We start from the raw sequence: 138,220 nt of genomic DNA on the forward strand, positions 1-138,220 counted from the left end.
ATAAAACATAGTAAATATTTTTATTTTGTCTATATTTTTCTAGTGGATAAATTCCTGGGATATTTTATAAGACCGATGCAATCTGCTCAGGAGTAGATAAAGTTTGGTTCTGTAAAAGTAGCTCAGAAATGTTCTGTGCTGGCAGCCTTTATGCAATCTGCTGGAAAAGTGAACTAGTGAACATAAATGCATGGGATCATGGTGCCTGTGCAAATATGAGGTTATCAATCATTATTAAATATGGTTATTAGTTTAAGAAAAGGGGCTGCTATTTGAATTTATCAGTGAAAAATGAGATGTATCCAAAGTGGCTCAATTTTTATTCATAAGTTTTGCCAGCTGTCTGTGTTGCTAACTAATAGAAGCCTCTTTAGTAAGCTTTTGTTGCCATTGCTTAAAAACCATTTGGTGTTTCTGGGGAGATACTTGGGTCAATAGTATGTAGCTATTAAATATATATTGTATGTGCCTCCAAAAATGTTTTAATATACTAAAGACCATAGGTACCTAGTTTGGTAGAAAAATAATCCTTGAGTATAACACTTGGCTTTCAATTCCTTGTTCCATAGTAGGTGTTCTGGCATTCATGCCAGAATTTTATTTTCCAATATTTTCACATTAACTTTTGCTATTGTTTCCAAACGTGATTGTATGGTGTTGAGAGGAAGTAAAAGAAGTGACGACTTTTCTGACTTTCTCATGTGTGAGTCACTAGGTGGTGCCATTTCACTTCTCTCGAATCACAAACTATCTTACATATTCTTTTTAGTAACAGATGTTAGTTGCGTTTTTAAAAGAAAACAGCTGGTCTTCTGAGTTCTTTTTTTTGAAACTTTTGTGGGGTTTTTTTCTGAGACTGCAATATAGATGTTTTGAGTGAATGAAACTAATATATTAACGAGAATGTGCAAAATTTTAAAGTTCTGTTCTTTTAAATTGTCATCAACTTCCATTTTTACATTTTACTGATCTAACAAGAGACCAGACTTGACAAAAATGCGCATTTAAAATGTAGAATTGTTTAAGGGTCTTTAAGTATCTGCGGCTAATGTGAATTATGATTCACCTGCTACTTCAGTTGAGGCATGGTGGTTTTCATCCACTGGCAGCTGCTCTGCATTTCTCTGTGTACTGAGATCCGAAAAGAACAGAATTAACAGTGGCTCACTTTTACCTCTTGCTGTAGTTCTGGGATATAACAGCAACCACTTTGTGCAGTTTCATGTAACATGCTTAAAGTTGTTTGGGGAACTGTTGTTTCATAATTCCACATAGAAAGGGTATGTCACACAATTCATGTGCTGACTGACAGTTAGGTACAAGTGATGGATATTATTCAAGTTTAACCACTAAATTTTCTGTTTAGCTATTAGAAATAGAGAGGCTTCCAAAACCATTTTTTGCAAAATGGATTGGACACATTTTTCTTGTGAGAATGGCAAAGTAGAACTTTACATTCACAGGAATGCTTGTTATTAATAAAATTACTTATTTTGAGAAGTCCTAATATTGGGTTTGATTTGCTGGCCAGCAGTTTTTTCTCAGTGAGAAATGATGTTATAAAAATGTAGCTGCCATATTGTGGTAGAAAGCATTTTACGATTGGACAAGGTGCAGTGAGTTGGGTTCACTATGGAACAACTTTATCAGTTTGAGAATGTCAGGAAAATTAATCCACAAACACTAGAGTTTTATGCTCAAAAAGGAAACAGAGGAGTCCTGTAACTTTACTTGAATAAAGGGAGAGGTCATGGGGCATTCCCCATGGGGTCTTCCATAATTTTTAGGGGATGCAGCCTCCTTTTTGTCCTAATTTCCTGGCCATATTTTCCCTCTCTCTTTCCCCACTGGCTGAGATACTTGAGAGGTACAGTGTCCCCAAAATGTCTAATACCTAAACCCCACTTCTAATGTATACTCCCCCTCCCCATTTTTCTTTTTTCTTGTGTCTCTGTTGTTTTTCTCTAAATCCAGTCTTGAGTGAGTAACAGTGTGTATCAATTAGCAGAATTCCTATGGAATTTATGGTTCCCCATTGCTTCTTTCACATCTCTGTATCCAGCCTTATCTACCATCAGACCCACAGTTTGTTTATAAAGACACCTCTTTCTCAATCCTTTCAATCCCTCCTCTTCTTATTTTCTCAAGAATTGTCTTTATAAACCTTATTTATCACTGGCTTAACTTTCTGTTCCTGGGTCCTTTTTGGTTTTGCAATTATTTGCAGTGACATCATTTTCTGTTCTTTTGTAGCCATTTCCGGATCTGTAGGCATGAATGCTACCTGCATCCCTTTGATCACATATTGAACAAGTTGCACTAAACAAGGGATCATACATGGTAAAAAGATGAGAGTTGCTATAGCACATAACAGGAAAAAAAGCATTCCTTTAATCCACCATGAAAACATGTCCCATTTCCATCCTTTCCATGTTTGGACTGATACATGAGCTAACTTGTTCCCTTTCTTATTCCCTTTCTTATTCCCTTGGTTATTTGTTTTACCACTTTTCCATTGTCGTCTATTTGCAAATGACACTTTGAGTCATTTAATTTGTCACACACTCTCCCCTCGTTTGCTAATAGATAATCTAATACCATCTTGATGTTGAAATATTGCATTCCTCATCTGAGTGCATTGGTCAGCAAGATGGTCAAGGGCTGTAGCTGGCTGGTTGGTTATTATTTCAAAGATAGTTTGTAACCTAATTTAAATTATGAATGGTTTCTCTGGCACCTGATATTAATTCATTAGGACTCCATGTGGCTGGTCCGTGGTGTTGTATAATTTGCTCAGGTGGTCATTCATCTTTTCCCCACTTTTGGGTGCTCCCTCCAGCGAGGGCTGCATCAATTGACTGATTTTCTCTAATTAGATCATCATATATCTTGATTTCTAACTGATTTCCCTGAAGGTGTGATAGCAGTCCAATATACCCTACATAACATATCCCTGACCACTTTGGAAGTAACCTGTGATCAGCATGTTGGCCACAAACCCAGTAACGCCCAACCTCCCAGGTATGTACCGTCCTTAATTACCTCTGGGAGAATGTGCAAACTACCTCAACGTTCTCCCAAGGGATTCTTTCGAGATATCTCAGGGTCATCATCCCTTTTTCTAGGACCCCTTCCTGGCTTTAACTGTGCGCTGGCCCCTTCTGTGTAGGAGCAAATGTTGGACCTTACATTACTGGAAGTGGTATGCAACATTTCCTTTGTTAGTTCCTGAAGGAGAATGGCCATGTTTTTTCATGGGAAGGAAAAACATGTAGCCCCACTGTTGGAGGTGCAGATAAGAAGCTGCCTAGTGGAGGTCAAGGGAGGAACCACTTTCTGTCCTGGCATATTTGGTGTGGAAGCACTTGCCTCAGTTTGTACAGTGATGAAGTTGATCTCCATCTTTGGAAGGTGGTCTCCTGATAGATTCAATTTGGCATGTGGTATCCACATCTCAGAGGTGGCCTTGAAATTCTTGTAGCACACATCTTTTGAACAAGGTAAGCAGCTACCCTGAGGCTTGGTGTGCAGCTGGTCTAGTGCCCTGGGCAAGTAATGCCCAGTGGTGGTGTTCTGTCACCTTTTATATGGGGTCAGTCCCCAGGTGTTTTGTATTTGGGGGGAGAGGATGCTATTTCTTTTGAGATGGGTTTATAGTTCCTCTCTTTGGGAAAGAAAGCAAGATTGGATGCACACATTGGGTACTCTTACTGAGCATAAAGGCTTTTTCCAATGGGCAGCCCTCTGGATTAGAGCTGTTGAGCTGTCAAGTGGGAATGGAAACGCCAAACTGCTGAGAATTTTGTCCTGGTAGTTTTAGTGTGTGAGCAGTCCCTGGTGCTGTTCCATTTGGATCCTGACTCTGTGAGACTGAAGGCTTAAGATGGTACCTAGAGCTGAGAAAGAGAGTGCCGATAGCAGGATGTGTGCTGGTAGTTTGATGGGTGCAGTTGAAGTTGTAGGCAGCAAGAGCTTTCTCAGCTGACTTCTTTGTGAACTCTGGTTTTGAGAGATGTTTTCAAGCTTGTGGCCAGACTCTGTGAGAGTGAAAAGATTTATTAAGGAAAAGGAGTTCCTGTTGTCTTTTAAATGTGGTGCAGAGAAGGGTTTGCATTTTGAAGTGGAAGATCAGCGAAACTTTTTTGTCCTGAGTGGATGATTTGAGAGCCAGAGACTTTTGCCACTTGGCTCTGCGCTCATGGTGGTTTCGAGCTGGGATCAGTGCATTTCCTTCTTTTGCGAGTCGACACCACCATCGTGTGGTTGTTTTCATGAGCACTGACAGTGCCCAGGAAAAAGCCAAGTGCTTTTTTGGCCCAGCCCCATTTGTGTGGGAGCAGTTTGTGGAAGAGCTCCACTGTGGATCCTGGCTCTTGGTGACTGACAGAATGTGATTCTGCATGTACCGGTGAAAGAATAGGAATCATTTCGTTGTTAGCTGTACACAGCTTATAGGTTGCAAAAGAAAAGGCAATTCCAGCACAGCATGTTTCTTTTAGAATGTTTTCTTGTGTGATCAGCTGCTGAACATGTAACTCACACCCACTGAACTACATCCAGCTCCATGGAGATGTGTGCTTTCCCTGAAGCTCCACGTACCATCTTACCCTCTCACTCTTGCACATCACAAACCCCTTCCAAAAGTCCAGCAGGTATTCCCAAAGGAAATGTCCAACAACAAAAAGCCAATGCCAGCCTTCATCTTCCCTTTGCAGTCTCTAAATTAAACAAAACACACTAGTGATTTGCACTTGCCTTATATAGCATCATCACATTCTCTCAAGGTGGCAGGGGCCATCGCTAAAGTGAAGCATTTCCAGCTGCAGTTCAGACTGAGAAATGTGCCAGGAGACAAAGCATTTGCTGACCTTCCCTCTTCCCTGTGAAACCTGATTTTCACAACACAATCACTTTCAAACACTTTCATTGTTGCCTTATTGAAGCATCTGTATCTGCCAGAGAAGGAAGTGTCAGGACAAAAGGCTTTACTAAACTACCCTCTTTTCCTAGCAGCCTCTAAAGTGCACACAGCGTGCTGGGACTATGCACCATCCTTCTCACATGTACAAATCAGACATTTCTGGGTCAGTTCTAGAGAGAAATGTGAGGGGCAAACTGTCTAGCACTGGGCTTTGGGCATTGAAACTACCAAAGCTGGGCTTTACAGAGAGCTTGGGGGGTGGCATGGCCCTGGCTCTCTCCCAGAGAGGGCTGGCTTGGCAGTGGGGCTCAGTGTCACCGGGCTCAGGGAGCTGCAGCATGTGGGCAATGAATCCCTGCTGGCCTCCTTCCCCAGGGAGTCACCCCAGGAGGAGCCATGACGTCAGTGTCACCTGCACACCCAAGCACTGGAGCAGGTGTGACACACCACAGCTGTGGCAGGGAGGGGGTCAGGCATGGCACTGTCTGCACGCTGTCCCTGCTGCTTCTCCTCCAGCTGCTGGGGGGCAGGAGCTCCCAGCCACCTGCTCCTGCAGCCAAGGGGCCACTGGGACACTGAGGGCTTGTGGAAGTGAGGGGCCATTGTGACACAGCAGGGCTGCACAGAACCCATGGTGTGTTGTGACCCTGTGGGACCCAGGAGACCCTTGTGATGCTGTGGAACTTCACAGATCTCAGGCACTGTGACACCATGGAAACTCAGGGAACCCTGGAGACGGTGGGAAAGCTACAGAACCTGACAGAAGTCTGAGGAGCACTGTGACTCTACGGAACCTGGTGGAACCCAGGGCCCTAGTGACACTGTGGGGCCTTTTGGGACCAGGCAGACCCTGGTGGGAGTCCACATGATCATTAATCCTAGCAGGAGCCTGCTCCAGGTGAGCTCCTCTCTCCAGACTTCCACAGGTCCTGCCAGGATCCTACTCCAGTACTGGCCTGCCACAGGCTCATGGCTTCCTTTGGGAATGGCTCTGCTCCAGGATGGCATCCTCTACCCTCTTCCCCTGCTACCTGGCATGGCTCACGGGTGGCTGTGGAGCAGCGGGCACAGCTTCCCCCACAAGGCCCTGTGTATCATGGGCACACAGGTCTTCCTCAATTCCCTGCAGGCAGCTCAGTCCTCAGTTTCCCAGTGTGTGCTTGACTCAAAGATCTGGAACCATTCTTTCTCCTAATCTGTTTGCTGCTGTGACCATTTATAGGGAGATCCAGGATCAGGGCCAAGCAGGTATTCCCAGGGGACGCTGTATTGGCTAGTGGTGGCTGGGTGTTGAGACTGGAGGTGATATGGAATGCTGCAGGGTGCTCTCTGTGGGAAGAGGTGCTGCTCTGTGGGCTGCAGTGTGCTGCACACAGATGGTTCCATGTCCATGTCAGACTTCTGAGCTATCAGCAGTTTGTGGCCTCCATGAAAACATAATGCAGAGAGGGTAGACAATGCCAGACAGAGAGAGGAGGAAAGAAAGAAGGGTCAGGAAGAGCAGAGGGAAAATTCATAATGCCATGGTACTTTGGTTACAAGAATGTTGAGTGAAGCAGACAAGCTGATCTGGATAAGAGCAAGGAAAGGCTGTGTTTAGTGTTTGTTTGGGTTTTTCTTGTTACTCATTATGTGAACCTTTTCAATTGGCCAAACATTAATTTCCCCAAGTTGTGTCTGCTTTGCCAACAATAGTATTTGCAAAGCCATGTCCCAGTATTTATTTTGTCCTAGAAGAATTCTCATCTTACTTTCTATCCTTATCATTCAAGGAAGATGGAGCAGGAGTGAGCAACTGGGTGAGCAGTTGACTGTGCTTACCCCACCACAGGCATGGCCCCACAAATGCACCTACACTGCCACAGTGTGTGATGGCGTTACCAGCATCCCCTAAAGCACCACCAGCACTCACACAAACAAGGGAGGCTGTCTGATCCTTTTCTTCTTCTCTGGCTGCTCAGGACTGGAGATTGTTGCTGGACACCCAGATCCATCTCTCCCAGACACACACCATAGGTCTGTGCAGCCTGTGCCTGCATCTCAGTCCTGATCTGTCCAGGGTCCTGCTCCAAGCCTGGACACTCCCTGGTGCTGGTTTTCTCTAGTGGTTGTCTAGCCCAGCTTGAGTTTTCCAGCCAATATCTTACCCACAGAAACACCCATACTCTGGCAGCTTGTAGCAATGCACATAAAAAGAGCCAGCCTGTGCTTGGAGCTGGCTGGAATGTGAAGTGCAGGAGCAGGCAGCCCATGAACACAGGGATGCGTTGGTGGTATAGTGGTGAGCATAGCTGCCTTCCAAGCAGTTGACCCGGGTTCGATTCCCGGCCAACGCAGCATTGATTTTCTTGTCGTGCCTCTGCAACTCTGGATGACAAACCACAGCTCCGGCCCTCTACTCCCTGCCATGACACACCCTGTGTTGATGGACAGGTTTCTTCTCGTGCCCGGTTCTCCCCAGGACCCTTTCCAGGGGTTCAGATGAGGGTAATGAAAAATATCCACACAGCATCAGGTCTTGGGGCCCTGGAGGACACTGCTTCCACCAGTGTCTTTTTCTTGCTGAGGTGGCTCTGGGCTGGGTTCCTCATTGTTGGTATAGGAGCCAGATGAGAGGGATTTTCAGTGTTGCTGCTGCAGCTGGTTGCACCTGGCAAGAGATGCATGCTGCTGTGGCATGGTAATGATGAAGACTGACAATGCTCAGGTGGGGACCGAGGCATGAACTGCACTTCATGAGGCCAGTTATGCAATTTGGGGGTAGAGTGGGAGGAGGTCTGTTCTTTATAAAATGTCTCGGTGTAACATTAGGGTGAAATTGCTCTCCATCCTCCACCTTTTCCACCTCTGCAGTGCCAGCTGATCAAATGGTTTGTCATTCCCCTTCAGAGGGGATGCTGGTACGTACAATGTCTGTGTTCATAAGACACAGTCATTACATATGTAGGACTCTTTCTTGAATACAAACTGTGGTACATGTGGGATCTTCATTTGGAATGACCTGGTTAACAGTCATGACTGCATGTCTCAGACACCCTGTGTCACCAACCCATATGTAGGGCTGTTCTTATTGGGGCTGCTTGCAGCTCAGATACTCCCTCACTTTCCTAGAGACCAAGGGAGGCTGACCACCAGCCTGTAGTTCTCTGGGGCCTCTTACCCTTTTCAAAGACAGGAGTCTTTTGCCTTATTTTAGTCCTCAGGCATCTCTCCCAGTCACCATGATCATTCAAAATATTGAAAATGGCCTGACAATGACATCAGCCTGTGCTGTAAGTACACATGGGTTCATGGGCAGGTTCATGGACAGGGGGATTGGAACTAGATCATCTTTAAGGTCCCTTCCAATCCAAACCATTCCATGCTTCTCTAATTCTTCGATTCTATAAGTTATGTATGTCTGTTATTCCCTGATCTGATCTTCTTTCACCAAGAAAGTGATCCCCTTTCACCAAGGATGCACCATCATTACCCCAGAGTCCCTCTGATCTCTCAGGCCTGGGATTCCTGAAGCTTGGCTTGCTAGTGAAGACCAAGGCAAAGGAGTCATTCAGTGTATCAACCTTTTCCATGTCCTGCACCATCAAGCTCTCCAGCTCATTCACCAATGAGCTGTGTGTGCCTTTTGTCACGTGGGTACTTACAGAAACCCTCCTTGTTGTCTTTAACATCCCTGACCAGATGCAATTCTATTTCAGCTTTGGCTATCATAACTGCATTTCTGCATGCTCAGATTGAGCATGAAGATTTGAAAAATGAGAATTCTTAATTAGCTTATGCACTTTTGTCCTGTAAACTGCCAGCCAGATGCTTTAGTGAATATACCTCTGTGACCAATCAAAACACTTCCACCCACACCCAGGCGTGCACATACCCACCCCACAAACTGCAGGAATCCTCTGAAGAGACAAGCAGAGGACAGGAGCTCTGGAGGCTCAGGGGAGGATGATGGAGCAATGGCTCACAGCTATTGCCAAAAAAAAAAAAAAAAAGGGTGGAAGCTTGCCAGGCCCAGCAGCATGACAGGCTGTATGGGTCGAGCACGTGCATGTCCAACCACACAGCTGCAGACCCTGACCTGTCAGGTACACTTCTGCCTGCCTGAATCCTGAAAGTGGACCATTCCCCAAAAGAACTGCAGGCCTGGAGACAGCCCACACTGGACCAGATTTATCCTGAAGGACTGCTGCCCTGAGAGGATGTACACTGGAGCAGGAGAAAAATGGGAGGAGGAATAAATAGCAAAGGCAAACTGCTATGAACTGACCACAACCCCCAACTGGGCATTAAAGGGAGGAGATAAAAGTTTCAGGAATTAATCACAGAATCCTTTAGATTCCAAAGAACCTTTAAGATCTTCAAGACCGACCAGCACTGCCAAGGTCACCAGTAAGTCATGCTCCCAAGTGTCACATCCACACATCTTTTAAATCCCTCCAGGGATGCTGACTGCCCTATGTAGCCTGTGCCAGTGCATGACAACCCTTTTAGTGAGGAACTTTCTGCTAATATCCAATCTAAACCTCCCCTGGCAAGAGGCTTGAAGAAGAGCAACTTGAGGCCAGTTGCTCTTCTCCTGTTGCTTGATGCTTGGGATCAGAGCCTAACCCCCACCTGGATACAATATCACATCAAGGAGTTGTGGAGAGCAAGAAGGTCCCCCCTGAGCCTCCTTTTCTCCAGGCTGAGCCTCCCTTGATTGTTCTTGGGGCTCCAGACCCCTCCACAGCTCCGTTCCCTTCCCTGGACACGTTCCAGCTCCTCAATGTCTCTCTTGTCATGAAGGGCCAAAAGCTGACCCCAGGATTGGAGCTGTGGCCTCACCAGTGCCCAGTGCACAGGGCCACTCACTGTCCTGGTCCTGCTGGACACACTATGGCTGGTACAGACCAGCGACCATTGGTCTTCTTGCCTGCCTGGACACACCTGGGTTCATCCATTGTCAGCCAGCATCCCCAAGTCCTTCCCCTCCAGGCACTTTCCAGCCACTGCCCCAGCCTGGAGTGTTCCAGGGACTTGTGACATAAGCACAGGACCCAGCAATTCATCTTGTTGAGCCTCAAAACATTGGCCTTGGCCCATCAATCCAGCCTGTCCAGATCCCTCTGCAGAGTCTTCCTGCCCCCCACCAGATCCACACTCCTTCCAATTTTATCTGCAAATTTACTGAAGGTGCACTCCACCCCCTTGTCCAGATCATCCATAAAAGTACCATGAAATGGAACCCATGAAAAAAGGGAAGGTAGGGGGAAGGTGATGTAGTTTTGGTTTGGTTTTTACCATCCAATCTATTTTGATTGGCAAGGAAGTAAGTTAATTTTTCCCCAAATTACTCTAGTTTGCCCACATGGTAATTAGTCAATGATCTGCCTGTCTTTATGTTAACCCATGAGATTCTTAATCTCATTTTCTCCCCCTGTCCTCCTGAGGAGCTGGAGTGGGAGACAGCTGGGTGAGAGTCTGGCAGCTGGCCAGGCCAGCAGACATTTTCATCCACAGGAATGAGAGAATTTATACAAATGAGAGAATTCACACACTTATCCTCCCTGCCCTGTGGCTCGTGCTACAGCTGCGGAGTTTCTGACAGATTTCATTCACAACTCTGGGATCTGCTCGTCCCAGCCGCCGCTCCGAGGTTCCTGCTGCGGCCCTGAACCTCTGTCGGGCCCGCCCGCCATCACCACGTGAGGGAGCGGCGGCCGGGCCGCGCCACAGCGCCCCCTGCAGGCGCGGGGGAATCACCGCACCCGCCCTGCCCGGCCCGGAGCCAGCAGCGCCCCTGGCGGCCGGGCCCGGAACTGCAGCAAGGGGAGAGGCTGGCACTGGGATCGTGCTCGGTCTGTGCCAGGGCCAGAGCTGGGGTTTGTCTGCCCTGTTACACACACGTACTACTGAAGAACTGTTAATCCTTTCTCCATGTCTTTGCCTGAAAGCTCCTTAATTTCACAGTTACGATAACTGGGAGAAAAAAGAATTGTATTTTTTTTTCACTTCAAGGAAGGTTCCCACCTTCCTTGACAGATACCTGTCCTTCAAACCAAGAAAATGAAGGAGGCTTCTCCACCTTCATTAGCATCTGCAGTGGCCCAGTTCTTGGACACAAAAGTGTCTCAGAGGTGAGAGGTCTCTTTCATTGACCATGGCCATGGTACACACCTCAGTACCCCCAGCAGCAAGATACTGATGGTACAAGGCAGGAACATCCCAATAGGGTCAACAACCTTTGGGAGATGGTCACTCCAAGACCAAGAAAAGGAAAAAAAGTTTAACCAAAAGAGTCTGTGTAACACTGATGTGGCAAAACACCAACATCCCAGGGGTCCACCTCACTTCCTTGTGCCTGTTAGAAAGAGGCTGTGGGACTGAAGAGGGATGAAGTCACAGCCAGCAACCCCTCAGGGCAAAACATGCTCTGTGCTGGGTAAGCACATGGGTGAAATCCTCAGCTTCTCCTCAAAATGAGTCACATTGCAGTGCTGACAGCACATCCTCTTTTTATGCCAGAGTCCTGCTGCCACATGGCAGCTGTGAACACATCAGTGCTGTCCAAGGCAGACACAAGGTGTGTGATGTGCTGAGTAGCCCTAGTCCCAGGCTTTATGTTCTCATCTAGGTTTTTTTCCAAATTATATCTCCTACTGACAGCAATTTGGGAAATCTTGCTCCCGAATTTGTGAGAAACTTGTGCAAAAATCCACCCACCTGGCTTCCTATATGTTCTCCATAAGATGCTTGCCTGTTTTCCTAAAATCTGATGGACGGGTGGTTGTATACCACAGGTGAATGGTGGCTCCTACCAGGCAAGCCAAAAAGCAGAAGATACCAGATGGGCTTTGTCTCTGTTCTGCTTTCAGCAGCACAGTGGGGACTTAGCCTGTGTTCCTGGGAGAAGGTCAAAGCTATAACAGCAAGTGGGCACCACACTGAGTTCATTCGTTGTCCCCCGTTTTGAGGCTAATGGGGTGTTCCTGTCACCCTGCGCAGGCTGTTGGTGCTGCCGGGGTTGTAGAATGGGGCGGGATTACAGATGACAATATATACTTGTGAAACCCCAACAATACAGACAGCAGAGTGGCGCAGCGGAAGCGTGCTGGGCCCATAACCCAGAGGTCGATGGATCGAAACCATCCTCTGCTAGTAACGTTTTTGTTCCCTTTTCTCGGGTGGGGAGCCGTCACCAGCCCACTAGATGGCGGCTCAGGGAGGCTACCAGTGAGGCCGGTTAGCTCAGTTGGTTAGAGCGTGGTGCTAATAACGCCAAGGTCGCGGGTTCGATCCCCGTACGGGCCATCCTAGCTTTTCACGACTGTCAATTTTTTTTTTTAACGTCCGGTCCTGCCTTTTTTGGCAATGATGGTTCAGGGAAACAATCTGTAGGAAAACAGGGATCCTCCCTGTGCTGCTCAGCCCTGGCAGATGGTCCACTGGGAGAGCTTCTAGGCTCTCCCCGTGTTTTCCCTACTCCTCCTTTTGCAGGTGTTCATTCCAGTTAAGGATAAACTTCACTGGTGCTCGTGGCAGGTGCACTGTCTCCAGCAGCCCTCCAGACCTGGGACTGACCTCAGCTGTGCCATGGCTGGATTCAGGTGTGCAGCACTATCCATTGCACCTGCTGGTGCTGTGGAGGGGCTGAAGGTCAGACCTCGGCCAGCAAGGTTTATTGTGGCCATCTGAGGACAGATAAGAATCAGCTGGGGTACAGATGGAGCTTTGGTGGGCAGGCAGGGCAGTGCAGTCAGTTGTCATGAGAGAAGGACTGTTGGGGTCCCCCCCTTGCATCAGGATGCTGTGAGATTGAGAGCCCCCAGTTTATTGGGTGAGTGTTTGCACATTCTGTGTTACCCTTCTAAAATCTTGACAACTCTGAAGTCACTCAGGTAGTACAAACTCCACTTGACATCACTCATCTCTGTGCAAATATTGACAGAACTTTAATTAGTTTGATTTGCTTATCTGCTTTAACTGCTTTATAAGACAAATCTCATAAAATTATCTGTGGATTTTATAAGCCTCCTTGGCAATGCTACAGTCAACATTGCCCATTTAAATGGTGAATAATTGTGAGAAACCAGGTTTGCACAGGAAGTGCATCAGTCAGTGTCCTGTCCATGCACCTGATGAAGCACCCTAAGAGTGACAAATGTCCATGTCCCCCACTCTCAGCCACCAGCAAGGCTCATTGTGTAACCCCAGGAGGCACAGACTGTGTCTGTAATCCCAGACTGGCAGATGGGCATTAGATGACACCCAGGCCATCATATCCTTAGCCCTCTATTTTCCCACATTTATGGCTCTCCAAAACCACCTTGGTCCCTCCTTTTCCCCACTTTTCATTCCTCCCCTGAACATCCCATAAATCACAATCTGAAAATGCTCTTTCCTCATATCCTCCTGAAATTCCGAACAATGAAGGATGTGTCCCAGACCCATCCTTTGCCCCCGGTGAGGGACCAGATGTGACCTGCAGAGTGGCCCCATTCATCCTCTGGCTGGGAGCCACCTCTGAGCCCAGCAAGAGCCCTGGGAGAAGCTGGGACAGGGAATCCCTGGTATGGTGGAGGTTCCCAGGGCTACTCCACCTCCCCCTGCTTCATTCCAGGAGATGAGCTTTTAATCACATAACCTAATGCTGTCTCATGGGGTAGGAGGGTTCCCTGCAGCCCTGGCTGACCCTAACACCCCTCAAAAACACCCCACATCCTGCCCTGTCCCTTCCAGTCTCCCTGGAAACCTCAGGGGACCTACAGCCCCCAGGACATTGAGCTGAAGTGCCACAGAGGATAGCCCCTGCCCCAAGGTGCTGCACCCCAGCCAAGCCCCAGCTCCCAGCAGCACCTCCAGCTCTGCAGAGCCTGGAGGGAACAAGGCTGAGGTTATGAGAGGGGTTGAACATGTGGTGGGGGGTCACAGGGGCCAGGGAAGTGGCTCCAAGAAGGGATGTCAGGGCTGGAGTTGGAGCTCAGGCATGGGATGCAGCTCTGGGTTCTCAGGTGGGACCACCCATGAGCATTGATATTCTAGAATATCAACCTTCTTCCTCGGGTGCCACTTCACTCCAGGGCTTGATCCCCTGGGACTGCATCAAGCAGATCCCCACAGAGGCCATCTGCTCTCCTGATGCCCAGCATTGTGACCATAACTTGTGCCTGGCTACCTCCTCTCAGGCCTCTGAACTCCACCACCTCAGTTTTACCAAGGGGAGCAGCTGCACTTCATTATTTATCAGAGTAGGAGAAACCCAGACCTTGCAAATCTCATTTTAGCATTGAAGCAGGTAGATCTTGACTTTAGGAATCATCATCTAACTGTCACAGAATGGAGGCATTTTCCCCTAATTAGGGACATGGAATTCATCAACAGCCCCTGAGCTCCCAGAGCCATTAGGAGGCACCCTACTGCCTGGAGACCCTCTGGAACCATGTATGGTAACACCTGAGCTCCAAGAAACCCACTCACCTGTTTTAGGTACTTGTATGTGTCTTGCCCTAAGTGATGGAGCTGTTCCCTCCCTTATCTGGCACAACCTCCTCTTTTGACCTGGCTCCTGAGGCAAAGGGGGCTGTACTGTTTGTAAATGAATAATCACATCAGCATCACTGGGAGGACTGAACATGGGATTTCCCACGTTTGGGAGAGATCAATCTGGTTTCAGATATAGGTGCTGGAATGCCGTAAACAGGCACATGGTGAAACAGGGCAAGCCAAATGCAGGAACATTTCCTAGCAGTCTGTGTGGCCAAATCAGTTTTGGAAATAACCAACAGCTCTGTTTCCTGTATTACAAATCATGTTTTTAAGTTATACATACAACACAAGCAGCTTTAACAAGCACAATTTATAGACACTGTCAAGGACCAAAATCCATCTGTTCCAAGGCCTTATTTAGGTACTGTTGCCTCCCCCACTGCTCTTCCCAGAGGCTCCTGCCTTCTGCACGCGGCTCGCGCTTGGCTGTCGCGGCATCCTCTGGGCAGATCCTTCCCGGCTGCTTCTTTCGGCCAGAATCTGTGACCCACCGACAGCAGAGCTGGTTTTATTTCTCCCTGAATAAACAAATACATCCATTAGTTTTCACACCCCAACCCAAGGATCACCACACAGCAGCTAGCCACAAGCCTTCCCTCAGGAAACATGCAGGAGGCAAAATTCCATTAGATCTCACAAACATCTTCAGCATCCAGTGCAGAAAGCAAATTGGTGAATTCAGCCCAACAGGTATCGGTGCCACAGAAACCCAAAGAAGTCACAGTAGAAGCATTTTTAATTTTCATGAGGTTTAATCTACAAAGTAATCAACTACTTTGTTCCAGTCATTGCACACAGAACAGCAGCATAGCAAACGGCACTGCTGGAACATCAAGAGTTTCCAACACCTCGAGCTGGGATAAGTGAAAGGATGTGCCAGTGTCCACTGGTGTCTGAGACTGCTGCCACATCATCAGATCACACACACCTCTCTCCATATCACTTCTGTCACCTAGTGAGCAGATTTGGACTTCCTATCATTTTTTTTTAGGTTTTCAGGAACTCTGACTCTTACACAGGACTTCCAGATGTTTTTACTGAGTTCATGAGGTGAGAGTTCCACTCCTGGAGGCACAGCTGACGGGCTCTAAGAGGCAGAGTGGGAGCAGGGAGCAGCATTGGGTACAACAGTAGAAAATGAGAGAGGCAAGGGGCAACAGAGTGCTGTCAGAGGAGAGAGTGACAGACTCACTGTTGCTGACACAAATGTCAGGAGGGGATGAGGAACACTGTCCTGCCAGTCCCCCAGGTGAGAAGTAGGACTCACTTTAGGAAAGAGAATAAAAGGAACAGTATGTTCAAATTTTACTAAAGATGGCAACCTCCACGAAGCATCATAAAAATGAATAATAGCAATGAGAAAACAAAACAGGAATACAGTGGGCTGCAGTTACACACGTGCAATTGAAATGAAGAATGACATATTGGCAACCATTCACAGTGCAACTTGCATAATATCAACAGCTGCTCTACACTCTAGAGTCTCCATGGACATTATCTTGGGTCATCTGTGCTGTGGACAGTCCACAGTCACTTACCAGACCATCCTGTCTCCTTGGAGCCGCCGTCTGGGAACAGGACTCACATCAATACTACCAGTTAACACCTTGATGCACCAGAAAGACATCTAAGAACTTAGACAAACTAAGTAGGAGCAGGTGGCCATTATTAATCTGTAAAATTTGGGTGGCACAAAAATCCATTCACTTATCCCAGCCAAGTCAGGTGCTCTTGAAAAACTCTCTTCTTGTCAAGCACGGCAGTTTTGTGCCAGCAATCACCCTCCCAGGTCAGCCAACCAGCCTTGCCAGCTGTGCTGTAGCTCAGGCACTTTAAGCAGCTTCACTAAAGCAAGTGCTGCTCATGAAAGCAAACACACTGTGCAAAGGTAAGATGTGATCTCACAGTACTTGAGAAAAAAAGTGGCAGGAATAAAAGCATTATTCACCATGATGCTTTTAGCAATCCTGGAAATGTCCCAGATGTCCTCCCCCTTCTCACATGCATCTGTCTGCTGAGAGGGCAGGTCCTGAACCCCCTACAGCTCCAGCTGTGTGTACACACACACTGATACCCTCAAGCACTACTGGAGTCGGGCCCTCGATGTTCTGACCCGACCAAAACAACTTGGGGAGAAAGAGTCGTTTGACTGAAGAGAAGCTGGGCTCAAAGCACATGCCCTCCATCCCCCTAGCCTTGAAATCACAGTAAAACAAGCCAGTTAAACTGCATAAATACCCAGAATATTTTTGGAAGCCACCTGTGCAGACTCATGTACCAGACAAGGACAGCTTCTGAAGAGTGCAGGGACAGACATGGTTTGTGCTTCCCTCAGTTACACTATCAGAGATAACAGACTCAATTACCACAAAGCACAAAAGCACCTCAACGACCATAAACTCTCTGTAATTCAAGTACTACAGAGGAACAAAGGGATTTCACAGATATTTTCCTTGGTGACTGTCATGGTTTGACATTGGCCAGATGCTAGGCACCCACAAAAGCCATTCACTCAGGCAGAGTCCCTCACTTTTCTCTGAGAGCTCTATTGACTCTGATTTTTGAGTGTTTCTTTGGTAGGGTGGGAGGAAAGAATGAATTGTCACTCAGTTATAATTCAAACTTGTATCTTATTACTGTGCAACAGAATCACATGACAAATCTGGCATTTACAGTATTCTTCTAAATCCTTTTTCTTCTGTCAGGTCTTGCCTTGCAGAGCATGAAAAAGAGGGGGGGGAAAAGCTTGATAATCAGCCTGAAAAGACCTGTTGAAAAAATTATGCAGCATTTAGCTCGATGTCCAGCAGAGAGGAAAGCTCAGAGCCTCAGGTAACCCTGCAAACCTCCTGCAGGAAAAGTGTGACAGGAGAGAGACCTCCATGGCCATCTACTTCTTTTGGGACTAGAGCTACAGCAAGTTGGGACCATTCCAGCCTAGACTTTCTGCAATTTATTCCTGGGATAAGGAAGAACAAATAAAAGCTGTTTTTCTGCTGAAGTAGAAAAGACAACTTCACTACCCATCACCTGTATTTTAAGAGGTTCAACTTTTATTAATACTTCCTGGGAGAGGAAAGGTACAGGAACTTTTAACCAAGGCAATTTCAGCCATCCAAGAAAGCACAGTACAGCTGAGAATTGTTTTGTCAGTTCTAAAATAACTGACATAATAATTTCTGTACCAGAAGATAATAGAGGTCTATAAATTGAAGCTAGTTGGTTGCCTACAATACAGAAAAAATATTCATTTGGAATGTGAGGCTGGGGGAAGGGAGGGGAACAGTAACAACTTCACATCAGGAATTCTCTGTGCACAGAACTTGTCCCATGTATTTACCGTGTCCATCATTACACAAAACATGAATCAAGGCCTCTCATTCAAAAGGCTTAAACTCTATTGTTTATGGTAGGAAAAGCTGGGGGGAGTGAGAGTTGCAGATTAAGATCCAGAAGGCAACCTAACTGCTCCTCAGTGACTGTAGGAAATCCACTCATTGGAGTGGTATTGATGGAGTTCTGGAAAAAAACCCGAGTGTGAGCAACTAAGTAAGAAAACCATGAACAGGACTCTATTAGTCCTTTAATTAGTCCTATGTAAGTCACTAATAGGTCATTCTACAGCTCTTTTTTCAGAGAAGACATGCAGACCACAAAGTGTCTGGGAATATTTTCAGGTGCAAGGCACACATTGCCACCACTCAGACCCCATGGAGATATTTAATTTACAATTAAAGCATAATAGCCAGTATAACCCACAGGAAAATTCACTGTATGATGTATAAACCCCAGATTAAATAAATGTAAGATAAATCCTTTGCATCTCCAAGGGGATTCCCTCTGCCATATCAGAGCTTTACACAGAATTCTCCTTGTCAGCATTATCTTTATCTCCTTAATACAGAAGTCTACACTACAAATCCCACATCAAGGTGAACCCTGAGATAACTCAAGGCTGAGCGGAAAAGTAATGCAAAGCAGATGGCATGGCCAGCCAGCAGCACCCAAAAGTGCTGACAGTCACCACTCCAAAAGGCTGGTCACAGCTAAAGACAGACTGCACAAAGGGAAAGAAACAAGTGAGAAAAAGGGATAAACAGGGAAGGATAAAAACCCACAAAGATGGCAAGCAGAACACACAAGAAGGACAAAGTTGGCAACAAGCCGTGTAATACACTGAGAAATAGTTACAAAAAACTGAACAGCAACACTTACAATTCTGAGGCCTTGACTGTATCTAAGTATTTACACAGAAATAAAGTAGTTAAAAATGCAGAGGCAGAAAAGGACTTGTGACTGTCCACAGCGTATTTTTCCACACAGACCATAAAAACTGACCATGTAAACCTTTGACAGAGCCCATGGCTGGTGATGAGCTCAGTGTTTTTTTCCAACAGGCACTGGAATTTGTGAGAGTTTCCCTGGGCAGGAGAGCGTTCTGACCCCTGCTATGTACAACTCCTTTCTTCCTGTGCCAATTAGTTCCTTGCAGCCCTAAAATCCACACACCAAGTGATAAGGCCCACAAAGGAGACACGTTTTGAAAAGCAAGCTCATGTTAACAACACAGTCAGAAGAGAAATTAGCTGGGGCAAAGCTTCCGGAAGTAATTTTATGGGAAGACATTCTTTCTGGGGAAGTGAGGAATGTGAAAAAAGAGGTTGGAGTGCAAAGAGTGAGAGAAGCATCAAAGACTATTCATCAGCCTAAAAAAAGAGCAGGGCATTGACATATGCATGTGTATAGAGGTAGAAAACTGCAGGGGAACCAGCAGGGACTTGCGGGTTGGCTGATGTAAACAGAAAGCACAAAGATAGTATGTGAGAAAATGGGATACTTAATTACACACATGTCTAGTCTAGGCCGAACTCAACACCACTGTCCTTAACAGAACCCTCCCCCTCACACACAGAGAAAGGATACTTGGGAAATTCTATTTCAATACAGCACTTTGCCTCCCAAATGAAATACTGAGGGACCATTTTGAATGTAGCTCAAATTAAGCTGCCAGATGGATGCTCCAATACCCACACACAGCAATTTGCAGGCAGCTGTCATGGATTCAGTTACCAGCCAACAGAGAACGTCATGGCTGTGTTCTCTGGGAAAATACAGAGCTACTAATTTCAGACTCCCTAATGCTTCATCAGCACAAAAGCTGAAATAACTACAGGCATCCCCCACCACCAACAGTGCTGATCAGAACTGCTGCATCAGCCTTATTTTAGCTGTATTTTAAAGCCTCCCTGCACCATGATATGCTGGGAAGTCTAAGCCAGGATCTCATTACTGATACAAATGGAGCAGAGCAGGCTTGGGTGAGACCAGGACTCCTTCAGCACTTGTCTGCCTCCTGACAGGGGAGGGAGTGCAGGGGCTGAGCTGAAAGGCACAAAGCAGCTTGAGAAGCTTGCACAGGACAATTGCTGTTCTTGTCACAAGCACAGAGCTTGAGCTTTAACCACACAAACAAGTCCCAGCAATGCAGAAGAGGCATCTCCCCCAGCAAATGCCTGGTCCTGCATGGAAGCTGCACCATCCTCTTCTTAAATGGAAGCAGCATCTTCCAACAAGAGATTGCAGATCCAACACCAGGCAGCACTTAGGTTCGTTCTCCCTCTTTACAGCAGCTCCTAAAGGGAAAGGAGGCAAGGCAAGGCAAACCCAACAGTCCTGCAGAACAGATCCAGCCCAGAGGCCACCCCCAGACACCCTATTAACACTTACCCAACTCCTGAAGGATGGACTTGGACTGTGCCCAGAATGAGAAAGCTCAGTGAAAGTGAAGTGATTATTTTTCAAGTTGAAGGATGGTAAGTTTAGATCAGGTATTGAGAAGAAATTCTCCCCTGTGAGGGTGGTGAGGCCCTGGCACAGGGTGCCCAGAGAAGCTGTGGCTGCCCCATCCCTCGAAGTGTCCAAGGCCAGGCTGGACGGGGCTTGGAGCAAGCTGGGACAGTGGAAGGTGTCTCTGACCATGGCAGGGGTTGGAATGAGATGAGCTTTAAGGGCCCTTCCAACCCCAACCATTCTCTGATTCTGTGATCCTTACAAGGAGGACTGGAAAAAATACATCCTTCACATTAACAGGATCTTACCAGCACTTCTTAAACTCACAGAAATTAAAACATGCACCTAAAGTTGTGATAAGCCCCTGCTTAAATTCTGCCTAAAGCATTTTCTGAGCACTAGCTTTTCAATGACAATTTTATTCACAAAGGAATTAGCTGATGTCAGTGGGTGCTGTGTGACAGCAAAGTCACCTGGGCTGGCAGAAACTAAAGAGAGAAGCTTTCATTCAAAGTGAGTTAGGGCTCTAATTTAACATAAGCTTACAGAAAATAAAAAACCTGACAGAGCTGGGAAGATCAAGCCTTCTGACAAGGTACAGAAGTGCTGTCCATTGCAATTTGGTCAGGGATGAATGTGAAAAGAAAGAGGAGGCCCAAGTGCCTCTTCATCACCATTACCAAGCAACAGCTTGCAAAGAGGGCAAATCCAACCTTAGCATTTAATGTTTGAGCACATCTGCAGCAAAACTGTGGCTTGATGGACACAATCTTCCTGTTTCAGCAATTCCAGTGCACTAACTTGCACCAAGGACATATTTTAACTTTGGGAAATAAGGCAGCAATTGGCCAAACTAGCCACTGAAAGCCAAACTAATACCAGAAATATTTACCACAAGCAACACCATCTTTCCCTGAACCTCACTACACTTTCCCTTTGGTTCCAAGGGCTTGTCCCAGAGCACTCCAGGATATAAACATATCAGTCTTAAAGGGATACTACAAAGAGAAAAGCCTGACTGGACACACTAGGACTGAAATCTGAGTCAGACCAGGAGATGCTCTACTAAAGATGCAGAACAGGCACCAAATTAAGCTCTCAAGACAACTACTAACTCCTGCAGTCTCAGCCTCTCTAAGATGCCTGCAGCAGGGTGGTAAAAGGCAACAATTAAGCACATAGCAACTCTACCTCAGGGCTTCTGGCTTTCCCTCTCGAGAAATTTAATGCTGATTAAAAAACAAATGGCCATTGGTCTGTCTCAAACCCTGAGCGAGCCGACTACTAGCTAAAATGAGCTCATAGCTGTAGCTCAGTGCTAGAAAAAAAAACTCTCTTGTCCAGAAAGTACCCCTTAAAGAGCATACACGAGAGAACAAAAGCTGCTCCACATTACAGACAGACAGGAACAAAAACCTCAGCAACATTCCTTCGTAGTTAGAGTAGCCTGTAACAGATGGGGCAGCAACAGAGGAGAGAGAGCAAAATTTAACAGCATCCTTTGTTCCAAATCTCTGCTCTTTTGGGATATTTCCTCTTAATGTGGTACCAGAATAGCTCACTGCTTCACACTTGACAAAAATCCAAGTGCTGTACCTCTCCCATTTTGTCTAGGAAAAAGTACTCAGCAGGTGTCTGTCCTCCCTTGCCCCTGTGCATATTCAGAGTCACTTCTCAGTCACTTGTGAGGCTGTTCTCTTCAGCACAACCACCTCCTCTACAGGGAATTCTGAACCAGGAGCATCTCCTGAGAAAGGGAAAACTCTTCATGGTGAGTCCAAGGAGCCCTGGACACTTTACCCACACACTCTATTTGAGCTTCAGCAAACTTCCTGGTTCCCCTCAGCTGCTCAGAGAGGGGATTCACCTTGAGTTTTGCCATTATGAAGGCACCAGATTGTGGCATAACTCCTTTATCCCAAAAGTGACTGCTTTTCAAATTAACCCCCCTCTCAACTTCACTTTCGACACAACTTGCAAGCACAGCCAGGAGAATAAACATGCCCAACCACCACCACTGCCCCTTTCTGACACAGTTTTGAGCACAAGAGAAATGAACTTTTCCACTGTGAATCCAGGCTTAGTGACAGCAGACTTATTTTAGTCACTTATTTTTAAACCTTTTGGAAGTAATCCACAGAGTTGGTGAGCCAAAAGTCACTTCAGGGAGTAAACAGAAATTTTATTAGAACCGGTTAGGAATAAAATAAAATTATATATATATGGCACAAATTCAGAGCTATGGTTGTTACTGTCCATGGACATTAGAATATTAAGGAGAGATAAATGCATTCAAAAGCAGTAACTGCTTTAGCTGACAGTCCCCCACAGCCTTCTACTTCATCTCCCCAAACAAACAAATGCCATCGCTGGAGGATGGAAACCGCTGGGTGCGTGTTAGAAGCCCCCACGCACAAGGGGGGATAGAGTAAAGGAAGCAACACAGCTCTCCTCCTTTTCCAGAGATTCCTCATGGCCCGGAAACTTTAACTTTTTTTGAGTTAAATACAAACAAAGCAGTATTGAGTAATACTGTAGGTTAAAGTGTTTTTTTCTGTTAAGGGCTTGGCGAGCAGAGCCTGGAGGCTACAAAACGCAGCACAAGTACTGCAGCAGCCTCCCCCCCGGCCCCCTCGCTGCCTGAAACCCATGAGCGTTAAGACAAACAGGGCTCGGGCCGGGCCGGGGCTCACACGGAGCGGGCCCCTCGGGCCGAGGCGCCGCCGGGGCTGGGCCGAGCGGCCCGCGGGCCCCTTCCCGCGGCGGCCCGGGCGCGGGGCAGCGCCAGGCGCGCTCCGGGCCGCGGCGGCCGCAGCGCGGGGCCGGGCGGCGGCGGGCTCCGGCCGTGCTCGGGGCGCTCTGCGCGGGAACCGCCCGGGGAAGGGCCCCGCCCGCCCCGCTCCGCCCCCGCCCGCCGCGTACCTCGGCTGTCGGCGGGGATCGGCGCCGGCGCGGCGGGGCCGCTCTCGGCTGCCGGCGGGAGCCGCTGCCCGGCGCACATCGACTTCAGCACCTGGAACACGGCGAGCGGCGCCACGTTCATGCGCAGCAGGTCCAGCAGCACCCTGCGGGGGGGACACCGGCACCGGGAGCGCCCGTCAGAGGGGACTCCGGCGTCACCGGCGGCTCCCGCGGGGGCGCCCCCACCGCTCACCGGAACACCTCCGGGTCCAGCCCGCTGCCCGCCGCCTGCGCCAGTTCGAACAGCTCCGCCTCCTCCGCGCTCAGCAGCTGCTTCCGCCGCAGCCGCGTCTCCGCCATCGGCGCCGGTGCCGCCATTCCCGCCGTCCCCTCCGACATGGCTGGGCGGCCACGCCCCCGGCGGCCCACGTCCCCTCACACCAGGCCACGCCCCCACACTGGTCGGGCAATGGCTCCGCCCCCGCCAGTCCGGCCCTGTTGCTCCCGGCGCGGCCGGCAGGTGGCAGCAGCTCCCCAGCCGCGCCCCCGGCAACGGGGCCCTGCATGGAGCGGCCGCAGCGCCCGCGGTGTGCGCTGTGAGGTGTGAGCTGTGCGGTGTGCGGTGTGAGCTGTGCGCTGTGAGGTGTGCGGTGTGAGCTGTGCGGTGTGGACTGTGAGCTGTGCGCTGTGAGGTGTGAGCTGTGCGGTGTGCGGTGTGAGCTGTGCGGTGTGGACTGTGAGCTGTGCGGTGTGAACTGTGCGGTGTGGACTGTGAGCTGTGCGGTGTGAGCTGTGCGGTGTGGACTGTGAGCTGTGCGGTGTGAGCTGTGCGGTGTGCGCTGTGAGGTGTGAGCTGTGCGGTGTGGACTGTGAGCTGTGCGGTGTGAGCTGTGCGGTGTGCGCTGTGAGGTGTGAGCTGTGCGGTGTGAACTGTGCGGTGTGCGCTGTGAGGTGTGTGCTGTGCGCTGTGAGCTGTGCGCTGTGAGCTGTGCGCTGTGAGCTGTGCGGTGTGAACTGTGAGGTGTGAGGTGTGCGGTGTGAACTGTGAGCTGTGCGCTGTGAGGTGTGCGCTGTGAGCTGTGCGCTGTGAGGTGTGTGGAGTCCGCTGTGCGGAGTCCGCTGTGCGGTGTCCGCTGTGCGGTGTCCGCTGTGCGGTGTCCGCTGTGCGGAGTCCGCTGTGCGGTGTCCGCTGTGCAGTGTCCCGTATCTGCCCGCTGCCCTCCACGTGGTCTCCCCGCGGGCGCCTCCGCTCCAGAGCAGGGCAGGACCCAGCAGGGGCCGCTGAGCGCACAAAGGGCAGTGCGGCAGTTTCGGCTGCGGAGGTGCCCTGGGGACCCGTGGAGCTACAGAGAACCCGTGTTCTTAGGCCCAGCTGTCCCCTGGGCTGGGCGGCAGCTCTCTCCAACATGCTGCAGTCCCCGAGCCCAGAGAGCATCTGGGGAGCCTGGGGGAGAAAACAGGAAATTTGGGTCTTGTGTCACACCGCAGAGAAGAGCAGGCAAACCGAGATTGAAATTCCTCTATCTAAATGGAAATGAGCTGCTGCCATCAGGGAAGGATGGTCCGTCACCGCTGCCCCGGCCCAGCACACACAGGCCCCGGAGCTGTGCTGTTAATAGAGAGCAGAGCAGAGGGGTCACTGCGTCCCCCCGGCATTGCCGTGACAGACCCCATCCCATCCCTACACCAAGCCACAGGAGAAAGATGCTCCCACTCCACATCCCAAGCAACCTGTGAGTCTGTCAGAAGGTGACCCGACCTTGTACCCTGATGGCCAGGCTGACAAACAGGCATTTACTGCAGAAGCCAAGACAGGAGTGACATGGATGATGATAAAAGAAGGATCTTGCTCTTTATGGCCCAAAGCAGGACCAGCCCAGCAAGAACAATTATTGCTGTGTTTTGAGTGGGAGCAGCTGCTGCCAGCACGACTGACTGTGCTGTCTGTGGGGCTGCCAGTGCCGAAGCCACAGAGCCTGAGATTGTCCCAACAGCTGGACTTTCAGAGGCACCCTCCGCTGAGCAGGGAGTGCAGGGTCTGTGATGCAGGGGGACTGAAAAACACCCCTGTGCTTGATCTCTTGCCTGTTCTGGTATATGATGTGCCACTTCCTTTGGGACAGGCTGGAAGTTGAGTGCAAATGCAAGAGCCCTTGTTGTGTGGGTGGTGCAGTCTTCAGACTTGGTCCCACATGGACTACCTCCCCCAGCCTGAGAGCTCAGCTACACCTCACAGCAGAAGAAAGTGAGATGCTTTTTAGCTCACCCCTTCTCTGGAAAAAATAAAAAATAATAATAAAAAAAAAGAAAACCAGGAACTGCCTTCTGTACAACAAACTGGAAAAGTTTCAGCATGTACCTCCCTCCTTCCCAGCCCCAGTCTGTTCCAGCTGGCAGCTCTCCCTGTGTGCCATGGTCAGTAGCATCTCAAACAGGGCTGGAGACCTTCCCAGGGCAAAGGACAGGAGACTCTGTCCGTCCCATGTTTCCTTCATAGGTCACGGTTGTGTCACACCTTCCCCACATTTCTTGGTGTAAGCCTGGATGGGCCTAGTCTGCAACTTGGAGTGACAACCCTCTCCTCTGGACTTCAAGGTTTTCTCTGAAGCATTTCTGGGGGCTCTGTTACCTCAGGTTCTCCCTTTTGCTCTCCCAATCCAACAGGTCAGTAGAGGAAGTCCTTGGGAACCCATAAACTTCCCCTGAGAAGGCCTCAGTTACTGGAGCTGCATTCTGGGTGGCACCTGGGACTCTGGCTTAAATGACAATGAGCAGGACCCTGGGTCTTGCAGCCCACCAGACATTCTCCATTACCTCTGGCAGGACTTTAAAACCCAACCACCACTCAGTCCATGGTTTCCAGAGAACGACGAGCCAGGACAGCCCAGGATGTCGATGCCAGGCTGCATCTCAGCCCTTGCAGGACATGTTTAAAGAGGGGCTGAGCAGATGGGGGCAGAGGAGGCTCCGACAGCCTGCATGTGAGGAAGGAAAAGAGAGCTAGGTGCAGCAGAGAGCCTGCAATCCTTGGAGTGAGTTACCAGAAAGAGCTGTGGGTTGCTCAGACATGGCCCTACATGGAGGCAAAGCGATGCTGAGGCTTCCCTGCCCACCAGGGCACGCTGTGCACGGTCAGGGCGAGCACACCAGAGCCAGGCTGTGCCTGTGAAGAGGTAACCGCGGCAGGAGCTGCAACGCTGCGCTCGGGCAGTAAATCCCAGCGCACTGTGGATGCACAGCAAGGCACGGGATGGGGAGAGGGGACATGCAGCAAGCCTGCCAGTCCCACACAGGCAGTCAGGGCTTGCTATTTATTGGAGAACACATATGTTCATGCTGGAAATTAAGAGAAAGACTGGGGGCTGTGCAGGTAATCAAGCTGAGCGGGATAGGAAGGACAGAGAATGCCCGAGGTACAACCACTGGCTGAGGACACACTGTGAATGCATGAGATGAGGGTCAGAATGACATCAGGGAGGGAAGGAGCAAGGTCACCTCCCTACGAAAGAAGGGCCAGGCTTAAGAAAACCTGGATATGGCTCAAATCTCAAACAAATGCAGCAAATGTGCCTACCATATCCAGAAAATGGAAAAGAGGGATTCAAATGTATCTGGACTTTTGTATCTGTCTGAGGCTTTTTGGAAGAAAACCCAGCTCCCAGATAGAAAAGCAAATGCAAACAGAATTTATCACAGATACATTGTCTCAGGATAAGGTAATGATTTCTCTTTGATAATTAACTTTGACAAAGTGATACAGAGCATTGTAGTAGAATGTGTCCCTGCCCATGACAGAGGGCTGGAATAAGATGAGCTTTAAGGTGCCTTCCAACCCAAACCAATTTATGATTCTATGCTTTTATGATAATTTAGCCTGGTTAGATTTAAGGAAGAAGTTTGATTTGCACCCAGTATGAAGCAGTTTCCAATGCTGGAAGTCATGGGTATGGATTTAACAAGAGGAGGAACCAGCTAATCAAGTAAAATGCTGGGCTATGTTAAAGGGATGTCTCTGAGCAGCTTCCAGCACTGCTCCCCATCTCAGTCTTGGGGATAATAGCAAGAAATGCAGGGCTGGTAGTGTGGAATTATCATGCCTAGGATGTTTTGGGGAGGGACACAGCCACACCACTAGCAAGGCACTGGGATGGTCTCACCTGGAAGATCATGGAGTCCTGGGTTTGGGTCAGAAGGTCATCTAGTCCAACCTCCTATTGTGAGCAGGGACATCTTTAATTTGATCAGGTTGCTCCAAGCCCCGTCCAACCTGGCCTTGAACGTTTCCACACATGAGACTTCCATCACCTCTTTGAGCAACCTGCATCAGGGTTTTACCACCCACACTGTAAAATCCTTGTATCTAATCTAAATTGATGTCCCTTTTAGCTTAAAACAATTTCCCGTGCCTGAGCATGGTGGTTTGGAGACAGGCCTCCAAAACTGTGCACGAAAAATGACAGAACTACTCACAGGTGTAGGCTCAAAATTAGGTGGAGGCATCCAAGCAAAGATGTTGTGGGACAATTTCCAAACAGGATACCAGGAGCAAGTAAGTGGTTTGGAAGGATGCTGGGAACCATTCTGAAGGGACTGGGTGACAGAGGTCTCCAAGTCAGAAGCTGAAACTTGACCTTTGGGTCAAATATTTGGTCTTTAGGAAAAGATTAGAGATGAGGCATTCAGCTGGGCCATGTGTGTACCACTGCACATGTGTGCTATGTATGTGCTACCCCGCACATTCCAATGGCAGCCTGAAGGGATTGGGAGCAAACTTCTCTCCTCTGCTCTAAACTCTGGCAGCTGAGCTGTTATCTGATCCTCCTGTAGATTGCTGTGGTTGGAGGCAAAACACAGCGCACAGCATTCTCTCAGGGAGACTCAAGTAACTTAAGCATCCCTGCTAGGGCTGGGGTTTCAAACTAATCACTAGGCTTGGGCTTCAAGGAACTTCTCCAGGCCAGAGGGGTAGAAGGGGGCATGGATGACATGGTGAGGGTTTAACCCAACCCCACAAGGCTCAGTTGCTGGTCCTCTCCAACCGCTGAGGTACTTAGGAGCCTTGATGACTTGTGCTGGGATGGGTGATGTGAGGCTTGGCACTAACCAAAGGGCTTAATTTCTAGCAGGTGGGAGACATTAGGGACAGAATTCAGTGAACACAGCCCACCTTCCCGGATGGTCAAGCTCCTATTCTGCCCTGTATCAGCCTTTTGTCCCTCTTGGTTGCCTCCATCCTGCAAAACTACATGTTTTCACAGAATCATAGAATGGTTTGGGTTGGAAAGGACCTTAAAGCTCATCTTGTTCCAATCCCCTGCCATGGGCAGGTTGCTGCAAGCCCCACCCATCCTGGCCTGGAACACTTCCAGGGATGGGGCACCTACAGCTGGGCAACCTGTGCCAGGGCCTCACCACCCTCTCAGCCAAGAATTTCTTCTTATCTCATCTAAACCTGGCCTCTCTCAGTTTGAAACCATTTCCCCTTGTCCTATCACTCCAGGCCCTTGTCCAAAGTCCCTCTCCAGCTCTCTTGGAGACCCTGAGGATACTGGTAGGGGCTTTAAGGTCTCCCTGGAGTCTTGTCCTCTCCAGGCTTAACAGCCTGAACTCCTCCAGCCTGTCTTCATGGGAGACAGCCCTGTGAGCATCATTTTGGTCAGTGAAGTGCTGTGCAGGGGTAACACAGCCCCAGGCTGACCCACAACCAGGCAGAGTGGCACGAGGCCAGGGCTGCACCAGCTCAGCCCTGACACGGTGCACAAGCTGTTCCCAGCAGTGCTAATCCAATTACAAAACAAACTTCCTTCCCCCATTATCAGGAGCTGCAGTTGCTAAACCAGCCCTGTGATTATGGAGGGCTTTGTGAGGGACTAGCAATGAATGACAGAGCTGTTCCACACACTGGGAGAAGGGATACAGAACACAGGCAGCTGGGAGGACATGGGGCATTGCTGGGACAAGTGGATTAGGAACTATTACAAACAAAGGTCTTTGGTCTAACTTTGTACTCCCAAAAGGGTTAACCTTAAAGCCACATAAGGTTGTTCACGGCCTTTTCCCTCCTGGGGATTAGCATCCTCATGAATAGGGATCCCTGTCACCTCTCAAGCCCCATTGGATGCCTGCCCTCACCCACCCCATTCCCAAACAATGCTCACTTCAGTCACTTCAGGATGGCAAAGGCAGCACTAAAATATCCTTTCAAGAGAAATTCAGTTCCAATTTTCTGGGGAGCTGCTGTTCACCTCCCACCACCGAGGATGCTGGAACTGGAGTAATATATTTTTTGTGGTCAAGACAAAAGAAGGGGTTATCTCCCTTTATTTGGCATTGGTGAGACCACACCTGGATACTGTTTCCAAGTACATGAAGAGAGGAAGAGAGTCCTGCCTGAGGATGGTAGGGGGCAGAACAAGGGAGTTTCACTTCTTTAGCCTGGAGAAGAAATGGCTCAGGAGAGATGCAATTCCCACAACAACGACCAAGAGCCATTTTGCTGAAACACTTGGACACACACAGCCCAGCTGCAGGGCAGTCCTGCTGGTCCATGACTGGTTCTGGGCAGCTGGTGCAATGCACACAGGTCTCCTTCCTCTCACCCCTGTGCTCAGCAGGGATGCTCCTGAGATGGAGCCAGGCTGCTTGAGCAGGATTTCACCATAAGGCTGCACAGCCAGCACTGGCTTCCAGGCAGTTTACTCCCTGCCACAGCTCCTCAGGAAAAGAGTCCCACACTATGTGGAGAACTGCATGGACACAAGAAGCCTCTTTTTTCCCACCCACAGCTTGCAAGAAGGCAGAGGACCCCCCATGATGAGCTCTTCACTGGAGCCATCAGGGCACAGTGGGGCTGCTCAGTGGCGCTTAAAACCTTCTAAGTGCAGAAAGGGCACCCAGCAGCATCGCTGCAGATTTCTGCATCTCCAGCCCTTCCCGCAGGCTCTGGGAGAAAAGCCCTCCCACTGGAGTCACCTCCATCCCCACTGGACAAAATGCCTCCCTGGGATGGAGAGAGGCAGCCAGAGCTGCCAGCAGCCAAGCGGGCTGTAAGGAGACACCGGCCAGCTCAATCTGCTGCCTTTTAAGGAGCGGCAGAGGCTGAGGCATCCTGGACCAACCCACCACATTTCTGCAGCTCCCAAACACAGGGTGCACTCACAGACCACGCTGGCCATGACCCATGGCCCTCACAGCAGCTCAAAACTGTGCAGGGCAGCCAGGACAGCCATCTCTCAGCTAAGATCAAGTCTGAAAAACCCCAAAGCCCTGGATGGCAGAGCTGGGTTCCTGCAGTGGCTGTGGCACTCACCCACACAAAATCCCCACAGTCCCATCAATCACCTCAGTGTCCCCCAGCAACCAGCAGGGACAGCTTCTTCCTGGCAGCAGGCAGAAGGGAGGATGATGCTTTTTCACAAAGCCTTCACCAGGCCACTGCTAACTCATCCCACCAATGCCCAAGGGCTTTGCTCCACTAACAGAAAAGGTTTTGCTGGTCCAGCAGCAAATTTGCTGCTGTCATCCCCATCCAGAGAGCAGAGGGGAAAGGGAATGTGCTGCTGGGGAGTAACAGCAGGATGGAGCTTAGGCTGAAGCATGGATAGAGGAAATGTATGTGCATGGGTATAGGAGCAACACCAGGAACAAGGTTAAAGGCAAGCTATGTATGAAACAGTACAGAGCACCAGAGAAAGGTTCAGCCAAAAAAAAAGAGGAGCAAACTGGCCCAAAGACAAGGTGTCAGGAAGACAAACAACAGGAGTGGAGCCAGTAATTTCTCAGAGGAGATCAGGAGCTCTGAAATTCAGGGACTTTGCCTAAGATTTATGAGAGGTGAAGGAAAACAAGAAGGCAAAAGATCCCAAAGAGCGTCCTCTTCTACAGGGAGTAACAGGCAAGTCCAAAATCAGCTCATCACTGCCCACAAAGGGTCTCAAAGACATGGCAAGGACATGACCACCAGCATCCTTTGTCCTTGTGTATCAGAGGAGTGCACTGGCTGGACAGGCACGCCAATCTCAGTGTATCCAATGGCGCAGGGAAAATCAATTCCCTTAAAGCTTTTGTATAACAAAATTTCCCTTTCTGCTGTTTTGCTACACTGATCCCCCACTCGCGGCGGGATGTGGGCACACAGTCCCATGAAGCAGGAGACAACCATGCACCGCTTTATTAGGCAGTGGTGCTGCACACATGGCCAAGGCCGGTCACTGTTTACGTTTGGCAAAGGATGGCAGTGAGTATTGAGCACCGGTGCAGTAAGGGCAGCCTGCCTTGCACTCTGCATGCCTTGCTGGCCCCAGGCAGGTCCTGCTCACCCCTGCCAGCCTCCTTACCTGTGGGCACAGCCGTTTTGTCTCTCATGGGCAGAGCTAGGCACCCTCATGGAGGTACCTCAAGCCTGCTACCAGATGATTTATCCCCGTACTTGCACACACTGCCCGCCTCCCTGGACTCTCCAAGGTCCCAGCTCCAGTCCTGGCATCCCAAGCTCTGCCAAGGAGGCAGGTGTGGAGGTGTGGACAGCCGGTGAGCCCCACTCAGCTCCTTGCACAGGGGGTCCTTCCAGTGCCATGCCAGCACAAAACCAGTGCAGGGGAGCCCCTGGGAGAGCAGGACGAGGGGCCCAGCTGCAGCAATCCCCGACAGCACCGGCTGTGCCCAGCGAGCTGCTCATGGGCTGACGGTCTGGAGCCCATCCTTGGCACAGCGGCGCTTAGCCCTGTGGATGGGCCAGTTTTGGGTGCAGCCAGCCTTGAGCCTGGCTCGTGGGGGTGATTACTATAGGGTACGGATAGCCACTGGGTAAAGCAAGGACATGTGCTCAGCCCCCTTGATGGGCAGCTTGCGGCTGGCGTAGTGATGGATGATCTCCGGCACGCTGTCGAAGGGCGGGCTGTGCTGACCCAGCACGTACTTGTTCTCCTGTGTCCGCGACAGTTTCATGTGCATGAAGCCCTGGCTGCTCCTGCAAGGACAGATCAAGGCAGGGTTAGGGGGTACACTTGGCCCCTACCTCCCCTCATCTCCTGACCCCCCAACACATGCAGCCTGCCCCTGCAGCTGAGGGGGCCACTGTTGGCTCCTGTCTGCAGCCATGGCTCTGCCCGCACCATCCTGCTCCTGGCCGACTCCAGCAAAACCCACAGATCAAAGGAGGGACATGGCCAATGATGATGCACTGTGTCCCCTTGGGGAGCACGGCCATGCAGTAGGGTGTGTAGGGCCCATCCAGGGTGTGTGTGGTAGGGAAGGCATCACCTGGGCAAGAGCAGCGGGGCACTTGCTGTAGGGTCACGGAGGGGTAGTGGCTTTTGCTCCTTGCATGTGACAGTCCCTTTTGCAACTACTCAGGTTCTCACAGGAGCCCCTCAGCTACCAGATCTCCAGCCTCACCGTGGCAAACCAGGTTTTTCTCCTTTGGCCCACAGCCAAAGGATTTTCTCCTTCTCCATCTCCCCATGCCACCGCTGCAGGCTCCATAAAACCCGCTCAGCACAGCAAGACCATTTCCCGGCACAGCACGGGCACCAAGCCACGCCAAGCTGTGCAGGCAGATCCTGCCACAAACGCTGATTCCAAGTGACGGACTAATGGCCCTGTTGCTATTAATTTGCGTCTCCGAGGAGAGCTGCAGCCTGTCTGCAGCGTCTGGATTGCACATTATGGCAAAATATTGATGACTTAAAAGCAGACAGGACCTCATCAGTGATGCTGAGCTGCTTCTAGTGCTGCACAGCCTGGCCCCATCCCCCCGGCTGGAGACGGGCCATAATGGACAGCCCAGCTGCATTAGCAGAATGGGTTTGCAATCCATTTAGAGACAGGAGCAAGGAGCCAGCTGTCCTGAGAGACAGCCACAGCCCCCCAACATGGGCTGAGGAAAAGCAATAGCTTGGCCGTGTCTTGTGTCCCAGCTGGGAGGGAACCGGAGCGCTGCCACACAGAACCACGGAGAGCTGATACTGGTTGTGTTTAGCCCAAATTGCTCCACAGGTCTTTGTCACAAGCTCAGGGATGTGATGAGATCACACCCCTAGCGAGATGACTGAGGGAACAGGCTGCAAGCACCAGCAGCCAGGACAAGGGCAGGTGGATGCTGTTCCTGCTGAGCACCTCTTCAGGCACAAGGAAGGACACAAAGCTTTGCAGTGTGGCCTCAGCTACTCTCGTGGAGGCACAAGCCAGGAGGGACTCACTCTCCAAGCACCTGAAGGAATGACATGACCCTATCCATGACAGGCAGCGTGGGGCTGCCTAGCCTGGACCAGCTAGGACTGTCACAGCATGGTTAAATCCTTCCAGCTACCTGACCTGCTCCTGGCTGATCTCTCTTGTGCGTATTTTCCTTTAAAGCAACACCAAAGTACTTTAGGTCAGCATTGGAATGCTTTTCAGACCATCTCCTTGGCTGTGCCTCCTTCCTCAAGGAAAAAAAAAAAGAGTTTAAAAAAAAATAATAGAGCTGCAGACAGCCAGCTTACAGCTATATAAAAAGCATCCCAGGGGATTTTCCCTGAACAGGCTCTACAGAGAAAGGCAGTGGAGTAAAAATCCCACTCCCAGGGCTGTGGGTTCTCCGCAAACTCTGCAAGGACAGGCAATCCCCAAGTAACTCCTTGATGGGCTGGAGAAGGTGGGATACTGCTGCACACCCTGGCCTAGCCACACATGCCATCTGAGAGGAGGATTTTGCCATAAGACTAAGGATGATGGCAAGAAGTAAGGGAAAACCACTAAGAAACAGGTGACTGGCTTGTGGACAGGTGATGGAAAGCCACCTTTGGGGATGGAATGCCACCTTCCAGGCTTCCCAGATGCTGGCTAATGCCACAGATGCTGGCTAATGCCACTCACAAGGCAATGGAGAGACCTCTTGCAGCTTCAAATGCAGCTCACCAACCAGAAGAAGCTCCCAGATGGCTCACAAGCCAGGGCAAGGAAAAAACCCAGAAAATTAAAACATCAGTAAAAATTCTGACAAAAAAAAAAAAAAAAGGGAAAGGAGTGAGCTATTCCAGAATGGTTTACTGGCTGATCTGAAAGCTCTAAATATGCAGAAGGAAGAAAGTGTATTTTCAGTGGAGCTCCTGCCCTGGTTTGGTGCTGAAGGCAACAAAAAGAGTAAAAAAAATGTGGAGAGAGACAGAGCAATCTAATTCACAATTGTGCCACTGGGAAATAAACAGAGAGGCTGAAACCCCTTGGGAGCAATGCAGGTAGAGAGACCACTGGGGAAACTCAAAGTATACTGAGAAAAGCATAGGGTTACAGGGTCTGTTGTTGGGCAGAGACAGCTGAAGCGCTCAATGAATACTTATTTCCCATCTGGCAGGAACAGAACTAATATAGCTGTCCAGCCGAAAAGCAAGAAGGTATTTGCTCATCCATCATCATCTTCAGACAGTAACAGCTTTGATTTTGTGGATTCGTGCTGCCCCAAGAGCCAGCAAAGAGCTGGATGAGGAGCTGTGGGCAGTTCCCCCCATCAGGACACATGCAGAGATGCTTCATGCAATTTTGGCATCCAAGGAATTGGGAAAACTTGGGGAGAATATAAAGATTCCCCAAAAACTGTAAGCAGAAACCAAGCTGTGCTGTGGGGATGAGGTTTCCCTACTGGCAAACCAGAGCAAGGTAAAGCCCTCTACAGCTGAGCAATGGATCTATGGGCTGGGGAGGGAAGGATGGGTACCCACGTTTCCATCAACAGTGTGTTTGTACAGACTTTCTTTTCCCATAAAACCAAGCTACAATAAAAAAGGGGGAGCAAGAAAACAGAGCTGGAAGCTGTAACCAGACACATTTGACTGAGAAGTGAGGCACATCATTTGATCTATCTGAGGGATTATTAGCACTTCAAGGAAGAGCAGTGGGCCTCCAGATCTTCCTGAGAGATGTTTTTGCCAGACACCAAACCAGAAACCTGTGCCACACCACAGAAAAGTGTGGACTTCATACTGCAGCCATTTCTGCCCACTCATGGTCATCTCATAGTTAGCCAATTAGCATGGGCACAGTTCACTTGGGGCACCCACCTCTGCTGTGGGTCCACAACCCCCCAGCCCTGCCAGGCTCACTCACTTCAAGGAGAGGGAGAAGTCGTTCTTGCTGGTCTCGCTGTTGCGCACCAGGTAACTGGCCTCCTTGCACAGCCTCAGCAGCGTCTCCGCGTCTGTCCGGCTGATGGCCCCGTGGTACCAGCTGCAGGGAGAGGGATCAGCTGTGCTGGGCACAGAGCACACACCCCAGCAAGGGCTCTGCCCTGGGACAGCAGCAATGCCAGCACCTCCCCAGGGACTGCAGCCACACTCAGGGAGAGGGAAGGGGGTGGCGCCACTGGGGTTGGGAGACAAGGGGCAGGGACAAACGGGCTGAAATGTGAAGCCAAGGGAGAAAGGAAGATGCAAGTCTGCCCCAGGGCTCCTCATGGTGTGGCCACAGGGCTCCCTAGTGCAGCTGGAAGGGTTGGGCAGCCACACCAGGCAGGCAGGACTCACCACTGGCTCTCCAGGGGCAGGGCAGGGTCAATCCTCTCCCCGACAAGGGGGCCAGGCTCAGCCGTCAGTGTCTTTGTGCTCTTGAGGTTGCTGGAGCCATGCCTGAGGACAGCCCTGGCCTTCTCCTCCCTGCAGGGCGAGGTGCGGCCGTACCCCAGCCCCTCTGATGGACCTGCAAGACAGACACACATCACATGCTGGGATCCTAACTTCCTCCGGCAGGAAGAGCCAGAGCCACTTACATCACACTGGGTCACCTCACACTGCCCCATCCCCCTGGTCTAAGCAAGAGCAGGGTGGCTCTTGGGCTGCTGCTCACTGCAGTGCCCAGGCTGGAGCCAGTAGCTGAGCCCATGGAAGACATTTCCAGAGAGGTTTCAAAAGCTCAGGAGGTTTTGCTAATGCAAAAATAGATTCAGTGGTTGTGGTACAGCATTAAGTGAGATGCAGCAAGAAGAGGTTCCCCAGTCTCAGAGGAAGAGGGGACAGATGGAGCTAAAGGAAGCTGTCAATTTGGAACCAATGGACACATTCTGCTGGCACAAATAAACAGGGGGTGCAAAAACAACTCCCCGAGGTGGGAAGGGGATATTTTGACTGCAGGTACCTCCCTGACACTGCCACCTGCCTGTCCCAGCCCAGCCACAGCCATGAGTGCGGGAGATTGACCGATCCGCGCCCCAGGGACCTGGCCTCCCACTGCCTGTAATTTCCACGCAGGATGATTTCAGCATTAACAATATCGGTTCTCCTTCCTCCCAAGAGTTCATTATTGCTCCCTGTACCACCAACCCCCTTGCACAAATTACTTATTGATTGGGCAGAGCTGCTACAGTGTGGGGCTGCCAGGGGCTGCCACTGTGGCAGCACAGTCACCCTGGAGGTGGCCAAGCCCAGAAATGCCCTAGGACTTCTCGAATGCCCCAGACAGGACAACTTTCCATGCTTCCTGGCTGCTGGAGGCAAAAAATAGCCAGAGGGATGTTTTCCTCTCCAGCAAGGCAATAAGGCAGCTGTTTGAGTGACACCTTGTCCAGGCCCTATGCAGGTGAGCAGGACTCCAGCCTCCCCAGCACTGCAAGAAGGGGATGGCAGCCAAAAGCAAACCCAGCCAAAATCTTCTGCAGCTTAGCGTGGCATAAACCACCCTGAGCACAGCTCAAGGAGGAGGTGCCTGGCATTATGGCTTGACAAGCCCTGCTTCTGCAGCACTCTGGCTTTTCACCAACCATGCTCACCCTTGTACATCACACACAGGCCTCGATTTCAACTCATCACCTTAAAAAATTGGGGCAATCGTTAAAAAGCCAGACAATCAAACAGCCCAAGTGTTTGCTGGCGGCACAAAGTCATGGCATTACAGACTCAAAAGAAATGCATTGCACCTGTCAGAGGGAGACAGAGGCAGGTGCATGATTAAACAGGATATTAAAAACAAGCCCTTAGGAGGAAGAAGACATCCTTCAAGACATTCAAGTCACCCCCAGACATGGGAAATAGAAAATGAGACAAAATTCTGGCAAGATAAACTTAATACAACAAAGCAAGGCAAGTCAGAGGAAAAAAAAAAAAAACAGACTCCATGTTGCTAAAACCAGGAAAAATGACAAAGTGATGTGTTCATCAGGAGCAGGATGCATGTCAGAGCAACTGTGGGGATAATAAATGATGGGGGAAAAGAAGAGGCTGCATAACAAAGAGATTAATTTTTCTTGACACCTGCATTCATTGCAGGAAGAGGATCAAAAAGTTCCCACCTGCCAAAACCTTTCTTCTTGAGGACTGATCTCAGCCTGCAGCATCCCTATGGATTTGGGAAATACCCAACAAAGCCCTGGCAGAGCAGCCACTTTGCTCTTGAGTGCCCCCACCATCAGCAACAAAATAAGGCATCACCTGCAGCCTGTGCTCAAGCCCACCCAGGAGGCAGCAAAGACCACACTGGTTTTTATCTTATGAAGCTCTGCAGGGATCTGGGTAGCCGCAGATAAGGAAATCAGACATCTGCAGCTGGCACTGCAGTAAGTGCCCACCCAGACAGCGTTAGTGACACACAGGCAGGCACAGCACGGCACCACACAGGAAAAGGCAAAGCATCCCAGCTCCCCACTGGTAACAATCCAGTCATGGCTTTCCACAAACTCCCCCCGCCTAATGCTCTTGGCAAAATCCTAATTTGCCACAGCATAAGAGCAAGGTCCTTGAAATATTAATAAAGGGTTAAAAGAGAAGCAGCAATATTTGGCTTTCATAAGTGAGACTGCCAGCAGCATCCAAAGGGGATTTACCCAGGGGCTCTGTGCTCAGCGCACACAGAAAAGGTTTCACAGCAAGGCAAACCTGAGATGACAAAGTGTACCTGGGAGATTTGGCTGCTCAGGATAACAAAAGCAAGAGTGGAGAATCCACAGGGACCTCCTGACACTAAGCAGCAAGGTAATAAAACAGCAGAGGAAACGGAGCAGTGCTAAATAATGAAGAGGGGGAAAAAACAGCCACAGTTTCAGCCCTGTGATCTGAATTAGCTGCTAACACACCTGTAAGGGAAGTGGGCATTAAAAGTCAGTCAATGAAAGAAAACACCAGCTAAACACTCAGTGCAGTTGTTCAGAAGACCTTAAAAGCAGCCATCAAATGTTGGGAATTTAGAGGCAAAGAGGAGAGAACAAAAGTGACAGTAACGACTCTGCCGTGCCATGGAATAATCCCCCAGAGCAGCTCTGCTGCTGAGAGCAAAGAGGCACCAAAGAGCTAGTGCCTCTTTGCAGCAGAAGGTACAGCAGGACAAACACCTGGTGTCCAGCACATGACAACTGAAGGGGCCAGGAGGAGCTGGGGGAGGCCAGAGGAGGAGGGTCATGTCTGGCACTGGCCAGGGCAAGCCCCAAGGCATCACAGCGGTCCAGAGTCACAGCAAGCATCGGCTGCAGCCCGCCCGGACACGCCGCTGTCATGCAAGACCCACCATTGGCGTCTTCGTAGCTGTGCTGGCTGTGCTGCGGAGGGATGGGGGCACCAGCCTCCCCATCCGGGGGGCTTTCACTGCTGTCCAGCTGTCCCACCGGCGGGGGCCATGGCAGGTCTTTAATGACCTTGATTTCAACTGGATGGACGGGGTGGGGAGGGTGTGGGAAAGAGAAAGAAAGAGAGAGAAAGAAAGGATTTAGAAAAAACCATCAGCAACACCAGAGGCCCACAGAGAAGGAGAGTAGTTGGGGGGGGAAAGACATGAGGATTAAATTCCCAGGAGCCCTACATCAGCTTGGCCATCTCATCCCCTCCACAGTACCAAGCAGGGACAGGCCTGAGGTGGGGCACATTCCCAATGGAGAAACCCTGCTCCTCCCATCAGTTTTTCCAGCCAACCCTCTCTGGGGTTTGGGGGAGCCTGCAATCACCTTGTTTCACATACTTGTCTGTCTAGGGGTCTTGGCCAAGCATCCCATTGCCATCTGTCCTGCCTGTGCCTCTGTCTTGCCCTAGGTACCTCCCAGCGACCCACAGGGTCCACATTTCCCTGCCAGGCACCAGTGGGTCGCAGCCTTGTGCCAGTAGCAGCTGCCCATCAGCAGGGGTCCCATGGACCCCCCGAAGGGGGGAATGGGCCAGCTGAGACATTTTGGCATCACTTTTGGAGAGAAAAAACACCCCACGAGATACAGCAGGATGTGCTCTGGCTTCAGAAAAAACAGGCAGCAGGTCCCAGTGTGGCCCAGGGAACAGCAATCTGACTGCCTTGGGACTCGGAGCAGGCCTGAAGCACCCTGGGCAGCACCCACATGCATCTACACGTGAGCCAGACCTGTGAACACACCACCTCCACCCGGGGATATCAAGCAAGGCGGCTCATCCAGAGCACGGACACCTCAGCACAAACCCAGCCCAGCAGAGCACGGCGTTCCGTGGTGGAGCCCGACACGCCGAATCCTCGGCACGGGGTGCTGTGGGACCTGGTAGCCCCAAGCACAAGTAAGCACTGTGACACTGAGCCCAGCACACATATCTCCAGCTCACAGTGCCCAAACCCAAAAGGTAAACCACCCCCCAACCCCAAATTTCCACATCTCTCTCTGCCATCATCTCCACACAGTGCCACCAGCCTGAGCACCCTCAGCACCAGCTGCAGCACAGACACACAATGCTGCAATTAAAATGCATCCTAGATAAGAGCGTAGCAATTAGCCAGCACCGGCAAGGAGCCAGCGCTAATGCACAGCATGGATTTCCTCATTACCAAACACAAACACAATCGATCCCCCAGCACGGATAAATAGGTCAGAGGGGCTGGACGAAGGCTCCTTGGGTATCCTCCTGCCCTGAGGAAGGAGGGATCTGCTTGATCCCAGGGTTCAACCTACTCCCGCAACGCAAGGTTGAGGGTGTTAATTTGCACCAGAGGCTGTGATCAGTCAGAGCATGGAAGAGCCAATGGGAGACAGGTGTTGGACAGGTTACCAAGGCAGCTCTATCCATCACTCTGTCCGGCCTGGCTCCCTGCTCAGAGAAACAGCTTTTGTAAGAGCACAAGCACTCCCTGAGCTACGAAAATGCAGAGACCAACATTATTGAGCCCCAGAAGATGAAGGAACCTCAAAGATGGAGCTTCACAAAGAGCGTTGTTTGCTTTATGGCTGCTCCCATCACTCACCTGCAAAGGCTTTGGAGATCCGCTCCTTCTTCCATTCCCAGGGCTGGTCATATTCTTCTGGTGGCCGCTCATCATCCTCGGGCAGCCGGGACTCCCTGGGCCTGGGGCAAGCTGAGCAGTCACTGTCCATGTCCAGCACAGGCTCATAGGGAGTGTCGTAGAGGTGCAGCGGCCGGGCAGGAGCCTCCCGCAAGCCCTTCTGACGGATCTCTATCCAGAGAAGAGGGAAAAGACCATGAGTCTTCTGCCTAACACAGCCATGGTCCCCCAAATGGTGCTAGATGACAAGGATCAATGTCACCCGTGGTAAAATGGGGTAGGGAGCATCAGCAAAGGAGGAGACAGCGAGCAGCTGCCAGGAGCAGGAGAGCTGCTTGGCAGCACCAAGATCCCCACAATCCCACACCCCCACACCTGGGCAGCCTGGCAAAATGGGGTCCATGGGGATAGAGTACCCTGAGCCTGATTTCCTGCAAGCAGTGAGGCTGGGTTTCTCCCCTGGACACCCAGAGTGGTTGGTTTAATGAAACACCCTTCCCTCAAGCAAAACAAAGTCTCTCTCACAGGCACAAGCAGTCTCTTCATTGCTTGCTGGTTTTTCCAAGAAATATAATGGACTACTTCAAAAAGCCACATGAGCTTTCCAGAAACCACTTACTCCAGGAAAACCACAGAGCTGCAAAGCAGAGCCAGAGCCAGCATGGTGACCCTGAGCACTGCCTTCAGGAGCACATGCTCCCAGCTCGCCAGCTTTCCAGCCCTAAACAGGCCCAATGGGGGCCCTGCTGCTGCAGCAGACACAGCATGTTCTGGCCCAGTCCTAACTGAATTAAATAGCTCCCACATCCATCTTAGTTTTAAGCCAGATGCATGGAATGTCAGGTCTCTCCTGACTCAACCTGGCAACTGGAGTCCTGGGGGACAGGGAGAGATGTGCCTGTAGTGCTCAGACAGTCTTTGCATGCTCTTGCAAACCCAGCATACAAGGATAAAGCCAGGAAAATTTGCCTGCAAAATGGCTGTACCCCACCAGAACCATCACCCAACCCAGGTTTGCTTTATATGGGGGAGCTGATGCTGTCACAGGCTGCAAGGAACAGAGTACACCAAACTCAGGGACCAGAGGTGTAAAGAGTGGTCTTTGCATGTCGCCTTCCACCTTACCAGCCATCATCTTCTGGGCTTCATATGGCTCCATATATCCATCATTCTCCATCACCTTCTCCAGCCCTGCCTGGCTACCTGCCACCTGTGCCGCATCAAAGGGATCCGCATAGTCCTCCAGAACAGCCAGCTGGAAGAGGGGAAGAAGAGGAAAAGGTTTAAGGCACTCTCTGCCTTTATTGGGAGGTGGAAGGCAGAGCTCACCATGAGCTCTTCCAGCAGCAGCCAGAGTGACCACTGAGAACCCAAACCCACACCATGGCAGCCCTGCAGAGCCCTGCAGGCAGCTGACAGCTTTCCAGGTACCGGCACTCGGCTGTGGAAATGCTCCAGCCTTTGTCCTGAAAGCTGAGATGGAGCCAAGCAGAGCAGAAGGCAGCTCTGCCCCTCCCTCACCATCAGGCCCCAACTGCCAGCACCCACATACATGCCCTGGCCCGGTCCCCACCACAGCACAGGGCTGCCAGCAGTGCTGTACCCCTCCATGGCACACAGATGCTCTCCTGCACACAGCCCCACTTCCAATCCCAAAGTGGACCAGGGGCACAGATCCCAAAACCGGGGTGTCAGCTGGCACTGGCACAACTAGGAACTCACTGGTTATTTTCCAGGGTCTGTGCACTCATTTGAAGAGCTTTTCTAACAAAAGGGCTAAGAATAGCCTATGGCTTCCTCTCCACTCCTTTCCAGGCCTCCACAGCATCCCCAGACACATCCTAAGTTAAGTAAGACAAGATAGAACCTTCCTCCAGGAAGCAGAACCAGGAGCCTCTCAAGTGCCCATGTCACAGAGTCAGCACTAAATTCCTGAGATTTGTGCTTATTAGTGAAAAGGAGAGGATCCTACAGTAGGATATGGGGCATGTCCCAGAACTCAATCCCCTCCAGCACTGGAACCACATGCCTGCTCTAGCATCTCAGCAGCTTTCCAGTCAGAGCACCCCCCACATGGCCCTGCAGTCCCCAAGAAGCCTGGAGCTGTACATCCCACATCCAGCCCCAAAGCCTGCTCCCAAAGCAGGGCCAGGCAATATTTCCAGCAGCAATCAAGTGTACCCAAGCACCTTAGCAGGGTCTGGTCACCTACCAGGACACAAACCCCCAGCTTGGGGGGATTTGCTACCACAAAACAGACTGTGCAGATGTCCCACAGCAAGGACCAAATGTCCCATGCATGGTGTGGCAGCTGCCTAATCCTACCTGATGCCAGGCTCCATCTTCACCACTATGCTGCCCTGCTCCTGGCCAGCCACGGAGACAATGGCTGCTCACACATTCCTCTGCAGCTCCAATAATCAGCTTAAAACAAAAGATTTTTCTCTCCTTCCTGTGCAAAATGCCCAACAATAGCCTGTGACAGAAAACCCAGCAGGAAAAGGGAACAGGAACTGGAACTGTAAACACCTCCATGCAGTCCCAAGACTTGGCACCCCTGTGAGCTTACATGAGGCACACAGCTCTCCACGCCTGGCTCACCACCTCCTCCCTAAATGTCTCAGCTCCATGGGCAGCCGATGCATGGGAACCAGGTCAGCTCTCCAAGCCCGGTGCCCCCGTGCCAGGGCACGAGCAAGTAGCTGATCATCCCAAGAGCACATCCCAGGTGCCCCACCGGAGTAGAACAGGGTTCAGACATAGGAGCTGCTGAGGGTCTCACCCCTTGGCAAGGCAGCACAGGACAGCCGGTGTCAGAGTACTGGCTCCACCCCAGGCAGGGGGCAGCGAGCCAGGACAGGGCTCAGGAGCAGCCAGCCCCCAGCTTTGCAGGGGGAGACAGGCAATCTGCTCTGACCTGCTCCATCGAGGGGTGGCACGGCATCACTCAGGCCCCCTCAGGCACTGGGGACTCAAGGAGCAGTGCTGAGCCCAGCGGTCTGCAGTCCTCTGGGCTCTTTTCACCAGGGCGAAATTCCCCACGGGAAACACAAGTCGCTGGTGACTTTTACAGCTGCTTGGTCAACCAGGACCTGCTTCCCACGGCTGCCTGAGAGATCTCAGTGAAGCTGCTCCAAAGAGCCAGGACATGCCATGGCCTCTCCCATGCCTCAAAAGCTGCAGAGGCTCTTGCTGCATCTCAACACCTGCAGAGCCCTGTGACAGCAACAGCATCTTCACACGTGTGCTCAAGACAATGGAGGCATGGGCATGCCAGCAGCATCCCTACACACACAAATGCACCAGCTCAACAGCCAAGGTGGGTGAATGGGCTACACCATGTCCAATGCTAACTCTTAGCAGAGCTCTCATGGCTCCAAGCATGCTGAGGGGCTGTGAAATGCAGTTTGCTGACCCTCCTGGGGTTAGCTGTCTGTTCCTCAGGCCCCAAGCCCAACCTGATCACATTCAAACCTACCATGAACCACATTTCCTAGACAGGCACAGACCTGTCTTGCTGCTGGTGCCAGTCCTGGACCCTCCCTCTGTGCCATACATACACAGCAGCTTCAGACAGGGCTGGGAGGCTAACCTGCATGCAGTGGTCACTGTCATAGAAACATTAAGACTGGAAAAGAACTCCAAGATCATCAAACCCAACCTTATTTCCAAATGTATTCCCTCGTGTTTAGGTCTGGCTTCCCAGGGAAGAACACACAAGCTCCAGTAGGCTCACAGAGTGGCCCCCACACAGATGCTTCCAGGTCTAGAAAGCAGAGGATGGTGGAGAATCCTAACAAATCTCTGTCAAGACCGCTAAAACTGGGTATTCTGCCTGCAGAAGTTTGCAGAGGCACTCAGAAGAGATTAGATGGATTTTGCTGGCAGAGGATGTGCCAGGATGGGTTCAGCTTCGACCCAGAGCAAATGGCTCTGGTTAGAGGCAAGCTCCTTGGGTCTGGGAGGAATTTGCCACACTGGTTTGCTTCTCCACTGCCTCAAGGATGCCCCTTCATAGAAGCAAGGTCTCTCAAATGTAGGGTGATGAGAACATAAATCCATTTGTTTTTTAAATGGTTAGATATTACAGCAGAGAGCCACAGAAAAAGGTGGGAAGGCTTTTCACTCCCACCCTTCCCAGAAAAGGTGAGAAGGAGCATCATAACCTTGGGATGCATAAGCGGGCCCACGAGCCATGAGAATGGTGCCTCAAGTCCCAAGATTGAGGGGCTGGAGGCTCCAGCCAGTGCCAGGAATGGGGCAAACAGCAGGGATCATGCAATTACTGGGCACATCCTAATGCCCTTGCACATGGGGCTGTATTACGGTTGCCCAGGAAACTGAATCTCTGACATTTCTTAATCTGAGTACTGGACTTTATGAGCCATGCAGGGCTCTCAGCAGCAGCCACAGGGCAAACGGCTGCTCCCAAGAGTGGGAGGGGGCCACAGCCCCTGGCAAGGCAGCTCCTAGGGGTGCCCTAAGCCCCCCACTTTGGTCCAAGGCCAGCCATTTCCATGCTTTGCTCACGTTCCATTTTGCTGAGGGAGCTGATCACTGCCTGCCGATCCCACCACACGGCTGTGGAGGCATCACCTGCTTATACATAGCACAAGCTTTACTAGATTTGAAATAATTTGGGTGCCAAGCAAAAGCCTGATATGCAAAGCCACCATCCCAGGGCAGCTTTTGCTTCAGGGAGCAGCCAAGCACCACTTGCACCTGGACACATGCTGCTTGAGCACGAGTGTTTTTCATGTGTTTATCTGCCAGAGCAATGCACACCCAGATCCCTGCTGCAGCACCGAGGCTGGTCACGCTCTATTATACATGCCAACAATAAGGGAAAAAAAGAAAATCAAAACAAAATTAATGCAAAGAACCAAATCATCACTGGGTTCTCACATTGAAACACCTTTTATGCTGCCCACCAGTGAAGGTGACAGATCACAGCTCTTCAAGAGCATTCACAGTTCAGACACCAAAATCCCAGGGCAGACTGGGGTTCTTTGTCCCATCTTACCCAGAAACATTCCACCTGCCACCACCTTCTGCCACAACAAGATGTTCCACTTTACACAGAGGTTTGCAGAGGATTCCTGGGGAGATCCTCCACCTTAAAAACGAGTTTCCCACCCTGGAGGTAAAGCACATTTGGGGTCTCCTCAGAAGATTGGTAAATTGAGCAAACACCATCAGGTGCAAAATTCCTCCAGTTTTACACATCTGGCAGCTCAGCTTTTGGCAGACACTGAAGCCAAACCCAAAAGCAAACACAGCACTGACCTTCCAAGAAGGGTCTGGTGCACAGCCCACAGGGGACAGCTGGGCTGGGCAGGGAGCCTAGGGCTGCACCCGTGGCACAGGAGGAGGGCACGCGGGACCGACAGCACAGCATAGCATCGGCAGCGCGTAAGATGACTCAGTTCAAGGAGGCTCTCGCAGGAAAGACACACGCCCAAGAGCTTCCTGACCGGCTGTTCCCACACCCTGCGGCACTGACCCTGCACTCGAGCAAGGACAGCAGCGACTGCTCCCGGTGGGCACAGGACAGAGATGCCCTCAGGCAGACCCCCAAGCCCACCCTCAAGCATGCAGGGTGCAGGCAGTAGCCGGTCCCTCAGCACATCTCTCCCCACTGCATCCCAGTGGCGTTGCTTCTTGTGCCTAATCCAAACACAGGGAAGACAGCTCCAGAGCGTCCACCTGGCTCAGGTGAACCGCACAGGGCCAGTCCATTGTCCACTGCTGTGGGGAAAGGCCTGGCAGACCAAGCAGACTGAGGAGGATGTGTGCTGTCCACACCATTTCCAGCAGACTTTGGAAAGCAGCACAAGCCACTGCAGAGCTCGCTCTAATGCATCCCCACAGGATGCTGCAGATCCCACAGAAGGCACAAAGATGTGACGGCTCGTGCTACAGCAGCAAAGCATCGTGCAGCCCGGGCAGGAAGGATTTCTGTACCAAGATGTTCTTGCTCTTTCCATTCTCCAGAACAAGCATGACAGCTACAGCAGACACAGGGTGCCCAGGGAACACAGTCAGCCCCCAGCCACAACAAACCACATGGTCTCAGCCAAACCACACAATCAGGAACCAGTGACTGCTCTTTTCACTTGTCTCCATCCTAACTGTCCCCATTTGGAAGGGCTGCATATTTTACTAGAGTGATTTTCTCCATCAATCATTAACAAAAACCCTCTCTGCTCCAGCAGCTTTATCTGTACACAGAATTGTACTTTTCCTTTAATCTCCAGCATCACTACAACCTAAGGGGTCTGCAGTCTCAGTCCCTGCAGCAGGTAGGGAACAGTGCCCACAGCCTCCTCCTAAGTCTGTGAGCACCGAGCCCCCTGCACAACCATCATCTCAGCAGAGGCTCCAGCCCAGCTCCAGTATCCCTGCCCTGTTCCAGGACAGCTTGACACTGCCAAGAGCAAGCGTCACAAGCAGAAGTAAACCCCCAGCAGGCACTTCCATCCTCCTGTACTACCTTCAGGAAGAGCCACCATGATGTTAGAGCAGTTGGGGAACCCTCCCACTGCTCAGCCCAGTAGATGAGAGCTGCAAAGCGCTTTTCAGCCCAACACAATTGCTCTACATGGTGAATGCTCCCTGGCTCCTCTAGGAAAACTGTATTAATGGACAGCTGCAATCACTATCCAATATTTCCACTTTCAGTTTGGGTTCACCCAGGCTCTGGAGCTCTGTGTCCATCACATACCAGAGCCCTAAACAATTAGAAGTCTCCCTACAGTGGCATGCAGGAGACAATCAGTAATCTAATCACTGCCTATCTTGGAAATATGAAGGGTCTTCATTTGAGCTGTTTGAGCAGTTTCTCCAAATGTATCCCAGCTTCTGACTCGTCTCCAAACTTCTCAGATTCTCCCCTGCCTTTGGATCCCCAAACAGCCTGGCTGTACCTGTTAACAGTCCCTGCTTCCCACAGGTCTGGCTCATCCTTTGCCCTTTGCACATCACAGCCCGGGTCCACATGCTCCTGCAACACATGTTCCAGAGGAAAAACCATCCAGACTGCCTCAGCAAACCACAGCACCACGGTGGCACCTCTGGTCCCTACTACTACTGCCACCCTCCTCATCCCCCTCTGCTGCCTGCAGCAGCCAGTTTACCCAGCTCAAAAGGGGAGCTCTGCTGGGCCACTCGAGAGATCTCTCAAAAGCAATTAGTCAGTACAGGCAACTTCCCAAGATCCACCAGCAACAAGTTTTTCTATCTGCTTAAAACATTCTCTAGCAGATTTTTCCCGGTGCTCATTTCATTGTGCCGCCCGGCAGTGCCAGGACCACGGATGGCATCACTGACTGTATCTGCGATTCCCTCCGCCAGCCAGATCGGCAATCCCGTCGAGTTCGCCTGACAAGCCCCGTCTTGCAGGCGGCAGCGCTAGCGGGCACTAATTACCCCCTCCTGCCTTTATTTGCGCAGTCCCCGCATCAGCCTCTCCTCCAAGAGGGAGGCCCGGCACCAACGGCCGCAGCCCCGGTTTGGCTTATCCTCCACCAGGTCCCTGTGCCACTCAGAGCCCGTCTCCACATGGGGAGCTTCTGCCCAGCTCCTACCTCTCACCGGGGATGTTTCTCGCCTCCTTGCCAGCACCGGCAGCTCCAGGCTCTGCTCTCAGCCCTGGAGAAGCCGGCGTGGGGGGGCGGCAGACAAAGAGGCGCTGAGGCTCCCTGACAAAGCAGCACGGCATCTCTGGGGGTCCGGCCGCCGCCGCTGGCACGGGCAGCCCGGGCAAGCGGGCAGAGGGAGATCCGCCAGGCACGGAGCGGTGGGAGGCCCAGGGTCACCGGCCCCAGCGTCGGAGGCCACCGCAGACAGTCCTGCGCTCCTCTGCGAGCGCGCTTCCCGCTGGGGATCGTACCTGCCTCCCGCGGGAGCCGGAGGAGAAGCCGGGGCCGCCCCCGTTCCCGCTGACGCGTGCCCGGCATGTCGGTGCTGCCGAGGCACAGCGGGGACGCGACACGGGAGCCCCGTGGAGCCTGGCCGTGCCCCCCACTCGGTGCTCGAGGATCCTAACCCCGCTCCTTACTGCGGATGCCAACAGTCTGGCGGGACCACCGAGGCCCTCTCCGTGACCGAGGCGGTCAGGCTTCACCTGCCCCTAGGGTCCTGGTCCTGCTCCTCACGGCAGGGGCCGAGGCTCCGGCGCGGTCACTCGGGACATCGCAAGTGGCGGGATACCGCGGGGAGAGCACCGGGGCCCCGTGTCCGGTCACTCACCTCCTGCGGCGGCTCGTCGGGCGGTTCGGGACCGGCCGGGGGCGAGCTGGGGGGGGCCGGCACCGGCGGCGGCGGCGAGGGGCTGGCGGGCACCTTTTCCACCGCCTCCACCTTGATGAGCCGGTGCTTGGGCGAGACGTAGCGGGGCCCGTCGGGGGCGGCGGCGGGCGGCGGGCCGCTGTAGGGGTCCTCGAAGTCGCGCTCCTTCTGCAGCCGGTAGGCCGCCACGATGTCGGGCTGGGCGGCGGCCAGCGGCTCGGCCGCGCCCCCGGGCGGCAGGGGCGGCTGAGGCGGCGGCCCAGCGCGGTAGTCGGGCTTGGGCGGCGCGGGCGGCGCGGGCCGGGCGCTGCGGAAGCCCAGGTGTTCGCGGAGCCAGCGGGCCATGGTGCCCACGCACTGCGGGGCCCCGCCGGCCCCCGCCCCGCCGCTGCAGCCGCCGCGCTCCGAGCCGGCCGCTCCGCTCAGCAGCATCGGCGCCGGCGGACTGAGCGCGGCGGCGGAGCTCGGGGGGGGCGCGGGGGAGGCGGCCAGTGCCACCTGCCGGAGCGCCGGGTGCGGGGCCTCCCCCGCCCCGCCCGCGCCGCGGCCCCGCGCCCGCTCCCCCCGGCACGGCCCGGCGCGGCCCTGAGCGCGGCCCGGCCTCCCCGGCCCGCCTCCCCCGGGGCCCGCCCCGCTCCCCGCCGCCTTCCGCCGCGCCCGGCCCTCCTCGGCGCTCCGGGCCGCCCCCCGCGCTCGGGCGGCTGCGGGCTCTCGGCTCGTTCCCGGCGGCCTCGGGCCCGATCCGGCCCCGGCGCTGCCCCCAGCCACCCCGGAGCGTCCTATGGCACCAGGGGACAGGCCACCGAGGAGACAGCCGGCGAGGCAGGGCGGTAAAGGGTCCTTCGTGGGATCACAGAACGCCCTGAGCTGGAAGGAGCCCACGAGGGTCATCCAGTCCAACTCCTCGGTGCAAACCCGCAGCCTGGGAGGTGTTGGGTGGGAGCAGCCCCGTGCGGGACCCCCGGAGCTGTTCGCTCCAAGGAGACACTGAAACACAAGGCTGGCGCTGTGGACGGCCACAAGAAACACTGCGGGAAGGGGTGAGCAGGGACAAGGCCGGGAAGTGCTTGGGAAGAACGCTGAGTTCAAGCTGGATGTGCAGAGACGTTGGAGTGGGTGTGCAGGGCTGATCCTCAGCACGGGGGCTCGAGGACATCCCCTGGGACGCAGCGGGAATGTGGCACTGGGAGCAGTCTGTTGGGGCATGGCACCAGAGCCCGAGGCCATGGAAGCAACAAAAAACATGCTAACACACATTCTGACTGCTCTCCCTGGACACACAGCCATCACCAGCCGGCAGCCTTCTCTGCTCACCCATCACTGAGACCATCTACCTATGCCTCAGCAGCCCTGTCTCCAGACCTATGCCCCCAGATCCTTCACATCCCTTCCTAAATACACACCATCACCCAAACCTGCTTCCAGGCTCACAGACTGAATCCCCTGAAGGCCATAAAGAAAGAAGAGAAAGGCCCAGATGCTCCAAGAGCAGGACTCTCACAGAGGTCCCACTGCAAGCTGTGAAGCATGCAGAGGCATCCAGTGAGCAGGGACAGATGCCACAGGGTGTCCCTGCCTGTCCTCACACCAGGGGCCATAATCCTGCAGAGTGTGGGGACAGATGCTGGGATCTTGCTGTCAGGGTGTCTAGCTGGGGAGAGAAGTTTCTCATGGTGATCTCCTTCCTCCTGTGCAGGAGAGAGAGTGAGGATGGGGCTGCCAAGGAACTGAGCTTCCTGTGCTAGCCTGGCACAGTACATGCCCAACATGTGCCCAGGGAGCCCACTGAGTCCCAGACGTCCTGCTTCCTTCAGCACCCTCCTGCGTGAGAAACCCATCCAAATTTGCCAGGTCCAACTGGACACCAAGGGAGCTTCCTCCAAAGGGAGAAGACAGCCATGAAACCCAGAAAACAGCACTGGAAATTTCAAAGCATGGGGATTGCAAGATGCAAAAGGCAGCAGGAGAAAAAGCATCTGTGAGGAACAAAGTGATCATCAGGCTGTGTTTCCAGCAGTCTAGCAGCATACCTCAATCCCGGGCTCTCAGATGGAGATGAAGAGACTTATTAACATGCAGAAAAGGCAGAGATTCTCAATAAATTTGCCTGTCCAGCATTTGGAAGGAAGCAGAGCTAATGGCACTTGAGATTGAAAGCACTTCCACCCTCTGTTAGTAACCAAAGAGGATGTTCAGCAACAGCTGTAGGAGATGGCTCTTGTTAAATCCTCAGGCCTGGAAAACACACGCTCAGTGTCTCCAGAGAGGGGACCGAGGAGGGATCTAGCTTTGTGGTGTTGTTTGGTTTTTTTAAATACTACTATATTAGAGGTATTGCAAAGGTTCTTCCTTCTCATCCGGTCCTGGCACATCCCCCCTCCATGGAGAGGCCACTGTGCCGGGGCTGTGCTGGGATTTGACAAAGGTCTGTGGTCCATGCCCGTGTAGGACCCCAGCACCTCCTCACCATTTGTTGGGCCTGTTTCTCTTCCAGACTGGCCCAAAGTAGCCCTGTTCTCTGATCTGTGCCTCTGAGGGATCAGCTCACCTCAGGCTTCAGCAGAGCTCGGAGAGGAATCAAAGTCCCTGGACCTACCTGAGCCCTCAGATTTGAGCTTCCCCTGGATATTGGCTTCCCCTTGGCCAAACCACCCAGGCAGCAACACAGGCAGCAGGTGAAGAGAACACAGCTGAGGTGAGAGCCCCCCTGGGAGATTTCTTTGTGCTTGGGGAGCTTTAAGGGGCCTCCAGAAGGAGACCAAATGATCTTATCACCTGCATGGCTTGGCACAGGCACAGGCTGCTCGTATTCTTTTCTGCAGTCATGACAAGAGGCTGGTGACATCATTCTGTTCACAGTGGTTCACTTCAGGTTTGGAGGAGCAGTGGCAGATTTCTACATTCCCACTGCCAAAGCCAGAATCTGTCTGTAGCTCGTGCTGCAGCTGGTGCTGCTCCAATCCCAACTGTTTACGCGCTCCATACCTTATTCCTGTCGGGACCCAGGTTTAATGCCTGCACTGTAGAGACTGACCCCGACACCACAACGGTGGCTGTGATGCCACTTTGCCTGCGACTCACCGTGACAGATGGCTGTCACGGAGTGTGGCAGGTGTAGGGACTGGCAGGGGAGGTGGGGTGGGACTGGCAGACGGGAGAGGATGAGGGAGCACAGGCTGCACCACTTGCGTGCCAGACTCCACATTTTAGCTTCTGTCACGCAGCCGCAGCAGGAAGCATCCCCAGGTGGGATGTGCAGCCCTGGGGGCTGCCTGCTGCTGGCACTGCCCACAGCCCATGGAGCCCCCAGGAAGGAGGGAAGGATGGCTATGAAGCCGTTTGTACACAGTCCTCAGATAGGAAGATGGCTATCCCATGGCTGTGCAGAAGTGATTTGTGGTTCCCTCTCAGGGACCACGGGAACAGGGGAGGCAGAAGGGCTTTCTGCAGTTGTGTGCAAGGATGCAGGGCTGGTCCTCTGCACTGGAATCTCTGCTCCCACCCTCTTCTCCACCTCTGAATGGTCCAGGAGGTCTTTGCTGAGATCTCCGGGCTGGTGCTCACAGCATCGCCCTTCCTCTTACCAAAGGAGCTGCTTGCCTGGGTAAATCCAGACAGGTCAGAGCATGCACCAGGAAGAAAAATCCAAGTAATGTCTTCCGGGCTCCTGCCAGACCAGTGGAGAGCTGTGTGCATCCTCAGCCCTCATCCATTCTCCGGGGCCTGAGGAACTGCTTCAGCTGCCTGAAGTGGTCCTGGTGCTCACCCCCAGCTGGGGACAAGAGCCCTGTTTGACAGCTGGGCCAAGAACAGCACACAGCACTTTCCCTGGGCTGAGGAGGGAGCATGCCACGTCTTCATGGCAAACCTTTCCCTCCAGTTTAACCTTGGGTGGTGCGGACACAGCCCAGCGTCCCCCAGGCAGCAGCTTCCGGTGACTCAGAGGAGAAGGTCTCTGCCCCTGCACACTCCCGGGTGACTCACCCCCAGGTAATGCGGGGGCTGAATCTGACACTTGCCCACGTGTCACTTGAGTCAGGTGCTGGGTCGACTCTTTCCCCTGATGCCAGCGTCGACCCTGCCTTGCAGGGAAGCCTGCAGCTCCTAAAATCTCCAGGTACTTCTTCCACATCTTCAAACAAAAGCCATTTGCAGGAGCTTTGGAGTGCCTGTATGCCTGCTCCTTTCTTCCCTGGGAGCAACCCACACACACCCCCATTGTGCAGCACAGCAGGGACCAAGAGGATGTCACATCTGCTGGGTGACAGCCGAACCAACTCCAGGGTCTGGGTACAGCAGGGGACGTGAGGACTGGAAGGTGGCAACTGTGACACCAGAATTGCTTCCTGGGAGGCAGCCAGGGAGTCCCAGGCTGATAAATGACACATCTGTTCTCTGCAAATGAACAAAAATTGGCATACGGAGGAGGAAACTGGCATCGTTAGGGAACAGATGGATAAATATGACATATTGGGGAAGAGTCGATACAGCTCTCTTGCAATGAATTTCTCTTTTCCATAGCTAGTGCTTTCTTGGAAAAAGCCAGCAGGCCCCTGAGGTGATCCAGCAGAAGTCTCTGCATTTCCACACACAGATCTTTTGACAAGATGAGGTCAACGGCAAAATCTGCAATAATATTGAATTATTCTGGAAATTGTGGATGCATGCTAAACCTTGAGGAGGACTTTGAGAGGCTTAGGAAGTTGGCAATAAAATGAGACAAAAGCCAGTGTTAGGGAAGTGACACACATAGGGAAACCAAGCCCAGGCTCTTGTCCAAAGTGATGGGTTCTGAGACTGGGAGCTCTGACAATCTGTGAAACTGTCCCCTCAGCACTCAGCAGAAGTCAAAACCTCAAAGACTCTCTGTCAAGCTGATAGGAAGGGTCAGGAAAAAGGAGAGATGAAATCAGATATATCACTATTCCCTAGCCAGTCCCAGTCTATATGCATTTCTGGTCCCCCTATTCCAAGGATACAGCAGAGCTGGAAAATGTGCACAGAAGGGCAACAGGAGGATCCAAGGGCTCTGCACAGGGGTCCCTGAAGGGCCAGGGCTCTTTGGCACAGGAAAGAGACAGCTGGGATCACAGAGCAGAGATCTGCACAGCTGGGGGAGGTGGGAGAAGGTGAAATAACAGTGATAACAGAAGGAGGAGACTCAGCACACAGCAGCCCTCCCTGCCAGGGGCTGCTGCAGATGCTATGTGGTTTAGGAACAAGACCACACAAATCCACAGAAAAAAATCCATAAATACATATTAAATACAAGGACTAGCACAAAGGAGACTTGTGAGTTTTTAGAAGCAGGGGTTGTGTCCAGGGGAAGTGCTGCTACACATTAGCACCAGGAGATCATCAAAGCCTGGGCAGGATATGCACAAAGCATGTGTCTTTACCAAATGGAGCAAATATCTGCGGGCACTTTTTGCAGCTCTCCAGCCTTTCTGTAAAAAAAAAAAAAAAAAGTTATACAGTTGATAGTATAACTGAGGCAATGCTAATTGACCAAAAGAAGAGATGACAACTTGCTGAAAGACATCTGCCAGCTTGGAGCCAGATCCATCGGTCATCACCTCTGCCATGCCGAGCCTGGTCCCTGCCTCTGCTCTCTGCACTGACAGCCTCTGCACATCAGGACCCCGAGTGTCACAACTGCTCTGTATGTGGTCCATCATCTCATTAACACTTTGACGAGGTGTGGAGAGCACTGGGGAACTTCATTTCCACAGGTTCAGGTGCAGCATCCTGGAGACAGGCCAGTGAGAGAGCTGGGTGACGAGGAGAGAAAAATGACTGCAGGACTGATACCCAGAGGGTGAGAAACACTTCTTTCACTGACAAATGCAAGGTTTGAGGGAAATTTCCAAGCAGCTGTTATGTAAACTCTTTGATTTTTTTTTCCAAAATCATTTTGTGTGGGCTCAAGTCCCAGAGAGCTGAATTCTCCCCACTCAGCTCCCGTGGGGACAGGGGAACCAAGACACAGGAGCTTTCCTGTAACAAAACCAGGATCATGACAGGAAAACCTCATGACAGATGCTGGCTTGGTGGCAACAGCTCTATTATATCATGCAAATTGCATGGCCTCATCCAGCCACCCGCTTCCACACTCTGACAGCCAGGTGGATGCTCTTGGGGCTTCAACTGTAGCACAAATTCAGTCCCTTCATTTTTGGGTTTTATTTTCTCCTACCAAAGGGTTTGATCCTGCAAGGGCAAAACAGCATCCGGCTGGGATAAAATGCCTGAATCCCTCTTCTGAATGAACGAAGGAAATGGGACCAGCTGTGAGAGCACGGATCTGAACTCAATAGCAAGTGGTAAAGTGGAATTGATTGGAGCTGCCTGCCCTCATCGATCTGAGGCTGAGCAAACTAAGGAGCTGGAGCATTTGCAGCTCAATCAGAGCAATGTGCTGGTGGGGGCCTGTGCTGTGGGGCTGGCAGGAGACCTGAGTGCCCTGGGAAGGGGTTAATGGTGGGTTTGATTAATCCAGCTGCAACAGCCATGCTCACACAGCTGGGTTCTTCTCCAGACAGCTTTATGTTGCCTGTGGGCAACACCCACACTGGTATCCCCTTATATCTGTTAATAGGGCTGTCATCAGCTGTCAGGAAGATGGGCTTAGTGCACAAGAGCAAAACAGTGGCCATTGCTCCCACAGAGAGGGGATCAATTGCAATTGCCACCAGCCCAATTTCTCTGAAAGGGCTGAGAGGCAGAAAATGAAGGTGAATTCAGAGACGAGTGCAGAGTGCAAGAAGTGGAGAGGTGAGGGCTGGCAGGCTGCCTGGCAGCTCATGGTGGCCTGTTTTCTGCCCATTCAGCAGCATAAACCTGGGTTAAGAGGTGGCTGTGTGCAGGCCATAAATCCCTGCAGCAGCAGTAGGCTCTTGCTATGCACAGACAAAGGCAGAGTGAGAGCTGGGGCTGGCAGCTGGAGTCAGGCAGGGCACACACAGCCATGTGGCAGCATTTATTTAGGGCTGCAGGATGGCTGGTTCTCCCCTGGGACACTTTCCTCACATTCCATCTTCAGCTGGATGCTGGATACACAAGGAAAGAGCTCAAGAGGTTGCTCTGGGCTGTGCTCCCTGTGTTTTGGACAGGACAGCTTTGATAAATCCCTGCTCCAATCATTTTCTTTGATTTCTGAGTGTTGGAGCCAGGCAAAGCAGGGACAACTGCCACTAAACCAGGTTGCTCCAAGACCTGTCCAGCCTGGCCTGGAACACTTCCTGGGATGGGCCAGCCACAGCTGCTCTGGGCAACCTGTGCAGGGATCTCAACACCCTCTCAGCCAAGAATTCCTTCCCAGTATCCCATCTAACCCTGTCCTCTGGCTGTGGGAAGCCATTCCCCCTTGTTACTCCAGGCCTTTGTCCCCAGTCCCTCTCCAGCTCTCCTGGAGCCCCTTTAGGCACTGGAAGGGGCTCTAAGGTCTCATTGGAACCTTCTCTTCTCCAGGTTAAGCCCCCACTTCTCCCAGCCTGGCTCCAGAGCAGAGAGGCTCCAGCCCTCAGACCGTCTTTGTGGCCCTAGAAGAGGATGGTGGGGACAGTATGAGGTCAGGTTGATGGCAATTGTCTCCCAGTTCAGGTGTTTTGTCCTTCACTCCTAAAACCCCCACAAATCTTCACCTTCAAATTGTCCCAGTCCTAGAAGCTTTCCTTGCTCTTGCTCCAGCATCCAGCTCTGCCCCAGCAGTGCCTATGGGGATGGGAATATGGGATGCTGGGCATGATTGTAGAGCTGCTCTGATTTCCTTAGGAAGAAAGGTGGGATTTCCACAGCAGGGCAATTTCCAAGTTGGGTTAGTGGCCTCTGAATAGCCAGAGAGGAGAGCATTGGCCTGCACCACTGCTTTTCCATCTCCAGTAAAACATAGAACACCTCCTTACAGCACTGGCATCCATCCTGCCTTCCCAGCTGCAGCGCTGCTCCTGTGGCAGCTTTAGCGATCTGTGAGAAAAAGAGGATGTGGTGGGGATTCCTCTGCCTCCCATCTGCCTTCCTGAGACTGGGAAAGGAGACCAGGGGCTGCCCCAGTGAGGGAACAGCTGGAGAGGCTGCTCGAGGGGCAGAGCAGCCGAGACAGCCGTGCAGTGATGAATTGTGCTTGTCCCTCTGCCAGCTGCAAGATTTATATTTGTGCCACAAAGTGGCAACGTCTGGGTGCAGCAGCACTCTCTGTCTGGCTGCACTGGTGTTTTGACATTCCAGGCACCTTTAAAATCTCACTGAAAGCAACCCACAGGCATCAGAGGGCTCAGAGAAAAGACATCGAGGGACAGAGCAGGATGGGAAGAGCAGAGGAGCCTGCCTGGCAGCCATCCTGCCCGGGTGCTGAGCATCCTAAAGGGATCAGGTTACCCAGCAGACAGATGGGGCTCTCAATGCTCCCACAGACTCATCTCTTTTCCTTCATCCTGGCAGGTCCAAACCATCTGGACTAAAAAGCACGTGGCAAAGGGTGGATGGGGCCCTGATAACCAGGCAAGATTTCCTTAGGAGTGTTCTCATCCCAGTTCTGCTGGGGAGGGCAGCCTACAGCAGAAAGTTGCTGGGACAGGCCACCACTGCCAGCCATGGGTGGCAGCAGTTTCTTGCCTCCTCCTTCTCATCCACACCTGGTACCTTATCTCTGGGTCCTTTCCACCTCCCTGCTTACTTCCATGTTTGGCTGACTCTCCTGTATGGCTGCAGTGTCATCTCAACCATGCCTGTTCCAGCAGCTGAGGTCATTGTAATTCTGTCAACTTCCACATTCTAGAAACATCTGCCAAGAAGCCAAATCACAAGCCCCGCTGTCTCCTCCATGCCACACTGTGTGCCCTGTGTGAGCAGTGCCCCGCATCCACCCACCCACCCAAACATGGGCTCTCATCCTGCCAGGCCAGGAGTTGGGATAAAGGCCATGGTGACACAAGCCTCAGGGGTCCCACTGTGCCTGCCCATGCAAATCCCCAAGGAAGAATCTCCTGGTCATCTTGTGTGCCACTGTAGGTCCCTGCCAGCCAGGGACAGCATGTCCTGCCAGAGCATGCCCCACTATGTCCCATGGGTCCCACCACACTCTCCTGCCCAACACACTTGTCCAGATTAACATGGAGCTGGGCTTATCCCTTCACCAGGGACACGGCCCAGCTCATGGCATTGTGCCACTGTGGAGGAAGGCACAAGAGACCAGGCACAGGGCAGCACAAGGACTTTTTCCCTTCACAGGCTCATGAGCTGGGATTCAGAGGTTGCAGTGATCCCACCTCTACAGCTCAGCTACACCTGTCCTGCAGGAGTCTGTTGGTTGGATTTGTGTCCTTGGTGCAGTCAAGGGGATGATGATGGTGTCAAACTCCTTGGGCATGGGAGGAGAACCATGTATCTCCTTCCATATCGTTGCACCTACTTTGTTCCAGCATAAGGACACAGATGGTGAGAGGGTTGGACACTCATGAACAAAAGCAGTATCCCTGCAGCCCCATTAGAGACGTGGACTGGGATCTCGGCACGTGCTCAAGAGAGGGGGAAAGGTGGGACTGTGGCAGGACAGTAGCATGTGGACACGCAGGTCATTCAGATAACACCTTCAGCATCTCCCGGTCAGCCAGTTTGACATGGGAGAGCATCTCCCACTGCAAAGGATCCCATCATTGCTGAGGCACCAGTGGGGCACACCAGCAAACTGCTGAGGACAGGATAAGGTGGGCATAGACAAAGGGAGGACACAAAAAACCATTCTGTCTTCCTCCACCACTCTGAGATCTTTTGGGCTGGTTATGAGCAAGATGAGCTCAGAGTGGCAGGACTAATTACTTCACAGGGTAATCAAATCACACAGGGTATTTCTCCAGTTTGCCCCAAGACACAGGAAGACTGTTCTAGATTTAGGATTTTCCAGCTGCAGCAGATACACCAGGACAGATGGGGTGCAGGGACATGGTGAGCATGGTTGTAGGACTCCCCTGCCACTCCCTGTCCCCCCTCCCGTGGGAGGTGCATATGTATAACAAGCGATGAGCTCATCCCATATGAAGGAGCTGATGTTTCTATGACCAGCTCCAGCTCTTCAGGAAGAATGAGTCATGCTGCAATCACTCTAAAATATTTTATGTGAAGAAATCTTTTTGATCCCAGGTGTTTGGAATTCTTTGCATATCTGTGAAAATGAAAGAACCTTTAATACTGAGAGCAGGAAAGCATCAGCAGTGGTGAGAGCAGAGCCATTAGGTATTGATATGTGCTTGAGCAGGAGAAACAAGGAGTCCGGCACAGACTGATACCTGTTGCTCTTTCAGGGGCATAAAATCCTTAGTCCCTCTCTTCTCCAATCCCTCTGTGCCCAGTCGTTCATTAATCCTGTGGTTGGGAGAAATTTTACTCTCTGAGAAATACGCAGGAGAGCGAGAGGTGAGGTTACAGCTCAGGGAACAGGGTTGCCCGAGGATACAGAGGGCTGGGATGAGAGGAAGGGTCTGGATCAGGGACAGAGCAGGGAGCTGGGCCGAGGGCAGAGGAAAAAGGTGAGGAGGTGAACGCCGCAGTTGGGTCAGACACGGAGCGAGACTCGGGGCTGGGGCCAGGGAGTGTGTGAGGGCCATGAGAGCACCGGGGCCACGGCCCGGGCTCATCACCACCGCCCCGGCCGCGCGCGGGGAACTCGGGACGGAGCTCCGGCGCTGCGCCCTGGGAATGCCCGCGGGGAGCGGAGCCGGAGCGCCCAGAGCCAGCCCCGCGTGTGCCACTCACGGTACACCCACTGCCAGAGCCAGCCCCGCATGTGCCACTCACGGTACACCCACTGCCAGAGCCAGCCTCGCGTGTGCCACTCACGGCACACCCACTGCCAGAGCCAGCCCCGCGTGTGCCACGGTTCACCCAGAGCCAGCCCCGCGTCTGTCGCACTCAGAGCACACCCACAGCCACAGCCACAGCCAGAGCCAGAACCAGAGCCAGCCCCGCCCCGCCGCACGTCAGCGCCCGCAGCACCAAGGGCCGCCGCGCCGCGCCGCCCGCACAGAGCCCCGGTAGCGCGCCGTGATCGTATAGTGGTTAGTACTCTGCGTTGTGGCCGCAGCAACCTCGGTTCGAATCCGAGTCACGGCATCGCCCGGCGGTACCACGGCACACGGGCTCCTCTTTTTGACTTTTGCCCTGAACCACGGCGCGCTCTGGATTTTTTGTCACGTCGCGCCAATGTTTCATTTTTCTTTCATTTTTTCTATCGGTTGCCCGCGGGGCTGGGCCGAGCTGGGCTCTCCCGGCGCGGGGAGTCCGCGGGCGCCGGGGGGAGAGAAGGAGCGGAGGGACAGAAACAAGAAAATAACATAAAATTAAAAAAATAACATAAAAGTAGAAATAATAAATAAAAAAATTAAGGGGAGAGGAGAGGACAGGACAGAACAGGACAGGAGAGGATGAGATACAAAGTAAGAGTAAAAATGAAATAAAAATAGAATTTAAAAATTAAGTTAAAATAAAAAAATATATTAAATATATAATAAAATTATACCACTAGATTTAGTAAAATGAAAGTAAATATAATAAAATATACAATTAAATTTAAAATAATAGAAAATTAACTATTAAAATAAAATTAAATATTAAAATAAAATATAATAAAAAAACTAAACGAAAAACCAATTGATGACATAAAGGTAAATAAATAAATAAAATTTAAAATATAATAGAATAAAGAAAATTAAAGAAAATATTATTAAGTATAAGAATAAAACAGTAAAAATTAAAACTAAACTGAAAATTAAGTTACATTAAGCGCATAAAATGAAATAGAATGAAGTGAAAATAAATAAACAAAATTTAAAAATTAAAATAAATCAAAAATAATAAAATTAAGTTCAAAACAATAAGAGAGAACGATGAAATTAAATTTTGAAATAAACCAACGCCGGCAAAATGTGAAAAAGCGGAGCCCGTGTGCCGTGGTACCGCCGGGCGATGCCGTGACTCGGATTCGAACCGAGGTTGCTGCGGCCACAACGCAGAGTACTAACCACTATACGATCACGGCGCGCTACCGGGGCTCTGTGCGGGCGGCGCGGCGCGGCGGCCCTTGGTGCTGCGGGCGCTGACGTGCGGCGGGGCGGGGCTGGCTCTGGTTCTGGCTCTGGCTGTGGCTCTGGCTGTGGCTGTGGGTGTGCTCTGAGTGTGACAGACGCGGGGCCGGCTCTGGCTGTGGGTGTGCTGTGCGTGTGACAGACGCGGGGCTGGCTCTGGCTGTGGGTGTGGGTGTGGGTGTGCTGTGAGTGTCACAGACGCGGGGCTGGCTGTGGCTGTGGGTGTGGGTGTGCTGTGAGTGTGACAGACGCGGGGCTGGCTGTGGCTGTGGGTGTGGGTGTGGGTGTGCTGTGAGTGTGACAGACGCGGGGCTGGCTGTGGGTGTGGGTGTGGGTGTGGGTGTGGGTGTGCTGTGAGTGGCACAGACGCGGGGCTGGCTGTGGCTGTGGCTGTGGGTGTGGGTGTGGGTGAGCTGTGAGTGGCACAGACGCGGGGCCGGCTGTGGGTGTGGGTGTGGGTGTGGGTGAGCTGTGAGTGTCACAGACGCGGGGCTGGCTGTGGCTGTGGGTGTGGGTGTGGGTGTGCTGTGAGTGTGACAGACGCGGGGCTGGCTGTGGCTGTGGGTGTGGGTGTGGGTGTGCTGTGAGTGGCACAGACGCGGGGCTGGCTCTGGCTGTGGCTGTGGCTGTGGGTGTGCTGTGAGTGTGACAGACGCGGGGCTGGCTGTGGCTGTGGGTGTGGGTGTGGGTGAGCTGTGAGTGGCACAGACGCGGGGCTGGCTCTGGCTGTGGCTGTGGCTGTGGGTGTGCTGTGAGTGTGACAGACGCGGGGCTGGCTCTGGCTGTGGGTGTGGGTGTGGGTGTGGGTGAGCTGTGAGTGTCACAGACGCGGGGCTGGCTCTGGCTGTGGCTGTGGGTGTGCTGTGAGTGTGACAGACGCGGGGCTGGCTGTGGCTGTGGGTGTGGGTGTGGGTGAGCTGTGAGTGGCACAGACGCGGGGCTGGCTCTGGCTGTGGGTGTGGGTGTGGGTGAGCTGTGAGTGTGACAGACGCGGGGCTGGCTCTGGCTGTGGGTGTGGGTGTGGGTGTGCTGTGAGTGGCACAGACGCGGGGCTGGCTGTGGCTGTGGGTGTGGGTGTGGGTGTGCTGTGAGTGGCACAGACGCGGGGCTGGCTGTGGCTGTGGGTGTGGGTGTGGGTGAGCTGTGAGTGTCACAGACGCGGGGCCGGCTGTGGGTGTGGGTGTGGGTGAGCTGTGAGTGTCACAGACGCGGGGCTGGCTCTGGCTGTGGGTGTGGGTGTGCTGTGAGTGTGACAGACGCGGGGCTGGCTGTGGCTGTGGGTGTGGGTGTGGGTGTGGGTGAGCTGTGAGTGTGACAGACGCGGGGCTGGCTGTGGGTGTGCCGCGAGTGTGACACGCGGGGCTGGGGGACCTCGCCCAGGCGCGGCGAGGGAGCTTAGACCAGCGTCGCACCCGCAGCTTTCACGGTTTCCCCCTTTGTCACCCACACACCGCCCTGCGCCATCGCCCCTCCCCAAGCCTGGGCAGCTTTAGCGACGGGATTGGCCGAATCCATAGGGAGAAGGCGCGGAACTGGCACAGAGCGGTTTGTTTACGGGCAGCGTGTGGCACGTGGTGCCCTGAGCGCCCCGTGGTATCATTAATCACCAATGTTTGAAGTGATTCCTGCCAACCCCGATTTGGCACCCTCGGAGCCACATCACCGCTCCCTGTGCAAACAAAGAGCGGGAGGTACCAGCAGAGTGCACAAAACTGGGCATACGATTCCCATCATCCCACCTGAAAAGGTGGTTTCGGACACACGGTGCAAGGGGATGTGTTGGTTGCCTTCCACCCCGCCCTTCTCGGGGACCAGGGGACATGACTTCATGCCACTGACGCTTTGGAGGCCACGTGTGCCCCACTCTGGTTTTCTTTGGGAAGCATTTCCCGGGGTGGGGTAAAAGTTCGATTTCTACTTTCAGTATCTATCCTCAAGGCTCGTTTTGCCAAGGGAGAAAGTCCGACCTTTTTCTGGATGGCACGGTGGCCTGCACGGGCACGCTGCCGGGCTGCCCTGCGCGCCCTTCCCGGCAGCCGGGTGTGAGCCCCGGGAGGAGCCAGGCCGGCCCCGGCGCCGCAGCGCCCAGCCCAGCTCTTTGGACCGAGCTGTTAATGGGTAACCGGGACACGGGACCGGGAGCTGCGGGGCCGGCACGGCTGGCGGGTGAGTGCCGGGGGACGGCGGGTGCCAGGGCTGGGGAGCCGTGAGGACAGGGAGGGCACGAGGCCACCGGGGATGTGAGGACGCGGGGGATGAGGCCACCGGGGGTGTGAGAGCGTGGGGTGCAGGGACACGGGGCAGAGGGTCCCGTGGCCACACTGCTCCAGAGGCTGCGGGGGACACCAGGAACAGGAGTGCGCGGGGACACTGCAGGGGGCGCTGGGGGCACCCCTCCGCTCCCTCCCTCATTATCTGCCTGTCCATATGGTCCCGCTCCCGAGGGGACGGCAGCCAATGAGACTGCACGGAAACAAGAGATTTTAGGGCTGGCAGGGTGGGGGACAAGGAGGTGGCATCAGCCCTGGGAGGCACTGAGCCTGAGACGGGGGCACAGCCAGGAACCTGGGGTGGTCCTGGAACTCTGTGAGATCCTGGAGAGACCGCTGAGACCAGACGGGTGCTGGGGAGTGTCCTTGAAGTGGTGGTGGACTTGGAGAGGGGGGATCCTCCTGATCCCTGCCAGGGTCCTGGAGAGACATCCCTGAGCACCAGGAGCACCAGCAATGTTGGAGGCCCTGGAGGGGGGTGTGAGCTCCTGGGTTCCCACCATGGCCCTGGGTCCATGGCTGAGGAGCCATGAACCCAGGGACACATGGGGCCAAGACACCCCAGTGGTTCCCCATGGTGGCTCTGCCGGCCTGTGGAGCCCTGGCCACACCACCTTCAGCTACCTTGAGGTCCCACGATGAGGGGGATGTTCTCCAAAACTCCCCACCTTCACCTATTGCATTTGGAGCTGTCTTTCCCTTCAGTGGACACTGCGGGAAACTGGTGCCGACCCTGTAATCTCCTCATTCTCTGCACAGACCTCTACAATTCTCCTCAAAGCAAAGACAACATCTTACTGCCTCTGTCCTCACACAGAAGTGCTTCTGCAGTTGATCACAGCCTTGCCTGCAACTCTCTGCTCTTCCCTCATCCTTCTCCAGGTAGGGGAACCAGGAGGGTGTCCAAATGGCATGCTCCAAGGGTTCCTGCCCTGGCATAACACTGGTTCTTCTGGGTTTGCTGGACCAGTTCTCCCAGTATGATTCTCTTTAGGACCAGTCCCTATGCAAACTATGAGTCATTCCTACTCCTTGTTCCTTCACTGTATTAATTATCAGCTTGAAAGGACCTTCCTCCTCATCTTACTTGGTTGTACCAAGACCTTTCGAGGATGAAGGATACTTTTTGAAAAATTCCTCTTGCAAAGGGGCTCACAGAGGCTGGTGGACACTGTCAGCAACTTGGAGGAGGAGCACCAGCACTCCCTGCTGCATACAGTCCTCCTTTATAATTCCTTGGAAGCACGGCAGAGTAAAGACCTCTCTAGAGTTACAGGAGAACAAGGAATTCAGCGCACCATCCCCATGGCCTGAGGACTCCATAGGATGGTCCCTCAATGTGCTGGGGCAGGACCTGCTCTGAATACTGACTGCAAGGGGCATTCTCCTCTCAGAGACCCAAAACTGAAAAACAGAGTGGGACATTTGAGCTTCCCAGAGGTGATCCCATTTTGCTCTCCCCAGCCAGCATCAGACCCTCCCAGTGCTGTTTCCCATATACACTGAAGCATAGGAGCTTCTGGAGATGGAAGGAAACCAGATAACCCTGGACAGCCTTGACAAAGGCACAGATAACCCAGCTTTCAGCTTCCAGGTAAGTTCCCCTTCCCTTCCCTTCCCTTCCCTTCCCTTCCCTTCCCTTCCCTTCCCTTCCCTTCCCTTCCCTTCCCTTCCCTTCCCTTCCCTTCCCTTCCCTTCCCTTCCCTTCCCTTCCCTTCCCTTCCCTTCCCTTCCCTTCCCTTCCCTTCCCTTCCCTTCCCATTGGAGTACAGGGTGCTCCAGTTAATGATGTTTTCCAGGGAGAGAACAGACACTATGAGGAATGTGGTGATCCACACAGTGAGAGCCAAGAGGAGAGAAGAGAAGGGAAAGGGAGATTCTCCTCCTACTGCAGGTGGGATAATCTGCACAGATGTGTGAGCTCTGCCAGAGACAAACCTGATTTGGGAGCAGAGTAGGGTGGTATTGAGGTGGGGACAGTGTCTGATGGCTCCGTGTGGCCTTTTAGGGTGCCACTGGCAGGTCTCTGTCCCCATAGCAGGTGACGGTGAGCGTGCTGGGGTTTCTCACCATGGCCCACCTGTACCACCTCCTGCTGCTGGAAGTGCCCAGCAGGAGCCATGCTCATGGCCTGGCTCTGGTGGGTTGGCTGCAGTTGGGGTAGTTTGGCTTGGCTTGAGCTGATCTTCCATGTCCATCTTCTGCATCTCTCATGTCTCTGGCATGTGACTCTCCCCAGGAAGGCCCTGCAGCCGGCATCCAAGGCAAAGCATTTCTGCAAGGCTCATGCCAAGGTGTTGAGAAGAGTTGTCTTGGGGCTCCTTGGAGTAGGTGAGGACTTGCTGTCACTGAGACTCCACACCCCCACCCCTCTGGCTAGCTGTGCCTCCAGACTCCACTGATTGACCACTGTCAAGTGTGTGGAGGTTGTATCTACTCCCAGCAGCCTCACTGCGCCCTCCTCACCGCACCACTGCTGCCCAGCTCTGTCTTCACCTCACTGTCCCCCTGCCCTTTCTCTACCTGCCCAAAGGGTTTATTGTGCCCCTTCTGCTCCCTGCTGGGGTGGTGCTCTTAAGATCTCCTCATGCAAAATGGGATCCTCAAGGGTGGCCATGGAAGGACACTGGGAGGAAACGAATGTCGTGGTTGGCCCCAGTGAGTTATGAACCTGTGATCTTACAGCCCTCATATTTCTGACTCCCATTGTGCCTTCTCCAGCCTACCTGTGCTACTTCATTGCGGCCTGTTACCTCAACTTCCAGCGAGCCCTTGCCTTGGTGGTCATAACTGCTGTGGTTGTCTTCTTCATCTGCTGGAAGGTCTTCCAGAAGCACTGTGGGGCAAAGGTTCTGCTGCTCCTCCGCCCTATTCAGAAGTGCTTCCAGAAGTCCTGGCTGTGGCTGAAATGGTGAGTCAGGAGAAGAAAGGGCCAGATTCTTCCCAGCACCTGGGTTCCCTCCCATGCCTCTGCATGTGCCATGCTACACCTCACAAATGGCGAGCATGGCCCAGCCTGGGGACCACTTAAAAGCCATTGCAGAAATGTCTTGCTGCTCTGCCTCAGTAGTGCGATGGCTGTTCGCACCCCTCGCTGTGCCTGAGCCCCAGGTTTCTTCAGATACATGGACATTACAGTGGCAATTCCATCACAATCGGCTCCTGCCCTTCATGAGCTTCTCTCCCTATGGGGACATCATCTTGCTGACAGTCTGGGGTTTCCTCTGCAGGCTCCTGTGGGTGGCCCTTCTGGCAGGCCTGATTGTGTGGCTGGTTTTGGACACCGGCAAAAACCCAGAGCAGCTCATCTCATTAGGTGGCTTCTGCTTTTTGGTGCTGTTCCTGTTTGCCTGCTCCAAGCACCATGGTGCGGTACGTGTTCCAGGTGTGACTTGACTATCTGTCCCCGCGCAGGAGGTAGCCACCCAGCACTGGAGAACAAGCACTTCATTCCCCCTGGCATCCCCTTCTCTGGAGGAAGTAGAAGGCCAGCAGAGCTGGGCACAGCTGGGTGCAGCCTGGGGAGCTGAACTGGTTGGGTGGATAGACCCCAACGCCACCTCACTGCTCTTCTTCCCATTGCTCTCCTTGCCGCTTCCCAACCCAGGGCTCCCCTGCATTGCCTCTGTCCTGTTTTCTGCCATGTCCCTCACACTGGGTCAGACTCAGAAACCCAGCACCAGACCCACACCTGGGCTTCAGGTGCCTTGGGAGCTTTGGTCAGAAGTGATTGAAGTCCTGGTGGCTTCCAGCCCAAACTGCTGCAATGCTTTGGGCAGTCCCTCCATCCTGCTCCTCCAAAGGGTCATTGAACAAACAGGTTCAGTCTAGCAGTTCTGTGCTACCAATCATCATAAGGTCTTTGTGCTTGTATCCCAGGTCAGCCTGGCAAGTTATGTTCCAGCCAGTTCCAGAGTCTCACCAACTCATTTCTGGCTCTGTCACCAACCCATGTTTGTCAGTTTCTGTGACACTTTATCAGTCTCCCCATGATCTTCACCCCAGGGCAGCGTGTGGTGTTTGTCATGTGCTGCTGTTGCAGCAGCTGGAAACCAGAGGGCGAAGCCTGTAGGCCTTGAAAACATTTCAGCTCCTGTTCTGCTTTTTTCCCCAGGTGTCCTGGAGAGCCGTTTTCTGGGGTCTTGGTTTGGAGTTCTTACTCGGACTCTTTGTCCTCCGAACGACTCCCGGCAGCCAAGCTTTCCAGTGGCTGGGAGACCAGGTCCAGGTACTGCATCTACTCATCCCATCCTGTACTTGTACCCTGAGATTAGCAGGAAAAGCAGAGTGTGGCATGGGGAGGGGACACGGCAGGGACTGCATGTTCGGGACTGGAGGGAAGCTAACTCTTCCCTGGTTTTCTGCAGCAGCTCAGAGCCCTCGGTGTGCTCTCCCTTCCAGGCTGTAGCAGAGCCCTGTGGCTTTGGGACAGCCCACCAGTATCCCCATCTTAGGTCTCAGAGGGTCATTCTCTGGTGTGCAGTGAAGTAAGCTGTGGGATTGGAAGCACAGCTCCTCACTAGGCAGAATGAGATATCAGGGAAGGACCTGATGGAGATCTCTGTCCTACTGTGTAACTTCTTCCCTTGCAGTACTTTCTGGGCTACACCAGAGCTGGCTCCAGCTTCGTCTTTGGGAATACACTCATTGAAGAAGTTTTTGCCTTCCAGGTCAGTCAAGGAACAGGGCATGGGGAGGTTTTCTTCTGGTCTGCCTCTTTGCTGGGTCCTGGAGAGCAAAGCTAAATGCAGCCAGATCTGCTGTGGTAGAGCTCAACCATCTCAGAGATGGATCTCCCTCAGCTGTGTACCCAGCTGTGGACTGCCTCAGTGCCATGGAGGATTTGCACTGGTCCCTGTCCCTCCTGCCATCCTGGCCAGGTGTTGTGGCACCCCAGTGCCAGTGCCAGTGCCAGTGTGGGCTGGCTGTGCAGTACCACATCATAGCCAGCCTGCTGCCCATGGGTGCTGGGATGTGTGGCTCAGCTCTCCTTTAACCTTGTGCCTTGTCTGCAGGCCCTGCCCATCATTGTTTTCCTCAGCTGTGTGATGTCCATCCTCTACTACCTCGGTGCCATGCAGTGGCTTATTCTCAAGGTAGGGCCTCACTCCTTGATCTGGGATGGCAGTGGAAAGAAGAAGAACCTGTTGGGTTTTCTGTCTACTACTGTCAGCTGAAAGATGTCCCAGGAAAATTGTCATGGTACTAATTTGGGGTGATTTATCCTGCTTAAAAGGATAGGCACAACTCCTGTCTTTCTAACATGTCCTTCTGAGAAGGCCGAAAAAACTGAACCCTAGAGCTGATGTTTCCACCTGGTCTGGGGGTGCTTCCCAGCATCACCTCCGTGCTGGGGCCAAACACTGCCTGGGTTCATGGGTATGGTGGCAGGGTGCCTGGAGCCTCTGTCAACACAGTGGCCTTGTCTTTCCCCAGATCTCCTGGCTTCTTCAAATCTCACTGGGCACCACTGCCACTGAGACTCTCAGTGTGGCAGGGAACATTTTTGTGGGACAGGTAAGGTCCTGGGCAGCAGATCCAGCTCCTCGGTGCTTGTAGCTGAGCCTGCCCTGGAGAAAGGGTCTTCTCCCTCTCTATGAGACCTGTGGCTCTCTATGGTCCCATCCCAAGGACAGCAGGGTTTTCTCTTCCACAGACCGAAGCCCCGCTGCTCATCCGCCCATACCTCACAGACATGACCCTGTCAGAAATCCATGCTGTGATGACTGGTGGCTTTTCCACCATTGCAGGCAGCGTGATGGGTGCCTACATATCCTTTGGGGTGAGTGCACGAGCAGCTGGATCCACATGCTCCCTGTTACAGGGTACTGACATGCAAGAACTGCCCTGGACTTGGGGATGAGGGAAGACCCCCAGCAGGTGCCTCATGGTCCCCTTCCATAAGCAGGATGAGAGCAGAGTGTCCAGACTCACCTTGTCCCAAAGACACCTCATCCAGCCCCACCTTTGCTGGCCTGGCCAGAACCCTAGAGCCCTGCCAGGTAGAAAGCAGTGCTATGGGACCCTTACCGTGTGTCCCTGCACAGCGAGCAGAATAAATCCCACAGAATCATGGGATAATATAGCCTGGAAAGACTCTCTGGTGGGGGGGGGGGGTCTCTGATCCACCCTCCTGCTAACTGAGGTTATGGCAACTGAGGGGATGCCCAAGACCTTGTCCAGACTGGTGGTGAACATCCTATGGATGGAGGTCTCCCCCAACCTCTCTGGTTTCCCTCACAGGTGCCTCAGACACAAGAAAATTTTTCCTTATATTCAACTGAAACTGTGCCTGTGATTCTCACTTTTTCACTGGCTATCACTGAGCAGTGTCCCCCCTCCAACCCCCTTTTAAACAGAAACAGCAACACCCACCCCCTTCCTCTTCTCCCAAGGGAAGAATCCCTGCTCCTCCAGCATTGCCTGGGCACTTCTGGCACCAAGCCCCCAGGGATGCCCTCTCCAGTTCATCAGTGCTCTGAACAAACCTTTCCCTTAACCTGCTGCCTGAGCTCCTGCCATTTAAACATTAATTAGTCTCCTTAAATGGGGAACCAAAGGTGGAAGGTCAGAGAAATGAGACCTTGCCAGGGGAGGGGTGAAGCTGGGAGCTTGGCCCTTCGTCAGCAGGTAGAAGGTAACAGTGTTATTCAACCTATTGCTCTGATACCAATAAAAAGGGACAAAGAAGAGACAAGAACCATTATGATTAAGTCAAACAGCAGGAGAGATTAACATCACCAAGGCTACAATCGCTGCAGCTCCAGCAATCGCCTCCATGCAGGCAAGCTGCCCCATGTGCACGGCTGCTTAGATGGGAAAACAGCCAATTTTCCCACCTTTGGCAAGCGGAGAGCCCTGAATTGCTCTGAGCGTCACTGGCTGATGCCAGCCACGTGCTGGAATGCCCTGGGGTGGCAGGTCATGGGGTGCAGCCTTGCGCAGAGGTGCCTATGCCTCTGGTCTGCACGTTGCAGATCGATGCAGCATCACTGATCGCAGCTTCTGTGATGGCTGCGCCCTGTGCCCTCGCCATGGCCAAACTTGTCTACCCTGAAGTGGAGGATTCCAAGTTCAAGGGCAGAGCAAGCGTCCGCCTCTCCTGTGGGTGAGTCTGAGGAGAGGGGCAGTGGAGTGGGCTGCACATGTCCTTCTACTGCAGGGAAGCCGTGGCGGCACTTTGGGGCACAAGTGGACGCTGCGGGTGGCCCAAGGCTGGGAGAGCCTGTGGTGTGCACACATCCATGGAGTGAGCGCTGACCTGGCATGGGGGATGCCCAGCCAGATGAGTACATTGGGGTCTTTTTCCATGCAGGGAAGAGCAGAACATCCTGGAAGCTGCTAGCAATGGGGCTGCCACCTCTGTGGGGCTCGTGGCCAACATTGCGGCCAACCTCATCGCCTTCTTGGCCGTGCTGGAGTTCATCAACGCTGCCCTCCGCTGGTTCGGGGAGATGGTAGACATTGAGGGTCTTACCTTCCAGGTATCCCCAAGAGCAGGCCCATGGTTTGAGCTGACAGATCCTGCATCCCCCACCCATCCCCACCTTTGCCCGCTGCCTCAGTGGGCTGCTGAGACCCTTGCTGGGTTCTCGGCAAATGCCGGCAGTGGACATCCAGTCTGGCGGCTGCGCAGATCAGCTCTGACTCGTTCCCTTCTGGGATGCTTTTCCCAGGTGATCTGCTCCTATGTCCTCATGCCTGTGGCCTTTCTCATGGGGGCAGACTGGGCAGACTCACCGCTGGTGGCTGAGCTCCTGGGGATCAAGATCTTCCTGAATGAGTTTGTGGCGTACCAACAGCTGGCCATATACAAGAAGAACCGCCTGATGGGCCTGGAAGAGTGGGACGGGAACCGGAAGCAGTGGATATCTGTGAGGGGCACCTGCCACCCTGCCAGGCACAGGGCAGGGATAGAGCCAGCTGGAATGGGGCACGGGACTTGGCTTGGCAGGCGGGTGGTGGGCAGGCAGAGGATCATAGAACCATTTAGTTTGGAAAAGTCCTCTAAGATCATTGAACCAGGATGATGGTGCTGGGAGTGGGAGGGCACCTATGTCCAGTTAGACTTGGATGTTTGCTCATAGCTGGGTGTGGGAGGAAGGAGTCAGTGAAGCCCTTTCCCATTTATCCTGCTCCTTGCTGGATAGAGATCATGGTGCTACAGGGCCCCTTGTCCCCCCAGCCCAGCCTCTTTCCAGGGAGAGCCTTCATCCTTGCTCCCAAAAATAGCTGACAGAGAAAGGGTTGGGGTGGGGGACTTCTCTCTGCCATGTCTACTGGGAGCTCCAATGTGGTGCTCTGGGGCTGCTCCTGGGCAGACATGACTATACCCTGCTGCTGTGCCCTCCAGGAGCGAGCTGAGAGCATCACCACCTTTGCCCTCTGTGGATTTGCCAACCTCGGCACCATTGGCATCACTCTGGGAGGCCTATGTGAGTGTGACTGATGTCCTGAGTGCCTGGGCACTCAGGGAGTGGGGTCCTGGGTCAGGGAGCAAGACCTCAGCTGAGGCAGGAGGGATTTGCTGTCCTCAAGCCTCCATGTTCAGGCTCTGCCAGATAAAAAACAGGATTTACATGAGGTGACCAGGATGATTTTGCACTGCACCCATGGGCGAGAGCGCATCAAGCCTGGGTGTCACCCAGCCACAGGGGAAAGAGCAGAGAGACTCCTGTGCTGGGAGTGCTCTGGGCTCTGGTGGATCACCCATGGGTGCAGGGTGGGCACAGTGCTCTGCCAGGACGGACAGACAGCACACTGGGTGCTGGCTGGGATCACCACATCCTCCAGACAGCAGGGCACTATGTGGCAGAGCCAGCTCAGGACTGAGGAGGCTATCATGATGTTCCTATCTGTCCCCCACCCAGTGTAGAGCTGGAACAGGATCTGACTCACCCCACTGTCTGTTCTGCCCCCACAGCTTCCATGGTGCCCGAGCGCAAGGGTGACTTTGCCTCCGTGGTGCTGCGGTCCCTGCTCACCGGCATGTGTGTCTCCATGCTCAATGCCTGCCTGGCAGGTAGGTCTCTGCCCACTGGCAGCAGGGCCAGAGAGATCCAGGGAGGGACAGGCACAGGGCTGAAAACCCCCATAAATGCAGCATTCAGGGATGGAGGTGGCTGGACTGTCTCCCCATAGCTCTGCCAGAGCCTTCAAACCCTGCTCTCACCTCAAGGCTCTGGCAAGGGCAGCCCAAGCCCAACAGCTCTCCTGGGGCCCCTCATCTTCCTCTGGGCTGGAACATTTCATGGGCAACTTTTGGAGTATGGCAAGGAGCTCCCTGAAGTCTTGGGGCATGAGGTGGGACCTGCACAGTCCCAGGTACAGGATTTGCAATCAAGTATAGTCAGGGTTTGGGACTTGTGAGCAGGCACGGAGTACAGGACTCAAAGTTTGCTTGGGGTATGGAATTTGGATCCATGGTCCCTCTTAAGTCCCAACAGAAGACCTTGTCTCCCAGGTCTCCTCCATGTGCCAACAGAGGTGGGTGACTGCGCAATGTTCTTCAGCACCACCAACTTCAGCTCGACCAGCTACACTATGTATACCTGCTGTAAGCAGCTCTTTGCCAGGTGGGTGTGGGACCTATCTGGAGGGCCTTGGAGCCATATGGTCCTGCCCAAGGACAGGGGCTGGCGCAGCAGCTTGTCCTGACCCTGTGTCTCTCCTTCCAGCTCCATGCTCCAGAATGGGACTCTGTCCTTCACAGGATCCTGGGCTGAGCAGGCAGAGAGCATGCTGTGGCTCAAGGAGTGCTGTGCGTACTACAACCACACGTCCTGTGCAGGGACAATCTAGAACTGGGGCAACACCAGGGCCTACAAGGCCTATCCCCAAAAGTAGAAAAAACCCCAACAGAAACCTGAGCATCTGGTCTTCTCCACTCCAGTGCTGATGGACAGCTGCATGCACCTTGCAACCTTCACCCTTAAGTGCTGGCCCTGTGGACACAAGGGAGCAGCTCCCAAATAAATTATGACAATCCTTGTGTGCTTGCCCTCAGACCCCTTCTGGCCCCTGACTATGGCTGTTCCACACAGCACAAGGTCCTCCACTGGGGCTGCACCCCATGCCCACTGCAGACCTTGCAAACTGAGCCCCTGTCTGCTGCCAGCCTTAGGCTCTGGCCCCAGCCCCCTGCTTCTCCCCCACAGGACATGGATGCGGTAAAGCCAGTGCTTGAAGATGTTTCCTTCCCCCAAACACAAAGCCAACACATCGCACTGTACTTGGGTGCACCTCTCCCAGAGGGACCACAGTGCCAGGAACAGGCCAGTCCTTCTCGCTTTATTGCACTCGAGAGCACCCAGTCCCAACACAGCCACTGTTATGTACATCGGTATTTTACAGTCACCCATCGACAAAGGACCGGGAGCCCAGAGCATGCCACGCTCCCAGCCCAGCCCCTTCCCTCCACCAGGCTGCACTGAGCCACTGCTTGGGACCCCACCCTGTAGGGTGGTGTCACTGGCAGCCAGCACCCTCCTGGAACACCCTGAGGAAGGGGATGCTCTGCAGGGTGATGGAGCAGACAGCTCCTGTACCTGTCCATCACTGCCTCGAGCCAGGGGTAGCAGGATTTGGAGCGCGTACTGCCAGCTGTCGCTGGAGTCCAGCATGTGCCAAGCAGGGGCAATGCTGAGCACTAGATTGTGCTGTGGGGCTAGGGCATACAGGGTCTATGTATGGCAGGGGGGCAAGGAGGAGTGAGTCCTGTGGGCTAGACACTCCCACCTACCAAGACAGAGCCTGGTATGGAGGGGAAGTCGCCCCTTTGCCCTGCTCCCTGGTATCCCATGTGAGGTAGAGCATCCTTACCGTAGCACCAGCCACCATCCAGAGCAGCATGGCTGCCCCCAGCAGCCACCCAGCAACGGGGTGGAAGACTTCCCTGGGAAGCAGGGAGGGCAGGGTGCAAAATCCCATCCCTATGCAGCTGCTGGTACCAGTGCAAACATCCTGCCCTGGAAGCAGCCAACATCCCAGAGCCCCACACCATAGCAGAGGAGCCCTGCATCAACTGCTGGAGCCCTCTGCAGGAAAAAGGGTGTGCCAGGGCATAGGGGACTGCCTGGGCACTGGTGGAGTTCTCATCATTGAAAGCACTGGCAAGGCTTGGCCCGGTCACTTTATGGGGATGCAAAGAAGGACATGAGGTGCTGGGAACCAGGAGGGTGTCCAGGACTCCCAGTTTGCTGGGGAGCCAGGCAAGGACATGGTGCCTACAAAGCCCAAGGGAGAAGCTCTGGCCCTGCCTTAAGGAGGGCCTATGGAAAGTTGAGAGGAAAGCGAGTCCGAGCATGGAGAGGCACATGGCCCCACAGGCTCCAGCAGCAGCTCCTGTAGAGAGGTACTGGGGAGGTGGCCTGTGGCTCGCAGCCCCCACGGCCCCGGCCCAGCCACTCACAATTAGCACACACCACACAATGCAAGCGCTGCGGGCCGGTCAGGAGCCCCTTGGAGAAGGCCACTGCCAGGGTCTCCCCTTCCCACACTGGTCACATGCTGGGCCCAGGCTGGGGGCCAGAGCAGGAATCTCAGCTGCAGCAGCTCTGACTACTGTGGGCAGCCAGCTCTGTTGCTCTCTCCTGACCTGGGTTTGCAGACTGTTGGGGCCTCCCTTGTTTCGGCAGATCTCCGGGAGCTCTTGGGGCTCACAGAAGCCTTGCGGGTGCCCTGAGGACTTGTCAACACCTTCTTCTGGAGCTGGGGGCTGGACTGGGCAGACTTCCTGCCCAGGCAGGGACTCTTGGAGCCCTTGGGCTTGGCTGGCTCCAGCATCTTCAGGCCCAGGATGGTGCAGTAGTGATTGCACCTGTGAGCAGCTGGGAACTGCTCCAGCAGAGAGGGGAAGCAGCTCTCCTTCAGCCCCTGGTACCTGTCAACACAGCTATCCTCAGCTCCTGCTTTGCACCAGGAGATGTCCCACCAGAGCAGGGAGGAGAGGATGGAGCCTGACCACAGTTACCACCATGGCCCTTGCCAGGTAAGCGGCAGAGCTGGGGACAGCCAGGGCCACCCTGCTCCAGAGCTGGAAGTCACTCACCCTTTCAGATTGGTAGCGATCCGTACGTTGGTCAACTTCCAGCCCACTCCTGCAATTTAAGAGGACAACCAGTCTCTGTCCAGAGAAGGACAGCCACCATGTACCAAGGGCAGGTCATTGCCCTGGGTAGAGGGTTCCATGGCATGGGGCGGGAGAGAGGCAGGAGGGCAAGCCAGGGGCTTTTCTTTCTTTCCTAGGCTGGAGGGTGGTGATGGGCCATGGGCACCACACAGGAGATCCCCTTACCTTCCATGTCAGTCACGAGGATGTTTCCGTTTGTCCACTGATAAACCCAATGCTGGAAGGTGCAGCATTTGAGCACAATCTCTGAGGTGCCTCGTGCCACCAAGCTGCCATCACTCTCAGTGACACAGTACTGCTCACAAGGCCTGCCAAGGTCCTCCTCCATTGTGGCATAAGGGATGTTGTTGGCTGGACGATAAATCAGGTACAGAGGAATTATCCTGTGTGAGAGTTCACAGACAATGTCAGCATGGTGAGCTCTCCCTCCTCTGCAAGTGGAGTCTGCAACTCTGGCTTTTGCCTCCCTCCCAGTATCCCTTCTATTTGTGGGAGTAGAGTGCACGGCCTTTGGGATGCCCCAACACCCACAGGGAATCTTCCCACCATCCCCTGCAATGCTCTGCCAGGGCATCAAGCCAGTGGAGTTGCAGCACATCACTTACTCAGGCACTGCTCCAAAATCAGGGACTGCTCGTGCCTCAGCAGCAAAGATCTTGCAGTACTCACGGCTGGAGTTTTGGACTTTACATTCCTGGAAGTGCAAACAGAAGAGTCAAGAACCTGTTCCATCGTGCACCACTGCCTCCCTGGGACCACTGCCAATTGTTTCCCTGTCCTGGTGGTCAAAGGGTGATGGGAAAGTCCTGAGCAGCTCCACATTGCTCACATGGAAGAGCTGAAGCCAAGAATGGCAAGGACATGTCCAGCCCCCTAGTTAGACCACCCCAGAGCATTTCAAAAGTGGAAGGAAATAGCAAAAGTGGGCACAGAGCTGGGGACTGTCTGGGGACTGATGCACACACAGGTGGGGAGGGTGGGAGGGAGAAAGGTGGATGGTGGCACACAAGGATGCCCACCTGGATGGTGATATCATAGTTCTTCTCAATAAGGCTGTTCTCATTCTTGGTCCCAAAGACGATGAAATTGTGCACTTTGATAACGCAGGTGTGGCCGGACTCGAAGACAGGCTCCAGGCCGTAGATGGCTCTGGCACGGCAGGCTTTGCGCAGGAAACCAGCACCCACTTCCATGTCCTCGCTCACCACGCGCCCGAAGAGCTTATCCCCCCAATAGCCTGCATCAGCCAAACCCTTGGCAAACACCATGGGTGTCATCTCGATCTCCTCTCCAACTGGTGGGAGGAAGAGCTGGTGAGGGGGGGACAGCATGGGCACCTCCTGCTTCTGCCCCAGAGCTGCCTGCCCACTCAGCAAGGGGCAGTCACAGCTCATCATGTGGTCCTTACCTTCAATCTCTTCCCGCAGGATAAATCCTGACAATACTAGAGGAGACAGAAAACATAGAGGTGTCAAGGTCCTGCCTTGATCCCACCTTGCCCCATGCACTTGCACAACTAGGGATGGCAGGTAGGATGGTGGGAATCAATTGGCACACAGAGGCAGAAGCACCTCACAGAGGTGGTGTTACAAAATGTGCCAAGGCTCCCTCACTGCAGCCTGGCACCAAGCCTTCTCTGCAGTTGGCCACACCACCCCATAGCACTCCCAGGAAGCTGCGAGAGGCTGCTGAGGGCTCCTCACCTTCTGGGCTGAGCAGGAAATCTGTGGAGTCGGTGCCATACTCGTTGCTGATCACACACCGATAGACTCCACAATCCTTCTGGGATGCCTGCACAACAGCCAAAGCTGCCTGGCCCTCATCACCAGCACTGGAAAAAAAATGGAGCATGGCCACATCCCCATGTGGTGGGGAGGGCCACACAGGAGCCCTGTGAGAGGCACTGCAGGTGGGCAACATACTGCCCTTGGGGGCATGGAAGAAGGCTACAAACAAAGCCATGCCAAGGGCAGCCCAGCTGCTCCCCCAGCATGTCACAGCACCAGGAGTCCCGCCCTGCGGTTTGTACTAACAGAGATGCTTATCCTCCAGACAAGCCCTGCAAAATCTGGCCAGGATTGGGCTACAGACTGATAAAGGTACTTGTTCCTGAGTGAGGCTGGGTCAGGGCTTCACAGAGAGAAGAGGTGGAACCTTCATCCTGAGACCCACTGGCTGAGCAGGCTCTGCTCTGGTTTGCTGGAAGGCAATGGCCACTCCTGCCCATCTCCCCCAGGTCAAATATCTGCCCCAGGAGACAATTTCTGCCCCAGAATCACCTAACTTAATGTCTACTCATTATAAAGGGAGATCAGGGGACACCAACAGCATGAGGCAAGTCCTAACTGATGTGGATTACGTTCCTACACAAATCCTCTGGGCTTGAGAACAAATTGCTCTTCACAGTAGACCCAAAGGATACAACCACACAGCTGTCCGAATATTTTTCCCAGCAGTGGTTGCATGAAAGACCCTCCCAGCAGTGCTAGGAGACTGCCACCCTCATATGGATTCTTTGGGGTCCCAGTTTTGCAGTTCACATCCAGCTCTTGATTTCTGTGATGGGCATAATACCTTTTCTGCCCTCCCCAAGGTCTGGGTACCCAAAGCAGACACTCCAGATGGAGCATCAATAAGACAAATTCATCAGCAACTCCCCATCTGGGCAATCCTTCCCTCCGTGGGCACTGATATGATGAAGTTCACAACGTCCTGTGCCATGCACTGAGCTTCCCATGCTGCCTTAGCAAGAGGGGCAGCTTCACCCCAGTCAAGGCAAGGAGCAGGATGTGACAGGTGACAACGTGGAACCGACAGGTTACCTCCTTTGGGCTTCAGCTACAGGGATCTCGTCCTTGTACCACGTCAGCTTGGAATCGCTCAATATATTGAAGAACTGGCACCAAAGTTTCAGGTTTCCTGATGCATCGGAAAATTGTTCTGCCCTGATCTTACGGACCACCTGTGGAGCTGAGAGTGCAAAAATATGGGTGGTGAGACGCAGAGTGCTGGCCACAGCTCTGGGACAGGCCAGCCTACGCCCATGCTGCTGCTCAGGGCATTGGGTATCACGTGTATGTCAGCATCTGTAACATTGCCTTCCCAGGGAAGGTCTCAGAGCTCCACTGGGATAAAGAGATGGGATACAAGTGGTACAAATTTGTTCAACAGTGCAGCACTGCAATACCCAGTGAGGCTTGGCCAGAGGAAAGGAAGAAAACCACTATGGAATACTGGGGGAAACATTCATCTACTGAAGTAGGGATTTATCATGGTTACCCTTACTTTGCAAAAGTGCTGATTCCTGTGAGAGTATCACCTGGTTCCTTCAACCTTTTTTAATTTGATGCCACAAGGAATCAAATTAGCATTGACCACAGACGTGGAAGAGGAGTGTGTGCCCTGTGATGCCCACTGAATCATGGAATCACAGTTTGGGTTCGAAAGGACTTTAAAGAACCACCTTGTTCCAACACTCTTGCCATGAGGAGGGACACTTTCCACTCGACCAGGTAGCTCAGGATCCCCAGCCAGCATCAGGCTTGATGAGGCCCAGAACACAGAGACCAAAACCAAGAGGATTCTATGATTCCTGGGGCTGGGGAAGCCCAGGCTGCAGAGACAGCCAGTGTCAGAACTGCTGCCTCTTGCATTCCTCATTCTCCCTGCACTGGGACAGAAGTCTTGGGGGAGACTTTGGCTTTCACACAGCCAAAGGCTGATGCTGAAAACCCTACAAATGCACAAAACTCATGTGGCCTCAACTGACTATTTCTGGCTGCCTTTGCAGGCAACAAGGGAATGAGCTTCATGGGGATTCTCTCTTCCCTCACCTTTAAATGGGTTATTTGTACTCTGGGACTCTGCTGGCTGTGCTTCTGGCTTAGCATCTCCAGGGACCTCTTCATCACCAATGGTGTCACCTGCAGGCTCCTCATACAGCTTAGGAACCTCCAATGTGGCCATCTTCCTCATGAGGGTTGGAGAACACTGCTCTGAGGGAGAGGATGGAGCTGAGGCAGGAGAATGCAACAGGGGTGCGTTCTTCCTGGATTGCCGTGGTGAAACAGTTGGACTTCTTGTGTGCCCCAGGCTCTCTGGGGTTGCCTCCTCTTCCACCCCCACCTGTTTGGGTTTTGGCAGGTATATTTTGCGCCGGGCGCCCAAAGCGAGCTCTTCTGGTGTGGCACAAGGTAGCACTGCCAGAGGGTCAGCAGGGCTCTCTTCAGAGCTCACCGGAGGCAAATCAGAAAGATGAGGAGCCACTCCTGCTGGAGGCATGCTGCCCACCACGATGGAGGGTACTGAGAGTGGGGGCGGCCCCTTGGCCTCAGGAGCCCCCCAGGTGCGTCTCTTCGGTGGCACAGGCCTGCAAGCCAGCATCTCCTTGCTGGTAACAAGTTCCTCATTAATCATTCCTGTGATCCGTCTGGACGTCCTGGGGGTCAGAGGCAAGTTCTCTGCTGTCTGGAAGAGCTGGTTGTTTTGTACTTTTTCCAAAACCTTCCTTGAGGTGCGAGGGCTAAGGCCAGCAATGCCTATCTCTGGGATCATGCCTTCCCCTGCATTCAGCTGCTCCTTGTCTCCAGAGTCAGTGTCCTCTTTTGTGGCATCCTTACTGCTATCTGACATTTTTAGAAGTAGCAGCAGGTAGTTCTTTAAGGAGGAAACCAGGTTTTTGTGCTGCATTTTCTCCTCCACAGACATCTCCTGAGATCTCTCCGATCCGGGCAGAATCAGCGGTACCTGTGGCTGACCCTCAGAGACTCCTTCCCAAGTCCCTGAAGATGCTGCTGGTTCCTGGCATGGAGCTGTGGCTGTTAGGAGTCCTCCCTCCTTCCCTTGAGGTCCTATGGGCACCCGCTTAGCATTCTCCTTCTCTAAAGTGATGGCTGAAAACATCTCTCGTGGGGCAGATCCATCTGTTGTTGTGATTTCCGTTTCTCCGCTTGCAGGAGGCAGCAGCTGGGCTCCAGACGGGACCTCTCCTGCAGTGGCCTCCATCCCTGGGCTTCTATTAGATGCCAGCAGTGCCTCCTGAGCCACTGATGGTCTCACTGCAGGAGCAGGAAGCAGCTCTTCCTTGGCAAGAGGAACTGAAGCAGGAGCTGCCGTTTCATTTTGGGTGTTCTGATGGCCCAAAGGTGTCTCTCCTGCCTCCCTGTGTACAGCCCCAAGACATGGCTCTGCTGCATCGCTCCCTCCTGTCCTCACACCAGGATGGCTCCTGGACAACTCTGCTCTTGCCTCTTTGCTCTTCCCATCCTTGACTGTCTGACATGGGATTTGTTCAAGAGGAGTGTCTTCTCCAGGTTCTGGAGGAGTCAATTTTTTTAGCAATGACTCTTCTCCACCTTGGCTTTTGTTCTCTTGATTTAACAGTCCTTGCTGAGTATCTCTGGCCTCAAGAGCACGGGAATGTCTTTCTGCCTGTTTCCTGGGGGGTAGGTGCTCCTTGCCAGACTGTACATGGTCTGGAGAATGTGCTGGTGGCTTTGGTGGCTCCTGAGCCCTAAACCGAGGATTTGTCCTTTTCACAGCCCCCCTGGTCTCCTGGCAAACAGGCACCTCTTTCCTGACCTCCTCTAACTTACTGGCTTGCTGACTGGTCTCTTTGGTTGGACTGGAAACTGGATGCTTTAGGTCACCAGGAGACTGTCCAACTCTTACTGCAACCTAGTTAAAAAAAAAAAAAAAAAAAAGGAAATTAGCATCATGTTACTGCCTGGGTCTGTGCAGTCATACTTGTGGGCCACCTGTACCATATGGCACTGCCCAACTTCTTGAATCATGGGAATTACCCTGATACCAGTGTTACTCTGTCATCCAGGGTCTTCCGGTTTCACCATCATCCCACAGGAGTGGGTCCCACCTGTCAGGCTGTACAAAATGTTTCTTCTTTTAAAAAGTTTCAGCCCTTCTGCCTTTCAACACCCTTGCTGTGCACAGAGGCAAAAGATCTGCCTTTCTAAATCATTCAGTGGCTTTTAATCCAATCTCCTCTGACTCAGTGCCTTTCCAAACAGCAAAACTTTCCCATTTTTACCAGCCATTGCTAACACCTTGCATAATTCCCTCGATGTTCCTAAAGACTGAGTGCTCCCCTATCTCCACTGTGAGATGGGGCAGTCGGCATGCCGCACTCTATCAGGATGAGGCTGCCCAAGTGATTTATAGCGAAACCGTACACCCTGACGTTATCAGCACTATTCAACCATTCTGCTTCTCTGACGTTTGGGAAGCTCAAATGTTTCCGACCGCAGCTGCACCCAGCAGACGTGTCAGCAAGCTGCCTGCTGCGACGGCCAAGCTTTATCCCAAGGAGAACTGCCGAAATCCTCCAGCCAAGGAGCACAGTCTATTTTTGTAGGGGAGGCAGCGATACCGTGGGTGCACACTCTGCCCGGCTGATGCTCTGTGAGCATCACCATGACAATGGCACGGGGACAGGGACAGGGCACAGGGACAATGGCACACAATGGGTTCCCCTTCCATCCTGGAGGATCTGCTGCTAAGGATTTTCTCCTGAGGTCCCTGACTTGAGCATTAAGTCCCCCAAAATGAATGACATGGGAAAGGAGGGCTGTGGCACTCTATTTTGTGCTGCTTTTGCTTCATTTGGTAGCTTGGGGAAAAGAGGAAAGGTAGCACCATTCTCAGCAAGCCCTTTCCCAAGAAAATAAATAGAATGGTTTGTGTTGGATGGGGCCTTAAAGCCCATCTCATTCCAATCCCTGCCGTGGGCAGGGACACCTTCCACTAGACCAGGTTGCTCCAAGACCTGTCCAGCCTGGCCTGGACCACTTCCAGGGATGGGGCAGCCACAGCTGCTCTGGGCAACCTGTGCCAGGGCCTCACAAACTTCTCAGCCAAGAATTTCTTCTCCATATCCCACCTGAACCCGTCCTCTGACAGTAGAAAGCTATGCCTCATTGTCCTGCTACTCCATACCCTTTTTACTCTAATTGTTAGGGCAACATGAGTATTGAAGGGCTGGGGTGGGGGAAGAATCATTAGAGGCCATTCCTACCCCTAAAATTCAAGAAATATAATCAAATCATCAGTTTAAAATATATGCAAGAGTGATTACCATGCAAAACTAGTTTCTTCTCTGCTCTTGTAGAGGACCCAGAGCCTGGGTACAGAAGAGAAGACCTGAGCATAAGGCCCAGCTATGTGGCAAGGCTAGGAAAACACTCACCTATGACCTTTCTTGTTTTAAGAATAAAAAAGAAAAAAATAATTAACCCCTGTCCCGGGGGGGGTGAAAATATCCTGAAACATGCCTGGAATCCGCCTTAAAGGCTTTAAACCAGCTTATTTGCTCTCACAAAAGCTTGAGGACTTTCCCCAGCAGCACCAACAAGCTGAAGCATTCAAATTCAAATCAGAAGCATTCCCTATTGTCTCCTCAAAGGCACACCAGCTGACAAGTCACAGGTTTCCCTCTGCGAGTGGGGCTTTTAAAGAGAAAAAAACCTTGATGCATGTCAAAGGCTCAGGGATGACAGCCCAAGCCTGCTGCACGCCAGCATTTTTCCAGCGTTTCTGAGAGTGAGAGGTGTTAAAATGAGCAGAGAGGAGATAAACGAATAGCTTTGCCATGGGCTGGCCTGAACAGCAATAATTTCTGCAGCCGTATGTGATACTGGTGGGTCAGGCTGAAGTTCACAGCACTGTGCAGCGGCAAGGTCAGAAACCAGGTGTGTACTGCATAACACAGCAAGTTCTTACCAGCAAAGCTGCACCCAACAGTGGCTAACAAAATTTAAGAGAGGAAGAAAGGATTTTTTCTTCCACTGGAACACCCATCAGTCCTTTATGCATTGTGGATTTTTCCACATTCTGAAATATGTGCGTTACTACCAAGTGAGGGGTGCTGCACCCAAAGCCTTGTCTTTGATGAAAGTGTGCACCTACCACAGCCCAAACTCCAAATCCTGACATCACCTGCAAACTGGACTCAGAGAACCCTTTATGATAGAAGGGGTCATTAAAGAAAAATGGGGGGGAAATAGTCCAGTAGCTTCCAGTCTAATATTTTCACGGCAAATACTTCAAGTTAAAGTGACAAAAATAGCAGCTGACTAAGAGATGCTCTGAGGGTCAGAAGCAGGTGCTGTGCCCGAGCTCTTCATCACCACCACAATGAGTCTCCCAACAGTTTTTCCAACAGGGATGGGTGAAAAAAAAATAGTCCAGACCTACTGTATACACGTTGCACTGTAAACAAAACTCGAGGCCCTGAAGGTGCAGCTCACATGGTACCTCATCTGCATGGGGGGCTCCTTAACTAAAGCTCCCTTGTTAAACTGAACAGATGCCATCACAAGGCACCCACTCCTGGCTATAAATACCCATTCAGTGCTCCCTGCCGACCTGATCTGAAAACATTTCGCATGAGGTCAGCCTGCTGATTAAACCGGAGAACCCCAGGCCACTGAGACCAGCTGCTCGAATGGCCCCGACTTACATCTCTCACCACCTCAGCTGACATTTGCTTGGAGATGGGGTGGAAGTTCTGCTGTCTGGGCTCACAAAATCCAAAAAGCCCTTCTGGGTGCTTTCACCAGTGGAGACCTGCAAAGCCTCGGCAGCAGATCCCGTGGTGTACATGCAGCCTCTCAGGCCCAGTGCCACAATACAAATGTGCAGCACAGATATTTTCTTGTTGCCACCCCTGCGTTGGCTGATGTCTCTCCTAGTTACCTCTTTGTTTCCCTCCAACTTCTGTTCTTGTTGCTGGCCTCTCTGGCCCTCAGACAGCACAGGTCCTGCTTCCAACACCTCAGAGGCCAGTGGAGCATCTTCTGTCTGTCTGCTGGCTGCCACAGGCTGCAGGGCAGCCTCACTCTCAGCCTCCTCCTTGGCTCCCATCTCCTCCTTCCCTGCCGCTGGCTTCACTTGTTTATCAAAATACATGTCCTTTAAAGAGAAGTACATGTCATCATTAGGTTTAGTGTCTTGTTTCACAGCTTTCCCAGGCTCTTTGAGTTTTGGACTGGTTTCCACTTCTTGATCACTTGCTGCTCGTAAACGTGCATTCCTCCGTAAGGGGACAGGAGGAGCAAACCTGGGATTTGCAGATGGATTGGCCCTGTCTCTCCCACTTTCTTCTCGCTTAGAAGCTTCCTGTCTTGGTGCTGAAGGAGGCTCCACCTTCTTTTTCTTTTTAGCTGCAGAATCTTTTGCCCCTGGCTTGGTCGCCAAGTCCTCCACTGTCTCATAGATGTACGTGAGAAAGTTGTTCCCATTCTCCTCCCCACTTTCCAAAGTGGCGTCTCCATTGGTGGTCACCTCTGCTTTCAGAGGTGCCACCAGTTTGTTTGGGAAGCCTGGCACCGCACTGAGTGGCTGCTCCTTTGTCTCAGCGATATCCTTGTGTAACCTGGACTGTGAATCCGCGACGTGCACTTTTGCTGCGTCTTCCTTCTCCCATGAAGAGTCTCCTGACCGGAGATTCTGATCTCTAGCCAGCCTCCGCTTCCTCTGGAGCCGTTCCGGGCTCATTCCTTGCAACTTCTCCACTTCCACATTTTCTTTTCCTCGTTTCTTGCCCTGTTCTATTTCTTGCATCTTTTCTTCAGCCTTTCTCTTGATTTTGTCAAACCACTTCTGATGGATTTTGAACTCCGTCATGGTTCCCACTTCCAGCACACCAGAGCAGGACACGATGCCTTTGTTATTTCTAGCTGAGGCCTGGTAAATGCCTGCATCCTCTTCTCGGCACCTGGAAATCAAAAGCTGTGTGTGAGACCTACCCATCCTCCTCAGGATGCCCACTGGACGCACAGGCATGCATGTTCTCCTACTTCTTGCTCCACAGAGTCCAGAAGATGTGGCCCATGAGGTGCCCACAGGACATCTGGAGGCCTTGGGCTGGCCTCCCTCCCTGGCTCTGCCTGCTCTCCACACTAACAGACAAGCAAATCTGATGATAAATTTGTTCTAGCTACCCTGGGCTGTAACTCTGGTATGAGGGCTGTGATGGAGGAGGAACAGGCAGCACCAAGCTTCCCAACTGTTCTTGGTCAGAGTCCTCTGCAGGATCTTTTCCTCTCAGCTCTACACAGCCCACAAGACATTCCTGTTCTTCCTCTACCCTACAGTATTACCAAAGTCTTTTCACCCCATGTCACAGGCACCAGCACAAGCACCTGCCTGCATCCCTAGTGTCAACCCCTGAGGACACCTGACCCACAGAGATCCCTGCTCCTGGAAGAGGTGATCCAGCCTTTGATGGACACCTGGGGGAGCAGAAAAGCTGAGGCTAGAAGCACAAGGATGGCAGAACTATCAGCAACACTGATATTCTGCATTTTCAGTCAGTGCCACACCTGCCTGACGTCCCAAACCCAGGACTCAAGGTATGACAGGTCTATGCCTGCTGGGGATGAGGTGTGCCGGGCTCTCCAGAAACTTGATTCCCTGGACCATCATCTTGGAGGCAGACACTGCCTTCCCCTTGCCCACCTTTGTCATCCCTAATGCTCAACAGTGGAAGGCCCCAGAGAGAGGGACGACTTCTTCCCTTCCTCTTGCTTCCAGCATGGCAGCTATCCCTGGATGCAGTAATGGATCTCATATTGGTGTGACTGGGGAGCCACAGCTGGAGGGGAAGGGCCAGCTGTGAACTCACAGTGGGGAGCAGAAGGGGCCAGCCAAATGGTGGTGGTGGGGGGGTATCACTGTTGACAGCTTATCCAGCTCTGAGAACACACTCAGAGCTCCCATCAGCAAACCCAGCCACTCTCCAGCTCCTTTACTCACTTGTAGAGCTGCAGGGTGTGGCGGTTTCCATGACGGAATATCTCATACTTGGGTAAGCCACAATAGCGATCCATCTCCTCATCATCCTTGTACCACGTCACCTCTGGCTGTGGATACCCTGGGAGGACATGGAAGGTACATCAGAGAGTGAAACATTCCACAAAGAAGCACAGACAGCATGGTATCAGCAGCAGCACACCAGGACAAATGCTATTCTGGGCTCACCACATTCCTAAATGGCACAACAGAAACAGTGGAAACTTAATGGGCTTATCTCAGACTTTTATCACTCCTAGGAATAGAGCTATTTTTGAGAAAAAAATCCCAGCACTTCATTCCTGAACAGAGGGGAGTGGATCACACGCTCGTCTCCTGTAACACTGGCTGGGAGAAGGTGAGCATGCCGTCACTTTTATGTGAAGAGGGATGTTTTGATGAGGCCAAGGCTATGGTTGGAGATCAGGCGTTTGCCCCTCCATGGAGCTCTCAGCATTTTGCACAGTGTCACAGCCTGTAAGCTGATCCGAAACTTTCCACTGAACAGAAACAACCTTGATTGCATCACAGTCAGCTCAGTGTCCTACAAATGTCACTTGACAACAGATGTCACCTGCCTTTTCAGTAGAATGACATCATGAAGTGTGTGACTGGCTGGCTGGCAGGCTGGGCACACAGCCACGTTCTCCACCACTTGCAGAGGTGTTGGATCAGCATGTGAGTCCCATATGGACCACTGCTAGCCACAGCCTTCACTGCTCACTGACAGCAGTTCTAGTTCAGATTAAGTGCAGTATTCATGCAAAGACTGCTCAAGCCAGCAGCCAGCAGGGGTTCTTGCACTTAACTCAGGGCTCACCACCCAGCCAAGCAGTCCCCCAGGGTATGCGATGAAAGTTTCAATGATCACATCTGCCTCGGCTATAGCTGATGGCTCAGGAGCTTATCTGCTGCAAATGTCCCTGCAGGAGCCACCAGACCCCAAGATCACCCACAGCACCCCAGAATGTGGCAAGGGTCAGCTTCCATGAACATCCCAGGCACGGGGCCAATGAGGGCTATCCAGGAATATCCAAAGTGTCCTAACCCAACGGCTCTGGAGAAATGAGAAAGCAGGGACATGGTGCTCTCTGGATACTTCCCAGATACCAAGCCACAGGTTTCAAGGCTAACCAGGACATCAAATGTCCTCCTTGCACCAGCCAAAGATGTTGTCAGCCCTCAGCAATGCCTGAGCCCAGCTTACTCCTGCTCTCATGAAGGTCCTAGAGCAGGACTGAGAGTCCAGAAGCAGAGACTCATCAGCAGGAAATCACCCAGGCTTTGGCCAATCCAATATGCCTTTGCCCAGAAAAGCAGCATATGCCAAATCTCCTCCTGTACTGCTTTGGCTCCCCAGTCTCCACCCTTTGCTTGTGGTGGCTCCTCAGCATCCACTATCTCCTCGAGGGATTTAGTCCACTGGGACCAGACAGGGCTGGGAAGATAAATCTCAGCAGCCTTTTTTTCCTCTATGAGAAGCTTTGACCCCCATAGCCCAGACACCTCACAGACTGGATTTTACCCTATTGTTCCTCTTTCTCTAAGGTCTCTTACTCTGCACTGCCCCAGCATCCCCCCTCTCCATCCTCACTGTCTGTACATCTCCCACATGCTTTGCTGCCTCAATCCCCTCCCACTGCTGCCATCAGCAGCTTTGGCTCTATTGGGTAGTGCCTCATTTCTCCTCTTCTACAGGAAGCCAAACCATTACTTTCTCCCAACACCCTTCCTGCAAGGCTCTCTGTCCTCCCCCTCTGCCCCACTCCTGTCACAGCCTGTTCCTTGCTGCTGCCCTGACCCCCCAAACCAGTTTCTAGAGACATGCAAAGCCCTCAGTTACTTGTGGCTGAAGAAAATGAGCCCTGAACTGGGAACTGGAGAAAGCTATGAGAGCATTCCACTGATGGGATCATCAGGGATTGATGCTGCTGCTTATATTTTTCATAAAACACTAAATATTGACAGCAGGAGCCTGGGCTGAATGAGCCTGTGGTGAATTCTTTCTGCTCCAGAGATGATGACCAAAACAATTTCCATACACAAGCTCATACTATGCCCAGAGCAATCCAACCCTTCCCAAGGGCTGTTCTGCAAACAAGATCTTCAGAAGGCCCCCACAGTCCATCTTGCAGGGAGCTGGCAGGTAGATTTTCCTGACACCCTAAGAAACAGCAATCACAGCCCTTCATTCTGGGAACTGCCAGCAGATAGTTTCCGAGAAGCTCTGTGATGTCCCGTCCCCCCTTCCCCGCCGTGGCCTCCACAGCTGATTTCCATTCCCAGCTGACATCTGCCGGAAAGAGCTGCAATCTCCATAGTTATGCAGTGTCTCTAGGAAAGGCTTTTCCTCCTGCTAAGCTTCAACTCCCTTTGACTTGTAGCACTTGTGTCCTTGAGGCCGCCTGCTCCCTCTGAGGAGCCACGGCCATGACAGCCCAGTGCCAGGACCAGCTCACACTGCACGCTCTCGCGCTCTCGCCTGCAGCCCAAGAGAGCTGCAGGCAAGTTCTGGCTGGAATTCCAGTCTGCAGGCAGGCGGATGCTGAAAGGCTTCCTACCTCCCACGCAGGTACAGTGGCCCCAGCTGCCTGTCCAAATACCATCCATCCTTTCCCAGGGGCTGTAATCAGAGCCAAGATGGAAAGATGCCTGGGCAGGGATGAGTCTCCCTGGCACAGGGAGGGGAGCTGCTGCTAATGCTGCTGACATCCATCTTTGGGCTGCTGAGTGAATAAATTCCCCGGGTCCAGGGTCGGGGGGAAGAGGAGTCGGGCATCATTTCGGGCACGGCGCACCCCCTGCAGGCACAGCATCCGCAGCTTGCCCAGCGGGGTGGAGGTGGAACTGAGGGTTCCATCCGTGGGCATTGCCAGGCTGCAGGCACCAGATGCCCACCCTTAGCATGAGAGACCGTGAGCAGCCACTCAGAGATGCGCACTCATCCTCCCCAAGCCTCCCCTGCCGCAGCCTCCGGTGCAGCTGGTGCCGAGAGGGATTTGCCGGCAGCTGGGCCCCTGCAGCCCCCAGGCAGAGCCCCACAGCTGCAGACAGAGCGGTGCCAGGAGCTCCTGGGAAGAGCAGGCATCCGCTCCACATCTTCAGGATGTGTGTCTGCCAGCAGCATTGCTCCAGCGTGGTGGCCAGCCACCACAGGATCCTGGAGACTTTTCAGAGCAAGGGTATTTTTTTCATGGAGACTGCCAGGTTTAGATCAAACATTCTTTTTCTGAAAACTGTCAAAATCTGAGAAGTCTTCAAAGCTTAGTGCCTGCAACCAAAACAGTTCTTAAAATATCTATCCAAAACAGTTCTGAATATAGCTATCCAAAATCACCCAGTGAAACACTGTTTCAAGTTGCTTGAAAGGGGGAGTTAGTTTTCTGAAACTTGGGAAGGTGCTAAGAGTTTAGAACCATCAAACAGTTTCTGCTCTACACAAGCTACATAGAATAGGGGCTTCAACAGTCTTGGGAGTACAATTCCTGGTAAGATGTTACCCTTCCTGGCTTCATGGATTTAAACCCCTCCAGCACCTAAGGACAAGGAAGCTTCTAGCAATGCTGACAGGAGGACAGATACTAAGTAACTCCCCATTCCACTGTGAGCAGTGCTCATTCACCATCCTTCCCTTGTCCTCAGCCCCCAAAGCCAAATCTCCTCATCTCCCAGCAGCCTACTCCCTGCTCTTGTAGTCACTATCCCATTCCCAAACCCCTCTCACAGCCCCTGCATGTCTCCAGACATTCTTCATCCAAGCACTTCAGTCCCATCCTTCAAACACTTCCCTCAGGGGGTCACCAGAAATGCAGCAAGTGGAACTCCTTTAACCTGATTAAAAACTGCATCCATCAGCATGTGACTGTCTACTCACCCTACCCCAACTCTCTTCCCCAAGCCATGGGCAGAGCCCTCTCCCCTCTGTACTCTGCAATAAAACCATGGAGGCAGGGATGGGATCAATCTCCTGAGACGATGATTTGTGAAGCCAGATCAGAGAGGCTGAACCTTGGCTAAGGAGGGCTGAAATGGCACTGAAGAGGCTGCTGTACAACAGTGGGCTGGTGCTGACATACAGTGGTCTTGGCTAGATCCAGCCATCACCTGTCCTGGCTGGAGTCATTCCCTAACAAGCAGCCAGAGACCTAGGCCTCTTCATCTGATTCCCCCCATTTCGTCAGCTGACATCTCTTCTTCCCAGACAATGCTACACAGAAGCAACTAAAAAGCTGGAAAATCCTTGTGGCAGCACCTCCATGAAGGGCCACTCTGAAGAGAGAAGCCCAATATCCACTCACTGCAAATGAGCCGTGATGACCCTTGAGACCCTGAAGTCCAGACAGACCCACCAAGGAAAGCACTTGGTGCAGAGATGTGGGATGAAGCTGCACAGTAAATGGAAATGTTCTTGTTTCCTTTTTCACATCTCTTAGAGAACAAAGGATTAAACTAATTTTGTCTGAAAAAAGAAAACATCTCATAACTGATGCAGGATCTGACCCAAAAAATCAAATCAGACACAGCAGGGACACCAGTAGCAGGCTGAACTAGGCATCAGGAGGAAAGGAAGGTTTGTGCCTGCACACACAGGAATCTGCCTGACCTGCTTTCTTCCTGCCTGCACCACTCACTACATTCTGGAGATTGGTTCTCCAAACACTTGCATCTTTTTGTGTTCCTAGGACAGACCCTGCAAGTCCTAGTCCAATTATTCCCAGATGTGGGACTAGCCTGTAACTCTCAGTATTGGTCAAGAAGCAGCAAAAAAGAAAAAAAAATTAAAAAAGTAAGATGCTATTGTAGGTCACATATCCGTACTTGTGGCTTGACCGTCAAAACAGGAGCAGGTGACTGTCTGCCCTTTGCCTCCATCAAAGTGTCCCTGGACTCCAGCCACAGTGCTGGGACTGAACTGGTTCCACTCTGGTCACTGGCCAGGGATGTCACTGCCATTTCCTTGCTCCCAGCAACGCCTCCCAGTTGAACACAAACATCATGGCAGGGCAAAATACCTGAACTACCAAGCAGACTCTGCAGTCAGAGTATGCTTTCCACCCCCTGCCCCTCTCTCCCAAAGAGATCCTGAGCTCCTAAAACAGTCTGTAGGACCACATACAGGAGATGCCCAGCTGACAAAGATGGTCCAAGGATGATTTTAAAAACATGTCCATGAAAATTTCTAAGTACATAGAGACATCCCCCCAACCTAGTTTATCAAGCACAAAAATATCATGACACATGCTGCAAGAGAATCATTGACAATTTCCTACACTTGAGCAGAAAATGAGGCCAGTATCAGGTCAAGTTTTCTGCCTGGTGCAACACACCATGAAGAGATGGAATTTGTTAGAAGGAACTATCAACCTCAAAGGTGCAGCTGGTGGAGATTTAAGCCAGTGAGACAAACCAGGACTTTTACTCTGGAGTTCCCAACACACCTAAACATTTTCTCACCTCTGACACTTGCAGAATGGCATGTTCCACGGTACTGCACAACATGTCAAGTTTTTGCTTTCAAAAAACTGAAATTGGGAAGAGCCTTTCTAATGACTCCCCAAATAAAGTGGTTTGGAGGCATCTCCTAGCAGCCCCCTTCGGCTCTAGAAGCAGCAAGAAAGGGTCTGCTGAAGTTAAGCCTCAATAAAATCAATACATCAGTTGTACCCCTAAAAGTTCAGAACATCAGCCTTCAGAACAAAGGAATCCATAAGAGAAAAGCCAAGAATTCACAGCTGGCAGTCCTCAGAAGGACTGAGACTGTGCTTCTTTACTTCCAGCCTGTTTCTAACAGCAAACCAGATTTCCTTTGGGAAGCTTTGGTCCTTGTGCCTAAGAGGCTCACTGGACATACTCTCCTCCACTGAGTAACCTCTTGGAGTAATTAATACTAGTGAGGTCAGGAAGGATCATGGAGTTGTTAAAAAGTACACAGAGAGAAGAGGTTTTAGAGTCTCCATATTTAAAGAACAAAATCTCATCACCAAAGGAGCTACTTGCCTCTACACCAGTGTGCTGCCATGCCACAAAGCCTTAGCACCAGCCCTCTTTTTTGACCTCTCCCTCCTCCTCATCTTCTTGACTTAACCCCTTCCTGCCCAAGGGGAGATTTTAGCTCATTGGGCAGTGACCAGCTTTTATTTCAGATGCTGACAGACACAGAAGTTTATCACTGATACAAATGTAGCTGTGCTCTAACCATCTACAGCCAGCAGTATTGGTTCCAGCAGGAGAGCCTTAGTCTTCAAAACTGCACATTCCTGAGTTATGGAGGCCAGGATTAGAGAAGCAGAGATTAGGACAATAAAATGTAGCTGGTTCAAGCAGTAACCAGCATATCCCCTTTTCTGGTCTTTCATTTGCCTTATTTGAGATGTTAGCTTATGCCTTTGCCTCTTTACACTTTCAGGTGTTTCCCACCTCCCTTCAATTGAAGCTAAAATCACCATGCAATTGCTGAACCTTTGCTTGTGGTGGGCTTGTTATCCTTGTTATCACTTGCTGCAGAGTTTAACTGGCACAAGTCCAGCAGGTGAGGCAGGACCAGGTTATTCACTGAAGACACTGTTACCTGTCACTATGCACGTGAATTTAGCATCAGAGTCCTCGGACACAGCACGGGATTTGATAGTGGTTTCAAATAGTGGCTGTGTTTCCTCCGTCAGCTGAGAAATGATTGCGCAGAAGGTGCTCCTGGAAGATTCAAGAAGCATTTCTTAGAGATAAAAGCACCAGAAAAAGCAAAGGGTCCACCTTGTGTCTCACCTCAGCAGCCTGTGTTCTCATTGTCCAAACCCTCTTCCCTCCCATCATCCCTACACTTGCTCACAAGTCCAGTCCAGTGCCAGGGCATTTGACTGATTTCTCCCTCCTAAGATGACTGTTAATTTAAAGTGATATTTGGGAGCCATTCTCTTTGTCTTAGCTCTTAGGACTACCAGGGCAATGAATGTTGACCCACTGGACTAATGAAGACCCATTTTAGCTCTTGATTATACCAAGACATCTCTTTGGCCAGAGAGCAAACTTAGAGCTCTGCCTAACAAAGTCAATTCCCAGTTATGAACCATAAATGTTTCAAGAGTTGTTCTGTTCACTGGGATTTTCTTTTATTTGTGAAGAATTTGTGTCATTTTAGGCCAAGTGTGAATTGAACATGTCTCCTGAACACAGCAGCCCTCTTAGAATGAAGAAAAGCTTCCAGCTGTGGGACAGCTCACTGAAGAAGATCTGAGTCTGGTTAGCTTTCTGAACCCAGGAATTAGCTGGGAAGGAACTCCCTGTTTAACCCCTTACTGCTGCAGGTAGGCACTCACATTCCCTGCTCCAGGAGTTCAGACTCTGACCTCGAAGTTCACACCCAAATAGCCAGAACTATCCTAACAGTGCAATCTATAATGCTTAAGAGCAGACCATGGATTCTCCAGGTATTTCAGCACTGTTCAATGAGTGCAATAAATCACCATATTCACCCAGCACTGCCAACCCTGCTGCAGCATCACTGGGAGAGGTCCCAGAAAATCTGGGCTTTCTTAAATAAAGAGAAATTATTTAGTTCCAAATTGGGTTTTCATTCAGATAATGCTTAGGCTCTTGGAAGGGAAGAGCTTCTTATTTAATTTTTCCCTCTGCAATTAAAACTCTACACCTTTACAGTACAAGAGGGGCCCCCAAGGTCTCAAGTGAAGAGATGCTGGGAGAAACAGCTAATACTGCAAGAGAACTGGTAGCTGGCAGCTCTATTTATATAATTTTCAGCAGTGAAAGACATTCCTTAAACAAGTGATCAGCTTCCAGAAACATGCAAGGGATGGAACAAATGCCCAAACCATTCCTGACACATCTCCACCATGAGCAGAAGGGCTCAGAGTGTGGTGAGGGTTCCATGAGGAGGACCCCAGCCTCACAAGCAGCCCCAGCTTGCAGGCAGGATGCTGGTGCTGCTGCCTCTAATGCTCCACCTGCTAAGGAAGCAAACTGGTTCAGGTCAAACCAAGAAACCCCACATTTATCATGACCCAGCAGGGGCAGGTGCACTGACAGGGACTAAGCACTCATGGCTGAAGGTGTCAGGAGAGCTACAGCCACAGCAACTGCCTGTTTTATCCACCCTGAAAACTTACCTGGAGACTGCAATGTCATTATTTTCCCTCTGCCTTCCTGCAAGAATGGGTTTGTAAGAGATGCAGGGAGATGAATCCCTGAGTAACAACCCACTGGGGCTCAGCAGGAACCACACCCAGCTCCCAGGCACCTTGTGCTGGATGAGGGTCAGGACAGGGGAAGCTTGGGATGTTGCAAACCTGATTTTATCTACTGAATGAGGGTTATAAGCATGGTCTGTATCCAAACACATGTGTGAGATGGGATAAAAATAACAGATTTCACAGCTCAGACTCTTTTCTGCGGAAATCAATGGTTACTAGGACACTGGCCCTGGCAAGCAACTCTTCAGTCAACTGTGGGGCCAGGAATGGGCTGTGGGAGTCAAAAGATGTTTCAAACCAGAGCAACCTTCCCAAATTCCAATGCCAGGAAAAAAAATGCCCATTTCCACGGAGCAAGGCAGACAATCCAGTACAAGGCACTTACTGGTAGGCTTTTGATGCTCCCTTCAATACAAATCTCCCTCCCCATACCAGTAAATGCCTTTCAGAGCCACATAAAAGAATTTCCCAAGCATCAACCAACATTTCATACCCCAGCAAGAGGGCAACTGGATCAGCATCTTATAATCAAGTGATGCACACACACAGTGGCTCTTGGGTCCCAGTTTAATCCCAGCACCATGCCACCAGCACCAGCAGGCAGCACCAGGAATAAGTCTGGTCCACTCAGTGCCAATCCCACAACCAGGTGAAATACATACAGCAAAGGCTACTGAATGGCTTTGGAAAGCAGCTGTGGTTGGAAGCTGGGGGCTCCACAGGCTCAGCAGATGAATCAGAGACTTGCCCAAATACACTTGGCAGGAAGCCTGGAAGGTCTATTGAGTCTTTCAAAGAAACCATTGTGGTGGTCACAGCAGGATTTCAAGGCTCTGGCACTGTGGGGCTCTCAGCTGACTCACTCCAGCTGCAAGGAGGCTTGTCCAATTCAAATTGCTTTCTAAACCAGTAATTCAGGGTATTCGAGGAACTGGACACAAAGCACTAGCCATTTTTTCTTTGGGCCTTCCTGGAGCTGCATCTTTGGGGCAGAAAAATCCCTGGAGCCTAGAAGAGACCCCTGGCAATTCAGTAGCCTTTTCAATTAAAGAGGGATTTCCATACAAAAGCCTGCTGGAAAAGGAGATTTGAGACGTGTATTCCTCTTGTTATGATTTTCTTTTTCTGACTTTTTGGTTAGAAATCCCAGAGCTATAGAGGTGTTCTGGAGAGGCCTTTCCCTCCATGATCATTCTTCTACCTGCCACTCCAGCAAACCAGAAATGCCAACTGATTTCCAAATGTGTTCTTTTGCCAAAGACAAAGTACAGCTGTACAAGTGCATTTTGGGACAAAGCCCAGGTAAATGAGGATCCTCACATCAGTGAAGATGGCAGGGGGAAGAAAATTTTTTCTCTGGATGTCTCAGGGCAGTCACATCCAATTTTTAATGTCTCTGTATGGAAGTCTCACTTTAATATAAAGAAGTAGCTGAACACCCATCCTTTGGCTAAGAAAGAGGAATATTTCTTGCACCTTAACACAGGAATTATGATGAACATTCACTTTTCTTTCTACAGTTCAAGCAAGTATTAGAGGTCAAGTCGTGCAGGATGAGGCTGTTAGATCACTTCAGGGCTCTCGACTGATTAATTAATTAGCATCAAAGCATTACAGGTTAGTCACATGCAGACAGATTCAGAAAAGTGTGGTCAGAGCAGTTTAATGCAATGTAGTTTTACCTTCCTAAACTGGAGGGAGAGAATCTGCTGCTTGATAAGCTAAGCAAAAAACAGCATAAAAACCATTAGAGAGAGAAGCACGGAAAGGAGCTGAAATAAACAAACCGTTACAGAGACATATTAATGATGAGTCATTTTGCAGAGGTCAGAGTTCCTATTAAAAGAAGGTACAGCTGCCTTAGGCTGCCTGCCAGGATGAGCAAGCCACATTGTCAATTGAAATCAAAGGCTGTAAAAATGAAATGGTCATTAACCGCAGAGAATCAGTGTCAGGACATTTATACAAGTAGGTTTCCAAGAAGCAGCACCTTGAGCCTTCCATGCACCATCCGCAGCACTGTGCTCAAAGCAGGCAACTCCACCACAGGAGATGTCCAGTTAAACGCAGGCGAGAGTATGGACAAGACCAGCCCAATTCTCTGCTGGCAAGCAGCTGGCCTGAGCTGGGTGCCCTCTGTGCTTCCAAGGACAGCTCCTGGGAGAAGCTGAAAACTCTCTGATCACATTGCTTTCCAGCTTGCCAATGAAATTACTAAGGTCTGGCAAAACATTAAAATAAAACAACAGAAGTAGAATTTAAAATAATCTACACTTTTTGCTTTCTTTGGGAAAGATGTAGGAGCATTAACCAATTCAGGGAACAAAATCAAACACGCAGGTCCTGCACCAGACATCTTGATGAGCTACTTACCAGTGGTCACCAGCTCTCCCAAAGGAGTGTCTTCAGGGACTCATGTCCTAGCCAAAGGACCACATTGCCGGACTGTGGCAGCAGCCCCTTGCAGGCTGTAGGAAACAACCTCTGTGCATGGACCTGCAGTAGTCAGGAACAGTTCCTCAAGCCTTGACTCACCCACATGGCAATCAAAAGTCTAAAACTAACAGGGACAAGCTAGTCAGCAGCACGTAAGCTCAGTGATTTAATTGCACTGGGGTACATGTTATGCCTATGCAACAACCTCACCATACAGCCTTGGAAATCACTGCAGCATAGGCATCCCCTCTAGGATGTACCAGGCCAGACTGCCACATCCCTACATGCAGAGAGATCAAACCTTTTCAGCCTCTGTTCTGAAGACCTGTGAACCACCAAACTTCAGTGCTCTAGGATGGCGCTACAGAAGACAGCAGAAAGAACAACATGGAGGGCCACCTGCAGGTGTACCTCTTCAGGTCTCCTACCCAAATATGTGAGTCCCAGTCATGTGGAAACCAGCAGGACTCCAAGTCTTGCCCTAAAAATGACCACAGAGAGACTCTGAAAACTGGTCCTGCCAACTGTACATTCCACCTGTGGAGGCAGAACCTCCATATGAACACTAAGAAAAAAAGTAGTTCAGCTTGAAGTCCTGACACTTTACACAAATAATTGCATATTTCCTTTGAGAACAAAAATCTGAAGGGCTCACTGACTCTTCTCCTTCAGGAGAGCAAAGACAGTAGAAGTTTTGGACTGCTGCTCAGGAGCAGCTTTAACCCAACAAACATAGGTGGCACTTGGCCTTTTGGCAGCAGCTTCACTGTCTCCACCCCCAGCCACACAATCCTGGTCCATTCCCAGCACCAACTGCTGGTCATGCAGCCAAAGGATGTGCAGGTTGGGCAGGATCCAGCTGGGGAAATCAAGTGCTCACAGTAACAGGCTGAGGATCACTCACTCACCTGATCCATCTTTCATGTGCTGTGCTGGTCCATGGGAGAAGCCAGACAGAGGCGCTGTGTCCTTTGAGCTGTATCCTTCCACCTCTTGCAACATCCTTGTGAGCTCTGGGCCCTTTCTGGCACTGCCAGGCACAGTTTTGCATTACCTGCCTTACTGACCAGCACCTCACCTTGTCCTCAACACTCACAGACACCCTCAGAGATTCTAGAGCTCAAATTGCACCTCGTGCTGCTCTCACCCCATCTTGACCTCCTGGGGATCAAGGTTCCTCCTCCCACACTCCTCCCAAGCACAACCACCCCAAGTGATCCCAGGGGCAGCTGTATCCCTGTGCTCTGGGCTGCCCCCAGGCACCTCTGTCTGTCTGGAAACACAACTCACTCGTTTAACTTGTCTCAAAACATTTTGCTTACCACTGCAAGGGAAAAACATCTTTTTACCCACTAGGAATACTAAAGACCTTCTTAAAAGGAAGTTCCCAAAATCCTTGCTAGCTAGAATGCTAGTGTAGGCAGTAGTGTGGTTTTAATCATGATTTCTTGCATAAGACAAATAGGGATGTGTCTTGGCTTGGACGTAATAAAATAGCAAGAGTCAGAACAAAGGCTGCTTGTGCCATGAACCCATTGTGCTCATGGATGTGATCAAACAGTAAGCACTGACAGTGTTTTTTTTTTTTTTAATCCCCGGTATTAAGACAACATGGGCTTTATTCACTGCACATCCCGAGACAGTGCTGAACACTGAACTGAGGGTCTCTTGAGGGTCTCTCGATATTATCAGAAGAAAAAGGCCATCGTGTATTAATTGAAGTTTAACCTCAATATGCTAAATTTGCTTTTCAGACTAGAGATTTAAGCCCCAGAGAGCACAGTCAAATTGTGGAGCCTGCAGCCTGCAGGCAGCTGGCGCTTCACTTCAATATGTTCCAGCATATCCACGTAGAGCTGTGACAGCACAGCTACATCAGAACCCAATCTACCCTGCTGGAAACATGGGGCTCCTGAGCAGGGCAGCAGATACTCCGGCGTGCTTGGTCTGATCCTCTCTGGCACTGGGCTGTCTGTGCCCCGGGCTCCCCAAGGACTTATTAGCACACACAGCACAGGGCTCTGCTAATGAAGTGCAGCGTCAGCAGCGGATGTGTCTCCCTCAAGCAAGCTCGGGGCCATTACAGTTACTGCATAAAGGCAAATGCTTATGTTATCCTGAGGAACACATCTATAGCAGTGAGTCAAGGCCTCAAGTATAACCCTTCCTTCTACTGGAGAAACAGACTTCAAAAATGTCTGCTCCAGGCATGTCCAGCACTGGCGGGATGAAGCCTCCTCAGGCACCTCCCACTGATGAAGAGAAGCTCAGCTTTTTATAAGCTAGTTCTGAAAATACACAACTGTTCTCAAGTGCTGGACCATAGCACTATACCTCTCTACTACATCTCTTCCACCAGTCTCAGCTCTTTGTTAAATTTCATTTAATCGTATGCTTTCAAACTCCTTTGGCCATTTATCATCCTCTTAAAGGTTTTAGCCCTTCAACTACTCCTAATTTTCTTTGGAAGTGAAGACAGCCTTCCTTGTTTTTCATGCACTTGCCAAATTTCAGTCTTGCAAGGGCAGGAGGCAGAACTGTCAACACCACTCACTTTTTTTAACCATTCAAGTTGATGGTCTGGGCTGGCATCCACTGGCACCAAAAAGTTAACTGCTTCAAAAACATAGATTTTCAGTCTGGCACCTTTTTTAACCCTCTCATGCAATTATCCACGAAATTACTCTCTTTCTGTATTTCTTGTCATTGAGATAAAGAAATCTTTCTCCTTCCAGTACACTCCTCACATGGAAGTTAACAAGAGCTCAGGAGACCCTGAAATAGCCTTAACAGTGGCTCCATCCTCATATGGACAAGCACTTGAACTCAAGCTGCTTGAGCTGCAGCAGTGATCAATATTTTTCAGTGCTCTTCCACAGCATGAAAATTGACCCACACAAGCTGTCCACTGAAGGAAAAAAAGAGCAAAACGTGTCCATGACAGCAAAGCTGACACATCCAAGTTATGTTTTGAGGGAGTCAGTATTGCACCAAAGCTCCTCGGGAAGCCCATGGAGAGCCAGGCAGCCGGTACATCCTGGGAGCTGGACAGAGGGACTGGCAATTTCCTACAGATAGTTGCCCTCGCTGGCTCTCTGATCCTTGACATTATTGGGCATGTTTTGCACATGCAGACTTCCAAGTATAAGGTTTCCTATGAACTTGCCTGCCTTCAAGGTTAATACTACTTGAGACAAATACAATCCACTCGGAATCCCGCCTCAGCTGTCAGCAGTGAACCCTTTTCAACGTTTAAAAGCAAATACTGAGGATTTCATGTAGGCATGGTTGTGCTCTCGGCTGCTTTCCTGCCACGTGTCCTGCCCCTTATCAAGCACTCCCTGCACACACAGAACAAGCACGCTGGTGTTCATATACCATGGCAGGAGCTATCAGCAGGCCTGTGATAAAGCAGCTCTGAGTGCTGTGTCGCTGTACAAGACACATTGTTATTTCACAGACTGGAAAACAGATGTATTGAGTCTTTGCTTGTCAAGGTCACAGACCAAATCAATGTCAGAGATGAAGAAATGTGGCAATTTTTTCTGCATGTAATTTACTTTTTGCTGAGATGAACACGGACTTACGTGTAACAATTCAGGCTAGATTTCATTAACAGAGAAGGTGGAAAACAATAAATTAAGTTACACATTCCTTATCAGCCTCTGTAATGCTCTGAAGATGGCTCAGATTTGTGTATATTAACTCTGAATTGTTGCTGTCTCTATGGCCCAAATTAAATTTAGAAACACACCAAGGAATGAGAAATGGCCAAAAAAAGCAAAGTAAATACTGGACAATGAGACACCCAGGAAAGGTGGCATCCTTCTGGCAGCTCACTATGCAAAGAAAAGAAAAAATAAGAAAATAAAATTGCCTGCAACAGCCCTTCCATCTTCCTCTTCTTGGACCAGGCGATGCTGTGAAGTGTGAGACTCAGCCAGTGTGAGATAACAACCTCATTCACTCAAGATCTTCCTCCCCTCCTCCAAAGAGAGCATGGGTAGAGCAGGTTTTAATTGCATCTCCTGGGAACTGCCTCTGCTGTGGCCTGAGAGGCGCCTTGTTTGGAGATGACCACACTCTGCCCTCCACACAATGGTATCCCTGGCCGGGGAAACATCCCCTTTTATGAGGTTTCCTGAGAAGAGATATACTCTGTATCTTTATACTGGCCCTGAAGGGCATCGGCTCATCAGCCTGCACACTCAGCTCCTCTTGGCTTTCTAGGACATATGGATATATGGACAGGAGGCTATATGAAGGGAGCTGAAAAAATCTCCCTTTGGAATTGTTGAGGATTGTTATTCAGAGTGCACAACTGCCGAGGAGCCCCCCCTCAAAGCAGACACCTCTGTGCAGGTAGTTACAGCAATGGGAAACAGACGCCTCTGTCCTACAGGTCACAGGGCGTGGAGATGAGTCATTGACGCCTTAAACTTTGCCTTTCCAGTAGGTACTGGCTGTCCCTCCTTCCAGAGTTTGGGACACTTCCATCCCACAAATCAAACTGACTGAGTGCTCTCAGCTGCCTCAGCTGGCATCTGATCAGGGGGTTACACCACTCCTCGCCAAAAGCAAAGTCCTGTTGGACATTACAGGTACCCAGCTGCTAAAGAGGGAACGCGACTGAACTAAACCTGCTTTTCAGGAATCAAGTGCTCCTCAGTTTCCAGCACACTTTATTATAGCAACAGATCTTTCTCCTTCATTTGATATTATGTGCAAAGCAAGAGGGACAAGATTGGGAATGGTTTCCAGCCAGAAGAACCAGGTGGCAAGGCCCTCTCCTGAGCTCAACTGCCACCCCAAGCAGAGTTATCAAAGAAAAGATCAGAGGCAATGTCACTACACTCTATAAATATCTGTATATGATGTAGCTATGACAGTAGAAAGATATTCAAGCAAGGAAGCAATGCTCTAATGAGACTGAGGAGCAGACAGCTGCATTAGGTAAGAGGTGCAGATCACTTCCAGCAGAGGTTTGCCCAGCACTCAGATGAAGGTTTTATATAAAATTGCACCTCTCTGCACCAATACACTCTCCAGATTCCCTAGATCTTACAAAAAGGACACCTAAAAAGATGTCTTGAGGGTTGTGGCCCATGAATGCAGCTAAGTTAGACCCTGAACAGGACTGACAGCTCCTCCTCTCACTTCGTGAAATAATGACTTGCTTGAAATAATTGCTCTGAGACGTAACAGGTTTGTTTAAATAAAACAACCCCAAGATAAAAAAAAAAACTCCTGTCAGCAGCCAGAGCAGAGGGCGAGTCACTGTGGCCATAAGCTGCTCCTGACACTGTCCAATATCAGGTCTGTTAAAAGACCAACAAAGGAAAGACACTGAGCTGTTTGCTCACAGGGAAAATCCTTACAAAAGACTAGCTCCCAAGGGCACAAAGAGTAAACACCCTGAATACTCTGTTTATAAAAAGATGATGTCCTATCTATGGCCATTTTCAACACCTCTATTCTTCTGGTTTTCTCAGCACCACCTCTGGAAAATTCTATAAGTTAAAACCCAGAAAAATCATATTCTGGTTACCTAATTAATATTTTTCAATTTACATGATATCCCTTTCCTCCAACAGGATTAGGGAGACCAAGTAAGACATCCAAACCGCCCTCAACATAGAATCACAGAATCGTTTGGGTTGGATGGGACCCTAAAGCTTATCTTGTTCCATCACCTGCCATAAGCAGGTGACCTAGACCAGGTTGCTCTAAGCCCCATCTAACCTGGCCTGGAACACTTAGGGCAGCCACAGCCTCTCTAGGCAACCTGTGCCAGGGCCTCACCACCCTCACAGGAAGAATTTAATCCTAATAGCCCAACTAGCCCTGCCCTCTGGCAGTTTGAAGCCATTTCCCCTTGTCCTGTCACTCCAGGCCCTTGTAACGAGTTTCTCTCCATCCTTCTTTTAGGCTGCATTCAGGTACTGGAAGACCACAATCAGGTTACCCAAAAGCTTCTCCAGAATAAACAATTCCAGCTTTTTCTCATAGCAGAGGTGCTCCATCCCTCTGACAATCTTGCTGCCTCCTCTGGACTCTTTCAACAGCTCCATTCCCGTGCTGGGAACTGCAGAGCAGAGCGTGTTCTTAAAGGCACCCTGGAAGCAGGGATTTACAACCTCAGTTTCTTTTCTTAAAGATCTCTCCACATCTTTGTGTACCTCTACCACGTTACTACACTTTCTACTGCTTTAAGAAGCAGTGAACAGGCAAGTATGTCAGTTAAACATACTCTATATACACATATAAAGTCAGGAACAGAGAAACCTGAAAAAAACCTATTTTCTTTGGATCAGAATATCCACTTCTGTTTCCTACCCACCAAAGGAGCCTCCCACAGCAATGCTATGTCTGCATCACTTGTCCCATTGCCTTTGTTATCTTCAAACCCAGCAAATCCAAATCCATTCTGTGTTAGAGAGCTCCTCAGTGTTATCTGCTGTTCTGCATGTTGCTCATGTGCTTTTCAAGTTCTCCCAGGTAAGCTCTCCAGATGTTCCTGGATTTAATTACAGTCATAATTGCTTTCTGAAAGTCTCCTTGCTACACTAGTCCACCCATTTGCTTCCCAGAATTGTTATGATACATTTTTAAATTATGACATAAAAAGCCACACTTCATTCAAGCCCTTGCCCTGCATTTTAGACAACAGTTTCCAAAAATCCTGGCTCAAGTCTTCAGCACTTGTAGGGCTCTGCAGGGAACCAGACTTTTATATGCCTCCTCCCTAACTCATTAGGGAACCTAGAAGTTGCCATGAACTCAGGGAAAGGTCAATTTTGCCATTAAGCAATTATTTAGTCACTGCTTCTTACAACAGAAGGGGCAGACAGTGGATTTAAGAGACAAAATTAAATTGCCTTCCCACAGGCTTTGACAACCATGTACCTAAGTGGCTGGAAAAATGATTGGAGAATTTGTGGAAATGGAATGTGCTGTTGATTTAACTGAGGCAGCAGAGTCCCTTTGCCAGTACTGGGCTCCCAGGGATGGAAATCGGGGTGCAGCCACAGCAGCATTAGGTTGAAAAGTTCAAAAGGTTCAGGGCTCAGAGCTCTGCAGCCATGGGCCAGATTTACCATGCCTGAGCCACAGCCTCAAGGGGTGGTACAGCCAGAAGACACCAGGAGCACTGCCTGCATGCGTGCTCCATTGCTCCTTGCCTTCCCCAACAGAGGAAACTTCGGGAATCCAGCTGGGAGCACTGAAGGTATTTCTTGCTGGACGGATGAACTCTCCTTAATGGTTAAACTGATTAAAGCTGCAATTTGAGCGTAGCCAAGGAAAATAAAAGTTAAGCTGTAGGCAACCCAGACACCTCAACATCTTTTTTATTAACCTCTCTCTGCTTGTAATCCACAGAATGGAGTCACTGGGCTGAGTTAAGAGATCTCCAGTTCATGGTGTAATCTGAGGCTGCAGGCTGTGGACCCTGCATGGACATTTGGTGGTGCTGAAGGTGTCACTGTGTGCAGCCAATCTGCAATTAGCTCACACCCCAGCATGACATGATACCACCACAAAGGAACTGAATTTAGGCAACTTCACTTTGGCGTTACCCCAGTTTTAACACCTGACTTCCCAGCAGTACTTTTGGTCCTGCATTTATTTTTATGAATGTCTGACTCCTTGAGGCATCAACACTTGACACACTGGAAATGGATTATTTATAAACCATCAGCAGGGAAGAGACACACTCATTTGGAGAGCTCATAGACTGAAGAGCATTCCCAGTGAATTCAAAGCAATTTCAAGGCTTTTTTGAGTGCCTCAGACAATCACCGACACCTTGGGCGCTGCTGGCACATCACCCTGTAATTTTGTGTTTGCTAACCTCAGTCAGGCTCAGCTGACAGCATGTTTATCATACCTTCCCCCTGCGAACAAAGCCTTATTCCTACCCCAGACCCTGTGCTGGAGGCCATTCCTGACCCAGGAATGCAGATCTCATTGCTGCTCAGCCCCTATCTACAGTGTAGAAATGCCTTTTTGACAATAAGATAAGGCACCCGAGCACAGAGCCCAGCGGGCCCCTCGCTCTGTCTGGTGAGCCACTTCACTACAATGAAGGCAGGAAGGTCACTGCTGTTCCCCGAATTTAACTGGAGACACTCGTGTTTGTCAGGATTTCATAAGGACAGCTTACACTGAGACTTCACTGGGGTCTGCAACTTTCTCATGAGGGCAAGATGAGAGGCAGTACCGATCAATCTCTGGTCTCTGGTGACCAGCGATAGGACCTGAGGGGCCAGCATGAAGCTGTACAAGGGAGGTTACAGTAGATTAGATTACTGGATATTCAGAAAGGGTTCTTCACCCAGAAGGTGGTGGGTCACCAGAACAGGCTCCATAGGGCAGTAGTCATGGCCCCAAGGCTGCCAGAGCTCCAGGAGTGTTTGGACAACCAGCTCAGGTGCAGCACGGGATTGTTGGGGTGTCCTGTGCACGGCCAGGAGCTGGTCTCGATGATCCTTGTGGACAGCATATTCCATGATTCTATTCTATGATTCCACCACTTCACACACCCGCTCAGCCACACACAATGTGCCATGTCGACAGGCCCTGCCCGGCAATAGCTGCGCTACCGCCAGCTCTCGTTGAGGAAGCGAGGGACTGGTCTGCAGCACACCCGCTCCTCCGCAGAGCCCGAGCCATCGCTTGGTTTTCTGCCCTGGAGCAGCTCCCCGGGGACGGCCAGGCCCGCTGGCTACGCCACTTCCAGCCGGCCGGCCTCGCGCTCCCTCCGAGGCCTGGCGGCTTGGGCGAGGGCCAGCCCGCCCTCCCCGCTGCGCCCACGGCCGGCCCGGCCCGGCCCGGCCCGCCTCCGTCCCCCGCCTGTGGCCGGCGTGTCCCCCGCCAGCCCCGCGCCCGCTGTCACCCGCACCCACGGCAGCGGCCAGCGCGGGGACAGCACCCACAGCAGCGCCTTCCCCTGGGCCGGCGCTCACCTGTTCTGGGGCCGGATGCCCAGCAGGTAACTCCGTCGGTCCGGCCGCGAGGCCCAGGCCGCGCTCTCGGCCTCCTCCGCCCCGTCGATGTGGCTCGTTCCCCGCCCGTAGAGGCCCGCGAGGGCCCTGCGGGTCGAGCTCATGGCCGGAGTGCGGCTGCCCTGCCCCGCGGCCGTCGCTGCCCTCCCTGTCACTCACCGCCGCCGTTTATAGACCCTCCGCACATGCCGCTGTCAATCGTGACGCAGCGGCCACTGCCCGGCCTCCCCGCGGCGGCTGCCCGGCCTCCTCGTCCTCCTCCTCCTCCTCTTGCCATCGCTGCCAGCTCGTGTTCAGCTCTTGAGGAAGAACCGAACTTTTCCTTATAATAAGCTCCCCACCACGGGGGGATTCCTCACACCTCAAGTATCTGTCTGGGGACCACTGACAGAACCCGGTGGTACAGCATTGAAGTTGTGTCAGGTTTACGCTGGATGAAGGCTCTTCCCCAGAGGATGGTCGGGCACTGAACACACTCCAGGGAATGGTCACGGCCCCAAGTCTGCCAGAGCTCCAGAAGCTTTTGGACAACGCTCTCAGGTACAGTGTGGGATTGTTGGGCTGTCCTCTGTGGGGCCAGAAGTTGGACTCAATGGTCCTTGTGAGTCCCTTCCAGCTCAGGTTATTATGTGATCTCTCAGGATCAGCTCCTACATCTCACACTTCCTTGCAGGCACAAGGCTCCCGCCCTGGCTGGCTGCACCACTCAGCGTGGGCATAGCAGTGACATCCTCACATCAGGGTCTCATGACTTGGCAGCCTGTTTTTTACCCCAGAATGCCCAAGAAAAAGTCTGATGGTATTTGTTCAGTCTCTGTAAAAAAAGACAGCACAAAAGAGAGATGTAAAAGGTGGATACATGTCACAAACAATTATTAGCAGTGATTTAATACCAAATGAAAATATGATGAGTAATAAAATGGATTTATTTTCTTGTTCTACCTTTCTCTTGCCTGTCAAGTTGTTGCATCATGTGCTGCAGACACGTCACAGGTGGCACCGCATCCCTCCAGCACTGGAATGATGGATGGAACAGATTCAGTGTGGATTAGCTGCCTGCCTATGCTGCACAGCAGTGATTGCAACAGGAGCAGGGAAATTATGGCAAATTGCTCTGTTCCAGGAAATACAACATGATTACAGCTGATCCTCCTGGGGCAGGAGAGGCAGCAGATGTGGCAGCAAGCAGAGGACAGGTGATGGATCAGTTGGTGCAGGACATTCCTGATTCCTTTTCCTCAGCAAATACTGTGGTTTGGAATGTGACTTTGGATAGGGACTGGCACCAGGGTATGCACAGACACACACAGAGTGTGTGCATCACCTATACAGATGACACAACAGTGGCAGGTGATCACATTATCAGGCATGTAAATTGCAGGATTTGTGATACCAGAGAGGATATTTGATCTTGGCAAATGCAAAGGAGATGGACCTCCTAAGACATTTGGATGTGGTCCTAGGAAATATGGAGAAGGGTGGTCCCAGAGGGCTGACTGAAGGCCTCACCTTCACCAGACAGAGAAATAGCAGTTGAAATTGCATAAAACAAATGTAACATGATCCATTGGGGAAACCACAGTACTCATTTTCAACAGGCAACAGTGAGCTCTGTGTGAGCTAATGTCACTTAGAAATAATCCATCTCAAACAGAAAACAGCAGACCTGAAAAAACCCAAACAGAACTCAGAGAAGGGCAGCAAGGACGAGCCAAGGTCCAGGCTGGCTGCTGCATGAAGGGTGACTGTATGGACTGGGACTCTTCAGCCTGGAAGAAACTAGTGAGGTGCCCATGACTGAGGTATACACAGCTGAAAGGGGCAAGGAGAAAAAGTCAAATTAGCAGGAGGTAAAATAATTGAAAGGGAGACGCTTCTTCCCTCCCCTTGGCTTTAGGCTACTTCCACACATGGCTGTGGCCGTTCAATGTCAACAGGGATTAATAAAATCCACAGGACAAATCTGTGGAAAGAAAACCTCCTGAGGTTTATGCAGTATGAAGATATTACCTTCAGTTCAAGAAACGTTTGACCTGCATAAGAATATTCAGTGTGTGCGTGCCCTGATCTCACACCCTTTGCTCTGCTCTGGCTGCTGCCCAAATGTGGGAGGCAGGATGCTGGGCTGGAAGGACTCAAGCTGGCATTCTCCTGATCCCATGCCTTTCTCTGGAAAGAGAAAGAGGATTTTCAGGTCCCAAAGCTTCAGGAAACCTGAAGTCCCAACATATGAATTATACATTATTTTATCATGAGCCCTCTTGGCATACTGATCTGATAGAACAGAGCCCAGACTAGATAGGAAGGGTGTCAAGAACAAGTAGGTTTCTGCTTTGGGCCTGCAACTGTGTCTAGTTTCAGATTCCCAAATACAGGAAAGACATTAATATGCTGGATCAAGTCCAGTGAAGGCCACCAAAAAGACTGAAGAAGCTCAGACACCTGACACAGGAGAAGAGGATGAGAGAAACTGGGTTTTAGGCTTCGGGGAATGGCTAAATGGAGGCCTCCTTGTTTTCTTCACTACCTCAAAGGAGGGCACAGACTCAGAGGTGCAGAGTGATGGAATGAGAGGCCAAAATGCAAATGGCAAGGAGGAAAGTTCTGATTAGATATTAGGAAAATTACTTGCCCTGTGAAGGGAATCAAGCAGTACCACAGGGACCCAAGAGATGGGCAATCTCCATTCGGTGAGACAGTTGACTGTGGATGGGACAGGGTGCTGAGCAGCTGATTGACATCCTGCTCAGAGTGGGGAGCTGGACCAGAGACCCCCAGAGCTCCCTTCCCACCCTGGTCATGTCATGGTTCGGTGCTGCACCCCGTCAGTGGAGAGAAGCCTGGATGGTGAGCTCAGGTTTAGCTCAGATGTGACAAGAAAGAGCCTGCTGTGGTGTTTGATCCTCCCTGCCCTCTCCCGACGCACAGGGCTTATATTCCTTTTCTGCCCTTTCAAGCTCTGAATGGTTCTTGTGCCTGTTGCCTGCTGAGACAGCTTCCTCTCACAGCATCTGCTCTCCCATCAGTCTGCTCAGAGAGTGACAGTGCCCTCTGCTCCTGGCTCCGGGGGAAACACGTTCAGCTGCTGGAGCCTGAGCCAGATAGAAACGAGGCTTCAGACCTCGTTAGCAAAGCTTTCTTCCTCTGCCTGCAAATCCAGCACCGACTCACAGAGTCACAGATGTTTTCTCACTCCTCTTGCACAATTTGTCCTTCCCTTTCCCATCCTGCACCCTTAAGTTCCTCCCTTTCTAAAATGACAAGCTTCTTCCTGCACTCTGACAAGCTCTCACCTCTGGTTCTTCCCCAGATATTAACAGATGGTGCCAGGGCAGGGCTCTGGCAGAGGATGAGCACAATGGGCTTTCTGAGGAGATATTTGGAGAAGGATTCTTTCTCTCAGGCCTGGAGAAACAGTCTACAGGGAACGCAGCAACCTCCAGCTGTTTGAAGAGATTCTTCATCAGCCAGAAGTGTCATCTTTAGCTATGGGAAAGTGCTGAGGTTAATTTAATGATCATTTTTATTAGCTATGTGTGTCGCATAGGTAATAACTCTGCAGCATACACGTGCCACAGAGCTGCTGGCACATACTCAACCAGAACTTTCATTTTCAATAATTTATAGATATATTTCCAAATGCCTAGCTGGACCCTGGAGAAAACAGGAAAAAGAAGGGTCTGTGTGATCCCAGACAGGAGAGGAGATGAACACAAAGGAAGGTCCTATGCTATGCATCACCTTTCCTTTATCCGTGGAAGGAGAGGACCAATCCTTGTTGGAGCAGGGATTGCTCTGGGTCAGATTGAGTGGACAGGGTGTAGCAGTTTTCCCTGCCTTTGCAGTGTAACTATCCCATTCTGCACAAAGGAAAGGACATGGAGGGAGAAAATCTTTCCTTGATCCACCAGTTGTGTTGGGTTTGGCTTTTTCCTACCACCTTCTTCCCCATCTGTTATAAAAGAAAAGCAGCAGTTAGAGGTGCATCCTTCAGCCTTACTTAGTCCCTCCAATCCTATGGCACAGCTCAGCCCTGCCCTGGGTTCCATGGGGCATGGATCCACGAGCACTCGGCCACAACTGCTTCTTGCTGCCATCCTGATGCCCCTGTTTATGCCCTTCCATGCTGCCTCCTGGGAGAGATATCCCTGATGGCCTTGCTTTTCCTTGGTCAGCCCATAGCTACAGGATAGAGAAATTTCAGCAGCAGAGTGAGAGTCTCTCACAGCCTCCTCGCTAACTGGTCCATGGTCCCCCTCATGCTGAAGTCCTGGTCCCCATATGACACCATTGGGAACCTGCTTCCTAGGACTATTAACACAGGGAGAAGCCAGCCAGATGCAAATTTGTCTGCCCTGAGTTCATTCCTCCCAGCTTTGTGTCACACTCCCTTCCCAGTCACTTTAAAGTTCTTTGGGAATGGTAATCAGTCACTCCCTAGCCACCCTCTGTCCTCTCTAGTCACCATTTCCAGCTAATTTCCTTGTAGTCCTGATGCCTCTTGAAAGGTGATGAGTATTGGGTTGATGAGCCTGACCTTGGCCTAACCTTGCAAGTGCAAGTCTCTGCATACCGCTGTGGAGACCTCCATCCTTCCCTTCTTTCCCAGAGGGGCTTGTGCAACCTCCGGAGGGCTGGCCCAGCGCCACTTCCAGCGCCACTTCCCCTGGGGCACTCGTGATGCCCGGCCCAGCTGGGGGGGACTTCTCGGAGGAAGGGGGTTCTACACACCCACCCCTGGGAGTGCTGGCTCCACCATGAACCTTTCGGGCTGTGGTCCCCAGGAGAGACGTGAGTGCAGCTGTGGAGCCTGGGGGTTGAGGGTGTTGGGCATGGGGGTGTGGGCAGGGGGCAAGAGTGGCTGTGGGGATGAGAGCATGGGTGATCATGGGGGGACGGCCAAGTCCACCTGTGGGGACACAGTGAGGACACCGGTGGGGATGTGGGTGAAGACAGCTGTGGGGATGGGGTGGAGGACACTGGTGGGGAAGGAGGTGAGGACACCCATGGGGATATGGGTGAGTATACCCATCAGGGGGTGGAGGACAGTGTGGGGAGGATGGGAGGACACTCCTGGTAAGTAGTTGGGGTTACTAGTCAGAATGGGGACAAGGATGCCTGTGGCGAAGGGGCAAGGACGATTGTGGGGATTGGGTGAGGTCACCGGTGGGAATGGGGGTGAAAACACCCGTAGGGAGGGGGTGAGGATATTTGTGGGATATGGACAAGTACACCTGTAATGGGTGGAGTGGGGTGGTGGGGACGGGACGACGGCACACTGTAGGGAGGAGGGAAGGTGTGAATGAGGGTAAGGTCAGCAGTGGCGGAGGGGAGGCCACCTGTAAGGAGTGTGGGAGGGGGGCGCCACGGGAAGGAGGGACGGTTGGGAGGGGGGCGAGGTCACCAGTGGGGGTGGGCGTGAGGACACCCCTGGGGAGGGGGAGAGGTCACTCGTGGGCATGGAGGTGCGGGAAGCCTTGGCATCCTGGCGAGGGGCGCGTCCTGCAGCGTCCCCGTCGGAGCGAGCCAGACATGCGGGGCCGGTCCGTGCGGGGCCGGTCCATGCGGAGGCAAGCCGGTCCGTGCCGGTGTGTGCCGCGCCGGTCCGGGCCATGCGGAGCCGCTCCGTGCGGTGTCGCCGCAGCCCCGGCGCGTGGCGGCGCCGCCCCCGGTGCCGGCGGGCGCGGGGCGGGCCGGGAGCGCGGAAGTGCGGGGCCGCGGGGCCGGCGGCAGCCGAGTGCGGGCCCCGGCCCGGCGCCGCAGCCCCCAGCCCGCCATGGGCCACCGCGCCGGGTGAGCGGCCCCTCGTCCGGGCCCGACCCGCCCCAGCGCCGCCGTCCCTCGCCGCAGGTGCCGCCGCCGCGTCCCGGGGAGAGGAACCGCCGCGGGGCCGGCCGGCGGCCGCCCAGGCCGGGGAGGAGCCGCCCGAGAAGCGATGCAGGAAGGTGAGTGGCCATGGGGCAGAATGACCGGGCCAGCCCCCGGGCACTTGCGAGAATACCCAGAAGAGGCCCATGTCATCCATCCACCTACCCATACTTCCATCCATCCTTCCTCTTATCCATCCACCTACACACCATCCATCCATCCATCCATCCATCCATCCATCCATCCATCCATCCATCCATCTCTCCATTCTCTGGCCACAAGAGCATCCCTGTTCTTCTAATCTTCCCTTCTTGCTGGGATGGGTGTCCTTCTTGAAGCCCACCATGCCTGGCCACTGAATGAGAGTGACATGCTGGGCTGTGACTGCAGTGTTGTTCCCACCTCCACCTGCTGTTTCTCCACAGCCATTACCATAACCGAGCAGCCGGTCTCTGTCTCTGTCCCGGTGGGGTATTCTTTCACGCTGCGGTGCCGAGCCCAGGGACGTACCTCGCTGCAGTACCAGTGGTTTTGTCAGTACCAGGTAAGAATGGAGTGGCCCTGGGTATGGCATCAGGCTGGGTCCCTGCACACAGTGGAGGAGCTGAAGGAGGGGAGGAAACCAGGGGTTTCTGCTTTTGTTGCTCTTACAAGGGGCTTCCTAGTGCCTTCTGCTGCCAGCAGTGAGGAGGGAATTGCTGCCCGCTGCCTATGTTTTTCCTTTAGTCTGACTGCCGCCTGATTCCTGGAGCAACCAACCAAGACTTGCCCATCATTGCAGAGCAGACCCAGCTCTACACCTGCAGAGTCAATGATCTCCACAGGAATGCTGTCTTCTCCGACTGGGTGAAGGTAGAGGTCCATCAGTGTGTTGCCAGAGGTACAAGCTTGTCTTTTACCTTCTTGATGTATTATGGAGTCACAGAATGGTTTGGGTTGGAACGGACCTTCAAGCTCATCTTGTTCCCCCCCTTGCCATGGTGAGAGACACCTTTCACTAGACCACATCGCTCCAAGCCCCTTCCACATGCACCTGCACCTCATGCTTGCCATGTGTTTCTCAGAGTTACTCTGGGTATTGGAACTGGAAGAACCCATCTGGCTGCTTCAAAGTTGACCAAAAACGGGGTGTGGTTTTCCTTAGAATGCTGACTGTACCTTTGTCAGGAAAGGGCGAGGATCAGGTTTGGGAAGCCAGAGGCAGGGCTTTGGTGTGGCATTTACTATCACAGGCATTGCTCCCAAGGGTTCCCTGCTCCCCAAGGAGAAAGGTGCAGTAGTGAGGGCCGAAGATGGCATTGTTTACTGTCCCTGTAGAGGGAGGACCAATTCTGTCTTGCTGCCTTGCAGGTCTGCCCCCTCGGCTGTGGCAAGGAGAACCACTCATTGTCCTCAACCCCAGGGAGCAGCGGGTGGAGGTGGGGCAGCCGCTGCAGCTGCAGTGTGCTGCCATGGGGGTCCCAGCCCCCAGCTACCAGTGGTACCGCAATGGGAACCTGCTGGAGCAGCAGAAGAGAAAAAAGCTCTGGGTAAGGTTTTCTGGGGATAGTACAGGAGCTTTGGGTGCTGAGGTGGGTAATGGGAGAAGCTGATTGCAGGGCTGTGAGAAAGCCCTTGACATATCACCCTGCTGCTTTGGTAGCTGGCTGGATGACTCTGTGTGAAGGGGGAATATGTTTTATGGATTTCTTTCAAAGTTGTGGATATTCCTCTAAGAGGTAACCAATCCATAGATGTGTCAAGGGCTCTCAGCACATCTCTTGTGCCCTTTTATGCAGAGACATGAGAACAGTTAGTGTCTGTGTGTGGAGAGGACTGTGGATTGATGGAGCTGTGGGAATCCTGTCTGCCTGCTGGAGACCTAGAAGGAAATGTGGTTGGTCCTGACAGAAGAGATTCAGGGAGGCAGCAGAGGGGCTGGCTTTTTTTTCTGTCTCTGGCTGAGTGTAAATCAGTGCTGTGTTCTTGAATCAGGAAAGGAGATTTACTTCCAGGGCATCACGTGAAAGGCAAAAGGACAAGACATCCAGTCTCTTCTCAGTAGTGGTTGATGGTATTACAGATGGTCTTAGATGGTATTACATGGTGGCCTTACATTGCAATTCTGATGGGAAAGTTCAGTCTGGGCACTAAGGAGAGGTTGTTTTCGGAGGTGGATGGTGCTGTGCTGGAGCCAGAAAGGCAGCAATGTACTTGGAGGTGTTCAGGGCTTGAATAGACAGAGCTGTGGCCACCCTGACTCAGTGGTGGCTTTAGTCCCTCCCTGAGCAGGATCCTGGAGAACCAGATCCTTGCCAGCTGGTACTGCTCTGGTTCTTGTCCTTGTCGTGATTCTTTGTGAAGTAAAGTCTCTGCAAACAGCAGGAAAAATACTTTTTATTTCATGAACACGAGTGCCTTTGGCAGATCCTGTCAGGGAGCTTCAGACTTTCACCATAAGTAATATGACTTAACTTTTGATCTGCCTAGATCACCCACACCAAGGTCAGTGACTCGGGCACATACCTCTGCTGTGCCTCCAACAGTCATGGAGAGCATTGGACCAACGCCGTGGACGTTCACATCGGTGAGCAGAGCCAGCCCGCATCACTTTGCTGCATATCACTTTGTGTGAGACAAAGGAACAAAGGAATTAGAGGGGACAAAGGAATTTGGTGCTCTCTGGAGGTGCTGAGCTGGTGAATGAGGACCATGATAAACAGGATTCCTTGGTACTGGGGCTCTGAGGGAGCAAAGGGGGCAGTGGCTGGAAAAGCCCCTGAGTGCAGTGATGCGCTGTCTGGCAGGGATGCTGCTGGGCCCTGTAGTGGGTCAGACACCTGCTGTGTAAGGGCAGGCTCAGTGCTCTCAGCTGCTCTCTGCAGACCTGCCAAGACACCATGCCAAGGTGCTGCTTTCACAGTTCCAGGCCAAATCACAGCAGGTTCCTGTGGCCATACTCATTTGCAGTCTCGCTGACGCGAAGGGATGTGCTCAGATACGGAGCTGGAGAGGATGGTGTTTGTTTGGGAAGGTTCAGGTCCCGTGGGCTGTCACCTCAGGGCTGATGCTGTGTGAGTGATGGATCCCAGGGAGAGGATGTGTTCCCAGAGCCTTGGGCATGCTCCACTTCTGGCTGCTTTTGCCTTCTGCCTTTATCTTATGTGAGGCAGGAATAGCTCAGGCTGACTTTGCTTGCTCTTTACTCCACCTAGAGATTTTTCTATGTCATAAGCTTCTTATCCTGCCTTTTATGCTGGCTTTAAATTTTTTCCAAAGTGCAAATTGATCTTGTGTAGCTATAGAGCACTCTGCTTGCCGCCTCACAGCTGGTGAAACAGATCCTGGAGGGACAGACAGTGAGAAAAGGACACCAGATTGGCTTGAGTTCAATGTATTCCTACTGGGGAGCGTTTACATGCAACAGGTGCCTCTGTCAGAGGTGGAAAAGGATGTGTGGTTTTGTTCTGCAGCTTTTCAGGCATCTGTCATGCATCAACAACACTGGTTCAGGGGCCAAAGGTCTTCAAGACCCATAAGATTTATGCAATTTATCTCTAATTTCTTCTTTTAGAGCATTTAGGGTTCCAGAATTTTCCCCTGGGCTGGATTTTAAAATTTATTTCTGATTGAAATAGGAAAAGCTGGAGCTGTTAGGGTAGTAATGATTTTAAAAGACTGGAGGTGCTCAGGCGGGAGAGCTTGTGGACCAAAGTGAATGGCTTTTCCAAGCCAGAACTGCTAAAACAACAGGGAAAGGCAGAGCAGGGAGATGAAAAACTCTGGGAATATTGTTGCAATCAAAAGCAAACAGGGCAACTTCCTCTGCACTGGACATTTATGGGGAGAAACTCTTGTGTTGGAGCTTGTATTGACCTTGAGTCATTTTGATTCCTTTGCTTTTGCTGCAGCTAGGTAGCAGGTGAGTCACATCAGATATGAGCTTCTCCATGTTGACCCTCCTTCCCTGGTCTGCCATTTCTCCAGGCTTTGCTTCCCAGCTGCTCAGGATGTCATAAATCAGTCTGGATTTCATAAATCCTCCTAACATCAGACCAGTGTCTTTAAGGTTAGCAGTCAGGCTATGAAGGAGTTGCCTGAGGAATGTTGCTGGTGCAGATCCTCTGTGTGTTTGTTCCAGCTGTGCATTGTCAGGGCTGTTGGAGCAGAATTCAGACCTGGCACTGGGTGCTATGCCCAGGCTTACTGAACCCAGGCTTATAATTTCCCTCTTTCTTTCCCAGGTACATGTAGCTCTGGAAAGTTTTTTGGTGAGTACTGTCATCTTTTCTTCCTGAGCAATTACTCCCTTAATTAAAAGCCAGGCCCCAGGGTGGATGGGAGGTCAAGGAATGGGCGTGCTTTTTCTGCAAAGACTGCTTCAAGCCTTTATGACCACATTGCCACAGGCTCTGCACTTTTGGATTACAGCTGTACAGCATAAAATGAGTCCCATTCCCTGCCAAGCCCTGATCTTTTTCAGCAAGTGGAGTAAGATTATTCCTAATGAGTAACTGAGTCTTAAGCTCTGTGCCTGCCAAATGATTTTAAAAGTGTTGTTCAAATGACAACTTGTCCCTACTTGAAATACCTCCTCAGAGCAGGGCAAAGTTCCTCGCTCCCACCACCACTGAGCAACATAAATCCCATTTTTCTACAGTAAGGGGTGGGATTAAAATCAAAGCAGGAGCCATGGGTTTCTCTCCTTCAGAGGGAAAACACCCCTCAGCCTGGCTCAGTGAATCTCCCTCCCACACACCACTGACATGCCAGACCCCAGGGTAGGTAGAGCAGAACCTTTGCATTCCTGGGATTTTGGTTGTCAACTGAAAACTTTTCAAGCTCTTTTGTCAAAATGATTGTGTATTTTGTCGAAGTGTTCAGAAGGCCAAGGGTTTTCTGGAGGATGCTCCAGGCTTGCAGCAGCCTGGGGTCTATCCTTGTTGCCTAACTCTTTCCTTAGGTTGCCCATATCCTCACTCCAGCAGGAGGAGGTGAGATCTTGCCTCCTGCTGAGCATTTACAGCTTTTTCACTTGGTGTTTGTTTCAGCTACAGGCAAAATAGCACTTTTAGTGGGCAACAACCGCTACCAGCATCACCCCAACCTCATGGCTCCTGTGAGGGATGTGTTTGAGCTGAGGCGTCTTCTGGAGCACCTGGGCTTCCAGGTGGTCTCCCTGCTGGATCTGAACAAGGCTGAGATGGCGACAGCGGTCAGTCAGTTCCTGCAGCTCCTGGGGAAGGGAGTCTATGGTAAGGCCAAGCCAGCTCAGCCACCTGCCCGTGCTTAGTCGGGATTAGGCAATTTTCTGGACAGCTGTTGAATTAAAAGAGAAGAAATTGAACATTGCTGTCTCAAAGGAGACCTGTATCAGTACCAGGCTTGGCAGGAGCCCTTGCATAAGTGTAGTTTAGTTTTGGCAGGTTATAGTCAGGCAAAGTGGATGTTTCCCCAATGTGTGGCTCACCTCCAGTCCCAGCAGCATGGGCTCACGCTGAGTTTTTGGAGAGCCAGTGCTTCCAATAGTGAATGTGAAATCTGGTTTTGATTCTTCCTTGAATAAAAGAATTGAGGACACTGACTGATTGGGGCCCCACTCATGTGTGAGGAGGGGAGCTCCTTTTGGGCCCTGACTGCTGCATCTGGTCATGATTTCCTTGTTTCTCTTTCCTGAAGGTCTAATTTGGGCCCCTGACAACCCTTTTGCAGAAGAGCATTCCCAGCTGCAGGTGGTTTTGAGGTTGGGCTTTGTGCTTAATTGTGCACTGTGCTCAGTAAGGAAGTGTTCCTCAGCCACAAACCCAATCAGCAGATCTTATGGATCTTAGAGCAGGTGTTCAGATTTGGTGGTGAAAGTAGCATCTTTGGGGTCCCTGAGATTCTCACAGCATGACAGATATCCTGAAAACACCTTGCAGATGTTTTTTTTTTTTGCTTCCGAACCTCAGTGTGAGGCTTACATGCCAGCTGAGTGGCACCCAGACAGTGAAAGTCAGTGTGGGCTGATCCCAGGCTGGCATTCAGCATGAGGTTTGGAGGTTGTGTAATGGATGGGGACCTGGCCACAAGGTAAATGCTGCACAATCACCTTGTTCTGGGAAGCTCTGACTCATCTGGGGAGCTGAGCTGGTGGGAAGGGCCACGCGCAGTCCTGGCCCTCCATCTGAGCACATCACCTATGACAGCATATTCCCATGACTTCACTTGCAGCTTTCTTTTCTTGTTGCTCTCTGAAATCTCCTTGTATCCCAGGCTTTACCTCTCCCAGGCCAGAGTCATCCCAGGTGCCATTCTTACCCTCTACCCATGGCATGTGAAGACCAAAAGGCATTTTAACCATGGCCCTTCCTAAGAACTGGAGAGAAAAAAAGGCTTGGAAACAGCAAACCTTTCATACTGTCATGCCTTATTTAAACTTTTAGAGCTCTTCTGAATTTGTGGCCTCTGATCCTTCCTGGCAAAATTGATTTTGTGTGCTGTCAGGAAAAACATGAACAGCTGAGTTGAGTGTTTGTGAGACAATGCCTGCTTAGGTTGAGGTTTTCTTAACAGCTCTCCAGGCTGAGTGGTGTGCTATTCTTTGAAGACAGTGAACCCCAGTGTGGGCTGGATCCAGCAGTGAGTGAGTTCAGGATTCATGCCACATTCGCTGGAATCTTAATGGAATGGTGGGACATTGGGTCAGGCTGCCTACTGAGTGCCGCAGTTGTGGTGAGACAGCAGCTCCAGGAACAGCTCAGGCAGCCTGTTAAAGCCCCCAGAGGTGCCTGTGACAGCCAGTCCTGTACACCCGTGTGCGTGTTGGACGCGCTCCTGTGGCATCCCAGCGTTCGTGCTTGAGGAAGCTGGAGGTGCCACCTCCTGTGTAGCAACCAGCAGAGCTGAAGTCAGGAGAGCTTTGTGTAGACATACAGGAGGAGGAGAGGACTGACTGGTGAACATGAACCTCCATGGGCTGGTGCTTTTTGCCCCTCTTGTATGGTCTATGCTGATGAGGGCAGTTGGGCTTTTTGGTCTCTGTAACTGTCCCTCCAGGAACTGTAGGCTTTTGTGAGACTTTCTTCCACATCTCCAGACCATGCCAGCACAGCTCCCAGGCCTGGATCCTGAAGTGTTCAAAAAACAAGTGGATGTGGCACTGCATGATATGGTTTAGTGGGCATGGTGAGGTTCAGTCCGAGGTTGGACTTGATTATCTTGGAGGTCTTTTCCAACCCTAGTGATTCTATGATCCAAAGTTTTGTCCAATTCACTGTATGTAGGTGGTGGATTATCAGGCTGCTTTTCCTCCAGGTCTCATTTTAGAAAAGCTGCATAGGATTTTTGAAGGCCCCTGGAACATCCTCTAAGTGATCTAATTATTCCACCCTTAGGCAAGTGAGGAATCCCCGTAGATGTTATTCTGAGCGTCCTAAAAAGTCCCAAATAAAAAAAAATACGTTGGAAATGCAATGCAAACAGAAAATCATGAGTGGAATACTAAGAATATGGAGTAATGCCTTTATCCAGCCTCATGCTGACATTTCCTGCATTATAAGCAGTGCTTGGAGCTTCCCCTTTTTAATTTGGTACTCAGAAGTTTTTCTGTGACAAGCAGTTCTGACTCATATAACATGGGAAGAACTCAGAATAAAACATCCCTTTCCTTCTCTGGGCAAACTGTTGACTTTCCTGTTCAGGAGGAGAGATTCAGTCCAGGAGAGGTTGGAGAAGTTGCTCAAGTGATGTGAAACTCACCTTTTTTGATTTGAACACGAGTCTTTGTGGTTTATATAGCATGGGGAGCACTTGGTGGTACATTCAGGTACTCAACAAGACCTCAAAAGTTAGAAGATTTAAGGAGTGAATCATTCATTGTGGGCTTTCCTGTTACATTTCATTTTTTTCAAGCCTCAGTGATGTTGCCTCGTAACAGATGTCATCACTTGCCTTGCATGTACAGGCAGAAGGACAAAAGCCACCAGTGCTCAATGGCTCAAGGGGCCCAACCTGCATCTAATTTTTCTAGAAGGCTTCCTGTTTTATACTGTTTTCTAGTCTCAGGGGAGGGTTTTGTGGCTTTGATTCGCAAGTTACGAAAGTTTAAAGCTTCTGCAAATCAGAGCCTGCTGTCTCTAGCTGGTGATCCACCAGAAGAGGAACCCAAATCTCATGGGCACCTGTGAAAATGGCTATTTGAGAAACTTTCCAGTGTCCCCTGAGAATAGAAACCAAAGGTAACTCGAGGTCTTTTTGACTATGAGATCATGTTTTCCATTCTCTACACAATGAGATCATGCTTTCAGCCTTTCAGCTCTTGCCCCTGTTACTGCATCCTTGCAGAATCACACCAAAGTGATCATCCTGCCAAGTGCAGAGGCAGGAGCAGTGGAAGAAAAATAGAGGAGAGGTTACTTACTGAAGTGTGGGCTTTGGCAGTGAATCTGAGTGAGGAATTTCTCCTGCTGTTGCCTCTTAGCTGCTTTTTCCCATTTCTGACCTCTCACTCTTCACTGTCCCCCAGCTGTAGTGACACAACTCTCTGTGTCACATCACAGAGCTGTTTTTAACCCATTTCAATTCCCCAAATTTCACCAGCCAGCATCCTCAAGCAGTGGCTATGGTCCTGGGGAGGGGTAGCCAGCCACTGTGCAGCTTCCTTTGGAGAGGCTCCAGCCTGCCTGGGGATCCCTGTGCCAGCCCCGCACTGAGCACAGGGTTGGAGAGGAGCCCCAGCTTAGGCCATGCCAAGTTCCCCAGTGCTGGCTTCCCACCTGGATGGCCCTCTGCCATCTCTTGGGAAGGCAGAAACCATTACTAAGTTTCATGTGCCTAAGAGTAAAACCCAAAATTCTTGTTAGGTTTTGGGCTTCCCACCAGCATCTGCGTGAGTCTGACTCCTCTCCTGCCTAACAGGGCTGGTGCCTGCTTTGAGGTTGTTGAAGCACACAATCCTCACGTTCTGGACATCTGAAGAACTCATCTCTCTCTAATTTTTTACCAGCTTGTAGGTGTGTGAATACAGGCAGACCTTTGAAATTGAGAATGTTTCCCATCACCTAATCAGTTGTTAGTCTCTTCAAAACTAGGAAACTGAGGAGCTTCTCATTTAAATGGCTGTTAATGTTTTTTCCATCCTGGTAAAATCCTTTTCTGTTGCCTTATTCCTTCAGAGAGCTGAGGACTAACCAAAACATGGTACAATGGTGAAATTCAGCCTGGCAGGTGCTGAGCCTGGGTGTTGTAGCACAGAGGGTTTGGAAGTGTGTAAACCCAGGGCCTTCAGGAGACAAACGGTGCAGGAATCCACAAGCACAGGAGAGCCTCTTGGGGCTGCTTCCGATACCAATGAAGGGAATAAATTGGGAAAAAGTTGAAATTGTGAGGTCAATGTAGCTCCAGTTCCATAGGTGCTACTTGTCTAGGTTTGCCCTGCACCAGTATCCTTCCAGGACAGGAGGTGGGACATGGCCATGGGGAGCTGGTTACAGACCTGCAGGTTGGCATCCTGATTCATCCTTTCCTCTCCCTGTTCCCAGCTATATTCTACTATGCTGGGCATGGGTACGAACATCTGGGGAGGAACTACATGGTCCCTGTTGATGCTCCACAACCCTATGCCCCTGAGAACTGCATCAGCGTGCAGAGGATCCTCCAGAAGATGCAGCAGCAGCAGACAGCCCTGAACATCATCCTGCTGGACACCTGCAGGAAGTGGTAGGGGCCTCTTCCCCCTTCCTGCACCTGGGCTGGGCATTCTGAGGGCTGGGGGAGGGGAGCCATCCTCAGCTGTGGGTTTAGACAGCCCCCATGGTGCTGCTGAGCCTCTGTCAGAGGTTATTGATCTATGCCATAAAATCAACCACATTGTCAGGTCCTGCAGGGTGTCCTGGGGGATGGGTCAGTCATGTATTAGTGCAGAGAGCATCAGACCTTGTCTGAGATCTACTGGAGAGAAGGGGCTGGAGACCCTCCCTTGGTTTTTTGAGGTGAAGAAGCCTGGCAAATACAGGCAGGTTGTCTCAAGCCTGTGGAGGGGTGGCTCTGCCTGGCATAAATCATTGGCTTAAACTCAGCACAGGGTTTGTCTTTTGTGTTTCAAGCCTGACCCACCTAACCTGATCTTGCTGATCGTGTGCTTTCCTGGTCCATATTTCCCACGTGCTCAGGCTGGGAGTGTTCAGTTCACCTCTCTTCTCCTGGCTGCGTTCTTGCTAACATCTGTAAGAAGAGTGCAGTATGACAGGGAAAATATTTTAAGCCCTGCTACTTGTTTTTTGTTGGGCTTAAATCCTTCTGAAGTGGTCGTGTTGTGAAGCTGCTGCTGCTGAGGTCAGGGATCAGCATTTTCCCACTTTGTGTGGAAAACCCATCATCCTCCCTTGGCCTCCAGACTTCTATCCTGCTGCAGGAAATTACTACCTGTCCAATTTCAGCAGAGGTGGGTGGACTGTTGCAGTAGAAGCTGTCATTAGTTCATTTATTTCAGGCTCCTGAGGCAGACTTACAGGTCAGAGAGGACCTGGAGAGCAAATGTAGGAATATCTCTCTCTTTGTGCTGTGGTTCCTGTGCTAAGAATTGGAAAGACAACAGGATTTTTGGTACCCTGAGAGAGCTGCCAGCCCGTGGAGAGATGATAAATTTTTGATGCCTTTTAGCTGCAGTGATGGGGCTGCTTGCTTTGAATAGCTTAAAGTTGGCTGTGCTGGGACTTGTCCCACAGCTCTGGAGCAGGACCTTGATGTCCCTTGATGCTGCCCTGAACTCCCCAGAGTGAAGCATCCCCTTTCTCCCTTCCTGCTGGCTGCTGAAAGCAGAGTGTGTTGCTTCCCTGGCACACCTGGCAGCACCTGGTTGCCCTCTCCAGTATGATCAGAGGCAGGGGATGGCCTGCAGCAAAGCAGGAACACTTGGCTCTCATGGATACTCTGCTGGAGCTGGGCTGGTGCAGCTCCGGGCTGCTGGTGTGCCATCTGAGGGCAGTGTGTGTTGGGGAGGCACTGTGGGGGCTGCACAGGGACCACCAGTGCAAGTGTTAACAATCTGTAAAACAGCTTTTGAGATGCTGTCTGTCTCCCTTTGAGCTGCTGTCTCCTTCCCTGGCATTGGCATTGCTTCCTTTGCTCAATGGAGTCTCAGTGGTGCTCTGGGAAGAGGATGCAGTGTGAGGTCTGCTGTTATATTTAGGCAAAGTTGTGCAGCTGGTTTTCTCCCTCCTTCCCTGAAGTTCACACCTCCCGTTTTCCACAGCAAGCACAGCACTTCATGCAGTGGGTGTTATCCCTGATCTTGTGGGGGCAGGAGCTCTCTTCTGAGCTCATTTTTTCTCGAGAAGTCACCATTTCAGCTCAGGAAAGCATCTGTATTTCATAGCTGTGTGTATTTACACTGCTGTGTAAAACAAGGCTCCCAGGGCCTCCTTTCCCAACACCCTCCTGGTCAGACTGATGCTGCAGGTCTGTCAGCAGATCATGCACGAAGCTGTGTCTGTGCTAAGAGGGAGCTCACCCAGAGTTTCTCCTCACCCCATGTGTTGGCACCAGAAATGCCAGGGTGGTGAGAAACACATCTCCCTTTGCCAAGGGAGCAGATGCTCAGCCTTAGCAGGGGAGGAATCAAAGCACAGAGCCTGTGTGTAGCCTTATACATTTATATACTGATTTTGGGCGGATGTGATTGCCTTTTCCAGGAATTCCCTGATTTATCCTAGGCTCTGCAACCAAAGATTTCTGCATTAAATTAAGAGCAATTGAAGAGCAGATAAATCTCAATATTCAGATTTCGACACGTTTCCTTTCTCATATTTTCTCTTCTGATCATCTTTAGGACAACTTACACAAGCCAGTTGAATTCTGCCATTGAACATCTCCAGACTGTGCCACCAGCAGTAGGTGACATGCTGGCAATACCTCTGTCCTTTCTGCTCTCCTTAGTGTGCCATCTCCAGCCCCAGGAAACTCTGCTGGAGTTAACGCTGCCTCTGTGCCTGGTTCTTTTCGCTGTGTGACTGGGAACAGCTCCAGGTCACTGGTGTGAACTGGAGGCAGCCTGTCCCCACTCTGTCAGTCTGCCTGCAGTCAGATGGGCAAAGTTTAACCATTCGATGCAACCAAGATATCTTTCTGTTGGAAATCAGATCCTGTCACCATGGATCTACCTGATTTTGGAAATAACAGGGGCTGTGCTCATTCAGCTGCATCTAAACTGAGGTGCCAGGACCAGTGTTGGGCTTTGAGATTTGTGTGTGTGTCCTGATCCCATCTCTCGGGGAGATCTGGGGGTGTATCCTCCATAGCCTGCTTTGGTTCCCTAAGGCAAAGGTGTGTGCATGGTCTGGAAGGGCCCCGGTGGGGTGTCCAGACCCCCAGCAAAGACAGCTGTAACCATGGTGCTGTGCACTTCTGACTTCTTGAAGGACAGTTGTCCTTTGGGCCATTGTGAACCTTTGTGTTCTCCACACTGTGGTGCTGCCTGGAGTTGTTAAAACCCAGCCTCTCTAGGGAGGTGGCAACGTGCACCCACAGCTCCAGGTTGTACCACAGCTTCAGGCTCGGGGCAAGGAGAGCTTACCAGTGCGGATAAGTCACAGCTGGACAGACCTACTCCTTTCCCTGTGGTTTGGGTTCTTAGTGGGATTCCCAGCTTTAGTCTCCCTGGTTATGTCTGAGGTGAGAGTTGATCCTCCTGCCATCCCTGAGAGGTGGACATGAGGAATATGTGGGATTTGTCCCCTCCAGCTGACAGATGTCCTCAACACTGACTTGTGCCTTTGCCTCCTCTCCAGGTACAACCCAGGACGTGCCTTGTCCCAGGTGCAGCCACTGGAGCCCTGGGGAAACACTGTCTATGGCTATTCCACGTAAGTGACTTCACCTTTCCCACAGCCTCACACGGGACCAGACTCTGGCACAGCCTGGTCTCCTCTCTTCCTTTTGTGCACGGAGGCTGGAGAGGCTTTCATGTTCCCTCTGGCTCTCACCCTCCATCTGCTGGGTGTGCTGTCCAGGCACTTCAGTCCTCTCTGCTGCCATCAGCCTGTGCTTCAGTTGAAAGTTGTGTGTGAAGGTGACATCAGCTCCTGTCACCTGTTCTTCAGCGGATTCCCACAAGCAGCTCACCTAAAGCTTCCTGAGATGCTGGGTGTTATTTACTGGTCCAATGCCAGTTCCACTGGCTTTTCACCTTTGTCACCCACCTGGGCTGGCAAAGGAGACTGTGCTGTCCTATCCCATTCCCTTCCATTGCTTTTTCCTATCCTGTGGCCTGCCCATCTTTTCTGGGCACAACCAAAGCACTTTGTGTTATTCCTTGAGAAGCTCACTCTGACCCAGCCAATAGAGCCTGGATGGAGTTGGCCACCCCAGACTGACTTGGACTTCGTGCCCAATGCAGAGCTGCAAGGACTCTGAAGAAATATCCTTACTCTTGCAGGAGTGAAGATGCAGAAGCCTATGAATTGCAGGATGGGGAGTTCAGCTCTGGGATCTTCATTAAATACCTGAAGAAACACATTCTGCAAGAGAAGAAGGTTACACACATGCTGGAGGATGTGTTAGAAGGTAAGAGAAGCTAGAAACCACTCGCTTCAGTGGCAGGGGTGAGAAGAGACAGCAGAGACCGTGTGGCTCCACATCACTCCATCCCATCCCATCCCATCCCGTCCCGTCCCGTCCCATACCACCCACTGTTCTTCCCTGAACTCCAAATCATGGCCGTGCCCCATGGGAGCTTTCAGTAGCCTCCAAGCAGCATGGAGACATTTATGTAGGGCCTGAAAGGCAGGGAGAATAATAAGGAGCCTGGAGTGATCCTCGTGCTTCCCACTCTTTCCCACAGACATTGGCCGTGATCCCCTGGTCACTGGGAAGCAGGTGATGGAGATCAAGCACACTCTGAAGGAAGCCCGGTCCCTGACGGACCCCGTCTGTCCCTCGGGAGCAGCCACTGAGCACTGGAGACACGGCGAAGGTGAGCCATGCTGGGTGTGGGGAGGAGGGAGCTGGGGGTGCCTGTGGCCCTCGGGGACACCGCTGTGCAGGGAGGTGTTGACAGGAACCTCCGAGGAGCTGATGGTGCTCGAATTTCCCTTCCAGAGCTGCCGAGCAGAATGGTGACCTTCCCATGTGGGGCACGGGTGGAGCTCCGCTTCCTCCGGCTCTTCTCCAACCTGATGTTCGTGTGTGCCAAGCCACAGCCGCCCCTGGCCCACATCACTGACCCCCAGCTCCTGCTCCGCCAGCTCGCCGTGAGTGCTCTGCCTGTCCCCTTCCTGGGCTGCTTTCCCCAGGTCAGAGGTGGGGAGGTTGGTTGGGCTGAGTCCTGAAGGCTGGGAACTGCTCGTCCCAGGTGAAAAAGGATCCCCTCCTCTGCATAGATACACCTCTTTGAGGCTCCTTCCACATCTCAGTGGATTCCCTGCCTTGCTCCTTGTGCATCACAAAAAAAAATTTGGCAGCAGTTTGGTGTCTTTAACCAGTTATCCCTCAGATTGATTTCTGGCCTGCCTGATTAAATTATTGCATTTAATCTGATTGAGGCCAAGAGCTATTCTGTTTTCTGTGTTAGCAAGTAGGTCTGGCTTTTTGACTTCTTTAGCCTGCTGTGCTAATATATGTTAATGCAACAATATATTCCTTCCCAGTTGAGCTGTACCAGCTTCTTTGAACCCTTTCTCAAGCCTTTTTTCCCAGACCACATGCCCAGTGTGGGCTTTACTGAAGGTCTCCATGCCACTTGTACAGATTTAATTTGCTGCTCCTTTCTGTAACTATCTCCCTTGTTTTCTGTAGTCCTCCTCCCAAAGCATAGCTCATTTGTGGTGGATTTTTTGGCTCTTGTTTCTCGTGGAGGGACACTGCTCCTCAGCACATTGGGGTCACTGATGCAGCGTGGTGTATCCAGGAGGTTTGGAGCCTGATCCTGCCCATTCCTAAGCTTCAGCATCGTTTCCCCTTGTGAGCATCATGCATGAAAATTGTGTCTGTCTGTGTGAGCATGTATTTGTGTGCTTTGCCCCACATCAGTTACTGGGGAGAAGGGGGACCCAGCTGCCTGCTCCTGCCTCTGGAGCTGTCTCAAGAGGGATCAGGGGGACAAAAAAGGACACCAGTAGAGCCAGATCCCTCTTCTCCTAGTGCATGGTGGAGCTGGCTCACACTGAGCTCCGGTGCTGTCTGCAGAGGCAGCAGCATGTCCTTCCATGACTGTCACCTGCCCCACCTCAGACATCACAGCAACCACCACACCCCTGTGGGATCCCTGAGATGCCCACGGGGGCACTGGACTCCCTCTAGGATCCTGCCAGCACTTTTGGGGGATGCTGAGGGCTGCTGGGGTTCCTCCTAAACCTCACGTGTGTGGCTGAGCTGCAGGAGCTGGAGGCTGAAGGCCAACAACACCAGGCTGAATGTGAGGTTGTAAGCCCTGGGGAATGATCCCAGAGAGCTGTTTCATTGAGGAAGTGGGGAGTGTAGGAAATGGGAGTTTTCCTACCATTTGCCATGTTCTGGTTATCAAAGGGACTTAAATGGGCTTGCTGTGGGTTTGCCAGGAACAATTATGATGGAATTTTCTAGCATTGATCCATTTTCTCTAGTTGTCCCATATTCCCTCCCATCCTGTGTCTTGCCTGACTTCTATTTTTACCTGACAAACACTGTCTTTGGAGAGGCTGCTCTAGCATATGATCCAAGGCATTCCCATTTTTTTTCTCTATACTGTTTAAATCCTTACTTTTTAAACACCTTTATGTTGGATCTCCTTGTTTTCCAGACACTTGATCTGGAGCTGTTTGACATAATGGCCTTGCCAGTCAACCTCCCCCAATTTATTTAGAATATCCCTATTTCTGGGCCAGCTAAAACCTGGCCTTGCCAATTCCTGGACACCGTCTTCATTAAAAAGCACATCCCACCATGGGGAAAGGTTTATAAATAACTATGAATTATCTAAAAGAATTAATTTAGAAAATATTTTTCTCTATTTTCTCCTATACAGCCAGAAATTATAAAGGAGAGTATGGTAAGGAATTAATCTGTGGAACAGGAGGCTGTGGAGGCTGGGAATTTAGCAGACTGCAGATACTTGTGGATAATGAGTGGCTGTCAGCTGAATCTCATGTGTCAGGGCTTTAATTGATCCCTTGAGATCACAGAGTCATGGATGTTTGGGTTTGGAGGGGATCTCTGCAGATCTTCCAGTCCAGCCCTCCTGCTAAAGCAGACACACCAGGTTGCTCCTTGCCCAGGTGAATGTCTTGAAGGTCACTAGGCTGGAGAACCGTGTGTGTGGGACACAGCCTGGAGAGCTGGTGGATTCTAAAGGATCCTGATGAACAGGGCATCAGGAGGCCTGCATGGATTTGCTGGGGGCTCCTAACTGAGCTCACACATAAAAAGGTGTGCAAAAGGTGGAAGCAGGGGCAGGTAATGTAGGAGGACCATAGAGATGTTGTTCAAGCATGTAGGAATGGGGCTCAGAAAGCCAAAGCCCATGTGGAGCTGGATCTAGGGACAACAAGAAGGACTTGTACAAGTATCTCAGGACTCCCAGAACCCTGAAACTGAGGAGAAGGTCTGGAGCGAGGGAGACACTTGGAGGAGCAGGACCAAGTCAGGGAGTGCTGGACCAACTGGACATTCACAAACACCCAGGACCTGATGGGTGCACCCATGAGTGCTGAGGGAGCTGGAGATGAGACTGCAACCACACTCTCCATCTCCTCATGGTCTTCCTGAGTCCTGGAAAAAAGCCAGTGTCACTCCTGCCTTCCAGGAGGACAAGAATGAAGATTTGGGGAGCTCCAGGAGGGTCAACCTCCCTGTGATCTCTGGGAAAGTGACAGAGCCAATAACCCCCAAACACAGAAGGGACAAGGAGGTGACTGGGAGCAGTTACAATAGATTGCAAAGGGCCTCCATGCCTGACAACCTGATGCTTTCTGCATCAAAGTGACGAACTCAGGGGACAAGGCAAGGGCAGTGGGTATTGTTTATCTTCCATCTATGTCCAGTTCTGGCTCCTCAGCATAAGAGAGACATGGACATTCTGGAGAGACTCTGGCAAAGGGTCATGCAGATGATGAAGTGGTTGAAGCACCTCCCCTGTAAGGAAAAGCTGAGAGAGCTGGGGCTGTTCATCCTGTGGAAGGACAGGCTCAGGAAGAAATCATCCAGGTCTACAAGTATCTGCAGGGAGGGTGCAAAGAGGAAGGAGCCGGGTTCTTCCCAGTAGTGCCCAGTGCCAGGACTGGAGGCCATGGGCACACACCAATGCACAGGAATTTCCACTTAAAACTAAGAGAAAACTCTCCTCCCTGGAGGGTGATTATGTTTGGGCTTTTTGGAAAATCAGGGCTGTGGGATTGTTTTTTTTTTTCACTGATATGCTTATTAAATACACAGATCCCATAACACCAAGTGTCTCTGCAATGTGCTACAAAGCAGTTTTTTGAAGGATTTGGATAACTGAAGGTACAATTTGAGGCCAAGGCTGTTATTCAGCAGATGCAAGTTCCTGCCTGTGAGCAAGAATAAAAGGTAGTGTCAGCATGGCATGGGCAGTGAGTGGAGAACCAGTTCTGGTCAGAGCCCAAATCAGATGAGGCAACAAAAACAGGGCACAAACCCGTGGCAAGGTTGCAAACTAGAGCTCTGAGATTTCTGTGAGATCCTGTCTGGCTCTCCTGGCTGTTGCTGGAACAGTGGGTCCAGTTTCGGGTCCGTGCTTCATGGAAAAAAAGTGTGCCAACTAAACCACAGACAAAGTAATGAAATGAAGGAGCAAGGCAATTGCAGTTAAGGCAAGAAAAGCAAAAATGTTAATTTTACGGGGCCTTGAAATCTACAAAAAGTTTTTTCCAACACCGAAGTAAGTCATGGTTTGCAGTGCAGGGAGGAAGTTCCGAAGTGGAGATGACATTCTCCCTAATCTCTAATCTAACCCTACCCCTGCAGTGGGAAGCCATTCCCCTCTTGTCCTGTCACTCCAGGCTCTTGTCCAAAGTTCCTCTCCAGCTCCTGGAACCCCTTTATTCTCTGGCAGGGGCTCTGAGGTCTCCCTGGAGCCTTCTTTTCTCCAGGTGAGCACCCCCAGCTCTCCCAGCCTGGCTCCAGAGTAGAGGGGCTCCACCCTCAGAGCATCTCCATGACCTCCTCTGGACTCTCTCCAGCAGCTCCACGTCCTTCTGCTGTTGGACCCCTGGGCTGGAGGCAGCTCTGCAGGTCAGAGCATGTGCTGGAGGATGGAGCTGGCTGGACACAGCAGGGCTACACCCTCCTTTGTGCAGCCATGCTGCCAAAGACCTGTGTCAGCAGCATCTGGCTGATCTGCTTCCTGCCTCTTTGGTCTCCACTCACTGGCCTGATCTTCCCCAAGCTCTCTCCAGTTTATCTTTCCTGTAATGAGCTGCCAAGTGCAGAGATGGATTTGGCTTTCTCTTGCACAGAGATAAATGGTCTTTCCTCAGCCTTCAGTGACCTCCAGTGACCTCCTGTTCCACCAGCCTTGCATACAGGGGTGATCCTGATGCCTGCAGATCCCAGCCAGCATTTGGAATCCAATGCTTTTACTTATACTCTCCTGGCCAGAACCAAATCGCTTTGGCTGCTTGCAGGCAGCAGTTCAGGGAAGGCCAGGAAGAGCTCCCAGGGCTTCTCCAACTTCAACCTCCCTAAATATCCTAACAGCCTCCTTCACCAGCATGCCCAGTGCAACTTCTTCTCCTAAGGATCACACTGGGACGGTTGCCAGAGCTAGCTGTCAGAGGGAAGCCTTCTGGAAGGGGCTGGTAGACTGTGGTCTGTCACCCATTCTGGAGGGCTCAAATCCAAGGCAAGAAGGACTTGGTCACAGCTCCAAGGCTGCCAGAGCTCCAGGATCACTTGGACAATGCTCTCAGGCACAGAGTGGAATTGTTGGGGTGTCTGTGCAGGGCCAGGAGTTGAACTCAATGACCCTTGTGGGTTCCTTCCAACTCAGGATATTCCATGATCTGTGATTTCATAAGGCCTTTATTCCCTTGTCTCTTCCTGGGGTGTTATTAGTGGCTCCACTATTCAATCAGTACTGAAGAGGATCTCATAAACACGGTGCTGTTTTGTTTAAATTTGAGTAACTTGGTAAGAATTGGCAGTTCTGTAGATGGTGGGGAGCTAAATCAGCACTCAGCACAACTCAGAGCTTCCAGCTGTGCCTTTGGAAAACTTGCTCCCTCCATGACACACTGCTGGCACTACAGTGGTTGTGGTACCAGCTGGTTCTGCTTCCTGCTCTGCTGAAATCCCACTGTACCCCATTTTTCACAGTAAGATGTACTCAGGTGTAAGTACAGAGTTTGTGGTAATTGGGAGTGGGGCTGCAGCCCATCCCCAGTGGGCAGAGCTGTGAGAAGCAGGTGAGCAGCACTGACAGCAATGAGCCATGGAGTGCCCAGGGGCACTGACCAACCACCAAAGGGAACAGAGGGCACACAGGTGCAGTGCATCAACATGAGGGGTATGAAAGGTTGGGCTGAAGAGCAAGAAGGGCAGATGCTTGCAGCCTTCTGAAGTGGTGTGGTGTCACTCTGTATGGGGTGAAGCTTCCTGAAATTGTATGGTGATACTCTGTGTATTGTGGCCGTCTGGACTGCGGCATATGCTGAGACACTCAGGGTCTTCTCATTGATATGTACAAGGCAGGTGTGTAAAACCTCTGCATTCCTGTTGCTTTCTGTAGTACTTCCATTAGGATATGCAGCATTTCCACCAGACAATATGTTAATCAAATCCCTGAGCACATATTTGATGGGCAGTTGTGCCTCAATGCTTCATGCTGATGCTGAAATTTCCTTGCATTTCCTCTTGTTTTCCTGAACTAGGAGACAGATGATGTGGCCATCCAGAGAGAGAGCTGTCTGGACCACGTGGAGACTCTGCTGGCCTCTGTGTACAAGCGGGAGGAGCTGGACTGTGTCTTCCAGCTCTGTGCACTGCAGAAAATTCAGGTAGAGAGTAGCCAGGTGCAAATTTCCCCAGCTCTGCACTCTCACAGAACTGGTGTCCCCATCTGCATGGCTGGAGTTGGATATGCCTCTCTGATCATGTGTCAGTGTCACATCCAGACCGAAGAGGAGCTTGTTGATCTTCAAGGCACAAAAGCTGCCTGCCCTGTTTTAGAGAATCACAGATTGGTTTGGGTTAGGGGAGACCTTAAAGCTCATCTCCTTCCACCCCCTGCCATGGGCAGGGACACCTTCCACTAGACCAGGTTGCTGCAAGCTCTGTCCAACCTGGCCTGGGACACTTCCAGGGGTGGGGGCAACACAGCTGCTCTGGGCAACCTGTGCCAGGGCCTGACCAGCCTCACACGGAAGAATTGCTTCCCAGTATCTGATCTAACTCTGTCCTCTGGCAGTGGGAAACCGTTCCCCCTTGTCTTGTCACTCCAGGCACTTGACCCAAGTTCCTTTCCAGCTCTCTTGGAGCCCCTTTAGGCACTGGAAGGGGCTCTAAAGTCACCTTGGATTCTTCTGTTTTCCAGGCTGGACACACCCAGCTCTCCCAGCATGTTTCCATAGGAGAGCACTGTCCTTTCACCTCACCTTTTCCACCTGAGCAAAATCTTTCTGATTTACAATCAGGCTGCAGATCCCAACTGTGGATACTCTTTGCTTTTATGTTTTCTCCTCTGCCTGGTTTTCCTATCAAAGCTGACCCACAGCAGCCTCTGCTGAGAGCAGAGAGGCATCACCAGTCATAGATTCTAGTTTTCTCTGCTGCCTGGCCAGGAGGCTGCTCTTTGCCCCATTAACCATGGGGAGGTCAGACCTGCCCAGTTATTTCAGGTGGAGGAATGTCTCACTAGGCTGTGTGCTTGCCTGAGGGATGAGTTTGTGGGCTGGCCAGGATCTCCAGTCATCAGAGTAACACTGCCAAGCCTGATCCAAGCTGTGCCTCTTTGGCACACTTCAGAACACCCTCAAACTATTTAAAGACCATGAAAGAAGCAGAATTGCTTGTCCCCTGGCTTGTTTCTCCTCAAACAGCTGTATGCACCTTGTTCATTCTTGGATTTTTATTCCTCCCCTAACACACAACCAGTGGATTTTACACCAAGTGCTGCTCTCAAGCTGCTGCCCGGATCTGCCTACAGCAAGTTCTGCTTGCTCTGTACGTGATGTGCTTCAGCATATGGCAGTGCTTTCAGCTCTTGATTGTTCCTGGAGCTCTTTTCTGAACCTTTCCCTGTTGTTCTGCATTGCTTTTAAGCACAGACAGGAGACCTGGACTAGGCATTGCCTGCCAAAATTTTCTTGTTCCATTACATATCTCTCTGCTCTTTACAGGTGTTTCAGGCACAGTGCCGTGCTGGGGGTCTGTTTTCAGGGGTTTGACTGCCATGAATGTGGTTATTCTCTTATTTCTTCATCTTTTATGAAACTCTAAAATAGTTCTAGGCTGTGAGTAGATCCCTATGGAGCACTGCTGGTTAAAGCTGTTGGCTTTTACAGTGTGAGGTGTGTTTTAGTTCATAGAATCCCAGAATGGTTTGGGCTGGAAGGGACCTTAAAGCTCATCTCCTTCCACCCCCTGCCATGGGCAGGGACACCTTCCACTAGATCAGGGTGCTCCAAGCCCCATCTAAGCTGGCCTTTCACAATGTAAGTGGTTCATGCTTTCCTCTCCCACGTGCATTGGTCTTGGCCATGGTGCAGCTCCTGCTGGCCTGTGCCCACATCCCTGGGTGATGCTCGCAGTGGCAGTTCCCTGATGGAGATGATGAGATCCCACACGGCCTGATTACAGGAGAGATCCTGAAATCCAAAATCCATGGCTGAGGCCTGCAGGCATAGTGAGCTGTATGAGTATGTACAGCCCATTTTCTCTGGCAGTAGTGTTGCTCCATCGTGCCACAGCATGGGGCTGTGAGCCTGCACAGCAGCCAGCCAAGGCTCCTTCCTGGCGGCAGCAGTGGGAAAGCTCTGCTTCCAATCAAATTCTCCCATTCACTTTGTGTTCTTTGTTCTCCCGTTCCAGACAGATGTGGTCCTGCAGTTGGATTTGCATTACACCCAGCCAGGCACAAAACAGAGGACTTGTGAAAGCCTGCAAACGACCCTCCAGAAATCCCTGCTGAGGCAGTTTTTCAGCCAGAGGAACGACTCCCAGCGAGCTCCTGCCCACACAGGCAGCGTGTGCCCGCAAGATGCGTTGGGGCTGAGCACTGACCCCAAGGGCCAGGGGTCCCTGAGCACAGGCTCTGGCCGCAGCTTGCCCAGCAGCAGCACCTCCAACTTCAGCAGCGAGCCCGAGGAGAACGATGAGAGCGACCTGGGCGAGCTCTGCTTGGCGCTGTCTCGGGCTGGCCAGGGGCAGGACAGGCCCTGAGCCTCAGCCTGGGGAGCTGCTCTTTTAATTGAGGCCTCAATTTGAGTGCTAAATCTGTCAGAATCCCATCAGCTGCTTCCCAGCCTTGGCATCGCCCTGTCTGAATGAGGCCAAGGCTGCTTTTTTGGAAAGGTTTCTCCTACCTGTGCTCTGTGGTGTGCAGGGCCTCAGTTCCCACCAGGAATATTCCCTGTCCCATGGGAGCGTCGGGATCAGCGTGGAGTCATTGTGGTGTCTGGCAGGGGACACAGCCACCCACCAGTCATAACACTGCAAGGCAAAAATGGTGTTGCTGCAAGGCAAGGGCACAGGCTGATGTTTTCTGCCTGAAAACAAATGTTGCTGCATTGAGTGTGATGAGAAGGCCACAAACACTACAGACCCCTCTGGCTCAAATCCCAGCCATGACTGCTGGATCTCCCCAACCTGTGCAAGGGACACAGGGCTGCACCGAGGGAACCAGGTGAAACAGTGTGGGGTGCCAGTGTGGTTTCCTTGCCATGCCTGTGTCAAAGCAGGTGTTAAGTTATGCATTTATGTATTTCTGAAGCATGTATTTATAACGGGGGAGGGCAGGCAGTAGCTTGCCAGGCAAAGGAAGGTCAGATGTTCCATCCAGTGTGTGTTTGCATTGGAGGCTGGTGTTGCACTGGACCAGGAACAGTGTCCAGGCAGGTACACTGACACCTGCCCCTTCCAGCGTGGTACAGGGGCATTAAAGGGTGTTCAGCCCTCTGCAGTTCCGAGTTCTTCTCAGGTACAGAATATCCTACAGGAGAGGTGGAATGTACCAGGACTGAGAAAGGATAACCTCAGGAAAGTTATTATTAGTGTAAATTATTTTGTCTGTGTGCTGTGGGCAGCCCCAAGCACTATGTGGAGAACCAGCTGTCCAGGGAGAGCCACAGGTGAGCAGGGCCCAAAGGACAGCCTGGGTGGGCACAGGCCCCTTCCTGATTGCTTCCCTAATAAATGTTTGATAAAGGTGATTGCTCAGTAAAGACCAGTGACCCTAGGGAAGTGTGGGGTCTCCATCTTTGGAGGAAGGTTCACTTTGGACTGCAGAAGCTGCCAATGACCTGATCCAAGCTGGCTGAGGGCTGGACCAGAGACCACTGGAGATCCCTGCTGGTTGCTGTGGTTCTGTGGAAGAAAGAATTTGGAGGGCAGAACTTCTTGAGAGGTCAAGGGCAGCAGGGTGGGGAGAATGCCCGAGCTCTGTCTTGCTTTAAAAGAGGGTTCTAGGCAGAACCTTCTCAGTTTTGCTCTCCTTCTTCATTGAAGATACATCCTTGTCCGTGGTGTCAGTTGCAGCATAGAAAAATCTGAAATGTTGCTTCCAGATAAACCATGCTACAAGTGCTGGAAACCTGTCCAAAGAGAACAGAGGAGGCTTTTATTCTTCTCACAGTGAGTAGAGCCAAGGGAAAGAAGAGGGGCCCCAGCTGGCTGCAGACTAGAAAGTCTCCTAGAAAAAAAAAAAATCTGAAGCTCAAAAAAATAAAAAATTCAGAGGATGTAGTTTAAATAAGATGGGCTGATAGAGAAGCTAAACCAGAAAATAATAAACTTATTTAAGGATGAACCAAAGATCAATTCAACACCAGCAGCCACTGGGGACAGGTCAGTGGGAATGGCTCAGCAGGCATTTGGGAGAAGCTGGGGCTCTTGTTGCCTCTGAGGATTTTTCACACCCTCCTGTGCTGTTGAGGCACTGAGGCACGGCTTGTTCCTGGCTCACATTATCATGCCAAGTGTCATCTTATGTGAATGTTTATCTCATTCAAAGCAAGGCTGTTTATTTTTTCTGAATAAAACACTATTGGGTGTTTTTAATGCACGAAGCTTCATGTGGCTCCGAGTTAACTGTGCTTATTTTCCCTCTAATTGCCAGGGTGTAACTTAATATTGATCTGCTGGGGTTTCATGCTTCCAGCCTGAGCTTCTAGGCTCTTCTGGGTTAGCATTGTTTCCTTGTTTAGGTAACTAGAAATACTAAAGTTTGAATTTAGAAGGTGGATCAAGTGACTAGATAAGATGAAATGATGTCAGGTGAAATGTGTAGATAAAAAAAAGTACTCATTTGTTGCGATTTGTCCATCTGCTTTGTAAGTGTGGCTCTTGGGTGGCTTAGGTGGTCTCCTGTCCTGGTGCCAAACACAGTGCTTGTCCCTGTCATCAGTTCTCCTGCTCCTCCAGGGAGACCCTGCGGCCAAGCTCAGGGGAACCACCACATTCCCTTGGTGGTTCATTCCCTCAGATGATGGTTTGTCATGTCTGGGTTCTTGCTGAATTGCAAAGGTGGACTTTGTGTCCTGGGCCTCAGCTGGAGTCATTGTAGGAGGGGATGGAGCTATGGATCCTTCACCCCCACCTTTATGTGTGAAATGCAAACTCCCTCATGGTGGTTAAACTGTTTAGTGCCAGTACATTTTCCTGGAAATCTGTGTTTCCATCTCCCAGCATCCAGGACAGACAAGGCATCCCAAGATTACCACGTGTCCCTTAGCCACATCCTTTCTGATCTGCACTTTGGGCTCCACAGTCCCTGGGGCCAGCTGGAAGGGTGGGAAGGGAGGAGGGCTCAGGCAGCAGCAGACAAAGCAGGATCAAGACATCAGCTCCAGTTTACATTCCCTTTCTGCCTCCTTTCCTTGCCCAGCCTTTGCCCTCCACTTCCTCTGTTTCTGGGCCAGTCTGTGTGCAGAGGCTGCAAACAGCACTTAGAAGCATTTTTGTAGGTAATGCAGGTGCTTTCCTTCCCCCAAGTCTTTAAAAAGCACCAAGTGAACTGAAGCTTTAAAACAATATATGATGAAAATAGCAGCACCTAAATATTCAATAATTTTATTTTTAGATAGATGCCCTTCTTTTCCTCTCTGCTAGGGCAGATGTGTTGAAGGGAAGGACCTTGGACAACAGTCTGATATGTTCTTCTGCTACAGAATTAATTTGGGATGCAGTTCTCCACTCATTTGCTGAAGTTTGGCAGTTCCTGACAAAACAAGGCAAGTGTACCCAAAAGGCAGTGCAAATCAGAGAAATCAGGGAATCTTGGAAATGCCTTTTCAGTCTGTTACTGGGAAGTCCTGGGCCCAAGTGCAGTCAAGAGGTGTGTTACACATGCACTGGCAGATCCACCCCAGCCTGGCACCTTTCTGTTGGCAGCAGATTCCTGAAGTTTGTTTTCAGTTGGCATTTTTGTGATCAAAGGAAGGAAAAGGTGGATTTGTCTCATAGCAGCCACACTCCAGCCTCAGCCAAAGACAGAAAGAAACACAAGACAGGTCCTTCATTTCAGGAAGCATTTCTGAGGGAAAAAAATTCAGAATGGGGCAATATTGAGTAATTTCATTTACCAGCTCACTTAACACTTTCCATCTTTTTGGAACAAACCCTTCTCCCTTGCAGACGTAAATCTGAATTTACTCTTCAGAAACTGGCAGGTTCTCCTTATTTTCTGCAATAAGAGGTTTTCCATGATGTACAGAACCTGCCAGATCATTTCCTACTCCTCATAAGGGCAGAGTGCATGGTGCTGTTGATGGAATGTGCTTGCAGTGTAATGAAACATAGAGGGACACGCAGGGAAATTCCAAGATTCAACAACATGGTTTTGGTGTTCTGTACCTAGTTTTTGGAAGTAGCTTCTCATACAGGCAGGAGAGATCCTGAAGGCATTCAGGAGCCATTCACTCCCAGGGAAGGAAGGAGCTTCCCAAAGGACAGGTTATCCTGGTCTCTAGAAGTTAATGCTGCCTTTCATGTGGACACGGAGTGACAGGGGTGATCTTGTGAACTGATAGGATATGGGAATCACCTGTTTTCTGAAATTCTGAGGGTTTTCATTAGCTGAGGATCACTTCTGGAACACCAGGTACTGGAAGTCAAGTTCCTCTGAGCACAACAGGGACCGTGCCCAAGGCAGAAATGGGAGAGCTAGGCTCAGTTCCAGTGAGGAGGGAATCACTAAACCCAGGTGCTGTTCTCACAGCCAGTGTGTCACAGACAGCCTTTATCCATCATGTTTTGCACATGGAGACATCCACAGCTCTGCTCTCCTCTCCCAATGCTGGCAACTGTCCTGCTTCCAACAGAATGTTGGATTATGTCCCTCCCAACTAACACTGTGGTTGTGCTACCAGAATATGCCCAGAAGAATGCATGTGTTCTGAGTGATTCTGAGCACCAAACTGGGAGTTTCAACACTGTTTCAGTGAAATACGCCTGCTCCCTGTCCAAAAAGCAAACAAGGACGTTCGTTCAGCTTAGCTGGATTCAAAACTTACAAAACAAAATTCATGGCAGGGAAAGAAATTAAGAAAAAAGTGGTAAAACAGTTCATTTGAAAATGTCAGATTGTTCAGATTCAGTTCTTCCAGGCCTCCCCATCAGGTGGATGGTTCAGAAAAGAAACCAGGAGCACAGTTTGAAACAAAAGGGGTGAGTGAAGCCATCCACTGTCAAGCTAATAAACCCAAG

General features: G+C 51.6%; 5 protein-coding genes, 2 long non-coding RNA genes and 5 other non-coding genes across 17 annotated transcripts; 7 read left to right on the forward strand and 5 right to left on the reverse strand.

The window, feature by feature from the left end:
• The first annotated feature begins 7,185 nt into the window (after window positions 1–7,185).
• On the forward strand, window positions 7,186–7,257 carry TRNAG-UCC (transfer RNA glycine (anticodon UCC)). The gene has a single exon. It is a non-coding gene; the product is annotated as a tRNA-Gly (tRNA).
• Window positions 7,258–11,986: 4,729 nt separating this feature from the next.
• On the forward strand, window positions 11,987–12,058 carry TRNAM-CAU (transfer RNA methionine (anticodon CAU)). Its single transcript has one exon. It is a non-coding gene; the product is annotated as a tRNA-Met (tRNA).
• Window positions 12,059–12,137: 79 nt separating this feature from the next.
• On the forward strand, window positions 12,138–12,211 carry TRNAI-AAU (transfer RNA isoleucine (anticodon AAU)). Its single transcript has one exon. It is a non-coding gene; the product is annotated as a tRNA-Ile (tRNA).
• Window positions 12,180–20,923, forward strand: LOC137482065 (uncharacterized). The gene is made up of 2 exons (XR_011003865.1): window positions 12,180–12,507; window positions 14,261–20,923. It is a non-coding gene; the product is annotated as an uncharacterized lncRNA (long non-coding RNA).
• On the reverse strand, window positions 14,691–23,568 carry LOC137482064 (mitotic-spindle organizing protein 2B-like). 2 transcript variants are annotated; one of them, XM_068204229.1, is made up of 3 exons: window positions 23,391–23,565; window positions 23,159–23,301; window positions 14,691–14,964 (listed from the first exon to the last, which is right to left on the reverse strand). In XM_068204229.1, the coding sequence occupies exons 1-3, from the start codon at window positions 23,534–23,536 to the stop codon at window positions 14,804–14,806; spliced, it is 450 nt and encodes a 149-aa protein (XP_068060330.1). In that variant the 5' UTR covers window positions 23,537–23,565; the 3' UTR covers window positions 14,691–14,803. The 2 variants fall into 2 exon arrangements, with proteins under 2 accessions (XP_068060330.1, XP_068060331.1); XM_068204230.1 differs by lacking the exon at window positions 14,691–14,964 and adding an exon at window positions 16,706–16,786 and having other exon boundaries at window positions 23,391–23,568.
• Window positions 23,569–31,284: 7,716 nt separating this feature from the next.
• SHF (Src homology 2 domain containing F) lies at window positions 31,285–49,223 on the reverse strand. Of its 2 annotated transcripts, XM_068204231.1 has the most exons (7): window positions 48,575–49,223; window positions 41,450–41,579; window positions 40,286–40,495; window positions 38,603–38,740; window positions 35,638–35,809; window positions 35,222–35,341; window positions 31,285–32,105 (listed from the first exon to the last, which is right to left on the reverse strand). In XM_068204231.1, the coding sequence occupies exons 1-7, from the start codon at window positions 49,043–49,045 to the stop codon at window positions 31,919–31,921; spliced, it is 1,428 nt and encodes a 475-aa protein (XP_068060332.1). In that variant the 5' UTR covers window positions 49,046–49,223; the 3' UTR covers window positions 31,285–31,918. The 2 variants fall into 2 exon arrangements, with proteins under 2 accessions (XP_068060332.1, XP_068060333.1); XM_068204232.1 differs by lacking the exon at window positions 38,603–38,740.
• Window positions 49,224–53,140: 3,917 nt separating this feature from the next.
• LOC137482067 (uncharacterized) lies at window positions 53,141–55,362 on the reverse strand. Its single transcript, XR_011003866.1, has 2 exons — window positions 54,190–55,362; window positions 53,141–54,060 (listed from the first exon to the last, which is right to left on the reverse strand). It is a non-coding gene; the product is annotated as an uncharacterized lncRNA (long non-coding RNA).
• A 4,285-nt stretch (window positions 55,363–59,647) lies between these two features.
• On the forward strand, window positions 59,648–59,719 carry TRNAH-GUG (transfer RNA histidin (anticodon GUG)). The gene has a single exon. It is a non-coding gene; the product is annotated as a tRNA-His (tRNA).
• Window positions 59,720–60,572: 853 nt separating this feature from the next.
• On the reverse strand, window positions 60,573–60,644 carry TRNAH-GUG (transfer RNA histidin (anticodon GUG)). The gene has a single exon. It is a non-coding gene; the product is annotated as a tRNA-His (tRNA).
• A 3,041-nt stretch (window positions 60,645–63,685) lies between these two features.
• Window positions 63,686–72,950, forward strand: LOC137482069 (sodium/nucleoside cotransporter 1-like). The gene is made up of 17 exons (XM_068204237.1): window positions 63,686–64,554; window positions 64,760–64,854; window positions 65,200–65,291; window positions 65,682–65,871; window positions 66,191–66,332; window positions 67,075–67,188; window positions 67,553–67,630; window positions 67,976–68,056; window positions 68,397–68,477; window positions 68,617–68,742; window positions 69,938–70,068; window positions 70,276–70,444; window positions 70,637–70,834; window positions 71,314–71,395; window positions 71,884–71,982; window positions 72,424–72,535; window positions 72,638–72,950. Exons 1-17 carry the CDS (start codon window positions 64,486–64,488, stop codon window positions 72,759–72,761), a joined length of 1,983 nt encoding a protein of 660 aa, XP_068060338.1. The 5' UTR covers window positions 63,686–64,485; the 3' UTR covers window positions 72,762–72,950.
• Window positions 72,951–73,233: 283 nt separating this feature from the next.
• On the reverse strand, window positions 73,234–105,779 carry ALPK3 (alpha kinase 3). Of its 4 annotated transcripts, XM_068204233.1 has the most exons (14): window positions 105,503–105,776; window positions 95,783–95,821; window positions 92,465–92,586; window positions 85,861–85,978; window positions 83,800–84,820; window positions 78,924–80,766; window positions 77,913–78,060; window positions 76,794–76,921; window positions 76,499–76,534; window positions 76,110–76,384; window positions 75,696–75,784; window positions 75,256–75,473; window positions 75,010–75,058; window positions 73,234–74,841 (listed from the first exon to the last, which is right to left on the reverse strand). In XM_068204233.1, the coding sequence occupies exons 1-14, from the start codon at window positions 105,643–105,645 to the stop codon at window positions 74,520–74,522; spliced, it is 4,551 nt and encodes a 1,516-aa protein (XP_068060334.1). In that variant the 5' UTR covers window positions 105,646–105,776; the 3' UTR covers window positions 73,234–74,519. The 4 variants fall into 4 exon arrangements, 3 of the variants coding, with proteins under 3 accessions (XP_068060334.1, XP_068060335.1, XP_068060336.1); XM_068204234.1 differs by lacking the exon at window positions 95,783–95,821 and having other exon boundaries at window positions 105,503–105,775; XM_068204235.1 differs by lacking the exons at window positions 95,783–95,821; window positions 105,503–105,776 and adding an exon at window positions 96,091–96,126.
• Window positions 105,780–111,351: 5,572 nt separating this feature from the next.
• LOC137482070 (mucosa-associated lymphoid tissue lymphoma translocation protein 1 homolog) lies at window positions 111,352–135,588 on the forward strand. The gene is made up of 14 exons (XM_068204238.1): window positions 111,352–111,486; window positions 111,835–111,953; window positions 112,136–112,289; window positions 112,760–112,938; window positions 113,879–113,975; window positions 115,633–115,659; window positions 116,440–116,643; window positions 120,910–121,087; window positions 124,156–124,230; window positions 124,803–124,930; window positions 125,208–125,339; window positions 125,465–125,616; window positions 131,230–131,355; window positions 133,388–135,588. The coding sequence occupies exons 1-14, from the start codon at window positions 111,477–111,479 to the stop codon at window positions 133,736–133,738; spliced, it is 1,932 nt and encodes a 643-aa protein (XP_068060339.1). The 5' UTR covers window positions 111,352–111,476; the 3' UTR covers window positions 133,739–135,588.
• Window positions 135,589–138,220: the final 2,632 nt, after the last annotated feature.

Source organism: Anomalospiza imberbis, chromosome 13, assembly GCF_031753505.1.
Source record: "Anomalospiza imberbis isolate Cuckoo-Finch-1a 21T00152 chromosome 13, ASM3175350v1, whole genome shotgun sequence".
NCBI lineage: Eukaryota > Metazoa > Chordata > Aves > Passeriformes > Viduidae > Anomalospiza > Anomalospiza imberbis.

Excerpts from the sequence above, each read along its gene's own strand:
- LOC137482070 (XM_068204238.1), top strand. Across the intron at positions 124,231-124,802 it reads ACTGTCTATGGCTATTCCAC|GAGTGAAGATGCAGAAGCCT; the intron begins GTAAGTGACTTC and ends TTACTCTTGCAG. Across the intron at positions 125,617-131,229 it reads TCCTGCTCCGCCAGCTCGCC|GAGACAGATGATGTGGCCAT; the intron begins GTGAGTGCTCTG and ends TTCCTGAACTAG.
- ALPK3 (XM_068204233.1), bottom strand. The coding sequence starts at position 105,645 with ATGAGCTCGACCCGCAGGGCCCTCGCGGGCCTCTACGGGCGGGGAACG. Across the intron at positions 92,587-95,782 it reads TCTCCCTCCAGTTTAGGAAG|GAGCACCTTCTGCGCAATCA; the intron begins GTAAAACTACAT and ends TGAATCTTCCAG. Across the intron at positions 76,922-77,912 it reads GTAGCTGAAGCCCAAAGGAG|TGCTGGTGATGAGGGCCAGG; the intron begins GTAACCTGTCGG and ends TTTTTTTTCCAG.
- LOC137482064 (XM_068204229.1), bottom strand. The coding sequence starts at position 23,536 with ATGTCGGAGGGGACGGCGGGAATGGCGGCACCGGCGCCGATGGCGGAG. Across the intron at positions 23,302-23,390 it reads CTGGACCCGGAGGTGTTCCG|GGTGCTGCTGGACCTGCTGC; the intron begins GTGAGCGGTGGG and ends TCCCCCCCGCAG. Across the intron at positions 14,965-23,158 it reads GATCCCCGCCGACAGCCGAG|GGAGAAATAAAACCAGCTCT; the intron begins GTACGCGGCGGG and ends TTGTTTATTCAG.
- SHF (XM_068204231.1), bottom strand. The coding sequence starts at position 49,045 with ATGCTGCTGAGCGGAGCGGCCGGCTCGGAGCGCGGCGGCTGCAGCGGC. Across the intron at positions 35,342-35,637 it reads CTGCCCCTGGAGAGCCAGTG|CTGGTACCACGGGGCCATCA; the intron begins GTGAGTCCTGCC and ends CTCTCCCTGCAG. Across the intron at positions 32,106-35,221 it reads GACTTCTCCCTCTCCTTGAA|GAGCAGCCAGGGCTTCATGC; the intron begins GTGAGTGAGCCT and ends CTGTCCTTGCAG.
- LOC137482069 (XM_068204237.1), top strand. The coding sequence starts at position 64,486 with ATGGAAGGAAACCAGATAACCCTGGACAGCCTTGACAAAGGCACAGAT. Across the intron at positions 68,057-68,396 it reads TGCAGTGGCTTATTCTCAAG|ATCTCCTGGCTTCTTCAAAT; the intron begins GTAGGGCCTCAC and ends GTCTTTCCCCAG. Across the intron at positions 72,536-72,637 it reads TGTAAGCAGCTCTTTGCCAG|CTCCATGCTCCAGAATGGGA; the intron begins GTGGGTGTGGGA and ends CTCTCCTTCCAG.